General features: G+C 35.9%; 1 protein-coding gene and 1 long non-coding RNA gene across 3 annotated transcripts; one reads left to right on the forward strand and one right to left on the reverse strand.

Annotated features, from left to right (window-relative positions):
- Positions 1 to 9077: 9077 nt before the first annotated feature.
- LOC131159568 (bifunctional riboflavin biosynthesis protein RIBA 1, chloroplastic-like) lies at positions 9078 to 64117 on the reverse strand. Of its 2 annotated transcripts, none has more exons than XM_058114586.1 (7): positions 63961 to 64117; positions 41054 to 41441; positions 40750 to 40971; positions 30452 to 30774; positions 22551 to 22680; positions 17919 to 18215; positions 9078 to 9555 (listed from the first exon to the last, which is right to left on the reverse strand). In XM_058114586.1, the coding sequence occupies exons 1-7, from the start codon at positions 64011 to 64013 to the stop codon at positions 9286 to 9288; spliced, it is 1683 nt and encodes a 560-aa protein (XP_057970569.1). In that variant the 5' UTR covers positions 64014 to 64117; the 3' UTR covers positions 9078 to 9285. The 2 variants fall into 2 exon arrangements, with proteins under 2 accessions (XP_057970569.1, XP_057970570.1); XM_058114587.1 differs by having other exon boundaries at positions 41054 to 41438; positions 63961 to 64102.
- A 165-nt stretch (positions 64118 to 64282) lies between these two features.
- On the forward strand, positions 64283 to 87221 carry LOC131159569 (uncharacterized). Its single transcript, XR_009137825.1, has 2 exons — positions 64283 to 64406; positions 86624 to 87221. It is a non-coding gene; the product is annotated as an uncharacterized LOC131159569 (long non-coding RNA).
- Positions 87222 to 144179: the final 56958 nt, after the last annotated feature.

A 144179-nucleotide genomic window follows, 5' to 3' on the forward strand; every position in this document is an offset into this window, starting at 1 on the left:
GTTTGACATGCCAGCAAGTAAAAGTTGAGCACCAGAGGCCGGAGGACCAGTTGCAGCCACTTTACATCTTAGAGTGGAAGTGGGATCATGTATCTATGGGCTTTGTGACAAGTTTGCTACTGACACCGCATGGTTAGAATGCTATTTTGGTAGTCGTTGATAGATTGACAAAGACCGCTCACTTTATTCCTATTAAAGTCAATTACTCCATGGACAGACTGACATAGATTTATGTTCAGGAGATAATCCTTTCTCATGGTGTGCTAGTGTCTATAGTATTAGACTGAAACCTACGTTTCACGTCACGATTTTGGAGGAGCTTGTAGGAGGCTCTGGGGTCTCAGTTATCTTTCAGCATAGTGTTTCATCCTCAGACGGATGGCCAGATTGAGAGGGTGATTCAGATATTAGAAGATATGCTGCAGGCGTGCGTGCTAGATTTTGGGGGTAGTCGGACCCAGTTTATGCCGTTAGTAGAGTTTGCATATAATAACAACTATCAGGCCAGTATTGGAATGACATCTTATGAAGCACTCTATGGTAGGAGGTGTCGTTCTCCTCTACACTGAGATGAGTTAGGTGAGCGGCGAATTATGGGGCCAGAGCTAGTGCGGCAAACATATGATAAAGTTCGGCTCATCAGAGACAGGATCAATGCAACTCAGAGCGGACAGAAGAGTTATGCTGATACTCGCCACAGGAAACTGGAGTTTGATGTTGGAGATCACATGTTTTTGAAAATAGCTCCATTAAAGGGAATTATGAGATTTGGAAGGAAGGGTAAGCTTAGCCCTAAGCATATTGGCCCGTTTGAAATCTTTGAGAGAGTGGGGTCAATTGCCTACAGGCTAGCCTTACCACCATTTTGTCTAGAATACACGATGTATTCCATGTCTCCATGTTGAGGAAATACGCCCTAGACCCCTCCCATGTGATCAGTTATGGTGAGATAGAGCTCGAGGATACTCTAGCATATGAGGAGGTACCAGTGCAGATTTTGGACAGGAAAGAATAGGAATTGCGCAATAAGAAGATTCCTTTAGTAAAAGTCTTATGGAAAAATCATGTGATGGAGGAAGCTTCAAGGGAACTCGAGGAGCAAATACAACAGAAGTACTCGTATCTCTTCAGTGGGGATCAATAGTAAATAGCAAAAGTTACTGGTAAATATGTAAAATTTCTTTTATGCAGGTTAGTTAGATGTAATAATTTTCTGGTAATAGATAGTATTTTGGTTGTGGGAGAATTTTATTTTATGTGTATATGTAATCTCTCAGAACCTTGAATGTAACCACGGTATTCCTCCACCACAAGTGAAGGTGTGTAATAAAATAAGTAGCCCATTTTTATTTTAAAGGATGGTGTCAATACATATAGTAAATTTCGAGGACAAATTTTTATAAGAAGGGGAGAATGTAGGGACTTGAAGAATTATAATAATTTAATGATAAAAGGAAGGAGAGAAATGAGAATTTTTAAGGGGGTCACAGCAAGGTCTCGTCGACAAACAGGCTTCTTGGTATCGTCAACGTGGACACGTGTCTCGTCGACGAGAAATTACCGAGAGGGCTTTTTTCAGGACCTGAATTTTGTCAACGATGTGTAAGTGTTCGTCGACAAACTCTCTTCTTAGCTTTGTCGACGAAGGCTGGTGTATAAATAGGCTCAAATCCGATTTTTGCGAGGAAAATTCATGCAAAACCTTTTCTCTCTCTCTGAACTTCGGCTCCCTCACCTTCTCTCTAGAAATCTGGCCTCATTTCACGCCGGTTCGATGATCTGAAGCCACCACGCTACTCCTGGAAAGTTTCTCTTCACATCTGCTAGAGTAGATCGTTGGCTGGGCCAACTTGGGAATCATCCCAAAATTTGGGCAAGTTAGTTAATTTCAATTTTATTGGGTATTTGATATTTCTGTACTGAGGAGAATATGTTAGGAATGATAATACTGAAATTTTATTGGGAAAATGCAAATTTTAGGGTGTTGAGCTGGGAAACACACGGGTGTAATTTTGGAGTAATTTGTGGGTTTTTCCATAAGTCGGGTAAGGGGATAAACTAAGTCAATATTTTTATGAAATTATTTATTAATATTCAGCTTTTATTTTCAAGGAAACTATATATGTTATAGAACTGAGTTTGGGAATACTGCTATTTAATAGGAAAACTATTTTAATACAGTTCAACAGGGATTAAGATTTTGTGTAAATTTTATGAATGGAACAATATCCATTTTTGTGTAGAATGAGTATGAAATTCCATGATTTTATGTAATATCAAAATATTATATTTTTAGAATAAGCATGTTTTACTATTTTCAAGAAAATATTAAAAACGATACAGAGATTTTCAAACTATGAATGTTATATGATATGCCGGCGTAAGGGCCGGAGATTTTATATGATATGCCAGCGTATGGGTCATGGATTTTATATAATATGCCGATGTAAGGGCCGTGGTTTTACATGATATGTTATGTAAGAATTCATGAAAATATTATTATGACAGATATTATTATGAAACAACTATGTATCATTATTTGAAATTTACTATATGTTATCAGAATCTGGATGATTTGGTTTATACTTTCACAAAGCACAGTACCGTAGCTATATGATCACGATCATGTATATGTTAGTGCTACCACTTGTCGTAAGGGGTAGTGGGAGATCGGTAGTTGATGTGATTTTATGCTAGTGCAGGCGTCCCTCTGGTGTCCGGACCAGGAGGGGCAGACCCATCGTACTTACAGACTTATGTTGATCTAGCGTGATCGGCCAGCCATTGCTAGGTCTCGCCTTTGGGCTGTACAACCTAGTTATGTGGGGGTAAAACATGACACCAGCCAACTATCAATCAGGGTGTTATTTCATGTACAATTATATATGATGATTTTCATGTATAAAAGTATGTTATACCATATTAAGTTAAATTATGTTTTTCCTAGATATGATACAAGCGGTTTATCAAATATGATTTATGTACTGTTATATGTATAACACGAAAATACTCATGTTGCCACACACTGATGTTAGTTTATTTCCCTCACTGAGAGGTGTCTCACCCCAGCTATATAAACATTTCAGGAGTCCCAGATAGAAGAGCGGATAAAACTACGTAGCTTTAGTGGTTGACTATTCTATCCTGTCGAAAGGATAAGTCATTTTGCTAGGGTCTGATGGATTTTTGGGTTGTAACCCTAGGGCACTTTTTGGTTATTTTGGGATGTGAGTATGAATGTAACAATTTCAACAAGACTCTGGTATTGTGTTGGTTGGATGATTTGTTATGTTTATGATTTTACATTTCCTGTTGCTCATACCCATACACAAAATGGTTTAGTTGAATCTTTTATTAAGAGACTTCAACTCATTGCTAGACCTATGATTATGAGAACCAAATTGCCTTTATCTGTTTGGGACATACTATTCTTCAAGCCGCCTGTTTAGTCCATATAAGGCCAACTGCTTACAATAATCTTTCATCCATGCAATTAGTTTCTGGACAACAACCTGATATTTCTTATTTAAGAACTTTTGGTTGTACAGTATATGTTCCTATTGTCCCTCCTCAAAGAACTAAAATGGGTCCTCAATGTAAGCTTGGTATCTATGTTGGTTTTGATTCTCCTTCTATTATTAGATATCTTGAACTTTTAACAGGTGATTTGTTTAAAGCACGATTTCAAGATTGTCATTTTGATGAAATAGTATTCCCTATATTAGGGGGAGCAAAATCAGTGCCTGAGGCACGACATGAAATCATGTGGAATGCCATGAGTTTATCTCATTTGAATACCTGCACAAATCAAAGTAAACTTGAAGTTCAAAAGATTGTGCATTTGCAAGGGATTGCAAATCAGTTACCAGATTTTTTTGCAGATACCAAGACAATACTAAAATCTCATATACCTGCTGCAAATATTACAGCATGTATTAATGTCCTTGAAGGACAACATCCGTCTAATAAATCTAACCCACAAGTTAAACGTGGAAGGCTTGTTGGTGCAAAAAAAAAACTCCCAGAAGAAGAAAATTGAAATTTGTAAACACTCTAGAAGAAGTTACAGAAGTAAATAATCCAATTGACATTCACAAATCTATTTCTCTTGAAAATAAAATTCCTATTATAAAATCTCCTGAAGAGAAATCTCCTCTTGAAGAGGAACCTCAAAGGAATCTCTTGAAGAGAGAACTCTTGAAGAGATATCCCTTGAAAAGGGACAGGTACTTGGAAGTAATTATGAGACCTCACTACATTACACAAGAGAAATGTGGGATAGGAATAAAGTTGTTGTTAACAACACATTTGTATATGCAGTAGCTACTAACATTACCAAAAGTAATGAGGATCCGGAACCTAAATCTATAGATGAATGTCGATATAGAAGTGATTAGTTAAAATAGAAAGAGACTATCACAACAAAAATAAGCTCTCTATTAAAAAGAGAAGTTTTTGGACCTATAGTATAGAGACCAGAAGATGTCCAACCTGTTGGATACAAATGAGTATTTGTGCGCAAGCGAAATGAAAATAATGAAATTACTTGATATAAAGTAAGGCTTATGGCACAAGGTTTCTTGCAGAAACCAGGAATTGATTATGAGGAGACATATTCTCCAGTAATGGATGGAATTGCTTTCAGATTCCTATTGAGGCTAACAGTCGCTGAACAACTGAGCATGCGTCTTATGGACGTAGTAACAACATACCTATATGGATCATTGGATAGTTAAATTTGTATGAAAATCCCTTAAGGATTTGAATTGCCTGAAGCAAAACCCAGAAATTTATATTCAGTCAAACTCCAATGTTCGTTATATGGATTGAAGCAATCTGGACACATGTGGTATAATCGATTAAGTGAGTATCTTGTGAAAGAAGGATTCATAAACGATCCAATTTGTCCATGCATTTTTATTAAAAGATTAGAATCCGAATTCACTATAATTGTTGTTTATGTTGATGATTTGAATTTAGTCGGGACTCCTGATGAGCTCACTAAAGCTGCTAATTATTTAATGACAGAATTTGAAATGAAAGATTTGGGAAAGACAAAATATTGTCTTGGCCTACAAATTGAACATGTAAATAGCGGAATTCTTATTCATCAATCTAAATATACCGAAAAGGTATTAAGGCAATTCTATATGGATAACGTTCATCATTTAGGATCTCCAATGATAGCGCGCTCACTTGATGTTAAGAAAGATCCATTTCGACCTCGTGATGAAGGGGAGGAATTACTTGGTCCTGAAGTACCATATTTAAGTGTTATCTGTTCTTTGATGTATCTGGCAAATTGTACAAGATTTGACATTACATTTGCTGTGAATCTACTAGCAAGATATAGCTCTGCTTCTACTCGACGACACTAGGATGGAATTAAATACATTCTAAGCTATTTGAGAGGTACATCTGATTTGGGTCTATTCTACTCATTTGACTCCAAATCTCAACTAGTAGGATATGCAGATGCTGGATATTTATCTGATCCTCATAATGCCAAATCTCAAACTGGGTATGAATTTCTTTATGGAAAAACTGCTATATCTTGAAAATTAGTGAAGCAAATGGTTATAACAACGTTGTCCAATCATTATGAAATAATAGTTATTCATGAAACTAGTAGAGAATGTATGTGGCTCAAATAAATGATTTTATATATCCAAGAAAATTGTGGTTTTCAATCAATCAAGAATATTCCAATAGTTTTCTATGAAGACAACGCTGCATATATAACTCAACTGAGAGGAGGATACATAAAAGGTGACAGAACAAAGCATATCTCTCCTAAATTCTTCTATACACATGAACTCTAAAAGGATGGTGATATAGATATACAACAGGTCCGATCAAGTGATAATCTAACCAATTTATTCACCAGGGCTTTGCCAACTACAACATTCAAAAAGTTAATTCATCTTATCGAAATGAGATATCTTGAAGATCTTAGTAAAAGAAGTTAATATATGAGTGACATCCAAGGGGGAGTGTTATAAAACAAAATGGGGAGACATACCCATGTGTGGATGTCCCCCATGCATATCAATCTCATCTTCTTTATCTCTCTCACTCATCTCCATCATCTACGGTTATAATGATAAAATGGAAAACAAAAAGAGGGAAAATCAACATTGTCTGCTGAGGAAGAAGAAAAGAAAATGAAGTTTGCCTGCTCCTTTGGCTATATAAGGAGGAGCTGCGAAGAAGAGATTGGCAATGCATAAGAGAAGCAGAAGAGAGCAGAGAAACTGCAGGAAGAAAAATACGCAGAAAATAGAAAAGAAAGAAAAGAAGAGAAAAGAGAGATATTTTATAAGGCAAGGAAGTGAGATATTTTGCACAAAATCAGATACATGTTGTAGTTCCTTTTAATATAGTGAAGTTTTGATCCCATCCGCCCGTAGAGTAGGTATATCCGAACTACGTAAAACCTTGGTCTCATTTTTATTTATTTTATTGTTAATTATTTGCATGCTTTTATAATACTAATCCTTTTTTCATTAAACAAATAGTTATATATACATTAGAAAAAACATTAAAAGAGAGGTAACATAATATCAACAGAGTAGAATGGTTCTATTATTGATCTGCACGAGCTTTGAATTTCCCAGTCGAAGAGGACAACACACATTTAAGGATAGGGTTGATTCTTCAAAAAGCAAATCAAAACAAAAGTTAATTCATCACCCTAGGGTGAATTTCAATTACAAAATAATCAAGATAAAAATCTCATATATAAGATTGTTGATGGATGATTAAGAGCAATAGAAATAAACTTCATACGACCGCGAACAATATACTAAAATTTCATCAAAATCGAGCTTGGATGACCTTTCTATCTCAATTCCAAATATGTAGAAATAGTAAAAGAAACACACACGTGCACATGCACATATGCACAACCTTTTGTTTCTATTCTTTGCCTCTTTGTAAACTCTATAGAAAAAAGTTATAATAAGAATAACTATTGCATTTTTTTTTCTGGTTCATTGGAGGCACATTGGGCCCCTTGTATACGATAAGAGGTAACTCATCTTTCATCTCATTTCCCTTCTCACCCTTTTTAAGAATCGAATATAAAATCTCAATTATAAAAGTTCCAAGATTTAACGAGTGTCCTCAAGGGATAACTTAACAATTGCATTCTGTCACCCAAAGAAAAAAAATACAACGAACTGATTACAATTATTGCACAAAAAAATTTCCAATATGATCTCAATAACTAGTTCAACTTTCTTTTTCTTTGATAATGATTAATCCATAAATGAATTTGTCCAATCACTTTTTTTTTTTTCACCATTTTCATCTTATCTTGTCGCCTCGTTGCCTTTACTTTGACTGCTTGGAACACTTCTTTGTAATATAGTGTCTTCTATTCTAGTCCTCTAAAGGTAGTAATTCGAAGTCATGAGCTTGAACATGGTGCAAGAAGCTCTCTTATATTTAACTCATGCTAAAAATGAAAATTGAATATGATTGAATTTGAAGCTCTGATATCAATTTTGTTAGGGTAACACCAAGAGACCAAGCTTAGGAAAAGCAATGATCTATATTGTACTCGGTTCAAAACAAATGAGAATAACAATAGCTCACTAAACAACCAAACACACGAACAACCATAATAAAGTAGAAACAATCAACCCACAAGAGGTACAAATAATTTTGAGATTACATAAAAAAGCCTCCAAAATGGACGAACAAATCATAGGATTGAAGGCTAAATTCTTGTATTATGTCAATAATGGAGTTACGAGTCTATTTAGTTAGGTTAGAAAACACCATTAAACAATATATATGATGACTATGTGTGTAATAATTATTAGATAACAACAATATTCATTATCGCAAGGTGGAGTTTTTAACAAAAACATCAAGAAAAGGTCTCACCAAATGAATGCCTATAAAAATCTATTCGAATTCTTTCTATCCTTTGCCTCTATTGATTCAAGGGAAAGCAACATGAAATCAACTGGAAAAATTGAAAGAGCAATTTCATTTCTTGTAAATATTTCTCTTAACTAAATCAAGGCTAGTTATCACCAGCCAGTCATTTTTTAAAATGCCTATCCTAACATAGTGTTTGACGGTATGAATTTCAAGACTTAAATTTAAACTTGCGTGAATTTAACCGAAACTCAATACAATTTTTATTTTATGCTTTGTTCAAATCCAAACAAGTTCAAATATAAGATCCGAATTTATACTCCCGAAGGCAGTGTAAAAGAATTTCGATTTATACACCCAACTCACTTGTAAAAAAAATGTAGAGGTAGTCATCATTTTATTAAACATAGAGGTCTTGGAATTAGATTTGTATTGGATGTGGATAGAATGTGACATAGAATTGTATTAAAATTTGTCTAAATCCGTCCAAATCTAAATTCAAAGTCCAAAATTTATATTTCCAAACACAGCATTTGATTTTTTTTTTAATAATGATCCCCACTTCAAATGAACCGTTCAAACATTTCATGTTTGAAATTTAAAAAATTTTAAAAATAAAAAATGCAAAATTTAGATTTATTTGAAGGTTACTTATTGGAAATTTAAAAATTCATAATCAATAATAAACCAAGCAATCAAGATTAGTCCAAGAGATACAATTTGCTACCAATCCAACTAGCAACTTGCTTCTCGTCAAATTAATTTTTAAAGACTATAAAACTTTTTACCCTATATATTAGAACTGATCTAGCACATCACATACACTAAAAATAATAGCCAAATATATTTTTGTCTTAGCAAAAAATTCCAATTAAGTGCAGCAGTTCCATCCTAGATTGCAATTGATTTTGGGTATATCGTTTAATACAAAATCAATTTTTTATAATTAATTTTACGTTTCACTTGCAGGACAAAAGAAAAAAAAAATGCAATAACTATTTTAAAGGTAAAATTTAGAAACATAATTCATAATCCATTCCATACCATTTTGAAATAACATAAACCTTGATAACTACTCCTTTTCCAATCACATTTTGTTCACATTTTGTTTCGTGCACGAAGTGAATTTAACCTAAAGCTCATTCGATCAACATGCACATTTTTTTAAAAAATAAAAACAGTAGTTATTTGCACTTAAATGATCAGAAAATAACATTAATTATTCAGTCCACAAAAATTCAGCACAGCATCTATTTTTCTCGCGTAAAAAATACCCAGAGAATTGAAACAAAAAAAAAACAAAAAAATCCAATATCACAAATTCCAAGACAAGTCAAAATGAGTATCATAACATCAACCCACACACTAGAATTAACAGCGTTTGAAAACATTTATTCATACCTCAGACGAACCATCATGGAGTCTGTCAAAGTTTGATTTTCCATTTTCACTGATGGCACCATTTACTCGGTCATTGAAACCTAAACCATAGATATGCCCCATTTTCGAACGTTTGGTCTCCAGATATCTCCTATTCTCCTTGGTTATAGGACTTAACAATGGGACTCTGCCTGCAATTGACAAACCATAACCTTTAAGCCCGATGTATTTTGCAGGGTTGTTGGTCATCAGCTTCATTGTGCGGACACCTAAATCCCGTAGTATCTGCAATAAAGTGGATGATACATTCAATCATCCAGGAACAAAAAAAAAAAAAGGGAGAAAAAAGTGCATGAAGAGGAGAAGATTGACAAGGATGAGGAGGACTAAGTCCATGGGAATGCGAATGAGGGAGGAATAGAAATGAATGGCATGCTTGGGACAATAGGAATGGAATGATATTTTGGGGTTGTTAGAGGTTATATATGTGTTTTAGTATTATTATTCTTGAGTTTGTTAGTATGTTAATTAGTCAGAGTTAGTAAAGGTATTATTGTCATTAGAATGTATTTATTTTGCATTATAAATAGAGGAAGAGACCTATCTTCAAGTCAGGTCATTCATTTTAATCAAATTTTAACATGGTATCAGAGCAGGTTACCAGGAGGTCCTAGGTTCTACTCTTGTTGCCTGTATTTATTGTGTGGTGTTTAAAAAATTATTATATTCCTTGCAATGGGTGTTATCTATCTTGTGTGTCTCTCCAAGTGCTCTTGGGCTACGTGTGCGGGGGAGTGTTAAAGCTTGATATACATTGTTGGCCTATAACCTAACAACTTAAACTTTTAGGTAAAGTGGTAATGTAACATGGTATTGGAGCATGATCCTATCTAAACCCTATTTCCCTAAACCATCGCTGAAAAACACCATTACCGCGGCTGTTTTCCCAGATCCACCTTCATCCCATACTAGATCACAAAACCAACCATACACCCATAATCAAACCCCCTTGACAACCCACCCCACAAAATCCCATTGCCAGAGGGCACTCCACACGTCCCCATGTGCCAGCCAAATGCCGGCTGGGCTGACCCCATGCGCTGGCACGTGAGTGTGTTTTGACAACTTTTTTTTTTTTTCTTCTTCCATGCTCTGATTCCTTCTTTAGACTATATTATCAAGCTGTTAGGCCAGTTTTTTTGCTAAAAAATTCAACCTTTTTCGACCATGTACTTGCAGTATTCCGCTAATTTCTGTTCAGGGTTTGTGAAGGCTTCCTTGTGAGTTTTTTGGAACCGTAGCAGCGTTGGTATGTTCAGTTGTGAGGCAGTGTTATATCCGTCGGTGAATTGTTCACCTCATTTGTGGCTACGTCTGTGCTTCACATGGTTTGTGATTGTTCCGATTATAGCTTGTTTTTCTTGTTTTTGATGTGGTTGCTTATTTGTGAGTATTGTGGCAGACATCCGTCGGCGAGTTGTTCACCTTGTCCGTTGTTGTATCGGTGCTTCACATAATTTGTGATCGCCCGATTAGTTTTGATTGTTCTTCTTGTTTTTGGTGTGATTGCTGATTTTTGAGCGTTGGGATGGAATCTATGAATCCCAAAAATTTGTTTCTTAGATTGCTACTGCAAATAATGACTTGAAAGTTGATGACTCAAAAGTTGGATGGAAAGAACTATGTTCAATGATCTAAAGTTTCGGATTTTTTTAGGAGGATTAGGGAAATCTGGCCACTTACTCCAATCTAATTCTTCTGATGAGAAAAGACAAGACTCATGGATTCAGGAAGATGCCTTGATTGTTTCCCTTTTATAGAAATCGATGGAGCCACAAATTGCATGGATGTGTATGCTTCCAGATACGAGCAAGGAGATTTGAGATTATGTCAAACTTCTATACTCCAGTAACATTACACATATGTATGATTTATCCCAAGAGTACTTTCAATTACAATGAAGAGATAGGAGCATTGCAGATTATTTTGGAGAGATGAAGCGTATTCATGAGGAGCTTAACATCATGCAACCTATAATTGCCAATGTTCGTGAGATGTAGAAGCAAAGGAAGCATACGACAGTTCTTTGTGTTCTAGTAGGCTTGACATGGTTTTAAATTGCGGTAGCGGGTAGCATAACATAACGGTAATGGGTGTAATGGGAAGCGGGAGTAGCAGATGTTACATGACGGGAAGCAGGTGTAATGGCCGTGAATTTTTTTGAAACATGCACAACCTTGTGCATATTAGCGTACTTGAATGTTTTAAGCTTTTAGCCCTTCTTAGAAAGAGTTTTAGTGTATTTTGGGTCCTTTAGTTCGAGTAACTAAGTTATTTGGTAAGGGCAACAACTATACATTTGTTTTAAACCACCATTGATAGAAAAATTACTGTGTGTGTGTATTTATACTTCTCATTGTTTTTATCTGTGATAAATTCTTATGTGTGCTAAATTACTTAATAAAAAAAATAAATTATACGCTCCTTTAATCTATTAGACACATAAGGCATACAAATAATACAAATATAAAATAGCTAGAAAATAAAGCAGGCTGAAGTTGAAAAATATAGAATATAAATATCACATTACTAATATTATCAAAATAAAATATTTTCCTAACAAGTTAGTATTTTCAAATTGTTAATTAATGCATCTATTGTGAGTATTTAAAGAAATAGTAAATTTTGTATCATTTTCATACTCATTATAACTTTTCCCCTTTTTGTCACTTGGTATATTGAGAATGATATATGAAAGATATTCATATAGGGAAAAAGTGAGAAGAAAAAGTAAAAAATAAAATAATTTTTTAGTGTAACAGTCCTGTAGCGTTTACGTAATGGTCATAGCAGCCTTTACGTAACGGTCGCGGTCCGTAACGGATACTACGGCAGTGATTTTTCTTCCCACTGATTTCGCGGTGTGTAACGGTATCAGTAACCCAAAAAACTGTTACGTAACAGCATTATGTAACGGCCGAGGCCTTTATTTAAAACCATGAGGCTTGAGACTTGAGTTTGAGACAGTTAGGTCCCAAATACTCAGTAGTGCCAAGCTGCCATTATTTGTTGATGTTTATTCTTTTATCCTCCATGCTTCTTTTAGCACACATTCTCCTGCTCAAGGTTGTCAGAATCGGGATTCTACGTAGAATCATTGGAGGGGTCAGCAGTATCGGATCATAGAATTGGATCTAGAATCATAAGATTCTACTTCTAGTGTAAAAAAAATTTAAAATAAATGTATATAGAATTTTATGACAATTCTTAAGACTATAAGCTTAATTAATAAGTCAATTAATAAGCTTAATTAAAAAATATTTAAAATAAATGTATATGGAATTTATGACAATTCTTAAGACTATAAGCTTAATAAGCACAGCTGCAAAAAGAAGAGGAAGAAAGGAGTCGATAGAGATAAGAGTGCTGACTCTACTGGCTGATGAGGTGTTCGATAGAGAGAAGAGGACTGAAGAAAGGAGTTAACCACCAAAGAACAATCAGAACTTAGTGCTGACAGAAGAGTCGACTGTCGAGTGCTGAACTGCACATCGAAGCCTTACAGGATTAGTCGACTAGAGTTGAGTTAGAGAGATACAATAGTATTTGAAGGGTTCATTGGTTACTGCCTTGCTGTCGATTGAAGTATCGAACATCTCAGCTGTTGAACATAGGTGCTGGCGAGTGCTGAACTGCACATCGAACACGAGCAAGACTGTTACAGCCTTTCAGGAGTAGTCGACTAGAGTAGAGAGAGTCAGAGGGAGACGAAAGTGCTCGAAGGGGTTGCTGGTTGCTGTCTTGCTGCTGATCGAAGAATCGAACACTGAAGCTGTCAAATAGAGCTGCTGGGAGCTATTTTGCACTAGATTTCAATATTTTGGGCTTAAAATCTTTGGGCCTTCTTTTACAGTAAAAACACATTATAGGCCTTACAATTCAAGCCCAAAGAGGGAAAAGACCCATTCTAGGCAGAATTGTAGAATCATTACGATTCTACTCACGAATTCGATTCCACGATTCCATCGATTCAAGTACGATTCTATTGAAATGCGATTTTCCATGGGAGTTGGATCGTCAGAGTGATTTTGACAACCATGCTTTTGCTTTTGTATCTGGCTCTGAAAGGACAACCTTTGCTACACAGAGTGATTCTAGTTTTCTACCAAACAACCACAAAAGTTATCGTGGTGGTTCGAGTAGTCATAGAGGTGGGAACGGATGAGACAGAGGTACTCCTTGCAAGTGAACTCATTGTGGACGGAATAATCATACTATTGAGTAGTGTTGGGATCTTCATGGCAAACCTTCACGTGTTGCCAATGCAGCCACCACTGAATTCACATTGTTGGGGGCAGCCAATGCAGCCACCACCAACCCCTCACCTTTGGGGTCGAGTGGGGGGCAACATACTGTCTCTATGTCAAAGAAAGAGTATTCCAAGTTCCAGCAGTATCAAGCATCACAACAAGCTTCTCTTCCCATTGCATCTCTTGTCCAACTAGGTAATCACACAGTATGCTTGGCACCTAGTACTTCTCGTCCTAGTCCTTGTTGCTTCATAGACTTCGCTGCCACTAATCATATCATATGTATACCTAGATTTTTCTCCAATCTTCAATATCCTGAAAATTTATTTTGCGTCATTCTTGCTGATGGATCCACCACTGCAATCCAGGGAATTGGGACTATAAATTCCACTTCTTCTATTTCTCTTCCTTCGGTTTTATATATTCCTAAATTTCCTTTCAATCTTATGTCCGTCGGCAAAATTACTAAATCCATGAATTGTTCAATGACATTCTTCCCTGATTTTGTGGTTATTTAGGATTTGAAGACGAGGAAGACGATTGGCGGAGGGTGTGAAGTTAGTGGACTCTATCACTTTGAGTCGTTATCTCCTTCTACCACTTGCATTACTGCTACCACACCTTTCCAAATTCATTGTTGCCTCGGTCATCCTTCATTGGAAAAGTTAAAATATTTTGTTCCCAATTTGAGTTCTATGTCTAGTCTCGATTGTGAGTCTTATTAGTTAGGAAAGCACTCTCGTGTTTCTTTCACTTCCTGGGTCAATAAAAAGGCTGCAAGCCCTTTTATGTTAGTTCATTCAGATGTCTGGGGTCCTAGTAGGGTTGTGTCCAAGTTGGGTTCTGATACTTTGTAACCTTTGTGGACGATTATTCAAGAATGACTTGGTTATATTTAATAAAAGATTGTTCTGAGTTATTTCATGTATTTTGTGCCTTTTGATCTGAAATAAATACTCAATTTGGTTTGCTAGTTCAAATACTTCGAAGTGATAACGCTAAAGAGTTTTTTAGTGCACAATTCTCTACTTATATGACTCAGTTTGTTATTGTTCATTAATCATCCTGTGCCCACACTCCTAAAAAAAATGGAGTTGCAGAGTGGAAAAATAGACATTTTGAAATCACTCGCACTTTACTTTATCAAATGCATGTAGCGAAAGTGTTTTGGTGTGATGTTGTACTTACTGCTTGTTATTTGATCAACAAAATCCCACCCTTTGTTCTTAGTGTTAAAATTCCCTACTCTATTCTCCCTCCTAATTCACCTTTATTTTCTCTTCCTCCTCGTATATTTGGGTGTGTGTCCTTTGTTCACCAACTAACTCTTGGGGTGGATAAATTGGATCCTTATGCTATAAAATGTGTTTTTTTGGGATATCGTTGTTATAGTCCTCTGTTGTATCACTTCTTATTTTTTGTCAATCTTACCTTCTTTGAGTCTAACCCTTACTACACCTAGTCATTTAGTGCTTCTAAGCTCAATGAGTCTCTTCCTTTGCCTAATCTTCCAAATTCTACGTTGTTTTCCTTGCCCAACCAACCATCTGAGTCTTCATGTAGTTTGAGTCCTTCTCATTGTCTTAATCATCCTAATTTGCAGGTGTATTCATGACGGCGGCTCCAAGGAGGAGAGTCCCCTTTAGCTTCTACTACCACTCCTTTGGTTTCATCATCTGATAATCATACTTTTCCATGATGTTGATCCTCCTATTGCTGTTCGAAAAGGTAAATGCCCATGTACCCCATTTCCAACTATATTTCTTATGACTCCTTATCATCCTCCTATTATTGTTTTGTTATTGCTTTATCATCTACTACCCTTCCTAAATATGTTTCGGAAGCTTTAGCCCATTATGGGTGGAGGGATACTATGGTTAAAGAGATGAACGCTTAACATGACAATGGTACTTCGGACTTGGTACCTCTTCCTCCTGACAAGTCTGTCATTGGTTGTCATTGGGTTTACACTGTGAAAGTCAACCCTAATGGTTTTGTAGCTTGTCTAAAGGTCCATCTTGCTGCTAAGAGATACACTCAAGTGTATAGTCTGAATTATTCTGATACTTTTTCTCTGGTTGCCAAACTTACATTAGTACGTTTGTTAATCTCTTTTGCTACTACTTTTCACAGACCTTTGCATAAGCTAGATGTGAAAAATGCCTTCTTGCATGGTGACCTTTAGGAGGAGGTTTATATGGAGCAAGTAGCAACTACTTGGGTTTGTTGCTTAGAGGGAGTCAGGCTTAATGTGTCAGCTCAAGAAGGCTTTATATGTTTTAAAATAGTCTCCCAAATCATGGTTTGGTCGTTTTAGGGTTGCAGTACTTGAGTTTGGTCTTTGACGGTGTGCTGTGGATCATTTAGTGTTTTATCATCATACTTTACGGGTAGGATCCTTCTTATTGTTTATGCGGATGATATTGTTATTATAGGTGACGATGATAAATGTATTCTAAGTCTCAAACTTTTTCTATAGGCAAAGTTTCAGACTAAATACTTGGGACCATTGAAATACTTCTTTGGTATAAAAGTATCTAGATCTCGCATCTGAACTGTTGTGTCACAGAGGAGTTCTTGATCTGTTGGACGAAACTGGCTTGTTGAGATTTAAACCGGTTGATACACCCATGAATCCTAGCGACAAGTTAATTCCGTATATGGGTGATTTGTTACCTAATCTGGACAATACCGGAGACTTGTTGGAAAGTTGAATTATCTCACAATTACTCGGCCGAATATATATTTTGCAACAAGTGTTGTGAGTCAATTTCTAGATTCTTCAAGAACAAGTCACTGGGATGTAGTAATTCGCATTTTGAGACATCTCAAAGGTGCACTTTGGAGAGGTCTTTTATATCTTGATCAGGGTCACACTTACATCCATGGATATACAATGCAGATTGAGTTGGATCACCTTCTGATCGGAGATCCACCACTGGGTACTGTATCTTGGTTGGTGGTAAATTGGTTTCTTGGAAAAGTAAGAAAACAAATTGTGGTGGCAAGGTCAAGTGCTGAATCAGAATATAGATCTATGGATCACACTACTTGTGAACTTGTTTGGTTGAAGAACATGTTGGAAGAATTGGGCTTTTTGCATTTTCAGCCTATGAAGTTGATGTGTGATAAACAAGTTGCTCTTCATATTGCCTCCAACCTGGTCTTTCATGAGCGAACGAAGCACATTGAAGTTGATTGCCACTTTGTTCGGGAGAAACTTGTGTAGAAGCCCATTACAACCATTTATGTGAAGTCGAACATGCAACTTGCTTATTTGTTTACCAAAGTGTTGGGAGTTGCTCATGTTAAATTCATTCATAACAAGCTAGGAGCTTATGACATTTATGCTCCAGCTTGAGGGGGGAGTGTTAGAGGTTATATATGTCTTTTAGTATTATTATTATTATTATTGAGTGTGTTAGTATGTTAATTAGTGAGAGTTAGTAAGGGTATTATTGTCATTAGAATGTATTTAATTTGTATTATAAATATAGGGAGAGACCTATCTTCAAGTTAGGTCATTCATTTTAATCAAATCTTAACAAGGGTCATTACTATAGTGGGAATCCCAATCGAGATATCTTGATTGGGAATGCCTTGGGGCACTTAGGAATGGCAATCTGGGCGAGAAGACTAGATTTTTAATCAAAATAACAATTTTGCTCTTTTATTACAACAAAAAAAGCTTATGCATCCTAATAATTCCGCTTCCTGCATAATTGATCTAAAAGCATGAACAGGAGTGAACCATTCCATTCCCAAGGAATACAAGTAATTAGACTAAGATTCTAAATTCCACCCATTCCTGTTCTAGATTCCCCCAAATGAGCGCTTACAATTTTAGAAAAAAAAATATTGCTACTTATTTTGGTATGGAAATGGCAGGGATTGGGAAATGGCTTATTTTCTTGTGGGATTACCCACAATGACCACAATTTTTAGGTGAAATATGGATTCAAGTTGTCCAATATTGTCACTGTTATGAATAAAACTCAAATCAAAAGCAACAAGAAGATTTAAGGGGCCTAGCTTTGAAACCTACGTCCACAGGCAAGGGTGGACACAATTTTCACTATGAATCAAATGGATGTATATTGTAGATCAAAATCACTCAAACTCTTAACTCCTAACCTGAAATACACACAACCTCAAGCAGATGAAGAGAAAACCATTCAAACATTATTGGGGAAGGCTCTGTTTCAGTTTGCCCAAGGACAGGAGTTCAAGAGACTCCTCCGGATCAATGGGTGATCCCACGTCAGTCCCTCATGAGTCATGGAAACAGTATTAATGTAACGTTAAGAAATCTAATGGAATTTTAAGAAAAAAAAAAACCTGTGCACCGATGCCATATTCTCGAGAATCAACAGGCAATCCCAGCTCCTCATTAGCTTCAACAGTGTCCCGTCCATCATCCTGCAAATTATAAGCACGAAGCTTGTGGCCCAAACCAATTCCCCTTCCCTCGTGTCCACGCAGATACACCAACACACCCCTGCCAGCTGCCTCAATTTGCTGCATTGCAAGTGCCAGCTGATTTCCACAGTCACATCTTGCTGACCCAAATATGTCACCAGTAAGGCATTCAGAATGCACCCTTACAAGGATATCTCGCCCGTCATCAATCTCACCCTGTTTAAATCAAAAGCCTACTATAATTACGCATGTAGGACAGAGAGGATGACCCCTCTCTTTCGGAAAATAATGGGAATGCAGATCAAAGCGCTGAATTTTGTTACATTTGTTTGTCAGAAAATCTCATTGTCTAATTGAATAATATTTTATCCAAAAAGTAAAAACAAAAAAGAATCTATCATTTACATTGAGGTTTACCACAGCAATAAGTAGAAAAGGAATGTTGAACAGTTGCAGCACACATTCAACAACAGATAGAAAACAGCAAATGAGAGCGCATCTAAAAGATAGTAGAAGTAAGAATCTTCCATAGTTCCACGCTAATGAGTGCACCAAGGGAAAAATCAACACATTCAAATAATCAAGAGGTCAAGGCACTGCATTTAATGCAATAATATTTCCAAAAATAGCTCCTTAAATAGTGCCCCTATGGGTACTCGTTAGCAAAATCCTTTTAGCAGCAAGGAAAAACAATAATATACAGATGAATAACCAGATGTGGAATTTTGGGCAAGATTTACCAAAATGAGATAAGAAATCAGACAAAAATTGAAAATAATGCATATTTTTTCAAAAAATAGTGCCACAACATTGCCTTGAAGCACTTGTCAGCTGTGACAAATGTCTGGGTTGTGTCACAATAACAGCATCCCAGATTCTCCTAAAATAAATACTTGTAACAGCACAAATGGAAGGGGGGGATGGGAGTGGGCGGGAAATTAAGTTTAGAATCATAAGCATCTTCAGGAAAATTCCACAACTTTTTCTAGAGCCCCTGCAGTAACATTCTTAAATCAAGATGACGCCAGATAGAAATCTCCAAACAAGCATGCGCCCCTTCCAGCCAAATGTTAGCTTTTCATTCTCTCAAACATAATGGAGAATCTGTTTGGAATGAGCATGATGTTGGATATGGTTATCTCAGGACAGATTATATGTGAATAATATAAATAAAAGTCAGCAATCATTGCAATAGAATTTCACCAAATTATGATAATTGAAGTAACGAAAATCAAACTGCCATGATAAAAAGTCGAGTACAAGCACAATGGTCCATTAAACCTGCATATCCAATGCGTCTATGTGCAATGAGGTTTCCTTGCTATCACCTAAGCAATGGATTGCATTTCACTATATCATATCTTTCCAAGACTTTGACATCATATAATTCCCTTTGGATCTATGGTGTATTTAAAATTCATCAACAATACACTACACTTATGGTTGATAGCTCCATATCATTTTGTACAACTAATCAGTAATGCAAGTATTGATGTTACATAACACATCAAATTGCTCCTTCTATTCCTTCTGTTTTGGTTTTTGTTCTGTTTTTTATTTTTCATTTGTTATTTGTTATTTTTTTTTGTGGGTGGGAGGGGGGAGGGAGAGGAATTATCAAGTTGGACATGCTAGAAGAATCCTTAAGCCTTGAATTTTAAGATGCTGAAAACTTAAGCTCCTAGTAGTTTGGACAGACATGGTACCTCCATTCATGATTTTAAATAGTCATGGCAACCATTGCATAACATCGTAGCACAACAGATGTTTTTTGGACTCTAATATTGTTTACACACTGCTATAGTGGTGGACGTAAAACTTGCAACAACAGTGGCCACTGAAAACCCTTTGTCACATAGTGATGTCATAGAATGGCTGCTACAGACCACTGCTGTTGGGAAGTGGTGACTATAGGACTGTGACATCCACTACAAGATTGTTATGCATAATTGTTTTTTTTAAAATGAAAATTTTCAATTATTTTTTTTCTCATTTTTCCTCATGTGAAGACAAAGAGAAGGGGCAGAAAAAATATTATAATGAATGAAACAATGACACATAATTATTTATTTTGTATATAAGAGATACATCAATTGGTAATTTGATATTGAATTTTTTGGTTAATTTTTTAAAATTGTTCTGTTTATCTTAGTAATTCAGTATTTTTTTTTTCTATACTGTTCGACTTCAAACTTTGTTTAGTTTCAGTAATTTGGTAATGTTAAATTTTACGATGATAATATTGTAATATTATAGTTTATGTTATATAATATAACTATATAAGTTTATATGTTCATGAGAAATTTGTTATACATTTATTAGATTTTTAAGATTTTTAATGGAACTCATTTGATTTATCATATGTTTTATGAGCCTAAAAGATTAATTATGTTATATTATGAGCCTAATTCTTTTTTTTTTTCATTGGTTTATTTATCACATATGAGTAACCAGTAAAAAACTATTATCAGAAGTTAACAACTTTAGTAGGTTGAACAAACAAGAACAAATATGTTAAAAATCTTACTAGGAAGCTGGGGGCTTAAAAAACCCTACCCATATAGGTAAGTTTGTTCACAGTTGAAAAAAATTCACATTAGTTACTCATGCTTCCGCTTGTAACATCCGCTGCTTTCACTTTCTGCAGTACACTTACTCCTATGCTATGCTACCTATTTAAAAGGACCTCATCCTATTGATCACTCTTCTTTGAAGATCGTTGCTGTTTTGTGTTCTCATTTTTAATCCTGTGCCTCTCATTTGTGGTGCCAAATAAGAGTATAAGACATTATGTGCTCGCACAAAAAAAAAAGTTGGCCTTATACTCCATGTATACCCTAATGACACATGCTTATTAAATAATCGTTTACCATATGCAAACACAATTGTCAAACAAAGTTGAACCCTGGTCTTAAAATTTCTCAAGTTGTCAAATGTACATCTTGATTATGCAAAACCATACATATATAGGCATACATACATACATCTCAATGTGCTGGTAATTCTTGAATCAAAATTGTCAATAATTTCGGCTTAGTATTACATTACATATAGATTACATTTAATACATTGAACAGAATAAAGAAGGAATGTAATAAATACTGTAAAGGGATATAACAATTTACAAGAAAATCATTGATGAAAATGTTTGTATTATTCCATGATTCCATCCAACATGGAAATAACATATTACCATGGTGAAATTTGGGAATAATTTTGCCTTATCTATTCCATGTTATGGATAAATAAATTTTTTTGCATCCTCATTTACCATAAATACTGTAAAGGGATATAACAATTTACAAGAAAATCATTGATGCAAAAACATGACAACATATGATAAAATAATTCAAACATTTCCTAACATTTCAAAATTTTTCTTCTAGAAATAGATGTGCACATCAGGTTTTCTTCAAAAATTTTAATTTACGAAAAATAGAATTTGTAAATACTATATGTTATAACTATAATCTTTGTAATACCTAATCATGAAAAAGCAATATCATTTTATTTAAAAAAAATGTAAATTACACTAGATAATTATATTTCTATCACGGTAAATCATTTGATGATATTTAAAAGTTTATTTCTAGCATCAAGTGCACATTAGACCTCATTCTAAAATTTTGATTTAAAGAAAAATAAAATCTACTAGTACAATATAAAAATAAGTATCATAATTGCAATTATTAAAAGGAAAATAATGCAATACATAATCAATATAACAATAAGAAGGATAAAACTTTATAAAATGTAATCAATATAAACAATAAGCAGGATAAAACTTTATAAAATGTTACAAAAGATAATCCAGAGGCATTATGACTCTACTAACCAAAACCACCTGACAAGTAGCTAGGGCCCTAAGGCCAGAACCATGTTTCTAAAAGAGCACTAAGTTAACATGGCTCAATCCCTAGCTGACTAATCTAAATGATTATTTATCCTTATTCCAGAGTAGGAGAATTATTCAAAAGGAGTTGATGAAAACTATGAAGGGAATAAACACAAATATCAGTGTACATGCACATGAGCTTATTACTTCTGACATGGTTGAAGTTCAATAAGATCACCAAAATATAAATGTGTTGACACAATAAAGATAATTTTCAATAAAAATTCTAAATAAGAGTACCCTTATGTATGGATCTGGCCACAAATTACTAGTTCACTGTACAAAAAAAATTTAAGTATTTATGAATGGGGACATGCACACAGTCGTCAGTGTTTCCAGGTTACAAAAATCTTTGACCTAGAAACCTCCAAGAAATGAATGGATATAGCCACGATAAGAACGTGACTTGTAGAAATTAGCATAGTGTAGAACGTCCAAAAAAGTGCTTTTTATATTGCAGACTTATGGTAATAATACGAGCGGATGATGCCATGATTGCAATTGCGGTTATCACCTTCTATCAACCAAGGTAAGTTAGTTACATGAATCTTCATCTGTCATTCCACAATTTAACTATATTGATGTTGCATATAATAATATAGAGAAGGAAAGACCATTAAAATAAATGAGTGTTATAGTTCTAGAGACTTTCCTACCTTAACCATGGCAATATGCTCAATGCCATCCAGCTGTGACTTGAAGCAGTAGGCTTTGAAAGGTCCCCACATTGTTGGTATTGGTGCAGCAGCAGCCCGTGCCACCAATTTCTCTCTCTTCCTCCGATATCTACATGTTATAATTAAAAAAAGATATCATAAGAAATTCTATATCCAAGTCACGAAATTTTTTTTTAAAAGTTTGAATGGAAATTATCCTAATGAGTAGAAAACAACTTAAGTATTAATAAAATTTATTAATTTATTTTGTAATTTAGTGATATTTTGCTTGAGTTGGAGATTTCTAAGCTATGAACAATACCATAGCAAAGCTGAAGTGCATGTGGAGTGATAATTAAAAAAGGTTTTGCACAAAAGCTTTGCATAAGCAAGTGATATGAATGAACATCCATTATCCAACTAGAGGCATTCTTTATTTTTTGGCCTTACATGAATGGGAAAAATCTATTCAAGTAACACAAAATGCAGAAACAAAACACAGGATGCATGCAATTGAACTACTTGTCAGTGAAATAAGATATCTCGTTTTCTCTGAAATGTTTTTCATCAATTGATTATAGCTTCTTTGGTACTATGTCATGTACTCATGTGCTTATGTTATTCACTTGTCCTTTTGAATTGATTATGGGTTTTAACTGCAGTATAGTCTTACTGTCTTAGAGATCTCATCTTCCTGATTGTGATCTCATAGTGGGTTCATCTTGAACTGATAAATTCTTTGTTTCGTGGAAAGGCTGGAAGGTGTTAAATCCTTCTGATGGCTAGTATAACTAGAGCTGAGCAGATGAAAGAATGAGGTTTCAATGTTCTGTGGATACCTGAATATTTCTTGTCATTTTTTCCTCCAGGTAATAAACTTCCTAGTCATCAAAGAACGTGAGGGGAAACAAACAACTTAAAATCTGGCTCATCCCAAATCATGCCAAATTATATGACCAACAAAAAAAAAAGTGAGGATGCTCAAGATGTGGCAAAAGAGATGCAAATCAAGAAAATATGACATTTGCAAAAGTTTTTGAGGGCATTTTTTTTTTTTACATAAAAAGAATTTTTATTAAAGATAGTAAGGAGAAATAGATACAATAAAGGAGAACAAGAAGTCCTTTCTCAAGAAAGCATAAAAGAAAATTAGCAACCACTTAACAAAGCTACCTAATCTTGGTTGACCACCTGAAAACAGTAACCCTTAAAACAGCCTCCACTATAAGCCCATAGAGAAGCCAAATACTGCACTCAGTCCCAAAAAGTCCCCATTGATAATCTCTTTCCAGTAAAAATTCTAGCATTCTTTTCCAGCCAAAATCCACATAACACATCCTTACCTTTCCCAAAACCAGTAAAGGAAATAGTCAAGAGCTCCTCTACTGACTTTGGACAAACCCACACTTCACCAGGAAGTCCAAAAAGAGTATTACAAATCTCCATGCTAATGAACAATGCAAAAACAAATGCCAAAATGCCAAATTCCTTTGAGGGCACATAGTCAACATGGCTATACAAACTGCCAACAAAATAATATAGACTATTCATGTGTTGAAATATTCAACCTTCCAAACCATTGATTATTTCCTCTTTCAGGTCGTACATGCTTATCCAGAGGTAAGTTGAAATATGATACTTATGCAGACTTCAATGATGGAACAAACAACTCCAACTTTTCAAATGATGGATGGGCAAAGCAATGATGCTTACTGGAAAAGGAATGGATGTGGTTCAGACTTGACAAGCAGTACAACAAAACTAGTATCTGAGTAATACAGGCCTCAAAATTCACGCCCTCCACCAATCAACTTCTTCACCTTGAGATCCTGAACAACATAAAGACTAAAAAATTGCAGACAATTGCAAGACTGACATATTTTACTAACAAATGATTAAAAATTTTAGAACAAAAATGAAAGATGACATAAATCCTTGGGGCAAAAGAGGATATGAGGCATGCAGGACCACCATTACTTAGCTTGGCAAGAATAGCAGCGGCAGACATAATGGGGAGTACGCATCTGTAGGAACAGTCATTTGGTTGTTATAGAGTAATGCTTGGGAGCTGGAGTGCTGCCATCAGATTACTACTACACAACTAGTAAAAGTGGCTCTAGAGTCCTGCAGATTCCATCAATATTTGAAAATTGGGATCACTACAGTAACAGTTAGTACACATATGATCAACAACTAACTCCTCAACCACCACCATAACTCCCCCGTGTCCACCTACAGGGCCTTGCCCAGTAGCACATCCTCCACTAGCTAGGGCGCATCCTCCGCATCTCAAAATGGCCTCTGCAATCTCCTTAACACCACAATTATTATCCCCCAGGCTCCACTCACCAGGACGACCGTGCATGGCATTCTCTACAACTGAACCCCGAATTAAAATTTAGTTTTTTTAGTCAATATAGTTACATGAAGGAGAGAAACATATATCAACAAAGGAACTTCTGAACTCCTACGAATATGCACATAAACAAGCTCAAACTCATACCTCAGACCCCACAAAAATCTGACTGCATAAAAGTCATAACTTTGTTTAGTCATCTTAGAAATTTTGAAGGAAATATGCAGAAACATGTTGAACTCATTAATATCCTACAAATGTCAAAATAGAATTCTTCCAAACTTCTATCATGTTGCTGCTTACTGAAACAATATAGAGAAGCCTGGTAGCTTCAAGTGATGTTGCTTACACAAACATAAAATGTTCTCAAACTAATTGTGCAATTTTAAGTCATGGCAACTAGCCTGTGGTTCCATTCTATTCCACAACAAAATATGAATTTGAGCTTCCTCTTGTAGTTATTCTGAATTTTTCTCATACATCAGTATTGGTCAATCAACATACTTCAATTTGACCCTAGCTGTAAGCAAAAATTTCAAGAGCTGCAGCCTGCAAGACATAATTTCTCCTATTTAATTTAATGGAAGACATATGAAATGGATTTTATATGCGAATTCATAGGACTGGTTACAAAAGAGGGATGAACTCATCAGCACACTAATCTGATAGCCTTGGTGGCTACATGATCCTAATTATCATGTTTTGATGATAACAACTCATTAGTGGTTCTACGAAAACTAATCTTTGCATATCAAGCTATGATAAGTACAAACTCAAATGTGAATATTAAGTAAAATCTTAATAGGTTAGACATTATCAAAAAGGGAGAGATTGTTAGCCTTAGTGGCTACATAATTATATTTAATGTGTTTTGATAATATTAACCTATTTGCAGTTCCAAGTGTATCCTATCTTTGCAGATCATGTTAAGTATAGGTACAAGTGACAAATACATGAAGGTACTGGATCAAGAGCAAAGATCCAACTGAGTAGACATTCGAGTAGGAAAGATCAAGGTGGACACTCACTCGGAAGAACTCAAACACATCTGAATGAAGCAAGTGTAAAATCATATGTAATAAAGAGTGCTTGAGGTAGGAACTATTGTAACTCTTGCAATATTGTTTCATGTAAGATTACTGAGCAAAAGTTGAGCTATTGCATATGCATACTAGTTTATAAAGCATACAGTTTTACTCTTATGAGTTTTTCAAATAAACTACTAATTTAAAGAGTATAGAGGATTTCTCCAAATCATAAGTTTCATACTTATGAGTTTTCAAAGTACAAAATAAATATTTTTGTGAAAATATCCTATAATTAAATGTATTTTTATATGGGACAAGTTTTAAATTATATTAGTGTTATAATCTTTTAAAAGCTTGGTCCTGGTTGGGTTTAAAACCTCATTTATGCACCTCTCAAATTTCTTGAACACCCTTCAGTATTTGGAGCATAACTTTTGTTAGAAAACTCTAAAAAGGGCGATCTTGGTATCTATGGAAAGTTAAGAAAAAAATCCCACAACTTTCATGTTGAAGACTTTTTCAGTTGAAGGGAAATCAGTCGACTAATTGGGGTAGTAGCTAAATATGGTGAATCAGTTGACTAATTGGGGTAATCAGTCGACTGATTGGGTTAAACAGTCGACGATTTGCGTTGGGATTCAGTCCCCAACGGCTATAAACAGCTAGTTTTCAAAGTAAACATATAATATATCATCCCAACGGCCATAAAATGGCTAGTAGCCCATTTTACCTATAAATACAAGTCCAAAGACTTGTTTTAAACATTGATTTTAGTAGTTCATATATCATTCCCAAGCACACCACATTTTAGTTCATATTTCAAGTGCTCAACTTCTCTCTTGCCCCTTAACTTTGTTGTGAATCATTACTTTGAGAGAGTTGTGTGAGGTTTTGGTTGTATTAATTATTAGCTCATTCAAGGAGCATTTTTTTTTGTATTCCATTTTCAAGTTGTAAAAGGTTCTTGGTGAACCGGATTGCAAAGGGTTCTTGATGAATGGTGGTTGAAGGTTCTTGGTGAACCGAAGTGCAAAGATTCTTGGTGAACCTTGCAGCTCTTGGTGAGTGAAAGGGATTTGTTCCTAGTTGTAAAGGCTTCTACGCCGGTGTAGGAGTTTATAGTGGATTGTGGAATCCTTGAGTGCGTCCCAAGGCATGGACATAGGCAAGGGGCCGAACCACGTTAAACATTGGTGTTAAGTTTCTCTTCCCCATATTCTTTAATTTACGTCTTGTGCATGATTTACATTTTATTTATTGTGATATAATTGCTTGTATCTTGTCAAGAATTATATTTTGTAGAGAAAAGCCTAAATATGCAAAAGAGTCCATTCATCCCCCCTCTAGACTCTATTCTTGGGCCGACATAATCAACTCACCAAATAAACTCAAACCAGCGGGAAAAGTGTTCACCAAAACAAATCACCAAGACAGCAAAATCAATGCAATACATCTCCAAATCAAAATAAATCACAAAATCAGCAATCAAATCAAACAGCCAGCAGCCCAATCCTTGTTTCACGAAAACAGTCCACAAACACCAAAAATTATAAGAGACTAATGTTTGTCACTTTATGGAGAACACAACCACTAAACCAAGCACTTCAAGAAACAAGTTAAGCCCCAAGAATACGGATGAAAATAGTAAAACAGAGCATCCTAACCAGCTGTGGAGAGCATTTTTTTTTTCCCTCCCTCTACTAGAATGCAATAGATGTATACAACCAGCAATCAAATAGGAGATGTAGCAATTTAAAATTTTACTCACACTGAAATGTTCATGAAAACACCAAGTAACAGCATAATAGAATTAAACAGACATGAAGCCATCATAAATATAAACTGGTCTCTTTCGCAACATGCTTAAAAAATATACCTAAAAAATAAGGTTTATGGCTTATCCTAGTCCAAGGTCTTAAATTTCGATTTCGACTCAAATTTCGAAACTCCAAAAGTATGAAAAATTTCGACGGAAATTTCGATTTCGATGTCAATTTTGATTTTGATTTGAAAAAATAATGGAAATCAATAGTAAAACATGGAATTCTTTGTGAAACTTTAGAAATGGTTAACAAACATAATAATGTAAGTTTTAGGACTAATATATTACAAGTTAAATACATCTACGTTGTGTATGAAGTGGAAAAGTTGTAATATAGTATGTGTATCGAACATATTTATAAGATAATGTATAGTAAACATATTCAACTAATACAAATGAAATTCATAAATCATTTAAATATTATTTATTATACAAATAATGATAATTTAGACATAAATGATTAAATAAAATGCTGTTGTAAGTTCATTTTTTCATATAATTTCAAAAGCATTTGTAATAATATTTTGTTTCGATAAAAATAAATAAAATAAATTAAGAGAGAAATTTCACTTCACTCCTAAATCTCTTATTTGAATTTCAAGGAAATTTCATTGTATATTTAAAATTTCGACAAGTTTTGCTGAAATTTTGAGATTTCGATCAATTTCGGGATGATTTGTTCAGATTTTGATGGAAATTATGCAAGACGGAAATTGACTGCCATTTCGATTTCCAAGGTGATAAAAATAAAAAATTTTGATGGAAATTTCGACAATTTTGTGGAAGTTTAAGACCATGTGATCAACTAATTTATTCAACACAATTATAAAAACTAAGAAAATGCTAAACAAATGGAGGAAAAACACTTAAACACCTACACACAAATGACGGACATATTCAAAGGTATAACAACTGCAATGGAATTAAACTTACGAGTCATACAATGAAACTATGGGAAATTGTAATTGAACAAAGACTAAGGTTCAACAAGGGTATTAGAAAATCAATTTGCTTTTATTCCCAGGAGATTGAATAAAGAAGCGATATATATTTTATAAATAATGGAAAAGTTTATAAAAATAAGATGGTCTTGCATATGGCTTTCATTAAGTTAGAGAAAGCACACCTAGGGAAGTTCTATGATAGGTTCTTGAAAAAAAAGAAGAATGCAGCAGATATACCTGTGTCATTAAGGATTCGTATGATTGCGTAATAACTAGTGTTAGAACTTGGAGAGTCTAGGGAATTTCCAATCATAAGGTGTACATCAAGATCTACTTTGAGCCCTTATCTGTTTTGCATTAGCTATGGATTAACTTACAAGGAGTATAAAAAATATTGTTCCATTTTGCAAATGATATTGACTTCATTGATGAAACTAGGGATGGAGTAGAATCTAAGTTAGAGTTTTGGAGAGAAGCTTTAGAATTTAAGGTTTTAAAATAAGTAGAATTAAAAGTTTTAAAATGTAATTTTAGTCATAATAAATATTGGAGAAAAGACTAAACTTGATGATCAAGAAATTAATAGCGCTAGTAGATTCTGATACCTTGGATCTATCATGCAAGTCGAAGGAGAAAATGAAGAAGATGTAATACACAGAGTTAAAGTAGGTTGGTAAAATGGAGAAGTTCTTCGAGTATGTTGTGTGGTATAACACCAGCTATGCTATATGGATTAGAATGTTGGGCAACAAAGAAACTACAAATCCAAAAAGTAGAAGTTTTTGAAATGAGAATGCTAAGGTGATTGAGTGGTATAACGTTTATTAATAAAGGAAGGAACGAACATATTTGTGAGTAGGTTAGGCATAGCACCTGCAGAAGATATGATAAGGGAGGGGCCTATGGAATGGTTTGGGCATCTACAATGTAAGCCAAATGATGGACTTGTGAGGAGGAATGAACTACTTACTCTTAGTGGCTGTAGAAGAGGTAGGAGTAGACTTAAAATAACTTGCAATGAGACAGTAAGATATCAAACTATCAAAATAAATTGCCCACAATCATGTAAATTATAGAAAGGGATTCATGCGGCCCCATCTAGTGGGACTTAAGGCATGGTTTCTTGTTGACTTTTTGTTGCTCCAAAGAATTACAAAAATTCCACTTTGTTTTCCACTTACCCAACATTAGGATAACTAGAATACAAATGTTGAAAAGTGGAAAACAAGATGGCATTTTTTTAATTCTTTGAAAAATTGAAATAGGAAATTGAAGCCTTTCTTGACAACTAGATAGGACCTTGTGTATTCTCTCACACATACAATTTATACTAAAGAGAAAAAGAATTTACAAAATATCTTTTGAAGCCTAATTACACATTCATAATTCATTAATTTATAACCATATAGAGAATTTATTTTACCCACAAGCTACAGTGAATTTAATTCACACAATCAATTGTCCAATGATGATGCTTTAAATCATTTTGCTTAGAGTCTTGCATTGAATCTGAAGTTTATTCCCTATCCACTCTAAAGACCAAAACAAGTGCTTGGAAATGCATTTTGAACATTTTTTGTAAAGTTATAAAGTGCCATAAGTTTGCAAGAAAGATTAACAATCAAATAATGAGGATGAAAGCAGTTATAAAAAAAAATAAATATTTAATATTGACAACCCTAACACAAGCTCTTAGAAGTTAAAACAATTCTATAGATAAGACACTCTCAAACAATGACAACATCACGTACCTGATTAAATCAGCTATGGAAATAATTTTCAACTTATTTGCCTCTGCAAATTGGCGAAGCGTTGGTAATCTAGCCATTGAACCATCTTCATCCACAATCTCACATAAAACTGCGACTGGGTCTAACCCAGCTAGCATGGCGAGATCGACAGAAGCTTCTGTATGTCCAGCTCGTTTTAAAACCCCTCCCTCCCTGTACTTCAAAGGAAAAATATGACCTGGGCGGTTGAAATCCTCGGGATTTGAATCTCTAGATGAAAGAGCCAATATTGTTGTCGCTCTATCACGAGCAGAGACACCTGTTGTTGTACCATATTTTGCATCCTAGGAGATCAAATAAGACATGAGAGCATTTGATTACACACAACAGAAGTTGTAGTTATAACCAAGAGTAACTATTCTTAAAGTATCAACACTTGTTGGTAAACAATAAATTGGGTTGATTGATTTGACTCCTAATAAAAACCATCTTTATACCCTTTCCAAGACATCAACAAACAACAGATTAAAATTTGGCAACACAAATTGTGCTTAGAATCCTGTTTTCTCAAACATTTATTTCGTTGGTTAACATCTATGCAATTTTATTTTTTATTTAATAATTTCTACCTAATTTTTTCAACATTCTAATGGTAGGCCTTGGTGCATTAGTATGGTTGCTCCATTGTGGCCTTGGTATCACAGGTTTAAGCCATAGAAACAGCCCCTCTGCACAAGGGAGTTAGATCGCCTTCCTCAGACCTCACATTGACTAAAAGCTTCTGCACTAGGCTAGTTGGGGTATGTATGCATGTTTGCATGCTTGATGCTTGTGCATTTTGAACCTATCATTAACTTATAAAGAATGGTTTTGTCGTCCCACTAACCCCTTCTAGAGATATTCATATCATTTGGATATAGATTTTATTTTATGAGATTGAGAAAGAAAACAAAAAAACACAAGCATGTGAACAAGAAAGTGAGGATCACGTTGTCACAATCAGGTCACTTGATCACTTAAATGTTGGCCAATGCTTTGTGCATCAAACCACACCAAATTGCAATAATTTGGTGTGGTTTAGAGAGCAGCTTAATTAGACACCCAACTAGTTAGACTCTCGGAAGTTTGTCAGAAGTGCCAAGCCAAATTGTGAGGACAGTGTAAGTTATGGGTCATATTCAAACTTCTAAAAAATAAACCACGCACTTCTCCAACATTCAAAACATATTAACTACGCAAGAAAGGACAAGGAATTTGAATCATATTTAAATGTGCCTAGAATTGGAATCTGCCTGATTTGTAAATTGTGCTGCTAAAAGGTTTTAAAACACACGAAATTTATTACAAAAATAATATCATTAGTCAATAATTATATTATAATATTATTATAATTAATTGTACAATAATTATTTTCTATTAATATTAATATCATTCATCATGGACTTTGTTATGCTTTTATTTTATATTATATTTCTTGTTACCATGATATTGTTAGTGTTGTTACTATTTCTTGTTATCATGATATTTTATTTCTATTATATTATCAATATTGCATTTTATCTTATATTTCATAGTTATTATATATATGACCTTATGTATTTTATTAAGTAATTAAATAGTAATATAATGTAATATTATATTATTGCAATTTATGATGTAACGTAGAATAATAATATAATATATCAACGATTCTACCACAATATAATAACATTATATTTTATTATTCAATAGTAAGTGCTGAAGTCCATCAAAATAAGTAAGAGAAGCAAGTTATTTTGGTTGTAGAGTATAGATTCTGATTCTCCTCGTTGTTTGAAGAATCATAAGCTGGAAGATCATGCGTTGCTCTCCAATTTTCAAGTGAAAAAAGGTTAAAGATAAAACTCCAGAATCGAGTGCTCAATTAAAAGAGTCTTTCTTCTTTGTTGACTAATATTGTTTGGGGGGGGATTGGGGGGGGGGGGGGGGGAGGGGGATCTCACTTGTTTGAGGTTATTCTGATTCTGATGAAGAAATATAAAGTATGAGTGAATCTGGAAAGGCTTGCTTTTAGATCAATTATTGGCTGAGAATGGATTTGATAGGGATGATAATTAGGCAGAATTTTCAAGTTTTGATTATGGTATTTGTGCTTGTAAATGAGTTGACTGCTCTAATTGGTTTGAAAGATGTTCCTTGGTTCAGTCAATCAAGAGACAGAATAAACATCCTACGAAGCTCCCTAAAGAAGCACATGTTGGTGTTCACCACTTGAGGAACATTGAAAAATCAAGTAATAGATTTGTTCAAAGAGGGTTCTTTGGCCATCTTTTTTTATCTTGAACCTAATCCTATTGATATTGCTATAATTACATGTCTTCTAATGTGCTTTCATAAGAGGGTAAAAAACTTATTAGTAAAGAGGCATCCTTCCCATTTTCAATCATTATGATTTTACTAATAATGTTGTATGACAGGGAGGGGATTTCATAAAGGGAGATGTAATTGCTATAACTCCTTTGGGCGCTGAGAGAGACAAAAGAGATCTACAAAAACTCCTAAAGAATATGGGTTTCAAGTTAGTGAGTCCTTTAGGCCATGAGGTGAAGGTGCAGATGAGTCCTAGGACTTATGAGAGCACAAAAAAAATGAAGGTTCAAAAGGAACTAAATAAGTTAGCATCTTCTATTAATTATAGGGGGAAGGGGAAGAAGGTTGAGGGGGGGGGGGGGAAGAGTTAAATTATGAAGCTCATTAGTTGGACTGTTAGGGGTTTAGGGGATGTTAGGAAGAGGTGGTTACTTCAGAAAGTGCTGATAATGCATTCTCTTGATTAAGTTTTACTTCAGGAAACTAAATTAGAGAATGTCGTTTTGGGGAGGAGGGGGGCTGCCGCTGGTGGTGGTGGTGGTGTTGGTTAAGAGTATTTGGAAGGATAGGTGTAAGGATTGGGAGTTTATTTCTTCTTAGGGGTCATCTGGGGGCATTCTTGTTGTTTGAGATACTTGGTTTATTAATCATTACCAAAGCTGACAATTTTTTGGGTCCTTTTCCTTTTCGGTTTTGGTAGATATTAAATGCAGAGGTCATTGGTGGGTTACATCTATTTATGGTCCTCTGAGACCCAATTTTTTCAGTCTTTTTCTTGGGATGAATTGGATGTGGTTTTTGGTTTTTGTTCCCCTAGATGGATTGTAGGTGGTGACTTTAGTTAGGTTTCCTGAGGAGAAAAAAGGGAGAGGTACGATTTCTTTGAGTATGCATAATTTTGATAAGTTTATTAGGATTGTGGGTTGAGGGATTTGCCCCTAAATAATGCTCTTTTTTCTTGGTTTGTGGGTGGGAGAGGGCTGTTGCTAGTTGATTAGATAGGTTTTTATTTTGTAGTGATTGGGAGGATGAGTTTGCTAATCATTCCAAATTGTTTTGCCTAGAATTGCACGACTGCTTCTGACCATGTTCTTGTTTTAAAATCTTCCAAGGTAAAGTGGGGTCCTTTCCCTTTCGGTTTGAGAATATGTGGCCTGATCACAATTCTTTTCCTTTTGTTGTGAGAGATTCTTGGCATGAGGATTTAGAGAGTGGTTGGAAGGTTTTAGATTCACAAGGAAGCTTAAGCATCTTAGGGAGAAATTGAAAATTTGGAATACGGAGCTTTTTGGAGATATTAGGATGAAGAAGGCTGTCATTTTGCACAAGTTGGATTTTTTTTAAATAGAAAAGAGGAAGGTGTTAGTCTATTGAAGGGTGAGCAGGTGAAATGAATTTCCTTGAAGAATGAGTTGAAGGATTTGGTTTTTAAAGAAGTAAGGAGTTGGGAGGTGAAATACTAAATTTAAGTGCTCAAGAGAAGGTGACTGCAATAGATGATTTTTTCACAAGCTTGCTGATGGGACGATGAAGAAAATATGATTAGGAAATTGATTTGGCAGGAGATAAGGTTATTCTTGATTGTCATTTGATTACAAATGAGATTACTAGTTTCTTTTCCAATCTTTATTCATAGGATTTTTGTAGGCCTATGTTTGAGGGTTCAGATTGGAATTTGTAGGGATCTTGTGAGTTGGTTGGAAAGGCCATTTAAGGAGGAAAAAGTTAAGGCAACTGTGCTTGGGATGGAAAAGGATAAAGCTATGGGTCCAAATGGGTTTAATTTGGATTTTTTCAGGAGTGTTGGGATGTGGTTAGGGTGGATTTGTTAAAGGACTTTAATGAATTTTATTGTAATGGGATTATTAGCAAGAGCGTATTTCCACTTTCATCACTTTGATGCCCAAGGGGAATAGCTCTATTAATATTACTGACTTAAGGCATATTAGTTTAGTGACTAGTGTGTATAACATCATTGCCAAGTTACTAGCTAATAGGCTGATTATGTTGTTAGATGATACTATTTCTAGGGCTCAAAGTGCATTTGTGGGGGTAGCTAAATTGTAGATGCTATTTTGGTTGCTAATAAGGCTGTGGTAGACGTTCTTAGGAAGGGGTAGAAGCGCATTCTTTTCAAATTGGATTTTGGAAAATCTTATGATAGGGTTAGTTTGAATTTTTTTGATAAGGTGTTGGCCAAAAAAAGGTTTTGGGAGAGATGGGGGACTTGGATGAGGGATTGCTTGTCTAATGTTTTTTTCTCAGTTATTGTGAATGGAGAATGTAAATCTTGGTTTTGAGCATTGAGAGGTGTTAGACAAGGGGATCCATTATCTCCTTTTCTGTTTGTTTTGGTTGTAGAATGGTGAAAAGGGCAGTTTTAAGGGTTTAGTTGAAGGGAGGAAGTGGATACAAAGGGGGTTTATGTGTCCATCTTCAGTTTGCTAATGATACTTTGTTTTTCATTCGTGATCATAGGGATTATTTTTGAATTATTTGATTCTTCTTCAAATATAGGAGACGGTTTCTGGGCTTAAAATTAATTTGGGGAAGAGTGGTATAGCAGCCATCAATTTGACAACTAGTAGTTCTAGGGAGTTGGCTTTGTGGTCTTTTGCATTGGCCCTTGTCTCATCTAGGTGTCTGCTTGGGAGGTAATCCTAGGTCTATGATTTTTTGGATCCAGTGGTGGAGAGAATCCCTAAGCAATTAGATGGATAGAAAGGTGTGTTATTTTCTTTAGGGGATCACATTACTCTTATTCAGACTTGTCTTGCTAATATTCTTCTTTGTGTGTTTTTAGGATTTCAATGGGGATAGCCAATAAGATTGAGAAGATCGAGCAAGTTTCCCTTTAGTTAGGGGTTTGGGATAAGAGAGATCATCTTGTTAGTTGGGACTTTGTTTGTGGGTCTAGGTTGGAGAGGGTTTGGGTCATGGTAAGTAGGGTCTTAAATTTTGACTTCGACTCAAATCTCAAAGCTCCAAAAGAACAGAAAATTTTGATTTTGGTTTGAAAAAATAATGGGAATCAATAGTAAAGCATGAAATTCTTTTATGAAACTTTAGAAATGGTTAATAGACATAATAATATAAGTTCTAAGACTACTATATTACAAGTTAAATGCATCTATGTTGTGTATGGGATGGAATGTGTATCAAACATATTTGTAAGATAATGTGCATTAAACATATTCAGTTAATACAAATGAATTCATATATCATTTAAATATTATTTATTATGCAAATAATGATAATTTAGACACAAATGGTTAGATAAAATGTTGTTTTAAGTTTATCTTTTTCATATAATTTCAAAAGCTCTCGTAATAATATTTTTGTTTGAATAAAAAGGAGTTGAGAGAAATTTCACCTCGCATTAAGAGAGATAATCCTGAATTTGTCAAAAGAAATGATCCATGATCACATAAATTAGCGGAAAAGGATTCATATAGCCGACCCCACCTAGGGGAACTTAAGGCTTGGTTTTGCTATTGTTGTATTGAGAGACAAATTTCACTTCGCTCCTAAACTTCACATTTGAATTTTGAGGAAATTTGATTCTATAGTTAAAATTTCGGGAAGTTTCACTAAAATTTCAAGATTTTGATAAATTTCGAATGACTCGTTGAGATGGAAATTGATTGCCATTTTGATTTCAAGGGTGATAGAAAGTGGAAAAACAATTTTGTGGAAATTTAAGCCATGGTGGTGAGTTGGTGTCTAAAACAATGCTCTTTTGGCTAAATGGATATGGCAATTTCCCTTAGAGAAGTCTTCTCTTTGGCATGGTCACTAAAGTAGATTTGGTATGCATGTGATGGTTGGGATGCTAATTTAGGAATTAGATGCTCTTTGGAAAGCTTAAGGAGGCGTATTCTCAGTTCTAACCCACCTTGTTCCTTACACTAAGTTTGTCTTAGGTAATGGTTTTTGTATTCATTTTTGGGAAGACTTTTGGGTGGATAATGCTGCTTTATTGTATTTTTTCCCTTGTCTTCATCATTCAAGTACATGTCATAATGAGGTTATTTCCTTCTTCTTGATTTATGAAGGTCATTTTTTTTTTCTTGGGACTTCCATTTCCGTAGAAAGAAATGCTCGTGTATTTATGGAAAAAAAAGATAAATGAATCTTTGCTATGAGAGAAGATTCATTTATTTGGCCTCGTTTTGGTGTGCTTCTGCTGGTTGTTTTAAAGGAGTGTGGTTTTCTGATATCCAATGGGATTGGTTGGATTTCTTAGTCTGGTTGTTTGAGTTTTATTCTATTGCTTTTTTTTATTTTTTTTGTTTTCTCTTTTTTCTTTCTTCTATTGTGCAGGATTTCTTGTTCTCCTTGTACATTCTTCTTTTTCTAATAAAGTCATCTTCTTTTGCTATCAAATATACATATATATATATATATATATATATATATATATAGATGTGTGTGTGTGTGTTAATAAAGAAAGAATGTACAGAGCAGGAGAATGAGGAATCCTTCTAATAAGAACAGAAAAACCTGAAAAAGAAAAAAACAGTCAATACAGAATGGCCAACCAATCACGTTGAACATCCTCAAAACACATTCTCTTGAAACAACCTCCAGCAACAGCCCATAAAGAAGCTGAATATTGAATCTTATCCAAAACTAAAAACTAAGAAGTAGTCATGTAGTCTTGTTTGGGCAATGGGCGGCTGCCATATACCATATCTGGACAGCTAGAAACTTGTCTTTATGAAGGTTTAAACATTATGCTGAAAGCACAATTAATAAGATCTTGTTTGATGTAAAGGTAGGTTAGTTGGATCTAGGAAAATTAATGATAAAAAAGTAGTAATAGTAGGCTTTGTGTTAAACTCAGAAGGGGGCTTATGTTCCAGCCTATTGAACATGTTGTATATTTTTTTTTCCTTTTTAAAAAATCTCGTATGTTGCTTATTCTCTTAGGGAAAAAGAAGAAGAAGAAGAAGAAAATATAAAACTATGCGCTGCAACAAGATAAATTAGATACAGGAAAAATCTAAAAGTGGTTATGGATTCATGTAATTATGTAAATCTTAATGTTAGTAGTTAGGTATAGCACCAGTTGAAAACAAGATAAGGGAGGGACGGCTTAGATGGTTTGGGCATTTGAAAGGTGGGCCTAGTAGAGCAGCTGTGAGGCGGAGTGAGCAAGTTATTGTTTCTGGCATGAAAAGGGGTAGGGGTAGATCTAATGTAACGAACCGAATTTTATATGAAATTTAAATAATAAAGAAAGGAAAATTGGAAAAAGGAAAAGAAGGGAAGCTGCCAAGCTTCGTCGACGAACACAGGGTTTCGTCGACGAAGGCTTTAAATATTTCGTAGACAAACATAGGGCTTCGTCGACGAGAAAATACCGAGAGGGGTTCTGAGGCAGCTTGAATTTCATCGATGAATACAGGGTCTCGTCGACGAAATTTATGAAGAACTCGTCGACAAAGATCGGGCTCGTCGACGAATTCTGCTGTCTATATATATGAAAAATCCGATTTTTATTCCATTTGAAGCTTCCTCTCTCACTCTCTCTCTCTCCTCTTCGGCCCTCTCACTCTCTCTCTTCGATTTTGGGATGGTTTTACGCTAGATCGAAGATTTGAGGCTACCATGACGCTCCTGGTGAAATTTCCTACAAGTTTGCCGGAGCGGATTGTTGGGGAAACGAAGTTGGAAATCATCTCAGAGTTGAGGTAAGGCTTTTTAAGCCAAATTAGACTTTGAGGTAGTTATAAAAATTGATGTACGCATGAAAATACTGATGATTAATACTGAGAATTTTGAGTTTTAGGGTATTGAGTAGGAAATCCTACGGGGGTTAGGCTAGGATTTTAGGGGGCTTTCTCAGTAGTCAGGTAAGGGAATAAACTAAAGCAGTAATTTTCCATGCATATTATTATTAATTATGAGCACATTTATTTTCACAAAAGCCTATGCTATCTTTGTATATTACATATGAAATGTATGTTTGGAAAATACTGTTATTATGATGAAAAATGTATATGTATGCATGAGATGTTAGAAATGATGATTTTAGAATATGAAGCATGACTTTAAATGGCATATGTGTGGCATGGACATTATTTTTATGTGAAGTGAATCATGATATGAAGGATTTTACGATCAAAGCATATTTTTAGGTATTTTGAAAGACGAGTTATGCTATACTGAGTTTGACGAATATATGATAAATGAGTTATTTTCAGAATATAAATACCTGAACCGTATCTGGCGCAAGGCCATATTTATATTATTGGCACGAAGCCGTATTTATGATTTTGGCCCGAGGCCATGTATTTATGTTATCGGTGCGAGGCCGTATTACTATGTTATCGGCGCGAGGCCGTATTTACTATGATTTTGGCACGAGGTCATATGTATGATTTCAGCACGAGGCCGTATCTATGTTTTCGGCACGACGCCGTGATGATATTATGTATGTTCATGTATTATATGTTATTACAGTCAAGATGTTAGTTTCGTTCAGTTCAGGGCTCGGTACCTTAGTTATATGTGTAGATCAGATATCTACTTTAGATTAGTGCTAACCGTCCCACGAGGGGATGGGAGATGGATAGTCGATGTGGCTTTCAGTAGAATGTGGACATCCACCTGACAGTCCGGACCAGGGTGTGGCGGGCCTATCGTACTTACAGACATATTTGATCCTGCAGTGGTCGGCCAGCCATTGTCGGGTCCCGCCTTCGGACTGCACAACCCATCATGAGGGGTAATACATGACACCAGCTAGCTATTCATCCTGGGTATATTTTCAGTACTACAGTTACAACAGATGTTTTTATGTATGTTATTACTAGTTATAACAGATATTTATGTATGTTATGATTTATTAACAAATATGAAAGTACATGATCATCCAGTATGATATTATGATTATTTCCAGAGTTATGAAATGTACTGTATCTGTATAAGCACTTTAAATGTTCATGTTGCCACACAGCTGTATTTAGTTTATTTTCCCTTACTGAGAAGTGTCTCACCCCAACATTAATTAACTTTTTAGGAAACCCAGAAAGACTGGCGGGTCAGGGCCGCCGTTGAGTGATTGGTGCTTCCCTACTAGAAGGGTAAGCGTCGAACTAGGACTAGAAGTTTTTTGTTGTATGGTCCTAGTGATGTTTTGACTTTTTGGAGATTGTACATATAAACAGTATATTGATGTTAATAGAAAGCTCTGGTATTATGTTTTATGATTGGATGTTGAGATTTATGTTTACTGCTGTTAGGTTTTCCGTTGTGTTTGATAGATGTCCCCGCTACCCATGGGTTCGGATTGACCATTCATTTATTATGTGATATTTTATATTAAGAAATTGAGGGACGTTACATCTAAAATAACTTGAAATGAGGTAGTGAGGAAGGATTTAATAGCTCTTAATCTAATAAAGGAAAAGACTCTGGATTGGGTGAATTGGCCGGAAAGGATTCATGTAGCCGACCCACTTAGTGGGACTTAAGGTTTGTTGTTGTTGTTGTTGTTGTTTAGTGTTAGTAATTACTTATGTCAAACTACCACATCACCCTCAATAAAAAAAAAATATAAATCTTAAGCTGTTTATAGGACTTCCAAAAAACCAAAGGTTTTTAGTGAATGTTCAACAAAGATATACACACAAAAGCTTGAACTACTGGGGAATGGGACAACATTTTACATCAAGCATTCAAAATAGCAAACCGTGATTGAAGGAGATATACAGATACAGGAGGGGAAATTCTAACGCAGTTATATGGTCGTAATCTGCCAAAAATGAAGCTAGAAGGAGAAAAGGATGAAGATGCAGTCACTACTTAAGCAGATGGATGATGAATATTTTGATGATACAATCTTAAATCTAATGTTTCTAAAGAGATCTTCCGAATCTGAAAAAAAATATTTCAAAATTTTGTTACTAAAGCTTCTCTAGAAACATAGATTGAACTAAACCAGGAAAAAGTAAAGAACCTACCACCGAAACTGTGAAAGCTGTAGAAAGTTTCTCATCATTCTCCTTCTGTGTTACCATCAATGGAAGTTGCAACCTCTCCAAGTCTTCTCCTTTCATGCTCACACACACAATACCAGTTCCATGCTTTACAATAAAGGCCATAGCCTCTGTTGTTACCAGAGATGCTGCCATTATTAGATCGCCTTCGTTTTCTCGGTCTTCATCGTCCACAACAATTACAAACTGCAAGTTCATCCTAAATAAGTGATGGGTTAAGAATCTGGGCAGTTGAACTCCAGATAAATAGGCTTAGGAAGCCGCTAACCTTGCCTTGGCGGATATCTTCAATGGCCTCTGGGATGGAAGCAAATCCCTCTGTAGGAAGATCCAGATCAAATTCATCACTATCAGTGAAAAAACCACTACTTGTTGGAGCTATTTCTGATGTGAGTGTTCCAAAAGTGACTGAATCAGCCTGTCTCTCAATTCCAGTTGGTTGGCCTACCGGATCATCAAAATGAGAAGCATGTCCGGCAACTGAATTGCCATTAGGATATGATAGAATATCACCTTCTCCAGATATCACAGCAGCTCTGGTTCTGCTATCAGCCTTAAAAGTAAGGCACAATTTTCTAGCTACACTAGTTGAAACAAAATCTGATATGCACCCATTTGTTATGAAGGGATTCACACAGTGCAGACCATTATGACTTCTGGAGAAAAGAAATGATTAATCAGATAGTCTTATTGCCAAATTGAAGAGGACAGTACTACAAAAAGACAATAGAGACAAATGAATTCTAAATCTTTGTGTGAAATATCATTGGATCATTTTCATAAATTTTAAATATTTTAGTTAGAACATGACTATGATTGTGTTTTTAATATAGTGAAATGAATAAACAAGTATGACCACATACCAAAGAACATAATGACCATATACCAAAGAACATAATCTTTTTGTTCAGAAAAACCTGTTTAATTCCCAACATATACTGGTGACTAACCCAATAGAGCTTATCAAAATGCATAAAAAAAGCAGTGTAAAATAAAATTTGATGCTGGGTTGCTAGAAATGAGAAACTAGCAGATCACACAGACACACAGGTAGCTTTGCTCATCGCTCGATGTAATCCACTAAAGAGATACAGAAGCAAGAAAATTCACCACTCTAAAGATACAAATAACTCACCACTTTAGAGATATGGAGTTTAAAGATAAAGTTCACCACTCACAAAGGAGACACAGAACTGAAGAGAAACAAGGAAAAGATAAAGTCTCCAACTTTCATTCAAATCACACTCTCTAATCTGCTAATGCATGCCCCAGATGCAATTATAAACTTGGAACAACCCTCCAAGCTTAGGAACCTGATAATTCATGTTTTCTAGGTAAAAATAATTTACATTTACAATAAAAAAAAAAAACTTAAAAACAAGAGCTTAACACATTTTTTGACACGGGAATACAGACACACAAATAAAAAGCTTAAACTGGCAGACTGCATGCTAAAATTCAAACTACCATAACTTCTAGTAGACAGCTCCAATTACTTTCCAGCTTAATCTGGTGAAAAGAGCACTTCTTCAACTTTAATTTCATATAAATCCGGTGAAAAGAGCACTTCTTCAACTTTAATTTCATATATGACGTGAATATTTTCAACCACAGATTCTTTTAAAAAATAGGCTCAAAACTGGGCTGAAACCTGTTGGTCCGCATCGTTAAGTCACCTTCCAACAGCCCAAATTCACTTGAACTCATTGAGCACATTTCTGCGCCAAAATGTCCCATGGAAACCAACAGCCTTCTATTGGATAGAGTTATAAATTCTTGCCTTCTTTCATTTTGATTAAGGATTAAAGCATACTCTTATCAGCGCCTTCTTTTGTAGATGTTGCGGTTTCCAGTCAAGAGAGGGAGAGAGAAAGAGAGAGATGATCCTGAGAAATAGAGAGAACAGAGATTCATGTGTTCTGTCTCTCATAAATATATTTATCTTAAGAAGACTTAGAAATTACAAAAACAACACTCTCCCTTGAGCTGGGCTATAAGAATCAAACATTCCAAGCTTTTCATGTAAAAACTGAACATGGCCAGCAATTAATCCTTCAGTAAGTTAAGCAGCAAGCTGCATCCCAGATAAGATGTACGGAGCGTAAATATCTCTCTCACAAGTTTCTTGGGTGCAATATGATAATCAACTTCAAAATGCTTAATTTGCTATGAAGCTAACTGCAGCTTGGCTGTCAGTTGTCACAGTATAACTTCATGGGAAGAGGAGGAGAAAAACCAAGTTCTTGCAACAAATTATTGAACTGCATCAATTCAAAAGTGGCACAAGACATGGATCTGTATTCTACTTCTGCACTAGATGATGCAGGACAGCATGAAGGATCTGCAGCCATGAGAGATAGAAGGGAGTACAGTGAATAGGGAAGAGAGGAGATACAATGGGAACAACATGTTCAATTCCAAATTTTAAATTCAACAACCTACTTCTATTCCAAATTTTAAATTCAACAACCTACTTCTACATGGCTTTCAACCACTCTTTATAAATGTTAAGATTTGATTAAAATGAATGACCTAACTTGAAGATAGGTCTCTTCCTCTATTTATAATACAAATTAAATAAATTCTAATGATAATGATATCCTTGCTAACTCTTACTAATTAACATACTAACACACTCTATAATAATAATACTAAAAACATATATAACCTCTAACACTCCCCCTCAAGCTGGAGCATAAATGTCATATGCTCCTAGCTTGTTACAAATGAATTTAACACGAGCACCCCCAAATGCTTTGGAAAAAAAATCAGAAAGTTGCATATCCGACTTCACATAAGTAGTTGTAATGAGCGTCTGCACAAGCTTCTCCTGAACAAAAAGGCAATCAACTTCAATGTGCTTTGTCTGCTCATGAAAGACCGAGTTGGAGGCAATATGAGGTGCAACTTGCCATCAACTTCATAGGTTGAGAGTGTGAAAAACCCAATTCTTCCAACATGTTTTCCAACCAGACAAGTTCACCAGCAATGTGAGCCATAGCCCTATATTCTGATTCAGCACTTGACCTTGCCACCATAGTTTGTTTCTTACTCTTCCAAGAAACCTAATTACCACCAACCATGATACAATACCCGATGGTGGATCTTTGATCGGAAGGTGATCCAGCCCAATCTGCATCTGTATATCCATGAATATAAGTGTGACCTTCATCACGATATAAAAGACCTCTCCCAAGTGCATCTCTAAGATATCTCAAGATGCAAATTACTGCGTCCTAATGACTTGTCCTCAAAGAATCTAGAAATTGACTCATAACACTTGTTGCAAAAGATATATTCGACCAAGTAATTGTGAGATAATTCAAATTTCCAACAAGTCTCGACTATTATCTAGGATTAGGTAGCAAATCACCCATATCCGACATTAACTTGTTGTTAGGATCCATGGGTGTATCAACTAGTTTAGATCCCAACAATCTAGTTTCATCCAACAGATCAAGAACATAGTTCTTCTGTGACACAACAGTTCCAATACGAGATCAAAATACTTCTACGCCCAAGAAGTATTTCGACGGTCCCAAATCTTTGGTCTGAAACTTAGTTTATAGAAAAAGTTTGAAACTCCGAATACCTTTATCATCATCACTTGTAAAAACAGTATCATCCACATAAACAACAAGAAGGATCCTACCCGATGAAGTATCACGATAAAACACAAAATGATCCACACACACCATCAAAGACCAAACTCAAGTACTACAGCACTGACACAACCAAACCATGCTCTGGGACACTGTTTTAAACCATATGAATCCTTCTTGAGCCAACACACTAAGCTTGACTCCGCCTGAGCAACAAACCCAGGTGGCTGCTCCATATAAACCTCCTCCTCAAGGTCACCATGCAAGAAGGCATTTTTCACATCTAGCTGATGCACGGGCCAGTGACAAGTAGTAGCCAAGGAGATAAACAGATGTACTGATGTAAGTTTGGAAATCGGAGAAAAAGTATCACAATCATCCATACCATACACTTGAGTGTATCCCTTAGTAACAAGACGGGCCTTTAGACGAGCCACAGAACCATCATGGTTGACTTTCATAGTGTAAACCTAGCAACAACCAACCATTGTCAGGACGAAGAGGTAGCAAGTCCCAACTCCAAGTACCATTGTCATGTAAAGCGTTCATCTCTTCAACCATAGCATCCCTCCACCCTATGGGTCTACAAAAATTACCGAAAAATCGAAAACCGGACCGAAACCAAACTGAAACACATTGCAGTTCATTTTTTTGTTTTTCGGTTTCGGTTTTGAAATATAGAAAATTTTGGTTAACAGAACCGAAAAAATCGAAAACCGAATTAATACATTATAATTGTATAATTTTATATAATATTGATATTTATAGTTATTGCCTGTTGGATCGTCGGTTGCCAGCAAGAATCCACCTCCAAATCCACCATCGCTACAAAATTCGGAACAACACCTAGCTCCGCCAGCAATTTCCTCTTCTTCACGTCTTCTTCAACGAGTCGTTTGAATGGTTAAAGGAACTTCATCGCATGCAGGGAACCAACCAGACGAGCCTCATTAGATTCCATAGAATATAACCCATGCGAGCCAGCATGCCGCTTCCTTTTAAGTTTTTTTCCTTTCTTTCAGTAAGTGTTGTGTTCAGTACATTTATATATGAAAGTGACTTCATATTGCTTCTGCCCTTTGAGAACATAGATGGGTTAGAAACTAGTTGAGACAACTCAAATCATCTCTCTCTCTTTCTCTCTAAAAAAAAGAAATTAAAAACAAAAACAAAAATAAAAAAACATAAGACAAAAAACTTCACCCAAAAGGGCCGAAGTGACTTCATCTTGCTTGTATCTTTCAAAACACAAATAGGTTTCAAACCATTTGAGAGCACTTAAAAGTTCAAATCCTCTCTCTCTCTCTCTCTCTCTCTAAAAATTTCCAAAAAAGAAAAACAAGGCATTTACAGTTACCCAGAAGGTCCAAAACATCCATTGTCTTATTCTGCATAGCCTAGCTGATAGCAATTATTCAAATGAGCTTGACCATACAGAGGTATGGTGGCATCCTGACTAAAGCCGAATGCTTCATGGTGAGATGCATCGAGGAAGGTCCTGACTAGCTTTGCCTTGGGCATTAGGTCGGTAGTTTTGGGGTTTCTTTAATTTAAATTAAATTGATATTTATTTTGGATGGTGGCTCCGTTATCAAGATTCAAGAACTCCAGATCTATTCTGATACAACATTCTAGTTAATTAATTTCTGCATAATAATATATATGTGTGTGTGAAGGAAAAAATTGAAAAGGAAGAAAACAAAGTAGGGGAATGTAAGAACAGGGGATGTGGGGAAGATGACTACTGGAGGTGATGGTGCCGCCATCTCCTTCTCTTCTCAATTACTCTTGAAGTGAAGCCTCTTCACCGACCTCTGCATCACAATCCCATTGTCTTGATAACTCCTCCCCATCTCTCCTTCCTCGATTTTCTCCTTTTCAAATTTGATAGTCCTTGGTTTGCTGATTTGATCGGACGGCCTGCAGCCCTTCCTCACGGCCTTCTTGTGTAGGAACCACCTAACCAAGAGAAGAATATGAGATCCCACTCGATGCTAACCATCCCACATCGGTTGGAAATGGGAATAAAACAACTTTCCTCACCTTATATATTCTAGTTGGATCCTCCTTTCAGCATGTATCATGAGCTGGGCTATATATTCGTAGCCTTAGCCCAGTAAGAATTAGAAATCGGCTGTTGCCTGGGATGCAGGCCAACTTGGGCTCAGCCACTCAAGAAATGGTTTTTTGGCTTGATAATTCAAAATTTTATAAAACCAAAAATAACCGAACCGAACCGAAAAATTAACGGTTTGGTTTCTTCATAAACCGACGGTATTCGGTCCGGTTTCAGTTCAATAGTTTTAAAAATCGAGGAGTTCGATTCGGTTGACGGTTTTGTCAATAATCGAATCGGACCAAACCGTGTACACCCCTACTCCACCTAGAATGGGCTAAGGCTTCCGAAATAGATTTAGGAAGGGTAGTAGCTGATAGAGTAGTAACAAAACAAAAATAGGAGGGTGATAAGGAGTCATAAGAAACATAGTTGGAAATGGGGTGTTGAGTACATGTGCATTTTCCTTTTGGAATAGCAATAGGAGGATCAACATCATGGGAAGTATGATCATCACATGAGGAAACCAAAGGGGTGGTAGTAGAGGCTAAAGGGAACTCTCCTCTTTGGAGCCGTGATCATGAATACACCTATAAATTAGGATGACCAAGACGATGAAAAGGACTCGAACAACATGGAGACTCAGATGATTGGTTGGGCAGGGATAGAAATGTAGAATCTGGAAGATTAGGCAAAGGAAGAGACTCGTTCAGCTTAGAAGCGCTCAGTGACTGGGTGTAGTAAGGTGTAAACTCAAAGAAGGTAACATTAGTAGAAACAAAGAAGCGATGCAGCACAAGAATATAACAACGATATCCATTTTGAGTATATGAGTCGCCTAGAAAGACACATTTTATAGCACGAGGAACCAACTTATCCACCCCAAGAGTTGGCCAAATATACAAGAAGGAATAGAAAATAAAGGTGAATTAGGAAAGAGAATGGAGTAGGGAATTTTGCCACTAAGAATAGAGGATGGCATTCTGTTGATCAGATAACAAGCAGTAAGTACAACATCACTCCAAAACACTTTAGGTACATGCATTTGATAAAGTAAGGTGCGAGTGATTTCAAGAAGATGTCTATTTTTCTGCTCTGCAATGCCATTTTGTTGAGGAGTGTGGGCACAAGATATTGATGAACAATACCAAGTCATATAAGTAGTGAATTGTGCCCTGAAAAACTTTTTAGCATTATCACTTTGAAGTATAAGAATTGGCAAACCAAATTGAGTCTATTTCAAAAAAAAAAAAGGCACAAAAATTCATGAAATAACTCAAAATGATCTTTTATGAAATATAACCAAGTCATTCTTAAATAATTATCCAAAAAGGTTACAAAGTACCGAAAACTCAACTTGGACACTATCAAATATTTTGTGATTGGCCGAATGAATTGGCCTTGAGTTCTGTATATTTAAATATATGCTAATTGTACGAAATAATGAATTGAAATATAGGGAAATAAATGTGGGCTGAAGTAAGGAAAGAAATTTTTTGCTTTGCTGTTTGCTGTTCCGTTGACAGCCCCCCCCCCCTCTCAAATTGATGCGGGTTGATCAACAAGCATCAATTTGCTACTTAGGAAGCAATGTCAATGACGAGTGAGGTTCTTGGTGAAGATATTCGCAATTTGTAATTCAGTGGAAATGTGTGGAAGAGTGATAACACGAGCTTCAAATGCTTCACAGATAAAGTGACAATCGACTTCAATATGCTTCGTGCGCTCATGATGGACAGTATTGGCTGTGATTTGGATAGCACTCGTATTATCGGAATCTAGAGGTGTAGGATTGGTCTCAGAAATCTAGCTCGACAAGCAAGCCTCGAAGCCAAATAATTTCATAACAAGCAAGAGACATCGCTTGATATTCAGATTCCGTCGATGACTTAGAAACTTTGTCTTGCTTCTTACTCTTCCAAGAGATCAATGGATCACCTAAGAACACACACACCAACCAGTGATGGAGCGACGTGTATCCGCTCAACCAACCCAATCAGCATCGCTATAAGCAACAAGGCGAGTAGAATTGCTTGCAGGGAAGAATAAACAATGGGCAGAGGTGCCTTGAACATAGCGTATGATCCTACGGACAGTAGCCAAATGAAAATGACGAGGAGTCTGAAGAAACTGGCTGACTTGCTGTACAGCAAAAGAAATGTCTGGTCTAGTAATGGTGAGATAGACAAGACTACCCACAAACTTTTGGTATAAACTGGGATCAACAAGTAAGTCACCCTCCTCTTTGCGAAGCTTGACATTTAATTCCATGGGAGTATCAACAGAAGTACCTTTATGAAGGCCAGCTGCGGCCACCAAGTCACTAGCATACTTATGTTGATTGAGTGAAATACCTGAGGGAATACGATTCACCTAAAGACCAAGAAAATATGTGAGAGACCCAAGATCTTTCATATGAAAGGACTTTGAGAGATGAGTCTTGAGTTGAGCAAGTAAAGTAGAATCGGAACCAGTAATCACAATATCATCAACATAAACCAAAAGAACAACAATACCCATGTCTGATTTCCGAAGAAACAATGACGTGTCATACTTGTTCTGCTTGAATGAAAATTGTAATAAAGTGGTGCGGAATTTATCAAACCAGGCCCTCGAAGCTTGTTTGAGACCATAAAGAGAATGACGAAGCTCACACACATGTGAAGTCAGAGAGGGAAACAAGCTTGGGGGTGGCTTCATATAAATACACTCTTTAAGATCCCCGTGAAGAAAAGCATTCTTGACATCCATCTGATGTAGTGGCCACTCACTGGAAGTAGCAATAGCCAGAATCGTATGAAGAGTAGTCATCTTAGCCACAGGAGCAAAGGTCTCTTCATAATTGACACCATATTCCTGATTATTCCCAAGTGCAACAAGGTGAGCCTTGTAACGATCCAGACTTCCATCAGATCAGACCTTGACTGAGTAAACCCATTTACAACCCGGAGGAACAATAAACCCATTTACAACCCGGAGGAACAATGGTGGGAGGACAAGGCTCAATGTCCCAGGTGTGATTGGCCTCTAGAGCGGCAATTTCTTCCTGCACAGCTTGTCGCCAACAATCATGCTTGGCAATGTGCGAGTAGGAAGCGGGAATTTCTAAATTGGACAATGCAGTAGTAAGAGCTGAAATAGTGTTTCTAGAACTTGAAGAGGGAAACCCATACCTGTTCGAGGGTACAGACGCTCGAGAAGAGCGACGTACCAAAGGCTCTGGAGGTGCTGCAACTGACTGAATTTGGAGCGTGGTAGGATTAGATATCGAATGAGCTATCGGAAGAGACTGTGGGCGGGGGTGCCGCGTATACACAATACCTGGTTTAAAACGAGAACTGATTGGATGAGGATCCGAGAATTGCTCCTCAAAGGAGGAGAGAATCACAGTAGGAGAGGGGGTTACATAGGACATAGGAAATAAATGTTGATTTTCAAAGAAAATAACATTCCTAGAAATGCGTGTACGATGTAATGAAGAATCATAGCAAACAAATCCCTTTTGACACACATTGTATCCCAAGAATGCACATCGAACATATTGAGCAAATAAATTATGTCCCTCATGAGGAGGTAAATGAACAAAACATACACAACCAAAGGTACGGAGATTATCGCAACTAGGTTGCTTAGCAAATAAACGGAAATAGGGAGACTCCATGAGTAGGACTTGAGAAGGTAAACGATTAATCAAGTAAGTAACAATTTTCAGAGCCTAAACCCAGAACAAGGATGGAACAGAGGATTCCAGCAAGAGAGTACGGACCACATCTAGGAGATGACAATTTTCCATTCGGCTACTCCATTTTATTAGGGAGTAGTCGAATATGAATGTTGATGAATAATGCCTTTAGAAGCCAAAAATGCCTGAAACTCAGTAGACACATATTCACCACCAGAATCTGTGTGCAATGCCTTAATAGAAGCAAAAAATTGATTGTCAACATACGCTAAAAACTCAGTGAAAGTACGAAAAACCTCAAATTTAGAGTGAAGAAAGTAGAACCAAGTAAATCTGCTATGATCATCAATGAAAGTCACATAGCATTTAAAATTTTCATGTGAACTAATCAGGGAAGGTTCCCAAACATCACTATGGATAAGCTCAAAACACTGAGAAGCTTTACTAGCATGCAAAGGGAAGGGAAGAATTTTGCTTTTACCAAGTTTGCAAGAGGCACACTCAAGAGATAAAGAAGAACGTTCTTTATTACCAAGTAAACCAGAGTTCAATACATGAGATAAGATATGAGTATTGGGATGGCCTAAACGACGATGCCACACCATACTAAGATCTGAAACATTATTATAAGCAAAAGACTTAATAGAAGAAATTGGAGAACGTGCTGCAGAAGGCAAAAGTAGTGGAAAAAAGTGCCCTATTTAAGTTCCCTTCACGATTGGCTCCCCTGTTACCTGGTCCTACACAACACAACCATTACTAGAAAAATTAATAGCACAATTGTTATCAACTAATTGACCAATAGAAATAAGATTCGTGGAAAGCCGAGGAGCAAGAAACACATTAGTGAACTTAGAAGAGGCATCTCCGACAGCAGCTATTGACAAAGAACTGCCATTGACAGTCTGAATAGCAGATTGACCAGCGTAGGGCCGAACATGACACAAGGTAGTGGGATTATTCGTCATGCGACTAGAGGCACCCGAGTCCACATACTAGAGAATAGTAGAATTGTTACGTTGGAGCCACATTGTTGATAATGTCGAAATTAGCATCTGTTGTACCATTTTGGGTGTGCAGTAATTTGCTGGAGGAGGTGCAGGAATAGAGAAGTCACCTAAAGAAGAGCTAGGGGCCACAAAAGTCACTGTGGGGGGTACACTAATAGAAGTTTGGAATGCCTTGGCCTGACAATTTTGCAAGCAGATACAACATTCTTTTATAATGCGACCCTTCTTCTTGCAATAAAAGCAGAATTTCTTGGAACAATTAGCAGCAATGTCCAAATTCTTTGCAGAAAAAACACTGCAAAGTGCTAGAATGCGTAGGCGGTCCTTGTCGTTGAGCAGCATAAGCCATAGGGATAGACCTGGAACTACCATGAGATTGGGCCAGAGTAACTTGAGTACTAAACCGTTGTTCTTCACGAAGTAACTCACCAAAACAAACATCCAGTGAAGGAACAGGAGAGCGATTTAGCAGAGATGGGTGAACAGATTCATACTTGGGGCAGAGTTTCATAAGAAACTGATCACGACGACTAGTCTCATGAAGACGTTGAATAATGGGAAGAAAAGCAACAGGAGCATCCGCAGTAACCATATCAGAATATTCATTCCAAAGAGTCAGAAACCCCGAATAATAGTCTTGGATGGAACGATTGTCATGTTGAAACATAGCAATTGCATGCTCTAACTGAAAAAAACGGGCACCATTATCTTGATGATATGTTGTTTTGAAATTAGTCCACATGGATTAAGCAGTGCGATAAGGTCGCAAGTTGGTGACAATATGTGACTCAACCGAGCCAAGAAGCCAAGACATAATCCGAGCATCAAGCACAGCCCATGAAGGGCAAGCTGCAAACTCCTTGGATTTATCAGGATTGGGTGTACAATTCATGTCATCATATGACCCCAAAGATTTTTTCCCTTCAGGAAAAGTTCAAACTGAAAAGCCCTTGTAGAATAATTGTTGCCCGTAAACTTGGCACACACAGGGGCGGAGTCCATGCTAAATAATGGAGAAAATCAAGAGGCCAAAAAAAAAAAAAAACCAGACTGTGCCAAAAGAAACAGACCACTAGAAAATCTAAATAAACAATGCAGGTACAAAGAAAAAAAAAAAAAAGCCAAGAACAACCTCCCTGCACTAAAAAATTAAATCTTGAACGAAAAAACTGCACTAAAAATTAAATCTTGAACCAAAAACCTGCTGTGCCAAGAAGATAAGTGCCAGAAACAGCAACAGAAAGCTGTTGCCAGAAACCTGCTGTGCCTGCTTGCCGAAAGTCACAAACAGCAACAAGAAACTGTTGCCTGCTTGCCGAGAATCACAAGGACATAAACTGGAGGAATCAATGGCAACCCAAAAACCTGCTGTGCTGACAGCCACACAGCCACAGAAGTACCGAAAGAATAGAGAAAAATTCCAGAAGAGAAAACAAAACCACAACAGCCATGAAACTGAGAAGACAAAAAATCGAAGGAAAAAAAAACCTAGCAGTCGGCTGGCTCTGATACCATGTCAAATATTTTGTGAATGGCCGAATGAATTGGCCTTGAGTTCTATATATTATATATAGAATTTACAAGAATGCTATACATGGAAAGTAAATAAGGCCTAGCATGATTCTAGCCCTATACAAGTGAACTATAATTTGTCAAGCCTTGTACATGTAAACTAAATATATGCTAACTGTACAAAATAATGAATCAAAATATAAGGAAAAAAATGTGGGCTGAAGTAAGGAAAGAAATCTTTTGCTTTGCTGTTTGCTGTTCCGTTGATAGACACGACCCTACTAGGACCCCATACATCTTAATGAACAAACATAAAAGGGCTTGCAGCCCATTTATTGACTCGGGAAGCAAAAGAAACACAAAGGTGTTTTCGCAACTGACAAGACTCATAATCGAGACTAGACACGAAACTCAAACTAGGAAGAAGACATTTTAACTTTTCCAAAGACGGATGACCTAGGCGACAATGAATTTGAAAAGGTGTGGCAGCAGCAGTGCAGGCAGTAGAAGGAGATAGCAGCTCAAAGTGATAGAGTCCACCAACTTCATGCCCACCACCAATCGTCTTCCTCATCTTCAAATCCTGAGTAACCACAAAATAAGGGAAGAATGTCATTGAACAATTCATGGATTTAGTAATTTTTCTAACAAACATAAGGTTGAAAGGAAATTTGGGAATATATAAATCTGAAGGAAGAAAAATAGATGAAGTGGGATTTACAGTCCCAATTCCCTTGACTGCAGTAGTAGATCCATTAGCAAGAGTAACACAAGGTAAATTTGCATGATATTGAAGAGTGGAGAAAAATCTAGGTATACTTGTGATATGATCAGTTGCAGCGGAGTCTATGACCCAAACACTAGGACAAGAAGTACTAGATGACAGACATACTTTGTGATATCTGTTTGGGCAAGAGATGCAATGGGAAGAGAAACTTGTATGTTGCTGGAACTTTGAATACTCATCCTTTGACATAGATATAGTACGTTGCCCCCCACTGCACGCCAAAGGTGAGGAGTCGGTGGTGGCTGCATTGTTAACACGTGAAGTTCTGCTGTGAAGATCCCAACACTGCTCAATGGTATGATTATTTCGCCCACAATGAGTGCACTTGCAAGGAGTACCTATACCTCGTCCGCCTTTACCACTACTACCACTCGAATCACTGTGATAACTTTTGCAGTTATTTGGTAGAGAACTAGAATCACCCTATGTAGTAAAGATTGTCTTCTCAAAGCCAGATGCAAGCGCAAGAGAATGTGTGCCAAAGGAAGCACGAAGGACATAAGAATAAACATTGGCAAATGATGGCAGCTTGACACTATTGAGTATCTGAGAGCGAACTGCCTCAAACTTAGGTCTCAAGCATGCTAGAACATGAAGAACTGTCATCTGCTCCCTCTGCTTCTGCATCTAACGAACGTTAGTAGTTATAGATTGCACAATGTTAAGCTCCTCATGAATATGCTTCATCTATCCAAAATAATATGCAATACTCCTATCTCCTTGTTGTAACTGAAAGTATTCCTGGGATAAATCATACATACGTGTAATGTTACAGGAGTATAGAAGTTTGACAAAATCCCAAATTTCCTTGCACATATCTAGATGCATACACATTGGTGCAATCTGGCTCCATCGAATTCCATAAAAGGGAAACAATCAAGGCATCTTCCTGAACCCAAACATCTTTTCTCTTCTCATCAGAAGAATCAGATTGGAGCAAGTGGTCAGATTTCCCTAATCCTGCTAAATCTAAACAGCTTTAGACCATTGAACATAGTTCTTTCCATCCAACTTATGAGTATTTATTTGTGGCAACAATGTAGGAATCAATTTTTTTGGGATTCATAGATTCCATCCCAACACTCACAAATCAGCAATCACACCAAAAACAAGAAGAACGACCAAAACTAATCGGGACAACCACAAACTATGCAAAGCACCAACACAAACTATGTGAAGCACCAACACAACAATAGACGAGGTGAACAACTCACCGACGGATATAGCACAATAGATATAGCACTGCCACAGCCGCATAACTGAACATACAAATGCTGCCACAACTCCAAAAGCCTCACAAAGAAGTCTTCACAAAGCAAGTGCATGGTCGAAAAAGGTTGAATTTTTGAGCAAAAGACTGGCCTAACAGCTTGATAATATAGCGTAAAGAAGGAATTAGAGCATGGCAAAGGAAAAAAGAAGAAAAAAGTGGCCAGAACTTCGCTCATGCGCTGGCGCGCGGGGTCGGCCCTTCCAGAATTTGGCTGGCGTGTGAGGGCATGTGGGGTGTCCTCCGACAATGGGGTTTTGTGGGGTTGGTCGTTGGGTGGGTCTGTTTATGGGCATATGGTTGGATTTATGAAATAATAAGGGATGGAGGTGGATTTGGAAAGAACAGCCGCGGGAATGGTGTTTTCCGGCGACCACTAAGGGGAATAAGGTTTGAGGATTAGCATGCCTAGCTAAAGCATGAATTGAAGAAGTAATAGATTCACCATTATCATCAGGTTCTGACCTTCTTAATATAAATCAACACAGTCATTCTCAACTTCTTCTAGCTCCTCCATTGGTTTTCAATCATCAAGAGTCATCCCTTTTTGCTATGGTGTCCCCTATGCCATTTCTTATCACAATGCTGGCACAAACACTTTGTCATTCGCTCTTTAAGTTCCTCTTGAGTCAATAATTTGGTAGGAAGATTTCAAGGAGCAAGGAGCAGGTGGTTTAATAGTGCTACTGGGGTTCTACTTGCTAATGGTTTTGTTAGAGCAAAGCCAATCTTCTCCCAACTTCTCTTCTTCTAACCTTGCAAAGGAAATTGCAGCGATTATATTCTGTAGCCAACATACTTTGACTTCTTGCCACAGGTAGGAGACCTTCAATAAAAGTAATGACGAGTTGGCTTTCTTTCCAATTAGTTATCGCGATAGACCCTCAAATTGTGTGTGGTATTCCAAGACAATGCTAGTTTGGCGTATTTTTCCAAGTTGTCCATCAATATTCTCATATTTAGTGGGCCCACATTGGACAAGTAATATAGAAATAAATTCTCCCCATAAAGCATTCCATAATGAGCTTCAAACCAATCATAGGACAAAAGCCCTCCAAACTAATAGCAGCAACTCAATTTTAGATGTTTCTGGAGTGCGATGAAAGCAGAAGTATTTTTCAGCCCTAGAAACCCAACTAGTGTGGTCATCACTGTCCCATTAAGGAAATTTCACCTTCATTCGAGAAGGACAATGATCTCGCTTTCCTTGGTGACCTCCTTTGCGCATGCATGACCGCTCCCTATGATTAGCTGAAGTAGAGACATCATCTTACCTAACTAGTAAGGTCATCATTGTCCTATTGAGGAAATTCCACTTTCATATGAGAAGGACAATGATCTTGCTCTAGTTGGTAACCTCCTTGCGCACATATGATTGCTCACTATAATTAGCTCCCTATGATTAGCTGACATAGAGGCATCATTTTTCTCTCTTTAAGGGAAGATGCACTCAGTAGTTTAGAGAGGGTTGCCTTGATTTCTTCAAATTGAGGCTTAAACATATTGCTAATCTCATCCTTTAGCCTACCTTCCATCTAGGACTTTGCTGAATTTTCTAATGGCCATTACGTATGAGTGAAGCTCAAGAATTCCAAGATCTTGATTTTGTCAAAGGGTTAATGCTATCCACAAGAATGCTGGCTTTGATTCCAGGTGGAAAGACCCTAGGGTTTTGTCATTTATTCATTGGGAAATTAGGAATGATAAGACCCTAGGGTTTTGTCGTAGGAATAACTGAGGAAATTGAAAGGGTGGAAAAGGAAAAGAGAAAATAGGGTTGATCACTTCGAGGGATTTGCCTCCAAATTAGCCAAAGGCTCTGAATTATGTTATTTCTTGAATAAAAAGACCATATAGGATTAAATATATAGGGTAGGGAACCCTACTTCTATTAGGAATGTAATAAATCCCAATCCAAGCCCTTAATGGACTCAATCCTAATTGATTTGCCAATCTGAACACATTAAATAGAAATCTCAATTGATTGGAGAATCCTAACACATTAAATAGAAATCCTAATTGATTTGGGAATCATAACATCAAATAGAAGTTCTAAGCTTACATTTGATTTGCGGAATGCCTATTCCTAGGAATAGGTTAGTTTTAGCAGGTTAGTTACAATTAGTTATATAAAAATCTGAACACATTAAATAGAAATCCCATTTGATTGGAGAATCCTAACACATTAAATAGAAATCCTAATTGATTTGGGAATCATAACATTAAATAGAAGTTCTAAGGTTACATTTGGTTTGCAGAATGCCTATTCCTAGGAATAGGTTAGTTTTAGTAGGTTAGTTACAATTAGTTATACAAAAATTATGTTATAACTATAAAGAAAATAACAATGTGAAGCATTTTATGAGTTTATAATAAGGAATAGACGAGGAATAACAATTCCCAAATTTCATCATGGCAATGTCTATTCCTTTCTTATTACATGTTGAATGAAAAAATTAAGAATATATAAGGAATAACTTTTCCCTTGATTCCCAAAATTTAAACTATATTCCATTTTATTCCAATGAATAGTTATTCCCACCGAACCAAATGAGCTGTAATTGATTTGGGAATCCTGACACATTAATTAAAAATCCTAATTGATTTGGGAATCTTAACAGTGGAGTTGCACAAACAATGCTCTAGAACTTCAAAGGTTCAGAACTTCAACAGGCAGCTGCAACCGCAGAACTGTAGTTATAATATGTACGAGGAATCACAAACATAAAAAGTTTCTCACTGCCAAAGTTGGCTTTGATCACACAGAACAAAGCAGAACATAACTAATAACAACGGGCAGTGAAACAGGAAGGCAGGCACTCAATAAACAACCTGGAAGCAGCTTGAAGCAGATGCAGGCATGACCAAGAGATCATTTACCCTCACAACATTATAAAAGTGTCATCACTTGACAATCAAACAAAGAAGCATCAGAACAGCAACAGCAGTCCACAAGAAGCATTGCGTGACTGTCTATAATAAGCAAACTACCATGAGCCACACAAGACCCACAAGAGTTGCTCAAAGTAGAGAAGAGGAGATGAAACCATGAACAAATCTCAAACCAGAGAAAAGATATCTATTTTAAGAGTTGACAAGGGAGAGAAAGGAAGAAAGGAAGAGAGGTGGCTGCAACTAAGTTAGATTTATCAGGGTTAGAGAAGTTATGGTTGTAGAGACCCTTTGGTTTGGTGCAGACCAAACCGTTGTCGACGGTTTGGTGGAGCTTAGGAAAACCATCGACGATTTTGAATTACCGAGGGCCAGTAAAGGTAAAACGGTGAAAAATGAATTGGTTAAAGACCAAACTGTTGACGGTTTTGTCCAGGGGCAGCAGCCTATAAAAGGGACTTAAACTCATTTTGTTTAAAAAATTTCTCTCTCTCCCCCTTCTCTTTCTAGGGCTGCAAAATCTCTCTCTCTCTCTCTCTCTCTCTCTCTCTCTCTCTCTCTTCAATTTCTCTCCAGGTCTTAGCCAAATTGAAGGATAAACGCCATTTTAGGATCCTAGCTTCAATCCAAAGCAGTTTAATCGGCGTGGATTCGTCGTTTGGGGATCGTAGACACCACTCCAGGGATAAGGTAAGGAGAATAGATTATGTTAGATATTTTTGAAATTTACCCGATTAAAATGAAGTCTATGATTACAGAATTGTTATATATGATTTTTCTGAATAATCAGGCATAGGAAAATGATAATTTGGTATATTATATATACGTGTATTTGGGAAAAACCAGGTATTTTGAGTTAAGTAAATCCTAGAAGATGATTATATGTTTATTTCTCAATAAAATATATTTTTCCTAGGCTGTTATTATATCATGAATTATCACTCAAAACGTGTGGCATTAGAATAATTATTATTGTATGATTAAACATGATGGTTTTTATATAGTAATGAAATGACAGTTCATACGGCTTATGCCGAGTTATGAAATGACAGTTTTATACAGAGATATAATATGATAAATTTTATACAGAATTGTGAACATGTCAGATTTTATACAGATTTATGAAAATGAGATCATGTTACAGTTTTATTATATGAATTGTATTATATGGTAGCAGAACCCTGATGGACTAGTTATGATTCAGAGTAAGGTACCGTAGCTAGTATTACATGCAGTGCAGCCACACTAAAAGGAAAGTGTAGGCGGACTATAGTCGATTGGCCCTTGAAGTGATGAATTGCAGGAGCAGGTTACCCACTGGGTCTGGACCAGGTTGGGTGGGCAATCATACTACAGACATAATAGTTTTGACTTAGCCTGGTAGGCCAGCCATGGCTAAGTCCAGCCTTTGGGCCGCACAACTCAATCAAGGGTAATTATACATGATGTTATATGATAGTTCCATCAGGGAAATTCTTTTATGTATATATATGTAGATTTATGGAAACATGATTATTTATTAAGTTAAAGTATGTTTGAGTAGAAAATATGTATTTAAAATTGTATAGGTGTGAGTTATGGTATATAAATGCCTTTTTTAGTTAAAGTTAAATTAATGGTTATGCTTTGCTTATGTAAAAACTCATTTGCCACACACTGATGATAATCCATTCTTTCTTACTGAGAAGTGTCTCACCTCAATAATTTCAACATTTCATGAAGTACGCCTAGAGAGCTCAGGGGCGGGATTAGTTAGTGTTGTGTAGGTAAGTTCTGGTGAGATACTGATATGTTTATGTAGATATGCTTTTGACTGTTTGGGATGTAAATAATCAGGATTTTGGAGGTATATGTATAATTATGGTGGTATTAGAACTCTGGTATAGTTATTGTGGTATTTATGTTTTTTGCTGCATGTTTGATAAGGAGTTATGGACAGGTGTTCTAGTACCCCACTTTGGGTACGGGTCGGTATAGTTATGGTATTAGAGATTATGTAAGGAGAATAGGACCCAGGGCCCTACTGGGTTCGGGTTGTTACAATGGTGCTTTGATACCATGTTGCAAATCTGAAGTAAATTGACGTTTCAATGAAGAAAATGCAACAGTTAGGGTTAGAAGGAGAAGAAAAGAAGAGATTAGAGGAAGAAGATCAGTCAGCCGCCAGAGCTTACATGCAACTCCAGGTCTGCCCTATTAATAGGACATTAGTCTTGCTTTGGGAGAAAATTACTTTTATTGCTTCATTTTGGGCCTTTCCTTGTTTGAGGGTTTGGAAGGCAGCATTGATGAAATTCTTTTTTATTTTTTTTCAGAGGATGCTTCATCCTCCTTACTCTGTAATTTTATTTTTTCTTTATTTAAAGAGTTTTCTGTTATTAAAAAAAAAAAAAACAAAAGAAAGTGCGCAAAAGGGCCTCCTAATTACTAAAATAACATATACATTTATAACACTAACCATTTATTGTAAGACGTACATTCAAGGAAACTAAACTTTTTAGACAAAAGAAATAGAAGTTGGAGCATTTTATTCTGTATAACAACTAACCTTGGCCTATTCTATCTATTTAACTCTCTTTTGTCCAACAAACACTTAAGATACAAAAAGAGAATCACCTTCACATAGAGGTTCATTCATACATACAAACCAATAATACAAGAGTTTCTTCTTCTAGTGCAAAAGAACAATCTTGAATTTGTGTTTTTTATCTTAAGAGAATAAAATAGCCATTTTCGTCAAGTTTCTTGAGTGATTTTTAAAGTTTTACAATCTTACATGAATGTGTGCTTCATGGAAGAGTTGTGAGGATCAGTTGCCACATAAGTCGACTTATTGTATTTCTCATCAAAATCATAAATCAACTCATGTCGAAGCTCATGAACAACTGAGCTACATATTCAACATGCTCACTTTTCACATCTATAATGTTTTGGTCTCACATCTCTCATGCATTATAAGTATGATATTTTATTGTGAGATTTATATTTGATTATTCGCTACTTTTCATGGTTTTAGATTGAGTGTTTGCATACAAGTTGTCTGATTGATTGTTTAACCATTTATCAGATCGAGTATCCATGAACTAGTTGTTTGATTGGTTGAATAATTGTTTGTGTGCTGAGAGTATGTGTAGTATTGTTAAATAGTGGAATAGTGAAGTGAGTTACTTAGGAGTGGACAAAGGTCACGTGAGAGTTGAGGCCATACCACTATAAATATTGGTGTCTTGTTTGTGATTCTTTGCTTGCTTTTAAAACCCAATAGGCTGATACTATATAGACCTTGATTTCTTTGATGGATAATATTATATCCAATGATAGAATTCATTTGTTATTAAAGCAAAAGACATTGACCTCCCCAAGGTCTAGCAAAAGACACGGACCCTCTTGAGGTTTGAAAATCCTGCAGTCCTCTCTTGAGGTCTCAAAGAATCAAAATCCCTTTGCCAAAAAGACACAAACCTCCCGTATATTTGGCAAAAAGATAAGCTTTTTGAGTAGTATAAGTGTCATGAGAGATCTATGAAAATTTTGAAACTTCAGGGGAGGTCCCTAGGATTTTCGCAACATTAGGGGAAGATGGTGTCTTTTCACCAACCTTAGGAGAGATCAGTGTCTTTTACCCTCATTATTAAGGTGTGCAAAACAAACCCTTTTTAAATTATAAAAATTTTAAGAGAGAGGTCTTCATTTTTTGATAAATGGATCATACAGATGAGTGAACATATTAAAATGAAATGGGTAAATGAGGGGACCTACGCTTAAGTGACCAGGGTCATAAATAGGTCAAACCATTTAAATAAATGGACCATAATGGGAAAATGGGTTACTAATAACCTAAGCCTATTGACCTGACTCCTGACCTATCAAAATCCATACCCACACATTTAACATGTATCATTTGTATCACGCTATGTTGTTTGTTTGCCTAAACATTATACTTATACAGTTATACTTCCCTTTTCCTTTATATAATTGTATGATAGATATAGTATCTGTTTTATAAAGTAGCATGTATGGTTAGAGGTTTAGAAGTGGAGAAAGGGGGTGGTGGTTTCTCATCACCAATTTGCTGATGGCACCATCTTCTTTCTAAATGATTAGAGTCTTTCTTTCAAGAGAATATTGGGTATTCTCCATATTTTCAAGAGCGTGTTTGAGCTTAAAATTAATATGGGGAAGAGTGGTTTAGCGACTTTGAATGTGCTAGTTGAGTGTGTTAGGAAGTGGGCTACCGAAGTGGGGTGTGGCATTTTGAATTCACCTTTGACTTACTTAGGAGCCCTTTGGGGGGTAACCTTAGAGCTGCAGATTTTAAAACTTGGTAGTGGAAAGGGTGACAAAGAGATTAGATGGCTGGAAGGGAGCCCTCTTCTCTTTTGGGAGTAGAATAACTTTGATCCAAGATTGTCTCGCTAGCATCTGTTGTCCTTCCTGTCTATTTTTAAGATTCTGATGGGGACTGCTAGTATGCTTGAAAAGATTATGAGAGACTTTTTATGGTCCGTTGAGGGGAGTCATAGGTACCATCTGGTGAGCTGGGATGAGGTTTGTAGATCTAAAAAAGAGGGGAGGTTGGTTCTTAGTAAGCTAGTGTCCAAAAACATCACCCTTTTAGCTAAATGACTATGGTGCTTCCCTTTAGAAGAATCGTCTTTTTGGCATAAACTAATAAGTTTGGGATGGATGAGAACGGGTGGGATACTAATGTTGATTTAAGATTTCTTTGGGGAGTCCATGGAGGGTCCATTTTTCAGATCTATCCTTCTTTCTCTCCTCACACTAAACTTGAGGCATAGAGGATTCTTATATTTGTTTTCAGAAAGACCCTGCTAGGAAATGCACCATTTTCTACTTCTTTCCTTCATCTCTTTCATCTAAGCTCTGAGCAAAACAAAGCCATTTCTTTTTTTGTTGGTGAATTCAGCAGTCCTTTGGTTTCTTGGAATCTCCAATTTAGGAGACCTCTCAACAATAGGGAGATGGTGGAATTGTCATCTTTGTTATCTTTATTGAATAGGAGAAACCTTTCTTTAGGGAGGGATGTTTGTTCTCGGTCTTTGGACCAGCCAGGTGTATATTCTTGCAAATCTTTTTTTTTTTTTTTAAAATTTTTAAGTCGTTCCAACTATTTTTTCCTGCTCTTTTCTACTATTTGGAAGGCTAAGGTTCCCCCTAAAATAAAGGCTTTCACTTGGTTGGTTGTGCTTAATAAGATAACTACTAATAACTTGTTGCAAATTAGGAGATCTTTGAAGGCTGTCTCTCCTGATGTACTTGTGCTTTGTTACAAGAACTTTGAGACAGCTTCTTATCTTCTTTTGTAATGTGACTTTGCTTGGAGGATGTGGAATATGCATTTTTCCGTTATGGGAGAGAGCTAGGTATGTTCTCCCTTAGTGGAAGACTTTTTTAGATATATCCTTCATAGGCTTAGGTTAAAGGAAGGATAGGGCAGCTTTATGGTAGCGTGGTTCTTTCATGGTATTATGGGAATTATCCGTTATGGATGGAAAGTAATACTTGGATATTTTCCGAGAAAAAGTTGAATCAAATATTGGCTTTGGAAAATTTTAATTTGGGAAAAATTTACTTGGCCTCACTGTGGTGTGTCAGTCATGGATTTTTAAGACTCCAGGAGCTTCAAAGAGATTGGAGGAGCATGCTGGCTTGATAATCTCTTCTCTTTTGGTTATTTTTGTGTTTATTTTTGAATTATCTCAGTTTGTATATCTCATTTTTCTCATGCAAATTCTTTATCTATTAATGAAATCTTCTTCTGTCATATATATATATATATATATTTATCTATTAATGAAATCTTCTTCTGTCATATATATATATATATATATATATATATATATGCGATGTTTGGGAGGTAAGTATAACATTTTCGTCATGATAATTCCATCTCCTTAAACAGCTACCCATTCCTGTTGAGAACAATGAGAATGGAAAAAGCAAAATTTCAAATCATGTGTGTATGCATGCTGTGGATAAGAGTTCTATGTTGTTCTAGCATTCACAATGAACAGCTGGCCTGAAATCCTCACCACTCCCAATTGTTTTTTTCATTTTCTGAAGTTAAAGAGGAATTTATTAAAAGCCAACCAGAGAAACGCTAAGAAGAATATACAAAGCTGACCATTAGTTAAAGAGGAATTTATTAAAAGCCAACCAGAGAAACGCTAAAAAGAATATACGAAGCTGACCATTCAATATATTAATCCTCCCTTTCCGAGATTCTCTCTGCAAATTAAAACCTAGAATACTCTTACGTAATGCATTCCCCCATTCTGCCCACGAAGCTCCCCCCACCCCGCAAGGCACAAAAGAAGACAGAAAAGCACAGAGAATTTCTTACAGCAGGCGGTTCAGAGCCATGGAAGAAGAGAAATTGAGATTTATCGAAGCCATTCCTCGAAGCTCAAGCTCCGGATCTGTGAAAGAAGGAGATCGTATTCTTAACTGCGCAGAAAAGAGTCAGCCCGGGAAATGGATAGGTCTGTTTGTATACATGCGCAGTTTGGGAAATAGGGAGAGAGCTTCTAACGTGGCGCGACGCTATTAGGCCCACCACTGCTATCCGGTTGAACATGGACGGTTGAGAATCATCGAGGGAGCCTCATCCAACCTCATCCGTTGATCTCAGTCGTTACTCCTTGAAGGTTTCGCTTCTATTTCAACTTTCTAGTGCGAAGAAGCGAGTCGTTCGACATCGTAGAGCTTCTCTCCTCTGTCTGCTTCAGCCGCAGTCGCCGCCACTGCCTGAGGAAGCTTCGGCCGTATCTGGGCCAGTCGCATTTCCAGGTTTTTGTTGTCCTATTCTCTTCTATAAACTATTTTTGATGAGTGAAAAACTCTATTGAAGAACAGAAAGTGCTGAAGCAATATGTCGTTCTCTTTAATGAATATTGAGTTTCTGCGTTCCTGATGTCGATCGAAATCTTCAGCTATATCAACCCAGAAGTTCACTTACCGATTCAGGAAAAACCACTGAGCTTTCAGAAGATCAAACACATAGCTTCCTTGTGAAAACAAAATGTGGTTCACGATTTAACCAACTATCCAACCTCCATAGTTATCGACTTTTGCTTCAGGAAAAGCTTGCATGAAAAGAAGGAAGGTGGTTCTTCAATTCTTCTCCATATCTAAATCTCCTTCTAAAATTTGGGTTCAAATGCACCTAACCCCCTCAAAACTCCTAACCCACTTTTGTTAACAGCAGCTAAAAACATTTCCTGATGACAAAACCTGAGGATGCCTTCCCCTTATCACCAATCCTCTCAAAATAAAGTTGATTACTCCATACCTAGCCATTCCTTCATTCCTTTGTAAGATTGAAAATGGCCTTCCACTGATGACCATTTCCGTGACCTCCTACCATTATTGATGCTTGATTTCATTTTCCCCACAAGTTTTTGTTCATTGAAAATAAAGGTCTGATACCCCCCCCCCCCCTCCTTTGGGCGTGTGATGAAACTAAACATTCCGTGTTGAATGGCAATAGCCTATGTCTTTCTGAATTGGTGACCCTAATTTATGATCTGTTTAAACCATTGACAGTTGAATAGTTTAGATTGTTTGATATTGATCTATTTAGTTATCTAAATTGATTACTTGAGAATTATGTAACTTTGTGATCTCATATGATTATTTGACAACTTAAAAAGTATTAAAAATACAAAAAAATAGAAAATTATTCATTCATTTATAAATGACAAAAAAAAAAAGATATATGTGTGTGTATGTATTAATATAATTCTTCATGTACAAATAAACAAAAGAAATTACATTTTACAAATTATAGGAAAATTGAATCAATTGATTTTCCTAGATCATAACAGAAAAGTTAAACAAACAATTCAGCTTGTGTATTGAAGGAACTCAATTCATCACGATAAAAATAAACCAAAAATTAAAATTCCAATATATTTTTCTGCCTTCCCAAAGAAAAGAAATTAAATACATATTTTCTTCTTCTTCTCCTCCTCCTCCTCCTTTTGTTGTTCGGCAATTCCTCTAAAAATCCAAACTTAGATTCTAAAAAATAATTGAAGAAAAAAATTAAGTAAAATGGGAAAAGTTATATAATTGACATTGACACTATTTTTTTTGGTGGGGGGGGGGGGGGATTGGGGAAGAGGGGCAGAGAACTTGCCTAGGGTGGTGTTGTGATGAACTGGTCTTGATCTAGTAAATTTGATCTCTGACCTAGAAAAGAGAGACAAATGAGGCAAGACAAGGCCTGGTGTTTTGGTCATTGATCTGGCCTCATTTGGATATAAGGTGGGTGGTCGTTGAGGGAGAAATGGAGAGAGATGGACAAAGGCAAAACAAGATGAGAGGGGGTTGTGTCGTCTCAGAATGGCATTAAGCATAATTCTTGCTGCTGACAGGGTAAGAGACAATTAGACGGATTTTAGATGTCTAGCCAAAAAAAATTAGTTTCTTAATTGACAGCCAGTTCAGTGAACTGGTCTTGTTCAGAGCACATCTAGTGCAACAAATGCCCCCCTTAATCTTCTCCAAGCCCACCAAATGGTATTTGAAAACATTTTCCGTAATCTTACACAGAAACCTCTTTTGAATTCCTTCTGAACTAAATGTTACTCTGTAGGAATCACAAAAATAGACAAAATATAAGTAGGAAAGAAATTCAACATAGTATTTAGCTACCATATTTTGAAGATAGTTAAATCTACCTTTGAAGAAAATAGTCTCCATTTTTGTTTCTTAACAATGCAGTCTCAAAGACTCAAACTCTCAATAACACCATCTGAAACTCTTCTCCTTATATTTAGGCCCTAATAGTAATCAGGACGAAGGAATACGGCCAGTCTTAAACTGCAGCAAGAGATGCAATATTAGCAACATCTCCAGCCAAAATCAACTCACTTTTCAATACATTAACTCCAGAAAACACCAACACCTCTAGAAGCCTGAAGTGTCAATTTCCAACATGTGTCAAATACCAAGACCTGTCCCACACTCCCCGTCATGTGTCTGACACGTGTCGGAGATTGATTAATTTATTTATTTTTGGATATGGCTGAGATACTTCCCAACACCACAAGGGAGACACTTCTTGCACCAAAACGCTGCATTTTGTCAGCTCCTCTAATTCTGTTATCTCCCCCCCCCTCCCCGCCAAAAAAAAGGAAAAAAAAAAGGAGAGAACTTGTGAGACTAAGAGTCAAGAGGTTCTTTGACATTGGAGGGTTGTACTTTGGAGCCCTAGCTCCACTATATATAGAGCATCGCCAGATCTCCCAACCCCTAGAATCCCCATCTCCCTCTCATTCTAAAGCCATCACTAGTTTGCTACTCTTTGTTAATCCTTTTTCCCCTTAAATTTCTTGATGAGCCATGCCCATTGCTCATGATCAGCCATGCCCTTGAGTTGTTTTTTATAGTTGGTGCAATATTCTATAATATAAATGTAGTTGATGATGTATAAGTGTAGTTTCTAAAGATTTATAATTGATTATTTTGCATGAGTAGTGCTTAAATTTTATTTTAAATTAAAATTGCCACAATATTTGCCATCTAAAAGCAAAAAAGATGCCTAAATATATTTTTTTACATTAATTAATTTATGTATCCCTGCTGTGTCCTATCCTTATTTTTTCAATATTGTTGTACCACCATGTCAGTGTTGTGTTGTATTTGTGTCTCATGCCAGTACCTGTGCTTCCTAGCTTTAACTCTTAATTTTGAAATTTCCTCAAAAAAAGAGTGTAACAGCATTCAAATGTTTCAGCTCATGAGCATTGGCTTTGCAAAAATTTAAAGTATCACCTACAAATAATAGGTCTGAAATCCTACCCCATGTTTCACCTTCTCAAAAGCAACACCCAAATTTATTTCAAAAGCAACACCCATATTTATTGCTTACTTCCATGGCCTTGTTCAATGACAAACTCAATGATTCCTTTACAAGAGGGAAGTATATGAAGGAAAACAAAACTTACTTTGAAAAGGTTGAAGTCAGTAGTGATTTGCATAAAATCTGATGAGATTTTTTCCTAAACTAATAGTGGTTGTGGACCTTCCTCTCTCCAGCTTGAGCATCATAGTGCCAATTTTGGGTTTGTGGAACCAGGTTTGGTTAGAATTTAGAAGCAGGTAGTAAAAAATGTGCAAAGCACAAGCATTGGGGCTGAAATATGTGGTATTTGATGTCTTTCTAACGTGCTAGACTCCTAAAAGGGTGCATCTGAAGGTAATCCCTTGATTATTGACAAGGCTCAAGCCTGCATCATGCTGACTTTTGTTTCTCTTTCTAAAATGAAGTCAATATCCATCAACGAAATAAGGTTTTGAAGTCTTCATTTTTCTTAGATAAGAGTGGGGTCACCATTAGGGGGGTCTGTCTATAGGCTTTTGAGTTGTCTTAAACTGAGTTTAAGTCTAAATGAGGGTGAAGTCATTAAAATTGAGAAAAATTGAATTTGGCTACAGAACAAGGAAACAAATTTGGGTGTAATTGAGGAAAGTTAGAGGTGCTTGCCATGATTGCATTTGGATGACTCATCCTTAATGAAATAAATGATAGCTCATTTTCTTATCTCTTCTTGGTCTTTGCGTTTTATTATATATATATATATATATATATATATATATATATATATATATATATGGTACTATAGACCCATTGTATATGGTACTATAGACCCATTGTGGTCTTCCCCTTCCCTGGACCCTGCATATGTGGGAGCTTTGTGCACCGGGCTGCCCTTTGTTTTTTTCAAAGAAAACTAAAGGAATCAGTGTTTTAAAAGGCGAAGGCGTAAGGCGAGGCATTTTATCCCTGATAAAGCGAGGCGTAAGCCTCAAGGCCTTAGGGCATAAGCCTTTTGGGAATTTAATTTTTTGTTAAAAATTAATATAAATAAAATTTAAATATTAAACTTCATATAAATTTTATTATATAGTTTTAAACCCTTAATAAAAGTCAGGAGTTCAAGTCTAGATGTTAGGATATGTGTGATTTTCTTTGTAGAAAAGAGCCACGTGTCCCTAACATATATATTATGTATAAACTCCACAATAGATCCCAGTCCCACATCTCTCTGATCTGTTAGATCCTTAACATGGAGAGAGATCACCCAAGAAGATAAAGTTGCCAGAGTAGGAAGACTTGGAGTTGATTGATCATCTGAAATGTTGTCGAATGTTGTGAGAGAGGATCGTTCGTCAATGGAAGCTTCATCAGAGAGAGACAAAATGCTCGAGGGAGTTGTCAAAGACAGACGAAAGGCTGGAAAAGAGAAGACATCTGCACAAGCCAAGAGGCTGTAGGGGGTCTCTGGAGAGAGATGAGAGGTTGGAAGGGGTCATTGGAGAGAGAAAAAAGGCTAGAGGGAGTCATTGAAGACAGACGAAAGGTTGGAAAAGAGAAAACCTCTGCGCAAGAGCTTCAGTGGTCGAGAGGGTTGTTTGATGCTATTCAAGCCTTAACAGATCTTCTTATTTGTTTTTGTTTTTGTTTTTTTTTGAATATTTTAAATATTATTATGTCTGCTCCCAAAAGGCATACCTATTCCCATATGAGACGTAAAAATCGCATAGCGAACGCATTTTAGGAGTCTCGCATTTTAAGTTATGCCTTAGGGCGTTTTATGCCCAAAACGCATCAAGGCGCGCCTTAGGAACGCCTTTTAAAACACTGAAAGGAATTACAAATATATAGTACTACTTACCAACATATGTAAATTGAAATATTCCCCTTCATGATTTCAGCACTTGGCATGGAATACACGTGGTAAAAGAGCTTTGCAATATCACAGATGCAATTTTTTACATATTGAAATTTGATTGCCGCAATCAAAACATTTTCTTCCGTTTAAGCAAGTTAGAGTACCCGCTCTTATTAACTTGTTGGACTTTGCAACCTAAGCAATTTCATTGGAGGGAGTCCACAACACACATACTCATTTGCTCATAAGACCAAGTCTACTCGGACGACATCCTTTTAAGTAACATGTCTTAGCTAGTACTTAATCTTCACTTGTAGGTGGTTAGATTTTGTGCCTGGATGTATATCCTCTCTCTTTAGACTTCTAGATCAAGTTGAAAAACAACTTTAGCTCCAGACACCAAGGAAATGAGGTTGCCTTAGTAGATCCCTCTTGGTAGTGTGATATGCTAGGGGGAATATGTCATACTCGTTGTGTTCGTATGCCATGGCATGGTTTCAAATAGCGCCTGCAACCATTATGTAATGCTGCTACATTATAATTCTTGGATCCTTGATATTATATTACACATGTGGGAGTAAAAATCCCACTATCATAGCGGTCGTATCGACCATTAGTGTTATGTAACGACCTTACGACCCTGTGATGGAATTGCTATATCAGTGTTACGACAATTTTTTTTTAATAAGGTTTTATACTTTTTTTCCCCCTTCATGCATGGATCTCGAAAAGCAATGTGAAGAGGGGGAAAATTAAGGAAGATGATAATGATATGAAATAATTTTTTTTGTTAGTATTCACAACAAATGCGTTAATTAACAATTTGGTACGAATAGTGTTTTGTTTCAAAAATATATTTATTTAGATGATATTAGTAATTAGATATTTCTTTTCTATATTGTTCGACTTCAACCTTCTTTTCTTTTCTAGTTTTTGCCGTGTTCAAGTTGTTAATAATTTGTTATTTTTTAAATGATAAATGTTATGATTATAGTATTATTATTTTAAAATATCGTCATATCACATAGTTTTTTATTACTTTAACTAATAAAATAATAGAACTCATTTAATTTATTGTATATCTTATGCGCCTAATAGATTAATGGAGTGTATAATGTATTTTGTTTCATTAATTAATTTATCAAACATGATTAGTGAAAAGTCAAAAAATATATATAATTTCTCCCTTAATAGCCATTCAAAACTTATGTATAATTTATGATCCTTACTGAACAATGTTAGAATGTTGAACTAGAGGATCCAAAATAAACTAGAAATCTTTTTTAGAATGATTAAGAGCTTAAAACATGCAAATATACTAATACTTGTAAGATTGTGTGGGCTTGAATAAAATTCACACCCACTTCCTACAATATAGCACTCACTACTCCTTTCTATTACACCTGTTACTATTAGGCCAAGCTACCATTGCCACTATTTAAAACCATGATGCTATCCTACCAAGAACCCACAATATAGTATTATTTGTTACCTATGCTATTACCATTGTGGTATTTGGGATGATACTTCACGTTATCGACGCTATAGTCAGCTAAGAGTTCTTTGATTCTTGAGTTGATGAAGGGAGTACTGTTATCAAAGAGGATGCTCTTTGGAATTCCGTACTAAGAAATGGTATGCTATTTGATGAAATTAGCCACTATATGTCTTGTTACATTCTAAATGGTATAGTCTCGACCCATTGGATGGAGGACTCAATGACAACCAAGATCCATGTGTCCCTTTAAACTGGGGATTTATAGGTCCTATCAAATCAAATGCCCAAGTGTAGGGGGTCATGAAGTCACCAAGCCATGGAGTTCACTTGTTGGAACTTGTATGGTATTGGCATGAAGTTAGTAAGGAAAATGCTTTTTGGTGTAGCTAATAGAATCCTTCTTAATTTGTAGGCCCAATATGTAGAAGTTGCTTGTAGAGTCTTTTCTTCCTCCTTGTTCCCCATAAACACCCGAGTCCATGTGTTTCATGACATATTCTACATTTTTGGATCAAAATTGTACTGAGGAGATAATTAGATTGTAATTGTTTCCTTTTTTTTTTAAGGACAAAGCAAAAACATGGTTAAATGCAATGAGACCAAGATCCATTGGAAGATGGCAAGAAATGCAAACTAAATTTTTGAAAAAGTTTTTCTCAATGCATCGAACCAATGCTTTAAAGAGACAAATAATGAATTTTGCTCAAAAGGAAAGTGAGACTTTTTATCAATGTTGGGAAAGGTTCAAAGATCTTTTAAATGCTTGGCCACACCACTGTAATGAGGATTGACACATTATTAGTTTTTTTTATGAAGCTTTGTTATCTAAGATGCGCCAATTTGTCGAAACCATGTGTAATGGAGAATTTTTTAACAAGGAATCTGAAGAAACATTTGCTTACTTTGATTGCTTGGCTGAGAATGCTCAATCATGGGACACTTCTTGTGTTTATGATCGAGCTGAACCATTGAGGACCGTAAGTGGGGGAGGTAAGTATAGTTTGAATGAGGAGGATGATTTACAAACCAAATTTACCTTATTGTCTAAGAAATTAGAGACAATTGAGTTAAAGAAAGTGCATGAAGTTCAGAGTATTTCAAAGTAAAAAAAATGTAGCATTTGTGAGGATGTTAGTCATGTGACATCCAAATGCCCTACTATTCCAGCTTTTAAGGAAGTTTTGTTTGATGCTTCTCATCCCGTTAACATGATTTCTAAGCTTTTTTTTGCACCATATTCTAACACTTATAATGCAGGTTGGAGAAATCACCCTAACTTCAGCTGCAGAAATGATCATCCCACGAATTCAGCACATCCCGGAGCTGGTGCACCTCAATTATTCAGTTCATACCCAACAAAATGCACCACCTCCAGCCTCTAGAAAACCCATGCACCCATTTCAACAAATGAGCTCTACTCTTCAATAGTTCATGCAAAGTCAAACCACCATAAATAACCAAACTTCTCAAGCCATCAATAACAAAAGGAGCAATTTGACTAGGCTAAACAAAACCTTGAATGCAGAAAAAAAGACAAATTCCCATCTCAACCCCAACCAAATCCTCAAGTGCAAGTTGCTGCCATGGAGCCTTCATCCTCTACAGAAGCAAATGTCAAGACTTGCAAGGCCATAACAACTCTCTGTAGTGGTACGGTGAGTGGTACATCAAATGATGAAGCTGGAAAGAATGGTGAAAGTACCATTTTCAATGAACGAGGTAAAAATTCTGGTGCTGATGTTTCTTTGGAACCAAAGGCAACTCCTCCAACACCTTTTCCTCAATGATTGGTTCCTTTACATAAAGATAAACATAATGCTGAAATTTTAGACATTTTCAGACAAGTTCGCATTAACATTCCTCTTCTTGACGCCATTCAGCAAATCCCAATATATGCAAATTTTTTGAAGGATTTGTGTACGGTAAAGAGGAAGCTTAATGTGCAAATGAAGGCATTTCTCATGGAACAAGTCAATGCCATTATTCAATCCAATACTCCTCCTAAGTCCAGGTTCTCCAACAATAACTTGTGTTATAGGAAGCTCAAAAATAGGCAAAGCAATACTAGACTTAGGTTCTAGTGTGAATTTGCTTCCTTACAACACTTATGAGCAACTTGGTTTAGGAGAGTTAAAACCAACTTCTATCATCTTACAATTGGCTGACCGTTCAATTAAAAAGCCTAGGGGAGTTGTGGAAGATGTGTTGTTGCAAGTTGATAAGTTTTACTATCCTGTTGATTTTGTGGTGTTAGATGTTCAATTAACTCCTCACTCTGTTTTTCAGGCACTTGTCATTTTAGGGAGGCCATTTTTGGCTACTTCCAATGCTTTCATAAATTTTCGAAGTGGTATCCTTGAATTGACTTTTGAAAATATGACATTGTCTCTCTCTCTCTTTTCTTCCCTCACTCTCTTTTTCCCTCTTGCTATCGATCCTCTCTCTGTCTTGATCGTATAGAGATATGGAGTCTCTTGTGGTTGGTTATGTTGAAACAGTTGATTCAGATTGATGGAAAATTGTTCGATCTATGCTTGGACAAGGTTGGGGAGATCTCTTCTTCACTTGTGGTTGAGAATAACGTGGTGCATAAAGGTTAGGTTTTCTAAAGAGGTAGTGTCTTGATTTGTTGATGGGTTGTAGGTGTTCGGTCGGATGGATGGGTTGTAAGTGTTCGGCCGGATGGAAATGGGATATCAGAGTATTCATAAGTAGCATTGGATGTTGATTAAGTGGACGAAAGTGAGAAATTTTATGGAGTTAGGGTTGGTATGGGAAGGAAGAAAATTCAGTGTTCATTCCCGGTGACGCAAAAGGTGAGGGATGGCAAAACTTCGTGAGCTATTTTTGTGAGATAGTGAAGGAATTTCGGAAGGAATGTGAAGTTGTAGTTGCGGATGACTAGTACGTCCCCGATCAAGTAATGTTGGAAGGTAATAAGGGCAAAGGCGTGGGTTAAAGTAGTCATTATTGTTCTGGAAATCAGGTTAAGGTGGTCTAAAGAGAAGATCGATGTTGTAGGTGTGTTGCAATTGAAGGATCACGGGGTTTCGAAGTCGGGTTCCATTGTAGACCGACCAGTGTCGCAGTTAGTTGATTAGAATGGCAAGGAAGCTTGGGTTTCATAGGAGCAACGGTCCTTAGATGCAGTTAGGGCTGCATTCGAGGAGGAGACTATGAAGAGGAATGGGCTAGGTGGTATTTTTTTGGTTTTGGACCTAGCCTATATAATAGAAAGAGAAGGAAAGGCTTTTCTTAATAAAATTAGGCCCATTACTTGATCAGGCTCAATTTTTTCAAAAATCGGATTTAGGCTTTAATGTAGAGCCAAAGGGAGGATCTCATCCTTTGGGCTTCATGCAGATGTGCAATGGTGGTAGTCAGGCTTATGTTTTCGATAATAGTGATCCAGGAACTTCCTTGTTGGAAGCCAAAAAATGGGCAGGCCCAAAATGCTGTTTTTAGAATCCAAAAGCCAAGTATTGAGAAGGAGGATCCTATACCCTTTGATAGTGCAATCCATTCCCAGTCTATAGATGTCCAAGTTATGATCAAGTTTTGGAAGAAGCTTAGAATAGCAGCAGATAAGATTTGAAACAAGATTGTGGAGTTTAAATTGCAACAAGGTTTGAAGAAGGATTAGAAAGTGATGTGGAATAGAGTAAAAAATTAGAAGTTGTGTTGGGGGTGGGGGGAGGAAATCCGATGTTTTTTTATTATAATTATAACAAACAAGGTTTATGCTCATCAGAGGGCGACTTGTATAGGTGTTGAGATGAGGTAGGTGTTTGAAGACGAGAGAAAAATTTTGTGAGTCAGTAGCAAAGTTATTAAAGAGAGTTTCTAAAGGAGAGCTTAGTATAGTGGAAGATTTTCATGCTAAGAAGGAGGTTCGGTGTAGTAAAGAAAAAAGAGGGAAAGAAATGGGTGAACTTCTTAGATTTAGAAAGTGATGATATTAGTGAGTTTGATTGTGGTGCGGGGCTGTTCTTGGTTAAGATATCAGAACAATATGGGTTTGTTTCAAATTCTTGTGAAGAGATAGTAGATTTATCTTATGACCACCCGTCCCCATTGGAAGGACTTGAAGGAGTTTCTATTTTTGATTATGATGATCTGGTTAATAATTTACAGCAAAGGGATGGAATTTTACCTACACTCGTGAAGGACGTTCCTAAGAGGGACTTAGAAGCTTGAGATCTTTTGGATGAAAAAAAAATGGGCTTACAGTTAATTAATTTTGGAGGAAATAAAGTGCATTTGGATGGTGGCTAAAGTTGAAAGTTGAAGGGTCAAAGGGAATTAACAAATTTGAAAAGCTCGGTAAATAATGATGGGAAGGGGTTGAAAAGGGATTTCCTTGGTTAACGTTGTCTAGTATTATTTTGTGATCTTGTGTTTTTTGTTTTCTTTTTTCCTTTTTCTTTTCTTTGGGGGTTTTCTTGTTTTATTTGGTGGCATCCTTGTCCAGGCACATTGTAACATCCTTTTTTTTTTTTTTGTCTAATATAGCTTTTTTTTATCGAAAGAAAAAAAGAAAAAAACTGAGGTAGCTCCTTGCGGTTGCGAATGAAGGTGGATGTAGGAAATATGGTAGTTGGACTCTTTGGAGCTAAAAGACATGAATATTTTTTTAAAAGTGCATGTTTTTTTGCATTAGGATTTAGGCATATGCCTAAGAGTAAAAAAAAAAAAAAAAGGTGTGCTTTAATGCCTTTTAGAGAAAGGCACACACATAATGGGAATCCGAGTTTTATATTTTCTTATTAGAAATACAAAAGTCGAAGAAGAAGACCCAAAGTTCCTTTGTTCATTCATCCCAAAGCCAAAGAAAAAAACAATAAGGAAGAGATGAATTGCCATCACACGACTTTTCATTCACAAATTGATGGTCATACGTCAATAGCTTTTTTGATGACCGCTCTCCACCTTCGTCTCCTTTTTGTTAAGGTTCTTTGATCCCCGACTAACTCTCTCTCTCTCTCTCCCCCTCCCCCTCCCCCTCAACTATATCTGATTTTGTAAAGCATTTTTTGTGTGATATTGTGCCTTGTATTAATGAGCCCTTTCTGAGATGATGTGCGTCAGAAGCATTAGAGAAAGAGGTTTGAGATAGATGAGGTCCTTTTAGATTCTCAAGCAACGTGTGTGGTTTATTCCGTTTTATTGACTAGGAAGATAAACCATAGGTAATTTTGTTTCCTTGGATAAGCATGTGCCCTTGGCTTTTGCAATACATCGACCAAAACAACTTAAGTTATGTGAATTTGAAGTGTTAGAATTTTATAGAACTGATTTCATAATTTGTTTAATAAAATTTATATAATTTATATTAATTCTATTTATATATATTTTTAAATAAACTTAAATTCCTCAAGGCTTATGCCTTCACCTAGAGCAAAACACCTTGCCTTATGCCTTCACCTTTTAAAACACCATGATTAAGTATTTAAGTGTTGTTCTAAGGGATGTCAAACACCTTCTCTTGGGAGGTTTATGGCTCAGCAAAGTTTGTTCTTGGTACGATCATCATGCGAGTTAGCCTCATTCTCAGTGTCGTGGGGGGTAGGGCACTTAGGTGCATCGTCTTAAATTTTCCATAAAATTGTTCACTTCTAATCACCTTTGCAATTTAAATGGTAGTTAATTTCCAGTTTTCAAAATTTCAAAGGAAATTTCCATGAGTAATTTGAAACTAATCAGAATCTCAAAATTTCAAAGAATTTTTTTGAAACTTTAGTTATATAATGAAATTCCCTTGGAATTCAAATTTGGGGTTCAAACCCTAACTGAAATCTCTCTCTCTCTCTCTCTCTCTCTCACACACACACACACACACACACACACACACACATTGAAACTAGAGATTAGTGCAATTTACAAGAAAGACATGAATTGTATCTTTCAAATTTTTGAAATTATATGAAAAACTAAACTTTGATATTGTGTATAACATTTTATTTGACACCTTTTATGTCTAAATTATCATTATTTGTGAAATAAATAAATATTTAACTAATTTATGAATTTTATTTATATTAATTGAATACGTTTAATATGATTATATGTTATAGTTATTGCACCTTATACCCTACATACCTCCCTTTGATGTATTTTTTTAACAAGATTTTAGTTCTAAATCATGCGTTGTTATGTCTATTTATAGTTTCTAAATTTTTGTAAAAATTTCCTTGCTTTATTACTAATTTCCATCATTGTTTTAAATTGAAATTGAAACTTCCAAGAAAGTTTAATACTTCCGAAGCCTTGAAATTTTAGTTGAAATTGAAATTTCAGACCTTGCAGACTTGCAGTTAGGTGTAGGAAGCTTCTAGTTGTGTACTTGGCCTTCTCTAACATTTTCTTGTACAATCACACTTTTCCTAGTATAGTCACCAAATGTAGAAGGGATTCTCTAAAGGGGAAAAGAGCTTGTGTCATACACAAGCAATGGATATTCTAGAGAGCGTCCAAAAAAGAGAATCACATAATCTTTTGGAAGCTCAAGTGTGAGGGTTGGGAGGCGAAAGGATTTTGTTGGCTGGAGGAGATCCCTAAATTCGAGGAGTAGAGAGAGATGGATATTTTAGAGAAGGCCCAAAAAGGAGAATCTCGTAATCTCTTGGTGAAACGATTTTGTTGGCCGGACGGAATCCCTAAATTTGAGGAATTATTAAAAAGTGTGTGTGTGTGTGTGTGAGAGAGAGAGAGAGAGAGAGCTGGTTTAATCTAATGCTAAAAGGTGGTTTAACATGCATGATTTTGGACCAAGATTAGTAAGGAGATACTTCCACATGTTTCCACAACCAATATCGGTTGTGTGCAATGCCTGGACCTTCTACATGGGTGAAAATTTATGATAGCTAATGATTAACTTATAATTGTACCTGTGTTCATGCAAGTTCAATGTGGGCCAATTACAAAATCCTGTGTAATGGCGCGATATCATGCATTTACAAATGATATGATTGGAATGGGAGTGGGGATGCTATTTTCACCACTAAATCAACTTAGGCACAAAAATAGGTTCTAACTTCTAAGTGCCCTGCCTTGCATTATTTTAGACATTTAGTTTAAAGTGAATTCCTTTGACCGTCAAAAGTGCTTTGATTTTTTTATAATGCACCAAAATAGATTATGGGGTTGTCATTCCACTTTACTACTATGGTTGGCACAAATACATCATTAACAGAAAAAAAAATATTACTCCATTTAGCCTGGAATTCTCCAAGCTTATCCTAAATATGGAAAAGAATTAAAGCTAAAGATTGCTTGACAGCACACAGTGATACAAAGCGTTCTTAACTATTTAAGCTTTCGTCATATTTAAATAACCCCTTTATTCATCTATCTTCATCTGCTGTTTTGTGATATGTAATTTTTTAAAGTACATATGGCCATAGTTACAGTTTTGCATCATTTATGTAGTGATTTTATTTTTCTGGGGATTTGAGCTGATGGCTGTAATTTGTTTTCTTGTTTGTCAGTCCTTTCCATAAATGTGTAGCTTTGGTTTTTTTGAACTTCTCCTGAAAGTGTTCGCCTTCAAATGAGTGATAATATGCAAGTGGATGTTAGTGTTTTTTTTACTTGTCAAAAATAATAGCAATAATGTGGAAATGCACATTAGAATCTAAAGGCCAGAAAGTGCTTTGGATACATCAAATAATGAATTAGAATCTCTCTTCTATGATCGATCAGTATAAACACCAACGACTCCGAATTATTTTCCTTTAATAAATGAACCTTCCTGATCTGGGCTGTTGTTTTATCCACTTGTCATCCTCATCATCATTATTTGTATAGTGATAATCTGGCCAAAGTTTGTGCTGAAAGCTGTAAATTTCCATCCATTTTCCTGGTTTGGAAGGAATGCCCTATAGATCAGGTGGAGCCTTGTCAAGATGTTGATAGTTCTGTGCCCTTTCATTTTGTGAGGTCTTTAAGCCATGGACGAATTTGAGTTGTTAAGTTGGGGTAATTGCCTTTTGAGAGGACTGTTCATAGTGGGAAAATTTTTGTTTCACTACATAAATGTGTATGGGATCTTAATACAAGTCTTATTTGCAGAGAATGGATTTTGGGGTGGTGGTGGTGGTGGTGGGTAAAGCCAATCATGTGATTGTTAATTGAATATATACATTAATATTAAATGATGAGAAAACTGAGCTGAATTGTTAGGACAGAGCCTTTGTTTAGCTGTATCCAAATTTTTTTTTTTTTCTAAAAAGGCTGTTTATGAAAAAAAAAAAGAAAAAAGGGGGGAGGGGGGGAAGCAATGTCCATGCCTCATTAAAATTACAGTCTTCTTTAGGTCATTATCTTGTCATTTTTAGAGCCTTTCTCAGTTTTCACTATGTTGGCTGATGTGATGTTTCTTTTGTGCAACTATTTCCAACATTATGGCAACTTGAAAGGAGTGTTCTACTTAAGATTGAAAAGAAAGAAGTTTATTACAGGAAGCATTTCTTAATGTTGCCTACGAGTACTGGGATTACTGACCAAATTCTTAGTACTGGGGTTTTGTTGCTCAAGCACATTTCTTTTTGCAAAGAGAAATTTGTTTGAACATGTGAAAATACAGTGTCACAAGCTAAGACATATGAGGAAGCCGTTTTTTTTTTTTCTCTTTCTCACAATAAGTGGGGAAGAAGGCAGTTATTATACTTCATAACGTGTATTAATTTTTATGCCTGTCTTCTTACAATAACTGTAGCTTGAACAATCCTTTGGTTGAGATTTGATTTTGTTGTTGCAAGATTCAATTGACACAAGTGAGAGTAGGTAAAGCAGTTAGGATGGCAGTTCCTCACATACAATGCAACAGCGGAAAATATCTTCTTGATTGAGCCATTCTGGCTGTCCACTAAAGAACCAGATCTGAAACATATTTAATTATTTAGTTGTCCTCGAGCATTTTTATGATCGTTTAGATTGCATATAAATTATGTAGTTTATTTTTTGCATGATCTTAGTAATGGAAGTAATCTTGAAAAGATATGACAATATATATATATATATATATATATATATTTTGGTTTTAGCGTGGGAGCAGGGGGGGTGTAGATTAGGAAAATTTAGAGTACAAAATATGGAAAGTATTGATGATGACAGAAACTTTGAAATAAACAAATTCTTTCATGATCATAGATTTAAATTTTTAGGAAATTATCAAAATTTTTGCTTTCCACCACCTTTGAAATTGAAATGGAGGTAAATTTTAATCATATGCAGTCTAAAATTTTCAAAAAAATTGATATTTCAACAAAAAATTTCAGAATTTTGGCTAAGGAAAATTATTTTCTTTAAATTATAATGTGAATTTCTAGACCTTCCTACACTAGAATTCAATATAAGAATATTTTTAAAATAGATGCATTAAAGGTAAGAATATTTTTTAAAATATTTTCTTAGAAAAATCTAAAAAAAAAGGGATGATTCTAACAACTTCCTTATCATAGGACATATATATGTACATTTAATACTTTATAGAAGATGCTTTTTAAAATTTTAAAAAAATCACATAGACAAATTGAATTGTACATTCAGTCGAGTAATGTAGAGTATGAGGCCGTTACACATAGTGTGGGGATTTGTCTAGTCTTTTAGTAATGTAGAGTATTCATATTCCTTGACTTTGAATGATGGCATGGATGCATTTTATGGTTATTTACGGTACATATACAAAAGCGATTCTATCTGTTTTCACTAGATGTCCTAATGCTCTTCAAGATATGTTGTTGTGGAAATAACGATCTCGCAATGCTATCACAATGAATAATACGGAAACACACACAGATTAATGAAAGCAATAAAAAACGTACAAGGATTTAACGTGGTTCAGCAGAATGCCTACATCCACGGGAACAAGCGGCGACTGAAATTCACTATCTATCAAAACCAGGATTTCAACATTGTATTTATACGAACCCTTAGACGTACAGAGGTATTAGAGAATCCCTAAAATACCTCTGTATCAATCCGCAGAGGATTTGCCTCTGTATCCCCAACCTATAGATCTTTCCCTGTTTAAATTTCAAAAACAATGCTGAAGAAAACTGTCGATGTACCTACATCAAACCATCAGCGATTTTCTTCCTAATTGGCTACTGGAAGAAACCGTTGATGTACTCTACAAATCGTCAACGGTTTTTCTTCAGACCAGCTTTTTTATTTTCCTCAGCTTGCTTTCTCTGTACATGTGTTCCACTCGATATGAGCCACATACTTCAACAATCTCCACCTTGGCAAATATACACCCCTTAGGAGAATAAGAAAACATAACCCGGAGCTCCACTTGGGACAATAGGTTGGGACGCCTCCCATCTAGTATCTGGATACGTTAATAAAGTCCAAGCAGTGCTTGAACTTGTCCATGGTAACAAACTTTCTCAACATGTCTGCTGCATTCTCAGAAGTGTGAACTTTCTCAAGCAATAGTTCACCAGAAGAAACCAATTCATGATCTCGTGAAACCCCACTTCTATGTGCTTGGTCCTCGCATAATACATCTGATTCTTTGCCAAATAAATGACACTCTGACTATCACAATGCAGCTAAACTCCATCTTGCTGAATACTCAGCTCCTTGACCAATCTTGTAAGCCACAAGGCTTCCTTGGTAGCCTCAGCCACTGCTGTATACTCTAACTCAGTTGTAAATAGTGCAACTAGAGATTGGACCATGGACTTTTAACAAATAGGCCATTCCACAAGAGTATATACATACCCTATGGCAGACCTCCTGTCATCCAAGTCCCCTACATAGTGTGCATCCACATATCCCACAACTGAAGGATCACCCTGTTGTCTGTCAAACATGATGAAATAGTTTGTAGTACCCCTCAAGTATCTGAAAATCCACTTAACTGCACTGCACTGCATTGCATTGGCATATGGGACCTTTGACATGTCATGAACTTCATCATCCGTCTTCGGGCACTAGGCAGTAGACAATCTAAAATGATTCGGCAAAGGTGTACTCATTGATTTGGCATTATCCATATTGAACCTCTCCAACACCCTCTCAACATGGTTATGCTGAGATAACCACAATCTCCTAGAAGCTTTGTCCTTGCGAATCTCCATCCCAAGAATCTTCTTGGTCGCACCCAAATCCTTCATGTCAAATTCTTTACTCAACAGAGTTTTCAACTTGTTGACCTCACTCATACTCTTCGTAGCAATCAACATATCATCCACATAAATCAACAAAAAAATAAATGAACCATCATCAATGCTTTTCACATAAACACAACAATCATACTCACATCTCCTGTAGTCAATCCGGGTCACGTTGGAGTCAAATCGCTTGTACCATTTCCTCAGAGATTGCTTCAGCCCCTAAAGTGATTTCCTCAATTTACAGATCAAGTGTTCCTATCTAGGCTGACTGAACCCTTCTGATTGTACCATGTAAATCATCTCCTTCAAATCACCACGGAGAAACATTGTCTTTACATCCATCTGCTCCAAATGCATATCAAAATGCGCTACTAGATCTAACACTGCCCTGATGGAAGTGTGTCTGACCGCAGGGGAGAAGATCTCATCATAATCAAACCCTTTCCTCTGTGAGAAACCCTTTGCTACTAGATGAGCCTTGAATTTTTCTTTTTCTTTTTCTGATACTGCTTCCTTCTTCTTATACACCCATTTGCATCCTATTGCTCTCTTCCTCTCTGGAAGCTTTACCAAATCTCACGTCTAGTTCTTATGCGGAGACTTAATCTCCTCCATTATAGCACCCATCTGTCTACTTTTCTCTTGGCTGTGCACTGTCTCTTGAAAAGTAGTATAATTCCCGCTGCTAGTAATGAGTGCATAAGAAACCAAATTGTCAAAATATACTTGGGGGGTGGCCTGATAGTGTGTCTAGGCTTGTCTATAGCTATACTGTGATGCCGCTGATCTCTTGAGCTAGAACTCCCTGCATTATGAACACTGTCATCTCTACCATGAGTCCCTAGCTTCACCTGCACCACATGCTTATTGTTGCTAACCTTGTTTCTCTTATTCCCGAATACATTGCAACATGACTTCCTCATCAAAAATCATATCTCTACTAATCACCACCTTGTTTGCCTTCGAATACTAGAGTTTGAAATCTTTCATCCCTTTCTAATACCCCAAAAAGATACACTGTCTAGACTTTGCATCAACTTTAAATCTCTCATCACTAGAAACATGCACGTAGGCTGGACATCCAAACACTCTCAAACCAAAGTAGTCTACCGCGCTGCCTGTCCACACCTCCTTTGCTACTTTCCCATCTAGTGCTGCCCTTGGTGACTTGTTAATCAAGAAACATGTCATACTCACTGCTTCTGCCTAAAAGTTCTTTGTAAGCCTTGCATTCAATCTAAGACTTCGAGTTCTTTCAGCTATTGTTTTGTTCATCCTTTTCGCCACACCATTTCGTTGTGTTGTCTTGCGTATTGTGAAGTGTCTCTTAATCCCATGCTGCTTGCACAACTCCATGAACTTTGAATCTATGTACTCAATACTATTGTCGGACCTGAGACATTTGATTTTCCTCTTTGTCTGATTTTTCATTTTAGCTTTACACAACTTGAACTTGACAAACGTTTTTGACTTGTGCTGCATGAAGTACACCCAGACCTTTCGTGAGTAATCATCGATAAAACTCACGAAATACGTATGTCCTCCCCGTGATGCAACCTGTACCAGCCCGCAAACATCTGTATGAACATAGTCAAGAATTCCCTCTGTTTTGTGTGTGGTTGTCTTGAACTGCACCCTATTCTGTTTCCCAAGAACACAATACCTATAGAAAATTCAGCTTGCATGTTTCGACACCCTTCAAAAGATTTCTCTTATGAAGCTTGATCATCCCACGCTCACCTATATGACCTAACTGCATATGCCACAAGATTGTACTAGATGACTCAAACTCTGCAACTGCAGCTCCACCCACAACTTTGATACTTAGTAGTGTATAGATATTTCCTGTTAATTTCTGTCTCTTCATCACTGTTGATACACCTTTACTCACGTTCATTACTCCACTTGCAGATTTGTAATTAAACCCATTATAATCTAAAGTGTCCAATGAAATCAAATTCTTCCTTAAATCCAGTATATGCCTAACATCACACAACGTTCTAACAACACCATCAAATATTTTAATTATGATATTCCCTATTCCAATAACTTTGCATGATGCATCATTATCCATCAGAGCAGAACTAGAATTTACTAACCTGTAAGTGTTGAACCAACTTTTATTTGGTGTCATGTGATAGGAGCATGCCGAATCCAGAATCCAAGAATTTGCGAGGTATTCTGAACCGGATGAAACAAAAAGCATATCTCTGTCACCGCTCTCTGTGCCTTCTTCTTCCACTACATTCGCAAACTTTGATGGACCCTCTTTATTCTCTGTATTCCTCTTCTTTCTCTCTATACAATCTTGTTCTATGTGCCCGTTTTTCCCGCACTTAAAACACCATATGTCCTTCCTCTTCTTGGAATTGGATCGAGATTTATTGTTACTCGATCTGCTCCAGAACTTGCTTCTCCCATGTTCTTGGTTACCCCTCACAACAAGCCCTTCACCTTGTAGATTCTCATCGTTGGCTTTCTTCATTTGATGAAAACCTAAAAAAGCACTTGTGATCTCCTCGAATTCGAGAGTTTCTTTTCCTCACATTAGAGTTGTAACCAAATTTTTGTATGTAGGAAATGCAGGTAAGGAATTCAGTAACATCAACGCCTTGTCTTTGTCTTCGAACTTCACATCAACTTGCTTAAAATCATTTGTGATCTTATTGAAAACGTTGATGTGCTGGTTCATATCCAAACCCTTTGACATCTTAAGACCATATAATTTCTGCTTAAGATAAAGTTTGTTTGTCAATGACTTGGACATATACTGACTTTTCACTTTTAGTCAAACTATTGCTGGTGATTCCTCATCTATGACGTGATACATCACGTCATCAGCCAGACAAAGCTTGATAGTTGTCACAGCCTTCGCTTCCAGTTCCTTCCAACTTATGTGATCCATGCAATACACATAGATTAATGTAAGCAATAAAAAACACACAAGGATTTAACGTGGTTTGGCAAAATGCGTACGTTCACGGGAACAAGCAGCGGATGAAATTCATTATCTATTAAAACCAGGGTTACAATATTGTATTTATACTAACCCTTAGACGTACAGAGGTATTAGAGAATCCCTCAAATACCCCTGTATCAATTTGTGGAGGATTTGCCTCCGTATCCCCAACCTATAGCTCTTCCCAGTTTAAATTTCAAAAATAATGCTGAACAAAATCTTTGACGGTTTTCCTTTACTAGAAGAAACCGTCGATGTACCTAATCAAATCCTTGACGATTTTCGTCCTAATTGGCTACTGGAAGAAATCGTCGATGTAACCGTTGATGTACTTTGCAAACCGTCGACAGTTTTTCTTTAGGCTAACTTCCTTGTTTTCCTTAACTTGCTTTCTCTGTACATGTATTCCACTTGATATGAGCCACATACTTTAACAAGATATTAATGCCATAATGAGACAGTGATGACAACTGGACTCTTCTAGGGTAAATTAGCTTCTAGCTGCCTAATGTTTTTCTGCCTGAACAGTTAAGAATTTGCATGAAGGAATTTAATCCTTAATTAATTTTGTTTAGGTCATGAATTATTTAACTTTAGTAACAGGACTCAATAATTACCTGATTTTATACTGTCATGGTTGAGTTTATGCAGGGGAATCAAACCCTTTACTGATTTTATTTTAGTCGTGTTTTATATATGTTAATTAATTTGTTCCTGATTGGTCAATGCTAAGAATTTCATTAAAGAGCATGCATTACCTAAATCTATCCTTGACCAATTACAAGAATCAACTAATCGGATTGTTATGATGTTTGAAGAGTTATGATGAGTGTCCGCCTTTATCCTTCCCTAAATTTAGGAACTGTTTTTGATAGGCCAAGGTTCCAAGTCATATCCATTGAACAATTTCTAATGAGTTCATGTCTTCATATGATTGTTGGTTTGCTGGCTTGTCTTTGGAAAAAGAGCTCAAAAGCTAGCACTTCTCCACCCTAATCTTCTCTTTATATTGTGTTTCCTCCCCTTTCTTTTGCCTGGGGCCTTTGTTTTATTTTTTGCAGGGGGAGTATGGGGAGTGTGGCGGTGTTTGGTTTGGCTGAGGAAAAGGACTTCATATTGTGTATTTAAAAAGGGGGAAATCAAAGTCTTGAGCAAGATTCTACTTTCCCTCACTTTTTCAACTTAGCCTTTGGACACCACTCACAAATTAAAAAAAAATTAAAGGGAAGAAAAAAGGGAAACGCTGCCTACCATTAGGGGGTCTACGCTCCATGAAACAACTCACCTAACCAAAGCTTTTTACCACCCATTTGTTACTTTTTATTTTGTTTGTTTTTTTCCTTTTGTTTTGGTTATGCATCGGTGTTAGATTCTATGCACGCTTTTGCTGTAGGCCCTCTAGCTGCTACCACAAAACAAAAAGACCTCTCTCTTTCCTACCCTCTTCCAAACATGGGAATTCATGAAAACCATTTTCATGTATGTCCGTTCCACATCACTGTTGAAAACGTCATGTTCAAACCAAGCTACCACCGCCCATGCCGCTGCCATCATCTTTTTTGGGAAATCAAACTAGGCCCCTTAACAAAAAACCGCATATGTGATCCATCCATGGCAGTCCACATGCATGATTAATTTTGATCCTGATTGGGTTTTCTGTCTGCTCTGGTTCTCTTTTCTCTCACACAGTTCATGAGATCTGGAACTTGACTCTTTGTTCTTTCGCATTGTGCTCCGTTTCCCAGAGAGATTTTCATGCAAGATGCATGTTGGATTTGCTCCAATGGTAGGCGTTTGTTGTCGCAATCCCCCATGGCTGTGGGTCCCAAAGTAGCTGGCTGTACTGGGAAGGAAAAAATGGCCTTCATATAGATATGAGAATATCTGTTATTGCAGATCTTAAAGGCTTGATTCCCGACAGAGTTGAAAGTTTTACTTGCCAGGCTAGATAATTGACTACTGCCTATCAATAACCACGGTTGGTGATGAAGCCAAGAAGGGTAGCGTTGCCTCCTAAACAAATTTATCGATATTTTTTTTTAAGCTAATTGTTCATTCTAATTCATGTTTTCCACATTGAACAACAGTGAAATCAGACTCAAAAACTGTTCTGGGTTTGCTCTGTTCTCGGTATCTGGTGAGTTGTTCACTACACTGCTGCAGAGTTGTCTTTTGGGAAATCTGCAAAAGAGGGTTTTTGTGTGTTTTCGTGTTGGGTTTTTTGTTCTTGTTTGGTTTTTTGGGTGAAAGCAATCATGGTGTAGGATTTATTGTAGGTTTCCTCAAAAGGGAATCATCACCCACTCAAATCACGAAGCGAATGTGCTTTTGAAGTTGTGCTCTCATCATAGACCCATAGCAAAAATATTACTAACAGGGTGTTTTTTTTTTTTCCTTTTTCCTTTTACCTTTTTCTCCTTAAGAGGGAAAAACCATGCAGTTGATAAATCAAAGGTGTTGTGGGCAATTTCAGTGCAAGTCAGCGACCATGGCAATTAATATGGCCCATAACCATGCAGATGCAGGCAGAGGATCATGCCCCATAACTTATTTTAAAAGTGGTGTGGGGATTTCACATCCCCTGCAGCTCATCTTTTGTTACCATCAAGCACACGCAAGTGGGTTGGAGAAAACATGTTACTCGACACTTGTAGGACCAAAAATATATATATATATATATATATAGAAAATAAAAAAAATATATTTTTTGTGAAAAAAATTACATTTTTGGATAATAATTCATTTTATTTTTTCGAAGAAATCGTTTTGTATTTTTAAATAAAAATATACTATCTTATATAGACATTATTGAGAATATGACATTAAAATAATGGAACGTATTAACTAAACATTTAGCACGGAAGAATGAGATGTAATTTAATTTATTACTTGATTTTGTCATGTTTTTCAATTTAACTATTCAGTCTATTACTTTTCTGCCCATTTCGCTTCACAAATCAAGGATGATATATAGAGTATAAATAGAGTTTGAAAAATTTCCAATCACGATATGAATGCATCAAGGCTATGATTGTAATTCTTATTTATTTATTTTTTCTTACGGATAAACTTTATAAGTATCCAAAAATGAAGTTTTACGGTGTATTTGTAGATAACATTATTTTGATTAAGAGTACTAAAATTTGAGTTATTGAGAGAAGTTTTAGAATTTTTTGAAAGTTTTAAGATGAGTATAAATAAGTGAATGCATGCAATGTACTTTTAGTCATTTGCAGAGGATTTTGTTGAAGATTATTAGACTTGATGATCTAGAAACTATTAGTATAGTAGTAGATTTTTTATGTTTTGAAAAGAAATTTAAAAAGTATATATAATATAGAGGATTAAAACTAGTTGGGTAAAATATAGAAGTAATTTTAATTATGGACTATTATTAAAATTAAAAAGCTTTATATGACCTTATAAGAAGGTATATGTTAAATATGTCAAAAAGTTGAGCTATTAATAATTAACAACATGAAAAGTATAACAAAAAATTATTGAAATGAAAAAAGATAAAGATAAAGTATAAAAAATTGTTGAATTGTAAAGTCATTTTTAGCATTCAAAGTCCAACATAGGGGCTGTACTATTCATATGGTGACTATACTATTTATATGATGGCTATACTATTCATTTGGTAGCTGCACAAGTCTACAAAGGTGGCTGCACTATTCATATGGTGGTTGTACTGTTCATATGGTGGATGTACTATTCATTTGACGGCTTTGAAAAGGAGGCTTACAAAGCCCCTATAAATAGGGAAGTGGTGGTAAAGGAAGAAATTATTCCAAGCATCTCCAACTTCAGCTTAAAAGAGAGAGAAATCAAGTACTGTCCTAAAAAGTGTCCTTGTTGTAGCCTATTGTTTCTAGTGAGATTTGTGTACTCCTAATTCAAGAGAAAGGTATCATTATTCTCCTCTTATAATTAGAGGGAAGTTGTATCATTATTTTTCATAGTGAATTCCTTCTACTCTTACCCATAATTTTTCTTTCGATTTGTTTGAGAGTTTTTCACGTAAATCTTGGTGTCAATTCCTATTTTCTCATTTCTTATTTTAGTTGTGTGATACTGTTATTACCCATTTAATTTCCTAACAATGGTATCAGAGCCTTGGGTTACGACCTTTAGGTTGGGATTACTATTCACGGTTACTATTCACATGTGTCACTGGATACTTTTATAGTATTGTGAACATATATGAGATTTGTTCAAATATATAGTTCCATTCATTTACGATACTATTCACGTATATGGTATTGATCACAGTGAAAAAATGGGAGCCAATTTAGTGAAAGAATAGATCTTATTTACTACAATGATAGCAAAGTACGAAATGGAAAATTCAATGGGGGTAATTTCTCCCTTTGGAAATTGAAGATGAAGGCGGTCCTGAGAAAGGACAATTGCTTAGCGGCAATTGGAGACAGACCAACAGGGATAATTAACGAAAAATGGAACGAGATGGATGACAATGATGTGGTTAATCTTCATCTAGCATTAGCAGATTCAGTATTATTAAGCATTGCAGAGACGAGGTTAGAAAAAGAAATTTGGGATGTGTTGACAAAGCTCTATGAGGTAAAGTCACTTCACAATAAAATCTTCTTAAAGAGGCGATTCTACACTCTTCGTATGAGTGAGTCCACATTGGTTACGGACCACATCAACAATCTTAATACGTTGTTCTCCCAACTGACAACGTTAGGCCATAAGATTAAGCTAACCAAACGAGCAGAGCTTTTACTCCAAAGTCTGCCAGATTCGTATGATCAACTCATCATCAACATTACAAATAATATTCAGTCAAATAATTTAGTCTTCGATGATGTTGCGGCGGCTATTCTGGAAGAGGAATCCAGGCGCGGAAACAAGGAAGACAAATCGTCTAGTTCTCAACAAGTTGAGGTACTATCGATGACGAGAGGAAGATCAATAGAACGTGACTCTAGTGGGAGTCACAATTATGGTAGATCAAAGTCAAGGAGTAAGAAGAATTTTAAATGTTACAATTATGGCAAAAGGGGGCACATCTCGAAAGATTGTTGGCATAAGAAGAAGAATACAGGGAAAGCTCCTGAGGAGAGCACTTCTCAAGGATGCGTTGCGAGTACTTCCAGTGATGGCGAAATCCTATACAGTGAAGCGAAAACTATCTCTAAAGGTGGTAAGAAACTCATTGATGTATGGATCATGGATTCAGGAGCAACCTGGCACATGACCTCTCGTTAAGACTGGTTCCACTCTTATAAACCTGTTTCAGGCGGATTTGTATTCATGGGTAATGATCATGCCTTAGAAATCAATGGTGTCGGTAATGTCAAACTAAAAATGTACGATGGCACGATTCACACTTTTCAAGGGGTACAATATGTGAAGGGCTTGAAGAAAAATTTACTGTCTTTTGGACAGTTAGATGACTTCAATTGTAAAACCCTTATTGAAAATGAGATCTTTAAGGTTGTCAAAGGCATGCTTGTATTGATGAAGGCAGAAAAGATTGTGACAAATCTATACACACTGTTAGGAAATACTATACAACAGGGAGACGCATCAGTTGCATCAACTCAGGAAGAATCAACGATAATGTGACATCGTAAACTTGGCCACATGTTTGAACGTTGTCTGAAGATTCTTTCAGAACGTAATCTTTTTTCCAGACTCAAATCAGTAAGTTTACCTTCTTGTGAGCACTGTGTTACAAGTAACCAACATAGATTAAAATTTGAAAGATCTATTGCTAGAAGCAAACACATTTTAGACTTGATTCATTCTGATGTATGGGAATCACTAGTTCCATCCCTAGGAGGAGCATATTATTTTGTATCATTTATTGATGACTACTCCAGGAGATTATGAGTGTATCCAATTAAGAGGAAGTCAGATGTGTTTCTAGTGTTCAAAGAATTCAAAGCACAGGTGAAACTTGAATATGGAAAAAGAATCAAGTGTTTAAGGATAAATAATGGAGGAGAATATGAAGACAGTGAATTTATTTCATTTTACAAGTAAGAGGGAATTTAAAAGCAGTTCACTGTTGTGCATACACCTCAGCAAAATGGCGTAGCAGAGCGAATGAACAAAACCATATTGGATAGGACCAGAGCTATGTTGAAGATTGCAAATCTAGCCAAGCCATTCTGGGCTGAAGCAGTCAGAACCGCTTGTTATGTGATAAATCGGTCACCATTAATAGAAAATGGTTTGAAGACACTGATGGAGATGTGAATTGGTAAGCCAACCCAGTATTTTCCTCTTCACATATTTGAATGTCCTGCATATGTAATGTATAATGCCCAAGAAAGAACTAAACTGGACCCAAAGTCTAGGAAATGCATATTCTTGGGTTATGCTAATGGAGTCAAGGGGTATCACCTGTGGGATCTCACTGCCCGCAAGGTCATAGTCAACAAGGATGTGATATTTACAGAAAATGAACTGCAAAATAAAGAAAACAACAACACTTCAGAAACGACTACTGTTCAGATAGAAGAAAATAAAGATTCTTCTGAAATCGCACTAGAGCATGAGAAACAAGAACCAAATGAGGCCAATGATACCGAAGTTCAACGTTCAGTATGTGAAACAAGGAAACTATCATGACACTCAGATTATGTCATGGCAAACAATACTGCATATTGTCTCTAACAGAAGATGGAGAGCCATCAACTTTCCATGAGACTATTAGTAGCACTGATGTTTCTTTGTGGATGATAGCAATGTAGGAAGAAATTGAAACCTTGTATAAAAATAATACATGGGAGCTTGTTCCATTACCACATGGACGTAAAGCCATTGAAAATAAATGGGTCTACAAAATCAAGTGAGATGACAATGATCAGGTGGAACGATATTGTGCAAGACTGGTAGTGAAAGGGGATGCTCAGAAAGATGGTACTGATTTTAATGAGATATTTTCTCTAGTTGTTAGACTTACTACTATTCGAATTGTATTGACTATGTGTGCTGTGTTTGATTTATATCTAGAGCAGTTAGATGTGAAAATTGCTTTTCTTTATGGAGAACTTGAAGAAGAGATTTACATGCTTCAACTAGAAGGTTTTGAAGAAAAAGGAAAAGAAAACTTGGTTTTCAGGTTAACCAAATCTTTGTACGACTTAAAGAAGATGCGAAAATGTTGGTACAAGAGATTTGATTCCTTCATAATTAGCCTCAAACGTAACAGACTCAGTGCAAACTATTGTACCTACTACAAGAGGTTTGGTAATAATGATTTCATTATTTAATTGTTGTATGTGGATGATATGTTGGTTGTAGGCTCCAACAAAGAAAGAGTCCAAAGAATTAAAGGCACAATTGGTTAAGGAGTTTGATATGAAGGTTTTGGGACCAACAAACAAGATTTTAAGGATGCAAATTAACCGAGACAGAAAAGACAAGAAGATTTGGCTTTCTCAAAAAAATTATTTGAAGAAAGTCTTGTGATGCTTCAACATGCAATATTGTAAGCCAATTTTTATCTCATTTCCTTTCAATTATAAATTATCTTCAAGTATATGTCCTAACAATGAAGTAGAGAGGATGAAATTGTCTCGAGTGCCGTATGCATCAGCAGTGGGAAGTCTAATGTACGCTATGATTTGTATAAGACCAGATATTGTTCAAGCAATGGGTACGGTCAGTTGGTTCATGGAGAATCCTGGTAGAGAGCATGGGAATGCTGTGAAGAGGGTTCTAAGATACATCAAAGGGACCTCAGATGCTGTATTATGTTACAGAGGATCAGAATTCATTGTCAGGGGATATATTGATTCAGATTTTGCAGGTGATCTTGACAAAAGAAAATCCACTACTGGCAAGACTAGAAAGGATGAAAAAAATAATAATTGAAAATGACTTTAAGTAGGAAAATGTTGAATTGTAAAGTCATTTCTATCATTCAAAGTTTAACATAAGGGTTATACTATTCATATGGTGGTTGTACTATTTATATGGTGGCTACACTATTCATTTGGTGGCTGCACAAGTCTACAAAGGTAACCGCACTATTAATTTGGTGGCTGCACTATTCATATGATAGTTGTACTATTCATATGGTGGCTATACTATTCATTTGATGACTTTGAAAAGGAGACTTACAAAACCCTTATAAATAGGGAAGTGGTGGTAAAGGAAGAAATCATTCCAAACATCTCCAACTTTAGCTTAAAAGAGAGAGAAATCAAGTACTCTCTTAAAAAGTGTCCTTATTGTAGTCTGTTGTTTCTAGTGAGATTTGTGTACTTCTAATTCAAGAGAGAGGTATCATTGTTCTCATTTTGTAATTAGAGAGAAGTTGTATAATTATTTTTCATAGTGGATTCCTTCTACTCTTACCCATGATTTTTCTTTCGATTTGTTTGGGGATTTTCCATGTAAATCTTGATGTCAATTCCTATATTTTCATTTCTTATTTTAGTTTTGTGATACTATTCCTACCAATTCAATTCCCTAACATCGGTTAATAAACTTTAACCAAAATTAATATTTTAGTATATATAAAAAGTTTAACATATACAATATATATAATTATTAATTATTAATATATGCTATTTGGTTAACCACATACATTAAACCCAAAACCGATCAAGAAAACCAAAAACCAAAATTTGGTGAAAGTAAAAATCGAACCAAACAAAATAAATTTTTAACCGAACCAAATTGATAGAATTTACTCGGTTAATTTAATTTTAATTGAATAGTGTTTGCTCCCAATTTGACTTTAAAAAGTATATTTATGATAAGTTGGGCACAACACTTGTAGAAGATAAGAAATGGATAGTTAAAGATGATTTGAGTACTTCAATGTTAGCCAAATGAGGCATCATTGTGATGAGGTACATTAGTGGTAATCGATAAAACGAGTAGTTTAGATGTAGAAAAACCGGGATCGAAACAATGATTAAGAATTTGACAACACTACAACTTGGAAACAATATTGCCTCAAATTGTGCAAAAAGATAGAAAAGAAAATTCATAAAACACACGCCACCTAGTGGGACTAAGGTCCACTTGCTATTGTATGTATGTGTATACATACAGGTATATACTATATGCGATAATTCAAAGGTTCATCCATATAATATGGTCATTCTCATCCCTCAACACGGTCTTGTAAAAACCATTATTAGAACAAGTCTTCAACTCAAACATCAAGAATCGAGTTCCTTGAAATGAAATCACACAAAGAACATCCACAGAAACTTGACTCGATCAATCTACGATCAGAATTTGAGGCGAGGAGAGCCGTTCGATCGGGATCGAACGATCAAGGCGATTCGCAGGTGGGTGATGGTGGGAAGGGGCAGCCACAGGGGATTGCATGCTTCCTCCAAAATTGAAGCTTTTGGCCTCACAACTCACCAGTTCCTTTTGCGTGGGGGGTACTCTCCTGGAACTCAAGAGCCAACTCACACGTGCTGTTGTCACTAAAAAGACACCAGGGTGGGGCCCCTTCTCTCCAAAGCAAAGCAACCCATCGTGGGGGGTGGGCTCTTGCTTTGCTCTGTGCCTGAGATGGAACCCATTGCCCATACCATTCAATTTCGCCACCTTACAACTACAGCTAAAACCCCACTTGCCTCCACTCCTGCACTTATCCCCCACCACCCCCTTTTTCGTCACTAAAGGAAATTGAAGTCTGCTTCCTCATATGCTCGTGGTGCTAGCTGCCACCTAGTGGAGTCTTGGTTTGTATTTACAATTGCCTGGTCTATATAAGATTGATTGATTTTGTGCCAAAAAGTTAAAGTTCTATTTCAAATTTTAACAAATATTAGAGAAAGAATATATATATATAAAGTTAAAGTTCTATTTCAAATTTTAACAAATATTAGAGAAAGAATATATATATATATATATATATATAAACGAGGTTTGAAATTGTAAGCCTCGTTTGGAACTGGGAAAATATTGATGTCTTGTTTAAAACTTGAAAAATGTAAAGAAAGGGAAGGAAAATATAAATAAATTCACTTTTTATGTTTGGTTATCGAGGAAATTAAGTGAGAAAAAAAATAATATATAGAAAATCAACGAATAAAATTTTAATTTTATACATCATTAGCATCTAACTCTTTGATAATTTTAATCTCATTAAACAAGCTTTTATTTTTAATTTAATACTATTTGATGCAAAGAAAAGGCATAATACAAAATGTGCATCCTTATTTTCAATTCCTTTTTTTTTTTTTTTTTCCGAAACACTATATATCCTTCATCCAAACGAGCCCCAAAAAAAAGGAACCAAAAATATAAAAGAATTCAATTTTTGATATTTTTGCTTATCAAGAAAACTGAGGAAAAAAAATAAAATGCACACAATCAATGAACAAAAAATTATTTTTTTATATCATTATTAATATTTAAGTTTTTAAAAGTAATATTTTAATAATATAATATAAAAAATATTAAAAAAATATTTTTTAAAATTTCCTTTTCCTTTTATTTTCTCGAATAAAATTCTCAATCTAGAACTAGCAATCTAGTGAATACTTGGGCAAAAGAGAGTCTCATGTGCTTGATTAGCACATTACCAAATGACGTACACTCATGAATATATATATATATATATATATATATATATATATATCTATCTTTTTTGTTCTTTTCTATTATTAATGTGTGGTGTCCATAACCCTAGGATGTACTTGCCAACTTGTGTTTTGTGTTATCCGGCGGAGAAGTGTGGAAGAAGGAAGAGAGAGAGAGAGAGAGAGAGAGAGAGAGAGAGTTTTAGTTTTGAGACCTCCGGAATTGACCATACAGGGAGTTGGGGGTTTGTCATAACAAAGGCTCCATCACTAATTCTTCTTGACCAACACAAGCAATGTGCATGCCGCTGGGCCGATCTGATCCATACATCCCTCCTTTGTGAAAGTATCCGAGTGCCCACACGCTGCCACGTGGCAAAATGATGACGCAATATTCCGAAGAGTGACCTCCCTTGCATGAGATTGGCCCATTTTAGGTTTAGGATCCGTCTTCTTTCTGGGTTTCCGGTGGTTCAGCCAAACTGGCCGGATTGGTTTATCCGTAAAGACTCAGGCCGGCCGGCCGGCCGGGGAGCATGCACCACCAAATGCAGAGAGGAATATCTAAGTGTAGAAGTAGTTGTTTGGGGAATGTGGCGCAATAGACGCTGCCTCGGTTCTGCATGTTTGGAGGTTTTGCCTATTGAATTGGGAAATTCTTGAGAGATACTCGGCTATACAAATGTGCATGTGAAACCATAGTAGGTTTAGGATATATTGGAATATATTTGGCAAAGGTTGGTCTACCTCCTTTCCATATTTATCGATCTCTATTTATTTTCTTATTCTGTAAAAAGGGTTAGAAAGAAAGAAGTTGCATTACCCAATCATGTGCGCATAAGCATCATGACAAAATTATTAGGTATTTTGTGTGTAATCTTTATTCATCTCTGATACAAAGATGTAGGAGTTTTTTTTAGATTTAATTTTAATTTATTTAAAAATATTTAAGAAAAGTCAGGAAAAACTTTATTTCCCCATTTGATGCATCTTAAAAAACGTTGGATGGTCCGGCATTTTTAATGTGGAAGAGCTCACCACCTGCTGACACGTGACGGCAAAAAAACGCTACTTAGAGTAGCGTTTTTTACTCTGACATTTCATGTCTTCTTCCTCTTTCTCTACAAGTTGCAGAGCATATCAAGAACGAAAGGAGCATCACAGAGGGGAGGATGATATGATGAATTCATACCTTGCAGACGACCTTTGGTTCAGATTGTACTATCTGAACATTGTGAGAAGAGGTAGAATCCGAACGTTGGGAATGTATTGTATAAAGAAGGGAGATGAGATATGGTTTTCCACATTTAAACATTGTTCTTGTTTTGTTAAGATTCGAAATTTTTAATAATTCCAAGAGTGGGGTGAATTGGGTATTTTAAAATTTCTAAATATTTAAGTCCTAATTTTAAAATGGCACAACCACACAACTACAAGTTTCGAGATACAAAGATTTCAATATTGCACAACCTAATAGATTCAAGCTATGTATTCTACAACCAATCAGTATTTCCCAATCAATCTCAAGTACATGAATTATTTAAGACATACACAATAGGCATATATGAAATTAATAATTAAACACAAGCGGAAATAAAAAATGAGATATGGGAAGAGAGATGCACACTCTAGATTTTATGAAGTTCGGCCAACCCGGCCTACGTCCTCGTGATTTCGTTATACTGCTTCTTAACCTGGGACGAAGCTTCCCGTTATAATCTGCTGCTTACAAGAGGCGTAGCTTCCTCCTTCCCGATTCACAACTCGAGCCGTAAATGCAATGGATAAATAAAATTTTCGGATACAATTAGATACTTCTCAACAAGCGAATGTGTACAAGTGAAATCCTAAAAACTCTCTTAAGATATAACTTGAAACTCAATGGAGTAAATGTGTTGATCTCAATAGGATGTTTGTAATAGAATAATATATGACCTTTGTATATAACAATATGTATGATGAGTTTCTTCAAAGATCTAAATCCAATGTGATATTTCTCCAAAAAATGATTTTTCAAATAATATATGTGTTGGAAATCCTAGAGTTTGCTCTCAAAAGCTTTTGCAAAAATAAAATCTTTGAATAAAAATATGAATGTAAATACTTTCAAAGATTCAAGCCCCAGCAACAAATAAACACTTTTCCCAAAAAAGTTTTCAGCTAAAAGATATATGAAAAACTAGGGTTCTTACTCTTAATAAAATATAAATGTATGAGAGAAGAAAAAGTCTGAAGATAAAGATTGAATGCCCAAATAAACTATTTGTTTATCAAACCTCAATACCAAAGATGCTTGCAAGATATATGAGTGAATGCTCTTTGAAAACTGAGAGAATGCCTAAAAGATGTCTGAATGCGATAAAGTGTAGGAAGAGGTCTTAAAAGTTGTTTTTAGGGTTTTTAGGATTGATATTTATAAGTACTTTCGGCATCTAAATGATTTCTGAACTTTGGATCATTTAATGGTATTTTAATTAAAAAAAAATATGCTCGTTAAGTGCTAGAGCGTTAGTTTGCCCGGCAGACTCGTCGATGAGTGGACACACTAGTCAACAAGTGTCCTTCACTCAATCGTTGATGAGACCAGGGGATTCGTCGATGAGTGGTTTTTCTGAGAAAGTTAGGGTCTCGGTATTTTCTCGTCGACGGGAACATACATTCGTTGACGAGTGGGCTTCATGCATTCATCGACGAGGCCAGAGGACTAGTCGACGTGTTCCCTATTATTCAGCCCTATTAACCTTCTAAGATGCGGATGCAACTTATGACAAGTGCATATGAATGTTTCATGAAAAACATGCATCCGAGGGTCCGTCTATTGGTCATTTTGAGCTTCCAACTATATCTTATGAGGCATGTAAATACAAATATGACTAAATACACATTACAATTTAAAAACTGGATTATCTTCATCCTTTTGCTTTTCTACTTCCATGGAATGAGCCAAGCTGTATGCGTTTCAAGTTCCTCATAGCTTCCATAACATTCTTACCATCTGTGCATACTAAGTAATGATCTTGTTCAAACGATCAATGCACATGTAAGATATTAAGTGATTTGTCATTATCAAAACAGGATTGAACTCATAGAATCAACAAGTACAAATTTGTGTTAGTTCGTACGTAGTAGAAATAAGTGTTTTCACTACAAAAAAGAACTAATTTTTAGTGACGAAAGTATTAGTGACGGTTTGAATTTCGTCACTAAAAGCGCGTATTAGTGACGATTTTTAACCACCGTCACTAATAGTGTAAGTATTAGTGACGGTTCTAACAACCATCACTAATACTGTACTTTTAGTGACGAAATTTAAATCGTCACCAATACTTTTATTACTAAAAACCAGTTTTCCCACTCAAATTATCATGGGAAACCACTTTTCGCGCAGAAACTATCTCGGGAAAATATTAGCGATGTTTCTTAGGGTATTAGTGACGATTCAAAGCGTCACTAATAGTCCATTATTAGTGACAGTCAATTAACTGTTACTAGTAGTACATTATTAGTAACGATTTTTTAAAACCATTCTAATAGTCTTGTATTAGTAACGGTTTATAGAACCGTAACTAATAGTGCCCTGTTGACTAGGTAAAAGTCAACAATATTAGTGACGGTTCCCATATTCCATTACTAATAGTCTACTAGTAGTAACGGTTCTCACAAACCGTCACTTGTATTAGCAATAGGTTATAGAACCGTTACTAATAATGCATTATTGACTAGGAAAAATGTCAACAATATTAGTGACGATTCCCATAAACCGTTACTAATAGTCTATTAGTAGTAATGGTTCTCATAAACCATCACTAATTGTCCTTCAGTTATGGGGTTTGTTGATGCTAATTATGCTAAAGATATGGATGACAGAAGGTCTACAACGGGATATGTATTTACCTTTATAGGAGGACTAGTATGTTGGAGATCCATGGTACAGTCTCTGGTAGCATTATCCACGACTTAAGGCGGAATATATGACAGTTGTCGAAACTGCAAAGGAAGCCTTATGACTTACTGGTTTACTCATAGAGTTAGGATTACAGCAAGATGGAGTGGTGCTACATTGTGATAGTCAGAGTACCATTTACTTGGTGAAGAATTATATATACCATGCTAGAACCAAGCACATTGATGTGAGGTTCCATAGGGTTCGAGAATTGATTGCTTCGGGTGAGCTTGTGTTGGAGAAAGTTCACACGCCTGAAAAATGCAGTGGATATTTTGACGAAATCAGTTACTTTTGAGAAGTTCAAGCATTACTTGGACTTAATCCATGTCTCTAATTGATAGAAGGGAGACAAACCCAACTGAGTATTTCAAGTTCAAGGTGGAGTAGTCAAATGTTTTTCGGGATTTTCCTAAGGGGCGTATAATCGCCAAGGTGGAGATTGTTGCTTATGGTAAGTGGCTCTTGTTCTTTGGATTTCATAAAAAAAGAAGGAAGAAAAACATAAGGGGGCAGTACAGTAGGGACTCGTCGACGAGTGCCCTGTGCTTGTCAATAAGTAGATCCTAAGAGCAGAAAAATTTTAGAGATCCCGAGATATCGAGAACAGAAAATGGGCTCGTTGACGAATGCCCTGTTCTCGTTGATGAGTGACCTTCTATGGATCGTCAACGAATCCACTGTACTCATCGACAAGTGTGCCTGGGCTGCGAGAAGTTTTTTTCAATTTTGAATTTGATCATTGGGGGGGGGGGGGGTTGGGTAATCGAATGGAAACCTCATAGGGACTATTATATATGTCATTTTGGGCGTATATTAAACGAGTGAGTGATCATTTTAAAAGTGTATTGTGTACTTTGTGATTTCTTTAATGAAATTCTTGTGACATTGCTTCCGTGGATGTAGGCTTTGTCGAACCACATAAATCTTTTTTTTATTCATATTCACTTTCTAGTTGTGTTACATTTACTCATTGTGTAAGGACTCGACTCGAGAAATGTGAATTAAACAAATAAGAAAAGGGGGAAGGAATTTAAAAAGGTGAAAACAACAGGGTTCGTCGACAAGGCTCCTTTTCTTGGCGGCAAAGTCTCTTCTGTGGCTCGTCGGTGAGGTTCAAAGGATCGTCGACGAGTGAATACCGAGAGATTTCAGGAATTTTGGAATCTCAGACCCGTTGACGAGGCCAACTCCATTGTCGACGAACACCCTTCTTTTGCTCATCGATGAGCGATCCACTTCATCGACAAGTCTGGTTGGGTCAACTAAATTATAAATATCTATTTTATTGCTTCATGGTTAAGAAACACAAAAGCTCTCTCTCTCTCTCTCTCTTTAGAACTGGTGAACTCTCTCTCTTTCTTTGATCCTTCGCTGTTTGTAACTCGAATCCATGATCCAACATTATTACGTGGATTAGGGGGAAAACCTCTACGATTGTAGCAGATCGGATCTTCATTTTAAAGATTTTCGGGTTTTATCCTAAAATTGAAGTAAGGGTCTAAGTTTATTTTGGTTCGGTAGATCTGTAGTAAATAGGATTGATTTAAAGTATTGTTCTTTGGCTTTTAGGTTTTGAGAACTCGATTCGCTGTTTTGGAGCCGTATAGTTCGTGTTTCAGTATTCAGGGAAAGGTAAAGGGATTTTTTTACATTAGTATTTTTGGAAAACAAAACAGCTAAAACGTTAGCTTATGTTTATACGTACAATATGACTGCTTATTTGAAAAGTTTCACCAGGTAAAAATGTTGATTTTTCAGTTTTATGGTTTTGGTAAAAAAAGTTAGGTTTTGGCATATGATCTCCAAACTTTCCAAAACTACCTTATTTGTATTAAACCTAATGTAGGAGATGCCTGGAACCCTTGTTTTTTTTTTTTAAATGATGTTTTCGAACTATATACTATGTATGGTCTATTTTTACCCAAATGAGTGTGACATATATTATGAAATGGAATATGTGTAACTGATTAATACGTATATGAATTATAGGAACTGAAGTTCCAAATTGTTATAAGAAAATGTGGAAAATAGGTTTCGATTAGATATCGAGCTCTATATGTGAAAAGGTTAAACCGAGAGTGTGTGTTTTGGTTTATACCATAGTTTGAATGAAAGAAAGCATGTATGAATGAATGCAGGAAAGAGATTATGAAAAATACTGGAATTGCACAAGTTAATGTGTTAAGCGCGATACCGTTGCTAGAAATAAGATACAGTGCAACCACACATCTGATTCTCAGTGTGGGTATCTATGTAGTCATCTTGGTACAAAGGGCCACTGGTTGATCACGGACCAGGGTGGTGATGGCCAAAACGGAGTGGAGTAAGTTACGATGCCTGGTAATGCTTGCACGAACAGGGCTCGATCAGTGCTTTATTATCGTAAAACCCACACCACGGGGTAGTGTTGGCATAGTTATTATTGTTCCAAATTTGGACGGTGTTCTAAATATACATATGCATGATTTAAAAACAAAAATGGGCAAAGTCATAGGTTTGAGTACTGGGCAGAGGGATTGTACAGTGTATGGGCCTGTACCCTACCTTAACCTCGAGAACTCTCACTTGTTATGATGCTAAACTATCTATTATAGGATTTAAATCTATATATCTCCTATATTACAGTATTGAGAATATGTTATATACGTAACTGCTTGCAACTGGTTTAAACACATGTCGTCACACACTGATGTAATAACTTGCACCTTACTGAGAAGTGTCTCACCCCAGCTTACAACTTTATTTTAGGTCCTTCATGAAATCGGTCCTAGGCTTTTAGAGGGGCATCGAAGCTTAGTACTGTTTTTAGCTTGTGTAAGTATTTTTTATATGTACTAGGCTAGTTCAGAATGTCTTTTTGGGGATTGTAAGAACATGTTATGTTTTAAGTATGTATGAATGTTTTGTAAGGATATAGTTAGAACTCTAGTAAGAATAATAGATGAAGTATGAATGTTTATGTTTTCCGCAATGTATGAATGCAGAGATCTATATGATACACCCATATGTCCCTATTTAGGGCAGGTAGTTTATGTATGTTATTAGATATGAGCAGACTATGCACAAATAGTAGCACTTCGGGCCCACCTATTGGGTCGGGGCGTTACAAGATGGTATCAGAGCCCTAATCAACTTGAAGTGTGATGTGATTTACACTGCCTAGTTGTGAGAAATGCTCAGAGCTTAGGTTGCTAGGTTTTATAGACTAAACGTTACCAGAGTTTAGGATGAATTAAGACTCTTGGGTTTTTCTTAGTAGACTCGGAGACGGAAATCCATTGATAAACTTCTGTGCTTTTCTGGATCAATCGAAAGGTTCAGAAAATCATGACAATCCATCGACGAATTTTCTTTCCAAGTGGAGGGGTGGAACTTGAGTTAGAATGAGAATGTTAAATTATTGGAGTACGTCAGTGTTAGGGATGTGGATTTGGGGAAGTGAGTTTATAGTATTGTGGTATTAGCTGATATGTAGGTTATTAAATGTTCACAATTTATTTTTAGGATGGAGTCTAGGGACAAAACTGCCAATGTTGTTGGCAGTAGTAGCAAGGGTGCCGGCCATGAGGTTGCCAGCGACTCCACAAGTGTGCTACGAGATTTCGCACAATAGTTTATGGCTGAGGTGGTGCGAACGAATAGGGGGCAGAACCGTCCCACAGCTGAGATGGGATGCTCCATTGACCAGTTCACTAGGCTGAAGCCTCCTGTTTTCATAAGAAGTGTAGATCTGATTCGAGCTGAGAACTGGATCCAAGAGATCGAGAAGATTTTGGATGTTCTGAACTGCACAGAGAAGCAGAGAGTAACTTTTGCAACGTTCAAGTTGTTAGGGGAGGCAGAGAGATGGTGGGTGTTGGTAAAGATGCTGGAGGAGCATCAACCGATACTAGTAACGATTACATGGGCCCATTTCAGAGATTTTTTCTTTGAACGATACTTCCTAGCCATGGTCAGGAATGAAAAGATAGAGGAACTCATGAGTGTGACATAGGAGTCGCTGACAGTACAACAATACGCTACTCGATTCTATAAGCTATCCTGATTTGCTCCATTAACGATTCTTGGCGAGAAAATGAAGGCTTGGAAGTTTCAGAAGGGTTTGAAGAAGGAGATATGGAAGCAAACAACGATATGCAAGCCAGGAAGTTACTCCTAGAGGGATGCCAAGGGTACCTAGCGTTTGTGAAAGACACGCCGGAAGAAGAACATAAACTAGAAGGGATTCCTAGAGTGTGCGAGTTCCTAGACGTGTTTCCAAAGGACTTGCTCGGATTACCTCCATATCGAGAGGTGGAGTTTGTTATAGAGTTGGTTCCAGGTATGACACCAATATCGAAAGTTTCATATCGTATGACTCCAGCAGAATTAAGAGAGTTGAAGGAACAACTTCAAGAGCTACTAGATAAAGGGTACATTCGAACGAGTGTTTCGCCCTGGAGAGCACCGGTGCTATTTGTAAAGAAGAAGGACAGGTTGATGAGGATGTGCATCGACTAGAGAGAGCTTAACAAGGTGACGACAAAGAACAAATACCCGTTATTGAGGATTGATGATTTTTTTGACTAGCTTCAGGGCACGCAGATCTTTTCTAAGATCGATCTACGATCTGGGTATTACCAGCTGAAGGTGAAAGCAAAGGACGTTTTGAAGACAGTTTTTCGAACCCAGTATGGCCATTACAAATTTATGGTTATGCCTTTTGGTTTGACGAATGCACCTATGAAATTTATGGATCTGATGAACAAATTCTTTCACAAATACTTAAACCTGTTCATCGTGGTATTTATAGATGACATCCTAGTGTATTCTAGGAGTACTGCAGCGCATAAAGTTCATGTGAGATTGGTACTACAAATGCTTAGGGAAAAGAGGTTATATGCTAACTAAAGAAATGCGAATTTTGGCTGGAATAGATTGCGTTTCTAGGGCATGTAGTGTCCAAAGAAGAGGTATCAATGGATCCGAGTAAAATAGAAGTGGTAGTGGACTAGGTGAGACTGAAAAATGTTCAGGAGGTCAGAAGTTTTTTGGGTCTTGCGGGATACTACCGATGGTTCGTAGAAGGGTTCTTCAGTTTATCAGGTCCATTGACGTGACTCATGAGAAAGAACGTGAAGTATGATTGGACAGATGAGTGCAAGCTAAGTTTCCAGGAGCTGAAACAACGGTTGGTTTTTGCTCCAGTTCTAACCATTCCATCTGGGGATGGTGAATTTGTTATCTTCAGTGATGCCTTTAACAAAGGTCTCAGGTGTGTTCTAATGTAGTAAGGAAGGGTGATTGCTTATGCTTCTTATCAACTCAAAGAGTACAAGAAGAACTACCCAACACATGATATGGAATTAGAAGCGGTAGTGTTTGCATTGAAAATCTGGAGACACTACCTGTATGGTGAAAGGTGCGAGATTTTTATCGACCATAAAAGTCTTAAGTACATTTTCACCCAGAAATAGTTGAAAATGAGGCAGTGTAGATGGCTTGAGTTGATAAAGGACTATGACTATACCATTAGCTATCATCCAGGAAAAGCAAATGTGGTGGTTCATGCTCTGAGTCGGAAGTCTATTGATGCGTCAGTCTCAGCAATGGGAGTTCAGCATCAGATCTGTATGGACTCGGAAAGACCAGCATCGACATGACACCATTTGAGGCTATATATGGTAGGAGATGCCGTTCTCCTTTATTTTGGGATGAAGTGGGTGAACAGCGAGTAGTGGGGCCATAGCTTGTTCAGCATGTGCGTGATAAAGTTCGGTTTATCAGAGATAGGATTAGTGTAGCTCAGAGCTGACAGAAAAGTTATGCTGATAATTCTCGTAGGAATGTGGAATTTGATGTGGGTAATCATGTGTTTTTTAAGATAGCTCAATTGAAATGGGTTATGCGATTTGGAAAGAAGGGTAAACTTAGTCCTAAGTTTATCGGTCCATTTGAAATTCTAGATAAAGTGGGATTGGTAGTCTACAGGCTAGATTTGCCACATGTGTTGTCCAGGATCCGCGATGTATTCCATGTTACTATGTTGAGGAAATACGTCTCATATCATTCTCATATCTTCAGTTATGATGAATTAGAGTTCAGTGATTCACTAGTGTATGAGGAGGTACCAGTACAAATTCTGGATAAAAAAGTATATAAGTTACGTAACAAAGAGATTCCTCAGGTAAAAGTTTTGTGGAAGAATCATGCAATTGAAAAGACTTCTTGGGAATCCGAGGAATAGATGAAGCAGAAGTATCCGCATCTATTCCAAGGAGTCTAAATAGGTAAAATGTAAGTAGTTAGGTAGTATTTCTTTTACAGGTACATGTAATGGTTTAATTAGTGTAGCGTTTTAGTTTTGAGAGAATTTTTCTTTTGTATATGTAATCTCCCAAGACTCGGAATGTAACCACGGTACTCTTCCGCTATAAGTGAGGGTAAGTAATAAAATAAGTAGACCATTTTCCTGTTAAAGGATGATGAGTTATGTGAATAGTAAATTTTGAAGACGAAATTTTATAAGGAGGGGAGAATGTAACGACTCAAAGAATAATGGTATTTAAATAATAAAAAGAAAGGGAAATGGAAACAGGAACATAAGGAGGTAGTCGACGCGTTCGTTGACGACGTTGCATTTTGGATGGGATAATCACGAGGAATTTTTCAGCTCCTCGTTGACAAACACAGGGGACTTGTTGACGAGGGTATAAAAGGAGCTCGTCGACGAGGATAAGATTTGTTGATGAGAAGATGTCGAGAAAGGATTTTTGAAAGCCTAAAATTCGTTGATGAGGGTTGAAGTTCGTCGACGAACTTTCTACAGGACTCGTCGACGAGGTGACGTGACTCGTTGATGAATCCCGCAGGATAAATAGGGTTAAACGTGATTTTTCAATCATTCTCCTACGCAAAACTTCTCTCTCTCTTACCCTTCGGTTCCTCCTCTTTTTCTCTTCGATTTCGACCAGATTTTCGCCAGTTCAAGGATCTGAAGCCACCACGACGCTCCTGGGAAAGTTTTGTGCAAATCTGTCAGAGCGGATCATCGGTGGGGCTGAGTTGAAAACCATCCCAAATCCAGGGTAAGACTTTCTATTCAATATTTGGATTTTTGATAGTTGTAGAAAGCATAGTATGCGTAGAAATACTGAACTTTAGTTCTGGGGAATGTTGTTTTCAGGGTGTTAAATAGGGAACCCTGCGAGTGTAGGAGTGTTTGATTTAGGGGCTTTTCAAGAATTAGGTAAGGGGATAAATTAAGCTAGTACTTTATGAATATATGTTTATTATTATAGCATCTAATTTCAGGGAAATAAATATAGTTATATATGATTTATATTTGAGAAAATGCTGTTGAAAATGATGGTATGTTAAATATACAAAAAACCTGTTTAGTGTGGCATGAGTAGAAATTGTTCTGAAATATTGTTTTTTGGGAATGTGTTAATGATACGAATTTTTATAATGAAATATCGGCGTATAGGTCGAGATTTTTATATATGTTTGCTGGCGTACGGGCCGAGTTATGTGTATGATTTGCCGTCATATGGGTCAAGTTATGGAAATGATTTGCTAGCGTACGGGCTGTGCTATGGATATGATTTGCCGACGTACGGGCCGAGCTATGGTAAAATGTGAAATATCGGCGTACGAGCTGATGATTTTCATGATATACGTATATATGCTGAATGATATGATTGATTTGATAATTAATTATATGAAATATCCGTGTATCACAATTTTAGTATATGTTATATGATATCAAAACTTGGTTGGCTTGGTCTAGACTAGCACTTGTAAGGTACCATTGCTATGTGTCTATGGTCATTATGATCATGATATTTGTGTTAATTCCGCTGTACGGAGTGGTGTGAGATTGGATGGTCGATGTGTTTTTTAATAAGTGTGTGAGCGCCCCAGGTGTACGGACCATGTTTGGCAGACCCATCAGACTTAAAGACTGTACTTTTGACTTGACAATGGTCGGCTAACCATTGTTATGAGATGATATATGTTTATGAAAATGCAGTATGTTCTGTCATGTTTTGATGATATATATGTTTTCCTAGATTTGACATAACAGTTTACTGAATATGTTCTGTATGGTATATGTATAACACGGAATACTCATGTTGCCACACACTAGTATTAGTTTATTTTCCTTACTGAGAGGTGTCTCACCCCGAATTTCATAAATATTTTAGAAGCCCCCTGATAGGAGAGTGGGTAAGGCCCCGCTGATCTAGTACGGTTGATCTGCCCTTCCAGAAGGGTAAGTATTTTGTTAAGGTCGGATGTATTTTGTGGAAATGGCCCTAAGACATCTTTTGGGATTGAGTGTTGTGTATATGTATATAAAGTGATTGTAGTAATTCTGGTATTATGATGTATGGTATGAGTTGTATATGATTGTATGTTTCCTGCTGCTTAGGCTTCTGCTGTATGTTCTGATATATCCCTGGTACCCACGGGTTTAGGTGGATTATGATCTACTGAACTTTGTGATATTGTATTTATATTATGGAAAAAAATATATGTGGAAATTAAACAGGTTGTCACACTTGAAGCATCACATAACCACAGTATTCCTCCGCCACATGTGAGGTTATGTAATAAACGTGGGTCGGAGCAACCATGTGGGTGGCTTCCAACTCTTCTATAGAACTAAGTTATAAGGTAAGGTTATGTTCAAGAACAGTTAACAAATTTTGAGGACGAAATTCTTATAAGGGAGGGAGGTTGTAAGGACCCGACCCGAGAAATGTGAATTAAACAAATAAAAAAAAAGGGGAAGGAATTTAAAAAGGTGAAAACAGTAGGGTTCGTCGACAAAGCTCCTTCTCTCATTGACGAAGTCTTTTTTGTGGCTCATCGGTGAGGTTCAAAGGATTTTCGACGAGTGAATACCGAGAGATTTCAGGAATTTTGGAATCTCAGGCCCGTTGACGAGGCCAACTCCGTTGTCAATGAACGCCCTTCTTCTGCTCATCGACGAGCACTCCACTTCGTCGACAAGTCTGGCCGGGTCAACTAAATTTTAAATATCTATTTCATTGCTTCATGGTTAAGAAACACAAAAGCTTTCTCTCTCTCTCTAGAATGGGCGAACTCTCTCTCTCTCTTCGAACCTCCATTGTTCGTCACCCGAATCCACGATCCAACGTTATTACATGGATAAGGGGGAATACCTTTGCGATTGTAGCAGATCGGATCTTCATTTTGAGGATTCCGAATTTTATCCTGAAATCAAGGTAAGGGTCTAAGTTTGTTTTTGGTTCGGTAAATCTGTACTAAATAGGATTGTATTAAAGTATAGTTCTTTGATATATAGATTTTGAGAACTCGGTTCGCTGTTTTGGAGCCGTATAGTTCGTATTTCAGTATTTAGGGAAAGGTAAAGGGATTTGTTAACATAAGTCTTTTTGGAAAACTAAACCGTTAAAAAGTTAGCTTACGTTTATACGTACAATATGACTACTTATTTGCGATGTTTCATTGGGTAAAAATTTCGGTTTTTCAATTTTATGATTTTGGTAAAAAGTCGGGTTTCGGCATATGATCTCCAAACTTTCCAAAACTACCTTATTTGTATTAAACCTAATGTAGCAGATTCTTGGAACCCTTGTTTTCTCTTTAAATGATGTTTTCGAACTATATACTATGTATGGTTTGTTTTTATCCAAATGAGTGTGACATATGTTATGAAATGGAATATGTGGAACTGATTAATACGTATATGAATTATGAGAACTGAAGTTCCAAATTGTTATAAAAAAATATTCAAAATAGGTGCCAGTTAGATACCAAGCTCTATACTATGTATGGTATGTTTTTATCCAAATGAGTGTGACATATGTTATGAAATGGAATATGTGGAACTGATTAATACGTATATGAATTATGAGAACTGAAGTTCCATATTGTTATAAAAAAATGTGGAAAATAAGTGCTGGTTAGATACCAAGCTCTATATGTGAAAAGGTTAAACCGTGAGTGTGTGTGCCGATTTATACCATAGTATGAATGAAATAAAGAATGTATGAATGAATGCAGGAAAGAGATTGTGTAAAATATTGGAATTGCATAGGTTAATGTGTTTTATTGTAAATTGTATATATGATATTGGGACCGCAGCTTGTTACTATGATAGCCTTAAGAAGCTCAACTTTATTATGAAAGCCTTAAAAAGCTTAATGTTATTATGTAAGCACACTACTGTTGCTAGAAATGAGATGCAGTGCAACCACACATCTGATTCTTAGTGTGGGTATCTATGTAGTCATCTTGGTACGAAGGGCCACTGGTTTATCACAGACCAGGGTGGTGATGACCAAGATGGACTAGAGTAAATTATGATGTCTGGCAATGCCTACATGAATAGGGCTCAATTAGTGCTTTATTATCGCACAACCCGTGTCGCGGGGTAGTGTTGGCATAGTTATTAATGTTTCAGAGCTAGACAATGTTTTAAATATACATATGCATGATTTAAAAACAAAAATGGGTAAAGTCACAGGTTTGAGTACTAGGCGGAGGGATTGTATAGTGTATGAGCCTGTACTCTACCCTAGCCTCGGGAACTCTCGCTTGTTATGATGCTAAACTATCTATTATAGGATTTATATCTATATATCTCCTATATTACAGTATTGAGAATATGTTATATACATAATTGCTAGCAACTGGTTTAAACAGATGTCGTCACATACTAATGTAATATCTTCCACCTTATTGAGAAGTGTCTCACCCCAACTTACAACTTTATTTCAAGTCCTTCAGGAAATCGCTCTTAGGCTTTTAGAGGGGCGTCGAAGCTTAGTACTGTTTTTAGCTTACATAAGTATTTTGTATATGTACTAGACTAGTTCAAAACGTCTTTTTGAGGATTGTAAGAACATGTTATGTTTTAAGTATATATGAATGCTTTGTAAGGATACAGTTAGAACTCTGGTAAGTCTAATAGATGAAGTATGAATGTTTATGTTTTCCACAATGTATGAAAGCACAGATTTGTATGATACACCCGTATGTCCCTATTTAGGATGGGTAGTTTATGTATGTTATCAGATATGTGCAGACTATGTACGAATAGTAGCACTTCGGGCCCACCTATTGGGTCGGGGCTTTACATGTTGTATTTATTCCGTTGTACATCTTAATTATTCGATTCATATCACAACAAACGTGATGGTGATGATGGTGATTGATGAAAAACTATTGGCTTGAGAAACATGAGGCTTGTATTTTTGGCCTGGAAAACCAAAGTTTTAGAGAAGGGGCCGGGCTTGTATTACTAATATTTTGAAAAAAGATGAATGAAAATAGTGAGTTTGAAAAGTGATGTTTGAAGTTGAAAATGCAGTGAGATACATGAGTTTTGAAAAAGTTAGTGCTTCATCATTGACCTTTTTAAATCGAAAATAATACTAAAAACACATATTTTTGGAATTTTTAAAAAATATATATTTTTAATAAAGGACTTTAATACTAAATGAACTAGTATAATTTGTTCGGTCTAGTTCTGTTGATCAGAGCCTTAACCTTTCTTAAATCATACGATTCTCAAAAGTTTAAACTCCTACAATATCTAGAGATCGATAAGAGGGAGATAGTACTATGCAATAAAATTCTTTCCTTTATCTTATCATGCAAAAATAAACTATGGGAACCAATAGACTAACCTTATATTTTTGGGATTTTTTATATTTTTCTATCTTTTAAATAAAAATAGGATAAAATGCACACACTAAATCACACAAAACATACACAACATATATACTATATGCATCCTTACAACATACACACATACATATACTATGTATATACTTATATATGTATATTTATATACATATACTCATACATACATATACACACACACACACACACATATATATATATATTTTATTATAAATAAATGTATATTATTTATACTAGCCATAGACACGCAATATGTGCATGTTCTATGGTTTTCTATTTTTAAATTGTTTTAAAAAATTAAAAATAAAATAATAAATAATTAAATAATATAAGAGTATTTTGGAATTGTTATATATAGTTATAAGAGTCTTTTAAAATAATTATGAGTAGTTATATGGATAAATTAAAATAATTATGAGAGTATTTTGAGAGAATTGTGATGGTTAAAAGTGTATTTTGGAATAATCATTGATTGATTTCATTTCTCTTAAAGCGGGTGCCCAATTCCTTGAGCGACGTCTAGACAATGTCCTTGAGCGTCGGCCAGAGTTCCTTGCTGTAGGATAGCTTGTACTGTAGCATATCTCCGCCGTGTTTCTTCACCTCCACCACTAGGAACGATGGCGCCACTGAGTACAGCTTAGCGCCGGTTGCCAGCTTCCCCTTGCAGCTTTGTTCTTGGCCCGGTAGTCTCACTGTCGTCATCTTTGCCAAATCGGGCTTCACCATCTACGCCATCGACCACCAAGGTCACGGACACTTCGAGAGCCTCGTCGCTCACATCCCCAATATCAACCCCATCGTCAACGGCGGCATTGCCTTCATCGATTCCTACACCGCGCGATGTCGCTCCCCTCCTTCCTCTACGCGACGGTTGAAGAAACCGTCAACGAAGCAAGGGATATCGTCGACTGCAGAGGCTTGAGGTCAAACTGTCGCCTCCAAAAAATAAGTTATAGCGCTCAGCCAATAATTTATATTTATATTCGTATCAGCTCCAGGTGGACCAGAAATATCTAGTTAGCAATTTATAATGGGAGAACTCTTGTCTCGGTTCCCTCCGGGATGTTTCACCGAGGAGAAGGCCAAGCAACTTCGCATGATGACGGTCGATCCAGACTCGTTTCAGGACACTATGTACCACTCGCCTCCAACTTCTCGAACTGCTCCGATCTTTAAATATCCGGTACTTACCGGTTATCCGACGAGATTTGTAGAGAGGGAGAAATAATCAACGAAGTAAAGGATACTGTCGGCCGCATAGGCAAATCTTAAGGCTTGTCCACGACTGTGGCAAATGATGTGAATTGTGATTATTTTTTTAAAGAAAAAATGTAAAAAAATGAAGAAAACATACCAAGAAATTCGTGAAGTTGCTATAGAATGAAGAATACAAAAAACAGAGATGGGAAGAGAAATTGGAGGAGAGAAGAAGAATAGTAAAATGAAAGAAAAAAAAAAAAATTACTCCATTTCTAATGTGATTGTGGGAGGAGGGTTATATATATATATATTTTACTTTTGTCCTATGTAGTTACTTTTTCAGGAAGTGATATATATATATATATATATATATATATATATATATATATATATATATGTACATACATGCATGCATATATACATACATTATCATGTATATGCATCATTATGCATACATACATGTTCATGCATCCATCATCATGCATCGTGCACACATGCATATGCATCCTATGAATCATCTATTCATGCATGTCATATACATACACACATCCATCCATATATACATCCATATATGCATATATGTATAACATGCACACTACAACAAAACTGGTTTTTAGTGACGAAATTATTAGTAACGGATACAATTTCGTTACTAAAGGTGGGTATTAGTGACAGATTTGAGAATCGTCATTAATACGGAACTATTAGTGATGAAACTGAATCCATCACTAATAATTTTGTCACTAAAAACCGAAAAAATCGTGGGAATTGAAATAGTTTTTCGTGTAGAAAATATCTCGAAAAAATATTTACGACGATTTGTACAGTATTAGTGACGAACAAGATCCGTCACTAAAACATATTTATTAGTGACGAATAAATAACTGTCACTAATATTATTTTAAAAATAAATAATTTTTTTTTTTTTGTTTTAGAACATTACTGACAAATTTCTTTATTCATCACTATTTGCTAATTATTAGTGACGAATTTAATAACTGTCACTAATACTTCACATATTAAAAAATAATTACAATATTTTTATTTCAGAATATTAGTGACAAATTTATATATTCGTCACTATTGCCCCAATATTAGTGGCGGATTTGAGAACCGTCACTAATACTTCCCGTATTTAAAAATAAATAAGAATTTTTTGTTTTAGAATATCAGTGACAATTTATTTATTCGTCACTATTGCCCTACTATTAGTGACGGATTTGATAACCATTACTAATACTTCCCGTATTAAAAAATAATCTCAATATTTTTATTTCAGAATATTAGTGACGAATTTAGATATTCGTCACTATTGACCCAGTATTAGTGACGAATTTAAGAACCGACACTAATATCTCACATATTTAAAAATAAATAATTTTTTTTTTTTGTTTTAGAGTATTAGTGACGAATCACTTTATTCGTCACTATTTGCTAATTATTAGTGACGGATTTGAGAACGGTCACTAATACTTCCCGTATTGAAAAATAATCCCAATATTTTTGTTTCAGAGTATTAGTGACATCTTTACATATTCGTTACTATTGCCCCAGTATTAGTAACGAATTTGAAAACCGTTACTAATACTTCCCGTATTTTAAAAAAATAAGAATTTTGGTTTTAGAGTATTAGTGACGAATTTATTAATTCGTCACTATTGCCCCACTAGTAGTGACGATTCGTCACTACTAGTCCTTTTATTAAGTTTACTCCAATTTTCATTCTCTCTCATCCTTTTCCTTATCACTTTCCCGCTCATCTCCCGCTGCTCTCCCAATCCTCCCCTCCCCGATCCCCCTCCTTTCCCTCCTCCCTTCTTTACTCCTCCCTACCCACTTAGTCGCTGTTGAGTAACTCGCCTCCGGCTGCCCTCAGAGCCGCAGCCACTACCCAGCCACTTGCGAACCTCTTTCGGCCTCCCAGTCTCCCGCTGCTCTCACCTAGTACGCCCTATTTGCCGTACATCTCAGGCTTCGTCGGAGCCCTAGCAGACTAATGACTTGGTACGTATGCCCTCTCCCAGTCTCCCGCTGCGACCCCTATCGAACCCCTTTCCCAGTCTCCCGCTGTTCCTAGGTGACTGATGCCCTTGATCTCGCCGGACATCTTAGGTTTGGTCGGAGCCCTAGCCAACTCGCAGAAATTTCTGCTTTCTCAGTTTCATCTCTGATTTGAAAGTCCCTTTATTTCATTTTCTACAGGTTCATCTTTCAGGATTCATCTACTGCCTCTTAATTGGGTAAGACTCCTTCTTCTTTTTTGGTGAATGATTATGTATACATGTTTAGAACTTTGATCCCTTGTCTTTATTCTTTCGTTTTGAATATATTGAATGCCATATAAATTTATTTATAGATGTTTATCAATAAGTATTTATTTTAGAGAAAAATGAAAATTTCAAAACTCATGTTTTGCCTTTCGATAGTTTAAAATTTAAAATGTTATGCATGCATTAAATTTTAAATATGTTCTGAATTTTGTAAATAATCACATTGAAAATGTGATGCAATACAGCTATGAACTAAAAAATATACAAATATGGTTGTTTAAATTTTACACAAACTCAAAATAAAGTTTAAATTTTACACATGATACAAAATAAATTTTCAACAAAATTATATTTGAAGATTCGCCATCCGCAATGAATCATCTGACCGCTTAAATAAGTCGAATATGAATTATAATTTTTTACCTGATAATCTGTCTAATCCGCTACAGATGATCGGAATTGATTCTATAACGACCTCAAAATTCTTATAATTTTTTTTTTATATATACAGTAAACATTCTTACGCAGCGGAAACACAAATCATAAAACCATTTATACATAAACTGTACAATACCAGAATTCAAAATATACAGACCATATAAAAATGTCCCTCCAGTGTCATCTATCCAAAAACATACACCACTCTGACAAAAACTTACCCTATAACCAGGGTGATCTGAGCTACACCCTATTCGCGAGCTTGATCTGCTCGCCTCACTGGCTTACTTGAAAAATGTTAGAGTAGTGGGGTGAATCGACGCTCAGTAAGTGGAAATATGCTATTACTAGTGTGTAGCAACTAAGTTAAGGATACTTTTAAAAATAATAACTGAACTGCAATGAAATAAATCATCTGTAAAACATATCTTTCTTTCACAATTTAAAACATATTGTATCGTTTGTTTTTCTACTTTTCATACTGGTAATATCATACTATACTCATCATATACTGTAAAACTGTAAACATATATATATATATATATATATATAACTGTGCTTTTATCCTTGGGACTCTGTACGCCATGATTTGACCCCTCATGATAGTGTTGTGCGGGCCGTAGGCGGGACTCTTTCTGGTCGGCCCTCCAGATAAGTCATCATACTCTACACTAACTTAGCCCGGCCAAACTGCATCCTCTCCTAAGCTCAAAACCGGCTACTACCTCGTCAAATCGGCCCCCTCAACCCAGTGAACTGGAGAGCTACATACTCTCTAAGCACGGCTGACGGTACCCACATACTATCTGAGATATGTGGTTGCACGCTATCTGTATCTAGCAACGGTACCGTGCTCTGTAATCTGTATTTGTCTGTGTATCTTTCCTTAGGGATCTGATACTATATACATATATACATATATACTCTTTTACTGTTTTCATCATGTTTCCAAAATTACCGTAACACTATCTTTATGTACTATATATATATATATACTGTAAAACTGTATACTGCATTTGTAGCATCTTTATGCTACCTTTGTATCTCTGTCTGTATATTACGGTAATAGGAAACATGACATACTAAATTCTGTATAAAGCTGTGGTATAAATATCGATATGAATAATACTGTCTACATGTATATGTATATATATATATATATATATATATATATATGTGTGTGTGTGTGTGTGTGTGTGTGTGTGTGTGTGTGTGTGTGTGTGTGTGTGTATCTCTGTTTTAAGAAACTATTTTTATAAAAAGCTATATAAGCATGTACATTTCTCTGTGAATATATATCTATATCTATATATTCTGTGTAAACCCATATACTGGAAAAACTATGTAAATTGTATGTACAGTCAATAATTGTGTATTTAGTATAGTATGATATATCACAAGACTATATAGACTATATAAATTCTTTATCTCATGAAAATCTACTCAGGCCACACAAGCATTTAACTCATATTCTGTATAAACTATATAATAAACTGATATGAATATATGTTTATAAATTCTCTAATAACTTTATAAAAATTTCTAGCATAACATATTTCCTTTACCTCAGTTTTGAAAAGCCCTTATAAAAATCTGGCTCTATACCCGCAGGATTCCAAATCTAACATCCTGAAAACGCAATCCCCCAGAACAAAATATCAGTATTTCATTGCCTACGTCATTTCTTATAACTACCATAAGGCCAAAAATTGGATAAAAGACCTTACCTTAAATTTGGGATGAAATCCAATTTCGTTTTCTCAACAATCCGCTCCAACAAACTTGTAGAGAATTCCACCAGGAGCGTCGTGGTAGCTTCAAATCGTCAATCCGGCGACTGGTGGGGATGGAAATGAAGAGAGAAGGGAGAGCGAGTCGGAGAGAGAGAGAGAGAGAGAGAGAGAGAGAGAGAGAGAGAGAGAGAGAGAGAGAGAGAGAGAGAGAGAGAGAGAGAGAGAGAGAGAGAGAGAGAGAGATATTTCTTAAAAATGAAATAATTCCTGGATTTTCGTATATATATAAAACAGGGGATTTCGTTGACAAGCCCATTCTTCGTCGACGAGACACTGTATTCGTCGACGAAATTCAAGCTGCCTCAAAACCCCTCTTGGTATTTTCTCGTCGACGAAGCCCTGTGTTCGTCGACGAAATCCTTGAAGCCTTCGTCGATGAAACCTTGTGTTCGTTGATGAAGTTTGGCAATTTCCCGCAACTATGATTATTTAATATTATCTCGAAAATGTAATGTCGTCGACGAAGTCTACGACCTCCTTCAGTTTCTGTATCTATTTTCTCTCCCTCTTATTATTAAAATGTTATTATTCTTCAGGTCACTATAGATTCGTTTTGTCAGGTCTCTATTACCTAGAGTGAGGTCAAAACTCAAATTTTAGAAAATATTTTGGCAACTTGCAAAAAAATAAGAAGAAGAAAGGGAAAATAGCATAAAGGCACAAAGTCGTGAGGTCTTTCAAAATTCAGCCCTTCTCTTCATTTTCTACTGACCAGTGTCCCGGGACCCCTTCGACGCTTTACAGTTATTGTCTCTGCCTCCGCATTTTCCTAGAGAGAGAAGAAGAAGAAGAGGAGGAGGAAGAAAGGGCTTGCGGCTATCTGTCTGGTTGTCCAGTGTCTTCTAGCCTTCTCATAAAAAAATCCCTAATTTTCCCAAGGTAATATTATTTTTATGAAAATCATAAATAGAGAAACAATATTATGGGAGGGTAGAGGCACTAGTAGCTCTACCTAAGTCTCTATGTTCCTTTCTATGTTTTTTTGGAATTTTGGGTCGACTCAATCTATGGCTTTTGGCTCCGTTTTAATCACATTCAACAAATTATTTCATTGCCCATTTATGTACTTTTTTATTCATCATAATCACATAATGCCCTCCACAACCAAACATTATTTAATATTTATACATACATGATCAAATATACCATTAACCCAAAACCCTAAATTACCTAATAGATTGATGAATCATAGCCAGTAAATATTATAGTAGAGCTTAATTGGGGTTTCAAAAAACCGTTGAGCTGTTTGGGTGGGGGGTCTGAGTTGTCCATCTCCCTCTTGTCTTGAAACTGCAATTTATGATCATCCATTGGTAAATGGTAATGCATTAAATGTGTAGGAGTTATTCGTAGTTATTCCTCTAAAACATTAGGAAATAAACATGTGAATAATTGGTAATTGATATGATATGCAAACAGGTGATAGATAGTGGTGCATGCATGTGATACTTCCAACTTTGGTGATTTATATTCATAGTTGGATGAACACAAATTAACTACGTCATAGTAAACAGGATTGATGACGAATGCCACATCTGACCTATTTTCTATTACTCTACACTTATTAATTACCTCCTGCACACACACACACACACACACACACACACACACATGTATATAAACATCCTACTGGAGGCTAGCTCTTGGGATAAATATGACAAATGGACTCTTCACTACTCCATCTTTCTTTTTCAGTCATTACTTTGGGTTGGAGCTAGTTGCCTAGCTCGCTATAGGTCCTCATAATATATATATATATATATATATATATATATATATATATATATATATATATATGCCTTTATGAAAAAAGAAAGAAAAAAAAAACAAAAAAAAACCAGATGGATCTATTTGCATTGTTGGGTCACCCTTAGCTAGCTTTATACATAGCTGCTAGCAACCATTAGGCAACCACTTGGAATTGACAAGTATACATATATGTATATATATATATATATATATAAATGATGAGATTCATCTTATTAGTTAAGTTAGATTAGCTAACTATTAGAGAAAAGGTAATTATAATTAAATCAATGGTCAAGTGAGCTAGAAACAAACAAATTAATTTTTAAGTGTATGGTTTTAATTATATGTGTGCTATGCAAGATAAGCTAGCCACCTTAATTATAATATGTCATTTGGGTTGAGAATATAATACTATAAAAGGGTATAATGTCAAAACACTACTCACATATTTAAATATGACATTAAATTTTTTGAGTTTTTGTTTATTATTAAATGTTTTGCTAAAACAATTTACCTGAAAAAAGTTAATAGCAAATTATAACTCATTCATTAATATATTTATATATATAGAGCATAATGGGGTTTTTGAATTGCATGCAATATGCATTATATTATAAATTGAGATGTCCCAAATGAAAGTTAAGAAAAAAAACCATCAATCTCATGACTAATTATTATGTATACCCCTGTTTTTCTGTGCGCGAACATGGTGTACCTTTTACCTTCAACTTCAAGTCACCCTTTAGTTATTCTTTATTCATATATAATAATATATATATATATATATATATATTTTAATAGCAGAAAAGACAAAAAATGCAATATTTATAAATATAGAGAATGCTAATATATATATATATATATATATATATATATATATATATAAATGAATGGATATAGCCTTCCATAAAAAAATAAAAAAAAAAGATCTGACAATATTTTGAAAGCTGCTAAAGAAGACAAACTCACTTTAAATGCGAATATGAATATATATATTATGGTATGAATTAGCGTGAAGGCAATGCATTGTATATATGAAATCAAGGCCTAATTCAAGTTAAAAGTAGTTAAATGACAATGAAAACAAAAAAAAAAAAAATCAAATCAAATTAGGTAATTAATATAGTAGATTTGTTTATATTTTTAAATGTCTAATAAATCAATTATAATATATATAATATATAAAATTAGAAAGAAAATGAGGCTAATATATGAGTTTTGAAGAGATTGTTGGAGTTCATTTCGAGTTTAATTTTATTTTAATTAAAATTATTTAAAAATAGTTCAGATGGAGCTTTATTTTCCAAATTGAACTACTGAAATACATGCTTGTGTTGAACGCCAATTGCATGACTGATGCAGTACATTGTGAATTTCATGCTGGTAGTGGATTTAGGTTCTCGCATGCTCAAACTCACTGGTATCTGTATGATGCGTATTATTGTGATTTGTTTGCTTGAATCTATCAAGTTTTAGTGTAGGAATTTTTTGGAAAATGTTCAATTTACAGACTGCATGCTACCGAAATTTTGTTAAAGTTCATCCAAATAAAACTATGTACAAAGAAATATATGCATGATCAGTTAAAACTTAAAGTCATTCTAACTCGCATCTCTCACGTGTTGAAATTCGTAAGAAAAGAGACGATCTTAGGCTTATAATTGAAAATAAAAAACACTTGGCTAAGAACAACAATCGTAAGTGTATAGTGAAAGGTCAAGAACTAAATGGAATATGAAGTAAAATGACAAATTAATTACTGTCATTTCATGTATTCATTGAAACTTAGACCCGTCCAAGAACGGTTACTATACATTCATTCCTAATCGTATATGTGAGAAAAATCAATTGTTATATTTCAATTGATTATTAGTCATACTATGTTGACTAATAATCACTTGAACATGTTAATTATTTGTTTCACTTACGATTAGTAATGTTTGTATTTCAACTATTCTTGGATTGTCATAGTACTTGTGTAAAAGTATTTTATGATTTTGTTTGTGTTATAATATAGTGAAATTTTCAATGATTAACGAATACATGTATTACTAGCTCCTTTGAAGAGCTTTATGTGTTATTCTAACTTGGACACTAAAACCCATTAAGGTGAGTGTTAGGGGGTGATAGTAATGGGGTCCAATTTTTTTTTTGTGGATGCGGTTGATGTGTATTGCATGCTAGTAGTGGATATAGGTTCTTGTGTGCTTTCAACTTCTTATAAATGATCTATTTGAACCTATCAGGTGCAAGTTTTATGGGAAAACGTCCAATTTACAGACGGCATGCTGCCGAAATTTTGTTAAAATATTCCCAAACAAAAAGAAAATATAGACTTAGTTTAATGTTAAAATATTTTTGAAAGGATGAGTGAAACTTAGGAATCATAATAAATGAGGCAATGTAGACTTAGTTCATTTAGAATGGACATTCATTTATATTTTTTTGGTCCGGTAAGCTTAAAGCATTCATTGCCGAGCCGAAATCATTGAAGATATTATAAACAATTGATCGAGGATTTGAAAATTTGAAAAAGGCATAAGTTGAATATATACATAACTCAGAGGGAGCATCATTTTCGTAATTATTTAAATTAAATGCTCTCATCATCTCATAACGTTCATGTCCAAATGCCTGGATGAATAACAATACTACACTGAACTCAATACTATCTACTGTTCTTTGCTATTTATATTCTGAATTTAATATATGGTTACATGTATTACTGTCGTGAATATGTTACATGATTGCATGTTAGTCTAGAATGCCTCCTATATGGCGAATGCAGTTGATGTGTATTGCATGTTGGTAGTGGATATAGGTTCTCGTGTGCCTTCAACTTCTTATAAATGATCTATTTGAACCTATTAGGTGTAGGTTTTATGGGGAAAATGTCCAATTTACAAAAGGCATGCTGCCGAGATTTCGTTAAAATTTTCCAAACAAAAAGAAAATATAGGCTTAGTTTAATGTTAAAATATTTTTGAAAGGATGAGTGAAACTTAGGAATCATAATATATGAGGCAATGTAGACTTAGTTCATTTAGAACGGACATTGATTTATATGTTTTTGGTCCGGTAAGCTTAAAGCATTCATTGCCGATCCAAAATCATTGAAAATATTATAAACACTTGGGTGTGGATTTGAAAATTTGAAAAAGGCATAAGTTGAATATATACATAACTCAAAGGGAGCATCATTTTCATAATTATTTAAATTAAATGCTCTCATCATCTCATAACGTTTATGTCCAAATGCCTAGATGAATAACAATACTACATTGAACTCAATACTATCCACTATTCTTTGCTATTTATATTCAGAATTTAATATATGGTTACATGTATTATTGTTGTGAATATGCTACATGATTGCATGCTAGTCTAAAATGTCTTCTGCATGGCGGATGCAATTGATGTGTATTGCATGCTGGTAGTGGATATATGTTCTCGTGTGCCTTCAACTTCTTATAAATGATCTATTTGAACCTATTAGGTGCAGGTTGAACCTATTAGGTGCAGGTTTTATGGGAAAACATCCAATTTAAAGACGGCATGCTACTGAAATTTCGTTACAATTTTTCCAAACAAAAAGAAAATATAGGCTTAGTTTAATGTTAAAATATTTTTGAAAGGATGAGTGAAACTTAGGAATCATAATAAATGAAGCAATGTAGACTTAGTTCATTTAGAACGGACATTCATTTATTTGTTTTTGGCCCGGTAAGCTTAAAGCATTCATTGTCGAACTGAAATCATTGAAAATATTATAAACACTTGGTTGAGGATTTGAAAATTTGAAAAAAAAAAAAACATAAGTTGAATATATACATAAATCAGAGGAAGCATCATTTTCATAATTATTTAAATTAAATGATCTCATCATCTCATAACATTCATGTCCAAATGTCTGGATGAATAACAATATTACACTGAACTCAATACTATCCACTGTTATCTGCTATTTATATTCTGAATTTAATATATGGTTACATGTATTACTGTCGTGAATATGCTACATGATTGCATGCTAGTCTAGAATGCCTCCTGCATGACAGATGCAGTTGATGTGTATTGCATGTTGGTAGTGGATATATGTTCTCGTGTGCTTTTAACTTCTTATAAATGATCTATTTGAACCTATCAGGTGTAGGTTTTATGGGAAAACGTCCAATTTATAGACGGCATGTTGCCGAAACTTCGTTAAAATTTTCCTAAACAAAAAGAAAAACCATGAATGCTGATAATTATGATAAAATAAATGTTAAAGTAATAACGATTGGATTGACATCTCCATCAGTCCTAATTAAAATATTGCACAGGTAAGGACAAATTCTAAGTTGGATTCGCCTAACAAGTGGATAGGTAAATGTAAATATTGTTCACGTAGCCATATTCACCCTCCCTCCATCTACGCTTCAAATTTCTAGTTTTGAAAATCCATAAGAATGCCAAGATGTGACACAAATTAGGGATTCGTTTGGACATATGGGTTGCAACGTCACTGTAGAAAAGAATAAAAAAAAAGTTGTTGACCTTATTGGTCACGCCCGGTTTTGATTATGACAAATACTCATTGTATCTAATGAGCGTTTGAGGTTTTGTGCAGGAACTAAGGGTAATAAGATCAAAATATGCACAAAGCAAGAAAAGCTTGAAGATCAATTTATAATTCAGCATTATAATATATTTATATTGGTCTATAATAGTAAGTAAGTATTTGGTTTGTAATAAGCTCACACACACATCACATGTATGATTTACTACGTAAGCTCAAACTAAACCATGAATGAGAAAGGACCTTAGAAAACCCTAGGGTGTACCCTTTGGTCGACTGATACTGGACTTTTTCGGTGTCTTCAAATTGGACCCCAAGTGCCCCTAGGACACTCACACTTTCACATATATTTGTTAGGCACTTGAATAGGGCTTGTTTGCTTCAATATGAGACCGAAATGCACACACGATGCACTTTCGGTCGACTAGCCGAGCCAGTTCATTTTGGCCTGGTCGACTGGGACACCTTGGGTCAAAGTTTGACCACCCGGTTGACTAGCAAAGGTAGTTCAAAAGGCCCTGGTTGACCGAAACCCTCCTGGGTCAACAGTTGACCATCTGGTCGACCGAGCCCTTACAGTTCGTTTGACCCCGGTTGATCGAACCACTTGGGAGTCAACATTTTGACCTCCCGATTGATCGACTACTTTTATACTCCAACGACCTAGTCAACCGAGGGTCCTCGGGAGAATTCCCAGCGGTCTGGTCGACCGAACCAGCCAGTTCAAAATGGTTTGGTTGACCGAACCTCAAAAATTTTAAAAATCGCCTTGCCCCGGTCGACCGTACCACTTGAGTCCTAGTCGATCGAGACATTTCTGGTCGACCGGACCTCTTGGGTTGCTCCTATTTTTTTACCGTGGTTAATAATTTTAAATAGGGTTAAATTGGTTTAAGTGTCATTAAACTTTTCAATCCCCAACGGTCATATTTTCTCCCATGCCTATATATATGAGTTCATTTGAGAAAATTATGCGTGATTAGCCACTTTGATTAGGGAAGAATTCTCTGAAAAATAAAAACCCTATACTACTCATTTTTGGGCCTCATTCACTCAACCTTACCTTTTATTATCATTTACATCATATGTAAGTGGATAGAGTGTGTTTGGTAAGGTTTGCTCTCCTTGTTTTATTTGTTTGACATAATTTTATTTGAGAGCAAAACCTAAGGATTCTTAGGAGACTTTGTTGATAAGTCTATCTTAAGAAGACTTTGTTAGATCTTCTTAGCTTGCACCTTCATTGCAATATCCTAAGAAGATCGTATAGTACTTTGTTTGCCAAATCTTTTCAAAATCATCTTTAAATATCTAGTGTGCTTTATATTGAATAAATACATTTGAAGAGATATTTATTTGATTGATAGTGGTCTTTGTAACAATATTCATTCACTCATATATTATTTGCTGAATACAAAGATTACACATCTTTACAAACCAAGTATATACATCATTTAATACTTACATGCTTGAGTTATCTTGCTGATTGAAATATTGGAGACTTGACATCTTTGTGTGAAATTATTTGTTGAATATCGTGTGATACAAAGATTGCTTGTTTGCCACTCTCACGTACTCATTACACATATAGAAAATACCTTTGAGAGTTGAACCATTTAGACCACATCGAGCTTACATATTAAATCATATTGTGGTGTATATTTTTGCACGCATCTGGGTACATATTTGCTTTACACGAAAGCACAATCACTGTACCATTTGATTGTAATACACTTTGGTTGTATTTCTAGGCACGGGCCTAAAGAGGGAGACTAGCTCTGGAGTAGTCCCGGATTGGCTTAGATCCGGTTAGGAAAGCTAGGTGTGTTGTCCTGTTAAGGCGTGTAGGTTGAGGTCAACCCCGCTAATTGACCTGGTTAAGGTTGAGGTCAACCCTGTGTTAATTTGACCTAGTTGTAAACGGTGCTGCTCCACCCTTAAGTGAGCTATTAGTGGAATCCTCTGGCTTGTGAGCTAGAGATAGGGACGTAGGCACAATTGGCCGAACCCCGATAACATATTGTGTGTTCATTTACATTTTTGCACTTTATATTTACCGCACATGTATGTTATGGGTGAATGATGCGCATGACTTAATTTCCACATTATATTTATCTACATACTTGGAAATTAAATAGACTGACCCTAGGTTGTGTATATACTGTTGTTGGATAGATTAACCTAAGAGAAAAAGTTTTAAATTCCAATTCACCGCCCCTCTTGGGAATACACCAATTCTAACAATTGGTATCAGAGCCTCGTTGCACTTGACTTAAACGTTTTTGTAAAAAGATCGCATGGCTCACATTGGTGTACCCCATTTGTTGAAGGACAGTCACTTTCCAGTCCTCCAGTATTTTTTGGTGTCGACTATACCATGTGGAAAGTTAGAATGACCACATTTTTGAAATCCATGGACTGGAGGATCTGGCTTGTGACTGCCAAAGGAAGATGTGTACAAATAAATGAAACTAATTTTAATATGATTAGTTCTAATGCCATAGACATGTTACATCTTGCGTTAGATTCTGATATCTTTGTTGAGTTTGTGACATATCAAACTGCACAGGAAATCTGGGATGAACTGGAAAAGAAATATGGAAAATCCCAGGAATCAGAAATGGTAACTCCCCCAGATGCTCCAAGCTTAAATGATCAAGAGGAGGTAATTCACGAGCTAGACATCAACGACGAGGTATATGATTCTCACTCTAGCCCATTTGATGGTTTTTGTGATGAATGTTGTATTGGGTCATATACTGAATCATCTGCTGATAATGCTGTAAATGGTTAATGCGATGTTTACTATGAAAAATCTTGTGATGAATCATATGTTTGTTTTTGTGACATATCAAATGCTGGACCATCTGTTGGATATCATAATAGTTTTGATAGTGATGTTGATGATTCATATATTGAATGTTGCAGTATATTATGGAATGAATCATCCCTTGTACTTCATGATAGCCCTATTGAGCATGCATGCAATGATTCGTATGAAAACTGTTGTGATATTTCTTTTGGTGAATCATATGCTGATTTGAATATTAAAAGCATACTATCACATGAAGAACTAGAAAAGACTTTATTGAAAATGCACAAGTTTCTAGATCTCTAAGGAAAACAAAAGAATAGCAAAACAATTAAAGGGGCTGAAAAATTTTCATGCTATTCTTGAAAAGAAAAAAGGTTAAGAAAATATTGAATATTGCATGCTTGGATAAAGAAACAGATGATTATTCGAAAATTGCTCTTGAGATTAAAAATGATACGAATAATCATAATAAACCCTTCGGATCTAAAGAGAAAACTCATTTCAAAAAGGGTTTGGGTTGCTTACATAAAACCGATAGTCTAGTCTCACTAAAGAAAGATGGAATAAATAAGCACAATCCTTCACGTATATTCTATACCTGCTTATTTTTCAAATTTGTGTGGCATACGTGGTTTAATTGCTTACTAAGAAGTGTGAGAAGACTAGAAAAGGAAATGAGATGGATAATCAGCGAAGCAAACCTCGTAGGACTTAAGGAAAGACAAATTCAGATCGAAAATACATTCTTGATATATTTCCTTAGTTCCTAGGCTTAAGTTTAAGAGGTTGTGATGACGATAGGATTAAAAGGTGGTCATTGCTTATAGTGATAATCTTGGTATATGCACTCACCTATCCTCTTCATAGGTAGCCCTCACCAAAACCACAATCATACTCGGTGAGTTTTCACTCATTTCTTAGTTCGTATCCTTGCTCCTTTATGCCATCATCTCTGCAGGATACTCTCCAATCACCATAGAGCACAAGTTAAGAAAAGCCTCATACTCCGTAGTGCCCGATACCTAAAATAGGTCGATAAGTCAATTCTCGGTACGCACCTCATTTGAGCGATATCTTTTCACCAAGAATTCCTAAGAATCATGCTTATACTATTACATATCAAATTTGGACCTTAGGGAGAACTTTGGATAAAAAATCAAGCAAAATTTGGAAAATACACTATGCTCGGTCGACCAAGCACTACAGTTATAAAATGCCCCGGTCGACCAGGACATGTTGACTTTGACCACCCACGGTCGACCGAACACCTATGAACAAATTCCCTCGATCGACCGATAGTTTTGGTTTCCTCCTAGTCGACCGAAACATGGCACAATACACCCTTACGGTCGACCAGCAATCCTAGTTCATTTTTGCCTCGGTCGACCGAAATGTGTCGGTGCCTGGGAAATCTCAAGCGTCAGTCAATTGTATCTAGTTCTGGTCGACCGAGCTGCGATATATATTAGTTTTCCTTGTTTTCAACTCATTTGCGCGAGATTCTTGAGAGACTTTCCATTCCTTCTTCGCATTTCTATCAATCCAAGCCTCATAATCTTCATTGCCATGGCCCACATTGAAGCCCATGATCTTGCTCATGTGGAAGATGAGTATTTTCTCTCAGATAGGTGCAAGATGCGGTATATATGGGAGGTTTGTCCCAAGGAAGCTATATTAGGTAAGATACTTGACTTAATCTTTATAGGCTAATATTTTCAAAATATTCTGGATATGTTCGAGTATCAGGGGTGGAGATCCTTTATCTCCTACAAGCCTGGGGAACATTACCCGACCTTTATTAGGATGTTTTATGCGAACCTGAGTAATGATGAGAACGGGTACTTCTCCCGTGTTCTGAGGACAGATGTGCGTTTTGACGCACAATATATATATGACGTCCTCGACATTGGCCGTGGCGATTTTGAGTGCCCTAATGTGGGTAAATCCTAGATATTTGAGCAGGAATTTACCATAGCCACATTCACCAACTTGACCATGTCTGACCCTAGCACTGCTAGCCAGAACCATCCTCCCCAGTACAGACAGTTCAATTTAGATGCTAAGGTCGTGCACCATTTGATCACATACAATGTCCTGCCCAAGGCGAGATCTAGAGTGCACGTCTCCTTTTTAGACTGCTTTATTATGTGGTGCCTCTTTGCTCGAAAGAAGTTGGACCTGCCGAGTTTGATTATCCGTTGGATGATGGCCAAGACGATTGGCCACTGAGTGATCATGCCATATGGGGGAATCCTAAACAATTTGTTTAGGAATATTGGAGTCACGAGGACGAATATGGCTTCACTAAAGAGGAGACGACCAGCGAACACTTTCTTAGGCATAACCCTTAGATTGATGGGGTACGAGCTCGTAGGGAACATTTGAGCGCCCTCTAGAGCAGCAGAAGCACAGGTAGATGCTCCATAGGAGCCACCACAGCCTCCACAGCCATCGAATGTGGATCTCATGGCTGCTATCTCCGGCTTGTCTGACATGTTCATACAATTTCGAGGATCAGTCCAGTCAGACTTATAGGACTTAGCATCGTCATCCGCTGCACTTCGACAGGAGTTCCAAAAGCACTCTATCTCCACTGATAGCTGCCTTACAGATTTGGAGCGGACCATGACAGCTGGCTTCAATGAGCTGAGTGACCGCATTCAAGAAATGTAGGATGAGAGGGACAGGATGACTATGGATTTTGATTTTGATGCCGCCGATGGTGGTGATGGAGGAGATGATGGAGGGGAGATCTAGACTCCGGAGTTATCCGAAGATCAGATAGCATGGCTTTGATTCTTTTTGTTGTTATCTTATATCATCTGGTCTGTATTAAATAAAAACAGCTCTTTCATTTTATTTTGTACTCTCATGATATTATTGACATACTACCCTGGTTATTTATGATATATATATATATATATATATATATATATATATGCATCTGCAGTTTCTTGACTTGCATGTTCTAGTGGTTAATTGTGTATGGTATTGAGATGCATGAGTAGTATAGAATGCCTACTGCATGGTGGATGCAGTTGTTGAGAATTGCCTGTTGGTAGATGATAGGTTTTCGTGTGTACTTCTATGATACTGTCTGTTTGAGAACGTTTTTGTGCAGGTAAAGTTTGGGAAATGTCTTGTTTACAGCCGGCATGCTGTCGAATTTTCTGTAGACATTTGCCCAAATAATTGAAACATTACTTATGTGTGCCAAATGTATATATTCATGTGAAGTGATTGTTTTATAATTTGCATACATTTAGGGGGAGCATCTAAAAATAAATGTCTATCTTGTCTTGCTCACAAAATATGTTTGGATTAGATCTGCTATTAAATTAAGTGTGGCTTGTGCTTAAATGGAATATTTTAATCATAAAATTGATGCTTTTGTTGCCACAGCTACTTGACTTTCCATATGATCTTACATGTGAATCTTAAATCCTTTTTGGGATCATTATGGTTATGATTTTTCTGGTTATAATTTAGTATGTGCGTAATTGACAATCTAAAAAGATGTTGCTTGATTGTCTTAAAATTAAAGTTCTCTTTTCTTCAGGCAACTTCCCCAGTACTTTTGCACATATCAAAGGGGAATATATATATATATATATATATATATATATATATTTATTATATACATGTGTCTATATATATATATATATATATATATATTTATTTATGAAAGTAAGAACTGAACTCATATTGGATATATTGTATGTCTTACTAGTGTGCTTACATGTCTTCATGACTTGTACTTTCTCTGTATTAAAATATTATGTCATGAAATCTTTTAAGGGTGTTGCATTACATAACTGGTTCATTGATAATATGTGAAAATGCATGTGAACTAGTTAGACTAAACTTATGCTCAAACCTTCTTTTTGATATCATATGTTGTGCGTCCTTAACTCAAATCTTCCACAAGTCTTATGATATGCTTTCAACTTCAAATGGTTTGTATATATTTATGGTTTAATCATGTTTGATATGTCAGTTGAATCTCGTAATAACCAGTTATATTGATTGTGTGCACACTTTATATCTCTATTGCACAACTTGTCCAATTTATGTTCATAATTGATAGTTTATTTGTTGTATTGAACCATATTGAATTATTTGAGTAGTTGTGGATAAACTGCTAGGAAGCTTACACTCAAAACAGGTTACATTTATACAGGTTTACTTTTGGAAAGCCCTATTTACAAACGACACTCTGCCGAAATTTTTCAAAACCTCTTTTCAAAATTACTCTTGTATAAATGTATTAAACACCCATTGCCTAGGACTTTAATTCAAATGACCCTTCTTGCTGTTGCCAAAAGAGGGAGATGGAAAGAGACAAAATAATGGGAATACATTGGATGCATCTTGTGAGAGGGAGCCTTCTTAGGCTTAACCCTATATTTTTGCTTGTCGTATTTGTCATCATTAAAAAGGGGGAGATTGTTGACCTTATTGGTCATGCCCGGTTTTGATTATGACAATACTCATTGTATCTAATGAGCGTTTGAGGTTTTGTACATGAACTAAGGGTAATAAAATCAAGATATGCACAAAGCAAGAAAAGCTTGAAGATAAATTTATAATTTAGCATTATAATATATTTATATTGGTCTGTAATAGTAAGTAGGTATTTGGTTTGTAATAAGCTCACACACACATCACATGTATGATTTACTACGTAAGCTCAAACCAAACCATGAATGAGAAAGGACCTTAGAAAACCCTAAGGTGTACCCTTCGGTCGACCGACACTGGACTTTTTCGGTGTCTTCAAATTTGACCCCAAGTGCCCCTAAGACACTCACACTTTCACATATATTTGTTAGGGACTTGAATAGGGTTTGTTTGCTTAAATATAAGACCGAAATGCACACATAATGCACTTTCGGTTGACCAGCCAAGCTAGTTCATTTTGGCCTGGTCGACCGGGACACCTTGGGTCAAAGTTTGACCACCCGGTCGACCAGCAAAGGTAGTTCAAAAGGCCCTGGTCAACCAAAACCCTCCTAGGTCAATAGTTGACCATCTGGTCGACCGAACCCTTACAGTTCATTTGACCCCGGTCGACCGAACCACCTGGGAGTCAACATTTTGAACTCCCGGTCGACCGACCACTTTTGTACTTCAACGACCTGGTCAACTGAGGGTCCTTGGGAGAATTCCCAGCGGTCTGGTCGACCGAACTAGCCAGTTCAAAATGGCCTGGTCGACCGAACCTTGAAAATTTGAAAAATCGCCTTGCCCCGGCCGACCTACCACTCAGTTCAAAATACCTCTGGTCGACCGTACCACTTGAGTCCTAGTCGACCGAGACATTTCTGGTCGACCGGACCTCTTGGGTTGCTCCTATTTTTTTTACTGCGGTTAATAATTTTAAACAGGGTTAAATTGGTTTAAGTGTCATTAAACTTTTCAAACAATCCCTAATAGGTCCCTAACGGTCATATTTTCTCCCATGCCTATATATATGAGTTCATTTGAGAAAATTATGCGTGATTAGCCACTTTGATTAGGGAAGAATTCTCTAAAAAATAAAAACCCTATACTACTCATTTTTGGGCCTCATTCACTCAACCTTACCTTTTATTATCATCTACATCATTTGTAAGTGGATAGAGTGTGTTTGGTAAGGTTTGCTCTCCTTGTTTTATTTGCTTGACATAATTTTATTTGAGAGCAAAACCTAAGGATTCTTAGGGGACTTTGTTGATAAGTCTATCCTAAGAAGACTTTATTAGATCTTCCTAACTTGCACCTTTATTGCAATATCCTGAGAAGATCGTATAGTACTTTGTTTGCCAAATCTTTTCAAAATCATCTTTAAATATCTAGTGTGCTTTATATTGAATAAATACATTTGAAGAGATATTTATTTGATTGATAGTGGTCTTTGTAACAATATTCATTCACTTATATATTATTTGCTGAATACAAAGATTACACATCTTTACAAACCAAGCATATACATCATTTAATACTTACATGCTTGAGTTATCTTACTGATTGAAATACTGGAGACTTGACATCTTTGTGTGAACTTATTTGTTGAATATCGTGTGATACAAAGATTGCTTGTTTGCCACTCTCACGTACTCATTACACATATAGAAAATACTTTTGAGAGTTGAATCATTTAGACCATATCGAGCTTACATATTAAATCATATTGTGGTGTATATTATTGCACGCATCTGGGTACATATCTACTTTACACGAAAGCACAATCACTGTACCATTTGATTGTAATACACTTTAATTGTATTTCTAGGCACGGGCCTGAAGAGGGAGACTAGCCCTGGAATAGTCCCAGATTGGCTTAGACCCGGTTAGGAAGGTTATGTGCGTCGTCCTGTTAAGGCGTGTAGGTTGAGGTCAGCCTCGCTAATTGACCTGGTTAAGGTTGAGGTCAGCCCTGTGTTAATTTGAGCTGGTTGTAAACGGTTCCGCTCCACACTTAAGTGAGCTATTAGTGGAATCCTCTGACTTGCGAGTTAGAGGCGGGGACGTAGGCACAGTTGGCCGAACCCCGATAACATATTGTGTGTTCATTTACATTTCCGCACTTTATATTTACCGCACATGTATGTTATGAGTGAATGATGCGTATGACTTAATTTCCACATTATATTTATCTACGCACTTGAAAGTTGAATAGACTGACCCTAGGTTGTGTATATACTGTTGTTGGATAGATTAACCTAGGAGAAAAAGTTTTAAATTCCAATTCACGTCCCCTTTTGGGAATACACCAATTCTAACAAAAGTGATAAAAAATGGTCCATGCACGAGATCACCGATGAAAGCGCCTAGGGCATATTTTATTTTCCATGATTTTCTCAACTTCCAAACAAATAACCAATTTCATGTCCATTTGACTGACATATTTTACTTAGTTCTAATATTTTCTCATTAAGACTTGAAAAGATACACACTTGCTCATGCCAGTTCATGACCTTTTTCTCCATGAATCTTTCCATTTCCCTCTTCTGCAAATGCCACAATCACTGTTTAGAGTTTTATTTCAAGTAGAGCAATAATGCTTGTCTACAAAACAGTAAAGCATGCTAATGGACACGTGTCCTTGGCTGGATTTATTCGTTGCATCCCCTTTCCCACACAATGCTAATATCTTATTGAGTCATTGTGCGAATCCCCCATAAACTAATCTTATGCTACGTTCCAGAGCATGCATTTTACATCTTAAATTTAGATTTAAATAGACTTTAATAAATTTCAATATAATTTTATGCTCCTCGTGTTTGGAGACACTTTGGACTTGAATTTACATTGAATTTAAATAAAATGTAATATCAAATTGTATTAAAATTTGTCCAAATCCATTCAAAATGTTCGAAATCTATGCTCTCGAACGCAACGTTACATTTTTCATTATTGATATTACTACCGTACAAATTATGTAATATGCATGATTATAAAATCTTTGCGAATTTGTTATATCATATAATTATTTTTCCTGATTATACTTAGCGCCAGCTCTCCTCGATTTGGTATACTAATTTTTTTTAATGACTCTTAATTTATAAGATTCGTGGTTGTCATAACATCAGCACGATGTTATGCATGCATGCACTACAGTCGTTAGATGCAACTGTTGACTATTTCTTTATAATTTTTATTGTTATTTGAATAAAAAGAGTTTTTGTATTTTAATTTGAATTTGTACTAGTATTTGTATTTGAATTTTGAATATTTTTATATAATTTTTGTTATCTGAACATATGTTATTTCTTTGTTTTAATTGAATTTGTATTTAAATTCAAAATTTGAATGATTTACGAATTTTGTAGTAATTATGGTTTCAGTTTATGTATTCGAAAATATAATTATAGATTTTTATATAAGAATTCATGATTAAAAAAACTAGTATTAAAATATTTTTTTATTTTTTTAAATATTGAAGGATTCAAATTCATCACTAATACCCTATTATTAGTGTCGAATTTGAATCCTTCACAAATAACTTACTTTTAGTAACGAATTTCGGATTCATCAATAATACCATGCTAGTAGTGATGAATTTGTAATTCGTCACTAATACCGCTTCTATTAGTGACGAATTTTTGATTCGTCAATAATACCATGCTAGTAGTGACGAATTTCTAATTCGTCACTAATACCCCTACTATTAGTGACGAATTTGAGTTCAGCTGTTCTATACTATATAGTGACGGTGTTAGGGTTTTAGTGATGGATTATATCCGTCACTAATGCTCCATTATATTATTAGTGACAAAAGTTGAATTCGTCACTAAAAGTTAGTAGTAACGGCACATATAACAACTATTTTAAAACCGTCACTAATACTCATAAATTCGTCACTAATACTATTAGGGATGAATTTATGACTATTAGTGACGAATTTGATCTGTCACTAATACCCTAATTTTTTGTAGTGGCATATCATGTAGAGACTTGAAGAATTATAGAAATTAAGCAAATAAAAGAAATGAGAGAAAAGGACTTTTCAAAAAAGGTTTTAGTAGGATCTTGTTGATGAGTGCAGAGTGCTCATCGACGAATAGGCTTCTTGGGCTCGTCGTTGTGGATTTTTTTCTCGTTGACGAGAACTTACTGAGAAGGGGTTTAACAGAGCCTAAAGTTCTTCGAGGAGGGTTACTAGTTCGTCAACGAAATCCCTTACGGACTCATCGACAAGGTGACGTTTCTCGTCAACAAATCTGCATTTTATAAATATACCAACTTCGGGATTTCAATGAAATTTCATACCACAAGAGTCTCTCTCTCTCTAAGTTTCGTCTCCCCTCCTTCTCTCTTCATTTTCGGCTTTAATTCTCGCTGGTTCGATGATCAGAAGCCGTCACGCTGTTCCTGGGAAGATTCTCTTCAAGTTTGTTGGAGTAGCTCGTTGGTTAGGCCAACTTGGGCACCATCCCAAAATCTAGTTAAGTTGGGTATTTTGAGTTTTATAAGGTATTTAATGTTTCTAAACTAAGAAAAATGCTTTAGATAGTATAATACTGAAGTTTTGTTGGGAAAAATATAATTTTAGGGTGTTGTGCTAGGGAACACACGGGTGTAGGTTTGGTTTAAATTGTGGGCTTCTCAGGTAAGAGGATAAATTAAGTCAGCCTTTTACATGAAATTATTTATTATTGTACAACATTTATTTTTAGGAAAATATGTATGATATAGAACTATCTTTGGGAATACTGGTGTTGGACAAGGAAATGATTTTAACACATTTTATATGAAAATATAATTTCAGAATAAATTATGAGTTCATAAGGCTATGTGCATTTGTGTGGCATAAGTATAACATTTCCATGAAAATTAAGTTATATTGAAATATTATGATTTCTCTAAGATAAGCATGCTATAGCAATTTTGAGGAAAACCCTAAAAAACAGTACAAGAACTATGTGTAGACACCCTATTTTTACCCAGACCCAATATTATTATTATTATTATTATTATTATTATTATTATTATTATTATTTTTAATATTATTATTATTTTTCTATTATTATTATTATTATTATTATTAGTGTTTTTATTATCTTTATTTTATTATTATTATTATACTTAATTTACTATAATTATTCTGGATTATTATTACTATTATTTTTATTTATTTATTTTTTTTATTACCTTATTATTATTATTATTATTATTATTATTTTATTATTATTATTAGCATTAGTATCTTATTTTGGCTATTATTATTTTTATTAGTAATGTTATCATTATTATTATTATTATTATTATTATTATTATTATTATTATTAATTATTACTTTTAATGTTTGTATTATTACCTTATTTTTATTAGTATTATTGTTATTTTACTCATAATATCTTTATTATTTTTATTTTTACTATAATTATTTATTATTATTTACTATTAGTAGTAGTATTATTATTATTATTATTATTATTTCCTTATTGATCCTTATATTATTATTATAATTATTATTATTAGTATTACTATTTTCATTATTACCATAATAGTAAAAGCAGAAAAAAAAAAGAAAAATAAAATCGAAAAAGGAAGTTTTTTTTAGGGTTTTATAATTTTTTTTTATATAAGGGGGGGGGGGGGGCAGTGGAGGCCAAACACAAGGGCGCAGGCCAGGAAAGAAAATTAAAAAAAAAAAAAAACTTTCTTCTTCTTCTTCTTCTTCCCGGAGACATGCACCGAGGCACCTCTCCGTCCATCTCATTCCTCCCTCCCTCCCATCCACTCACGCTTCATCCCGCTTTGTCTTCACAATCATCTTCACCCCCATATTCTCATCCATGCCCCCACGCACATAGCCGCAACCTGTGAGCAGCACCTTCGGCCAGCAACTCCACAGCAGACCCGAAAGCTTCATTCCAGTTCCAGCAGGCCTCTCGGCCAACACCAGCCAAGCAACCCAAGCACATCTCCTGCCCAGTTCTCCATCAGCACTGCCGTGGACCTCCACCTCTCTAGCAACCACCCGAGCATGAATCACGGCTAGCTTCCAGCAGTCACCCAACCACCAACAGTCCGGCTCCACACCAGCAACAAACCACAGCCCCGGCCACCCTCATTCAGCAAGTCAAGGCGCCGCTTGCTGCTCCTCTCGGCTCTTCGTAGAAGACTCGAGCATCCACCCACGGTGAGTCCCCTGCCTCCATCTGTTTTTTTCTTTTTCTTTTCTTTTTTTTTTTTGCTGCACACTGTCTATATACATACACACACACAAATATATAAATATATATGCATAGGTATACTGGTATCATGTGGATTTCAGTACATAAAGTTAGTTTTTTTTTTTTTGTGATTATTAGGAGGTATGTTAATTGTTATTATATATATATATATATATATATATATATATATATATATATTTAGATTTATATGATTTATCATTATTTTATTGTTCCATGGTTTTGGGTTGTTATTTTATGTATATGCAGTGGCTTGATTTAATATTTTCATTATTTTATACTGATATGTAATAGCCTATGTGTTTTCTTTATTTATTAGGTATATATTTTATCATTCGATATATGTGTGTTATTGTCTTATGGTATTAATTTTTGTAGGTTTATTGTGTATTTATTGTCTATGTGCTTTTGCATGTAGTATATTTAGGGGTTTTTATTTATGTCTAAATTTATTGTACATATTAAATAATATTATTATTGTTGGATTATTATTATTTTTTAAATACCCTATTACATGTCCATACTTATTGTTGTACTTATTTATTTAACATCGATATTTAATAATTGACATTCATGTTTGTATCTTTTGTAGTATTTATGATTATATTTGTAGAATTTTCTTGTTAAACTTTTACTGTTATAGGATTTTTAATATTTGTTAAGTTGATATCCACGTTTGTATTTCGGCTATGTGTATTATTTAATAATCATTGTTGCCATTGCAAAATTGTTATGGTTAAAATATGTCTTAATATTTAATTTTAAACTTTTGTTGTATCCTTTGTAAATGTAAATGATGTATTATCAAGGTAGGATTTTTACATGTTTAGTAGTAAGGTAATATTACATATTTAGTAAATTAGGATCTTAAGCTTGATGTTTTATTGATATTATATGTGAATTAATAATTTTAGTTATATGTATATCACATATTAGCACATTGGTAAATATTACATATTTAGCATTTTTGTATTTTTTTTAATTATATATTTAGTGATTTAGGGTTTAATGGATATTATATGTTTAGTAAATTAGCATTTTAATCACATGTTTAGCATCAATTATTTTTTTTAGTATATTAATATAGATAGTATTAATTATTAGTATCCTAGTATTTTTAGTATCAGCTATTTTTAGTATATAAATATGTTTAGTATTAATCATTATTAGAATCTGACTATATTTAGTATTAAGTATCCTTAATATATTAATATATATAGTATTTAGTTACTTATTTTGACATTCATAATATGTTAGTAGGTATGTGAGGCTTATTATTCTATTACCATATATTAAAAACCTCCCATGTTAGTATTTTCCTATAAAAATTTTATATATATAATTTCAAAATTTTGGGAATGTATTTTCTTAATTATTATCCCTATGATTTTAATGCGGGGGTATGAGCCTTCGGGCTTCACGTACCTTAAGCTCTGAGGGAATATATGTATATATTTATTTATTTATTTTTCATATGTAATTATAAATTCATAAAAAAGAAGTAATTTAATGACTTATTAGATTAATTTAGGGATAATTTCAAATTACTTAGGTACTGTTCGTAAGAACGGGCGCGTAGGGGGTGCTCGTACCTTCCCCTCAAGTAACCGAACTCCCGAGCCTAACTCTGGTAATGTAGACCTATTTTACCCCTACCAGGGTAGTCATCACGTGTTCTAACCACACTAAAGGTTAGTGGCGACTCCGACATTCCATGTTTTTTCATGAAAATATTAAAATGATTCTAATTTCGCCGCCTGGGGCACACGCACTCCCGGGACGCCGCGATAGCTTGGCGACTCCGTTGGGGATCTAGAGAGTTGAGCCATTAATTAATTGGAAGTTATCCCAAGTTTAAATTTAATAAATCTTTTAATTACTCCTTATTTTGTAAATATTGTAATTCATAAATAACCTTGATTAATTGTAAATATTTTGCTTCCATAATTTGTAAATAACCAAAATTAATTAAAAATATTTTGTTTCCTAATTTTGTGAATATTAATTATAGATATTTTGTTTCCAAATATTCTGAATAAAGCATATTAATTGTAAGATATTTTGAAAAAGTAAATTAATTATAGATATTTTGTATACTAATCGTAAATATTTTGTTTCCTTATTTTTGTTTCCAAATTTTTTTGTGAATAAACATATTAGTTGCATATATTGTGTTTCCTTATCTTTTGAATATATATATATTAATTGTAAAATCTTGTTTCCATATTGTTTATAGCATGTGAATAAATGTGGGGATAGTGGGATTAGGTTAAAAATTAAATTCACACTCTCACGCTCTATACCCGAGCTTTCCTTACTAGGATTAGATAGGAGTGTAATAGCATTTGTCCCCACGTGGCAGGGCTTGTGGGGACCCGTGAACCACTCCACTCAGTTTGAACTTTGTCCAAACCCCTTTTGGGTGAGGATGAAGGTTAGATTGGGAACCTTTGTATATAGGGATTAGAGTTTACCCACACGTGCTTGTCTATAATCTTCCCTAACTAGGATAGAGTCATGAAGAACCCTATATATATGTACCTACCCTAGGTTGGGACAGGAGCCACATCCTTCTCCATGTATAGTGTGTTGGGTATATGTTGTGAGATACTTTGTATTATATCATGTATTTGACATCAATCTAGATATGCATCCTACTTAGCCAGTATTTTGGAAAAGCCCAATAATGAGACCATGGCCCATCCTTTCAAAACATGAAGCACTTGGCCCAAGCATTTTAAAATATGGGTCGGCCCAACCCTTTTCAAATAACTCGGGCCCAATTCTTTTAAAAAGAAAAAAAAAAAAAACAAACCTAGGCCCAACCTCTTCCTAAGCAAAGATTCAGCCCAGGCCTGATTTTCAAAAAGGATAAAACCCAAATTTCAAAAGTGGGCTTCGGCCTTATTGTCTAAAAATATAGGCCAACATTTTTCTAAACAAATCCAAGCCCAAGTCCTTTTAAAATTAGGGCCTGATTCCATCATGAAATATATTGAAGCCCTTATTTTAATATACTTGAGGCCCAAGTGCACACTAAAGTCCACAAGCCCGTATTGAACAAATCCAGTGGGTTGACTAACCTGGGTCAACCTCAACCCCAACCTCAGATCATAATTTGACCCTTCATAAAATCTAAGGTACATTGACCGTCATCAAGGAAAAGAATGATTGAGGGAAGAATTGAATTGAAATTGTGGCCCATCAATGATTGTCTTAATCTTGAAATCTCTCATTAGTGGGACTTTTCCTAGAATGCTGACAAAGTAGTTAGTTAGGTTACATTGCATCCATGCATTCATGCATAATTTCACACATAATCATGCACGATAGGTCACATGCGTGGTCATATCTCTATTTGTATATGTAATTGCACTAGTTACATCTATTCACAAACATTCATTGCATCCATGCTTTCATGCATTATTTCACACATAATCATCCACGATAGGTCACATGCATGTTCATATCTCTATTTGTATGAGTAATTGCACTATTTACATCCATGCACAAACATTTATTGCATCCCATGGTCATGCATTAAATACTCACACATTTATGCTTTACATAATCATGCATTCAGTTCTAAAAAGGAAGTTTTGGCCCACAGCTCTCTTAAGGAAAGAAGTCGTTTGAGTAGCAAAAAGCAATAATTGAGACCACTACACATCAGTACAATACCCGAAGAAAGGCAAGAGAAATGAGCGAACAGTTAGAAAATAGGGTCCTGGGCATAGAACAAGGACAAGAAGAATTGATTGAAAAAATGAGCAAAATTATGGAATTATTGATGAACAAAGGAAAATCCATACAGAATGATCCTGAGATAGATACGAACCCTATTCACCCTCCAGGGTTCACCCTAAATCATGGACAAACATCAGCTCCACCACCGGGCGTCATGGGGGATCCAATGCCAAATATACCTTCGTTCATCCCAATTGTGCCAGCACAGGGGTTTCCAGTGGCAGAGACTTCCCCCTTAGCAACTCCTGATATGAGGATAAATAGATTTGAGTCTGAGCGTCGTTGTGACGTATTGGAGGAGCGTTTGAAAGTAATTGAAGAGTATAATACATTTGACTTTGTTGATCCTAATAACCTTTGCCTCGTGCCAAAGGTCACTCTGCCGCCAAAATTCAAGATGCCGGATTTTGAAAAATTTGATGGAACCCACTGTCCTTGAACCCATTTGCGCCTTTATTGCCAGAAAATGGCTGCACACACCGATGATGAGAGGTTAATGATGCATTGCTTTCAAGATAGTTTGACTGGAGCAGCTATCAAATGGTACATTCAGCAGGATCGAGCTCGAATCCGTACTTGGAAAGATCTGGAAAATTCCTTCATAGCTCAGTACCGCCACATGATAGAAATGGCACCTGATCGCATGACCTTACAAAGCATGCAAATGAAACCTAACGAAACATTCAGAGAATATGCATATAGATGGAGGGACATGTCCATCCAAGTGAGCCCTTCAGTGGAAGATAGGGAGGCTATCTCCCTATTCGTGAATACATTGAAAGATCCCTACTTCGGACTTCTCCTAGGGGCAACCCCACATGACTTTATGGATATTGTTTCTACTGGAGAGAGAATTGAAACGACCATCAAAGTCGGAAGAACCAAAAGTGGTGATGGCGAAACTGACCCGAGTAAGAGGAAGAAAGATGAGGAAGCACAAATGATTCAGGGGCATCATTACCAAGAGGGTAAAACCCGGTGGACAAATAAAAATTTTGCTTACAAGCCCATAGTCCATTAGATAGTGCATTCAGGTGCGCAACCCCATGTAGTTTCCTTCGGATCTAAGCCTATTTCAAGGCAGCTGAATGTTCAGGACACGGGAGGGAGCCCCCTAATGGAAAGAAAGAGAAAAGAAGTTCAACCTATTCCGATGACTTCTGCAGAATTGTTCCCGCAATTGGTGGAAATCCAAATGGTTGCACCAATACCAGGATTGTTGCTACAATCCCCTTTCCCAAGGTGGTACGACCCAAATGCTCGATGCGAGTTTCATTCTGGGGCAATAGGTCATTCAATCGAGAAATGTTGGCATTTCAAGCATAAAGTACAAATCTTAAGAGATTTGAGTCTATTGGAAATTGATGTGGAGGAGCCTGTTGTGCAACATTAAAAAAATATTTTGAAGTTCAGATCAGTCAGAGAAGTACAACAAGTTTTGAACCAGAGATATTCCGCATATAATCTAAATAAATGGGTTTACTTTTTGACCATGGAAACAGAGAAATACAAGTGGCAAGCTTTTGATTGTTCGCCTCCTTCAGGGATGCTTTTATTTTCTTTTGTTTTCTTCTTTCTTTTGTTGCAATTTATTAAAGGTTTTGTCTCCGAAATTTCCTTTTCTATCAAAGAAATGAAATAATGCATTTTCGTATATCACTTGCATCGAGAGTTCAATGTCCAAAATTTTGTTTACTCGTGTTTCTTGCTAAGATAAGGAAAATAAAATACCAATATTCATGAACCAAAAGCAGGTGTTAGTTATGAAAAATTCAAACTACAAGACGAAAATAAAGGAAGATGAGACAATGTTCGTCACTCAATGAGTTCAAATACTGCGAAGAAGTTCTGAAAGCCTCAGTAAAATATATGTTGGTTCCATGAATCTCATGTCAGTCCGCTAATCAAGTTTTAATCGAATGATAGATGGCCATCTTTGGCCGACCAGTTATCTCTAAAAAGAATCAAATATTGATTTACCAATTGTTAACAAAGTTGAGCCTAAATGTTAAACTAGTCTTTTCTTAAAAGCCAGTTCACCAAAAAGTTAACTTGGGTTGGGTCTCCTAGCGTTTGACAAATCATATGAGACAACAATGGGCTATCGAAATGATGGCAGGCCCTTTTTCTGCTACCCAAAAGAAATTCAAAGAAGAAATCTCTTGCAAGCCCTTTTGAGCTTGAAAAATTCATTTATTGATTAACCCGTCAAAGGATCACACCCCACACTGGGGCAGTTTAAAAAAAAAAATCAGTCCCAAATGGAATTCAAATGAAAATGAAGTTAAGATTCCTTCAAGGAAAAGCAAAAGTTGCGATAAAAGAGAAGGAAGAAGAAAAGGAAGAAGAAAGAAAAATAAGGGACATACTACACATGTGATCTTTGACCAAATTACCCTTGATAAACTCGACGATTTTGAGCCTTATTTAACTCTTTTCTTCTTTAACCCAAACCCTAGCCTGCATTACAGTCCAAATGAAAGTCCTGACCAGATTGGTATACATTGTTGTATCAAATGATTTGTCAAACGCAATATTGTGTCTGAACTACGTATTGACCTGATCCTGAAAGGGTACGTAGGCAACTTGTCCAAATGACAACTTCGGTCAATATCTTGCAAGTGCCTCAATTCAAACTTGGAGCATAAAACATCATTATGGGATGAGATTTTTGAGCCTTAGTTTCCCTTTTATTCTAAAAACTTGTATCCTTCAGCCTACGTTTCGTCCCGAGTCTTAAAGACTATCTTGAGATCAAAACATTGGTCAGACTTGGCTGAACTAGGGGCAACCACTAAACAAGAGGTTCTCAATGGTTTCACGGCAAAACAAGGTAGAAGAATACTCCCCCAATGAAACTGGGGCAATTGGTGAAAGAAGAAAATCAGTTATTCAATTCGAAAAGTTAGCACCATCATCATTAGGGCTCTCGAATACTGGTATGAATTTTTTCCATTGAAATAGCAGGTGAACTCAATAAAACATCTATTTTGTGCATATGACCTTTTGATTTAGCAAGTTGATGTCCTAAATGCATGATTATTCATCATTCATTCCTCCATCCAAAAAAAAAAAAGAAAAAAAAAATTCCATTCTTCAAAAGCTCCAAAAGGAGGACGGATGATCAAAAGGGCTTAATTACTGACACATTCGCCAAAAGAGGATCCTTGTGAAAGATAGGTAAAATGGTCAAGAATAGTTACAGATGCACTTAATTTGATGCAAACTCTGTGTTGAGTTCTAGTGACGCTGATTTGGGGTGCCTTCGTGTCAAAGTCAAGTTTGAAGCCAATATCAGTAACAAACGATGGTAATTGGGACAGATTTTGAGTTGAGTTTTGTTTGGACTAATTTTGATGTCGTCATATCAGAGTGCATGATGAAAACATAGCCAAGATAAGTGGATGAGCATCGAAACTGGGCAAATTTTGAGTTCATTGGAGCAAATTCAAGAGCTTTCAAGACAGAATTAAAGTCAAAAGCAAGGTCATGACCAGTGGCATGTAAACACTGAGGCAGATTTTGAGCGCCTTTTGGAATTTGAAACATGGCCACAATCAGCGGCAACTTGGAATTTGAAGACACACTCGAGATCAGAGATTGGGTTGTTGATTACAAGCACATTGGAAGGAGAAAAAATTCATGTATTACCATACATCCTATGCATTGCATAATAAAGGAAATATGAAGGGCATCTCATGCAACATGCATACATCTTTGCATTCATGCATCATTATGCACACATAACAATATATCACTGCATTTTTGCATCTTAGGTAGCAACATGCATACATATAGCAATAGAGTACCATTCATTCATACTTGCCTGGTTGAATAAACTTCTGAATAATTCTTTTGCATCATTGACTGAGCCATTCTTATC

Source organism: Malania oleifera, chromosome 7, assembly GCF_029873635.1.
Source record: "Malania oleifera isolate guangnan ecotype guangnan chromosome 7, ASM2987363v1, whole genome shotgun sequence".
Lineage (NCBI taxonomy): Eukaryota > Viridiplantae > Streptophyta > Magnoliopsida > Santalales > Ximeniaceae > Malania > Malania oleifera.

Bases quoted from the DNA above. Each gene is read 5' to 3' on its own strand.
- LOC131159568 (XM_058114586.1), bottom strand. From the start codon at position 64,013: ATGGCTTCGATAAATCTCAATTTCTCTTCTTCCATGGCTCTGAACCGC. The intron at 22,681-30,451 runs GTACGTGATGTT...TATAACATGTAG, and splicing joins TCCATAGCTGATTTAATCAG to ATATCGGAGGAAGAGAGAGA. The intron at 9,556-17,918 runs GTTTTTTTTTTT...ACTTTATTGCAG, and splicing joins AATATGGCATCGGTGCACAG to ATACTACGGGATTTAGGTGT.